The sequence below is a fragment of the Erythrolamprus reginae genome, chromosome 10 (genome assembly GCF_031021105.1).
Source record: "Erythrolamprus reginae isolate rEryReg1 chromosome 10, rEryReg1.hap1, whole genome shotgun sequence".
Lineage (NCBI taxonomy): Eukaryota > Metazoa > Chordata > Lepidosauria > Squamata > Dipsadidae > Erythrolamprus > Erythrolamprus reginae.
The window spans coordinates 16,747,307-16,888,235 of NC_091959.1; the positions used below are offsets into that span (position 1 = coordinate 16,747,307).

The 140,929-nt window shown below is 41.3% G+C and overlaps 3 protein-coding genes across 3 annotated transcripts; 1 reads left to right on the top strand and 2 right to left on the bottom strand.

Annotated features, from left to right (window-relative positions):
* The first annotated feature begins 993 nt into the window (after positions 1 to 993).
* Positions 994 to 22,702, top strand: LOC139172753 (vomeronasal type-2 receptor 26-like). The gene is made up of 5 exons (XM_070761978.1): positions 994 to 1,216; positions 5,334 to 6,125; positions 8,955 to 9,167; positions 19,567 to 19,693; positions 21,268 to 22,702. Exons 1-5 carry the CDS (start codon positions 1,043 to 1,045, stop codon positions 22,176 to 22,178), a joined length of 2,217 nt encoding a protein of 738 aa, XP_070618079.1. The 5' UTR covers positions 994 to 1,042; the 3' UTR covers positions 22,179 to 22,702.
* Positions 22,703 to 49,718: 27,016 nt separating this feature from the next.
* LOC139173191 (vomeronasal type-2 receptor 26-like) lies at positions 49,719 to 66,777 on the bottom strand. Its single transcript, XM_070762789.1, has 5 exons — positions 66,604 to 66,777; positions 58,162 to 58,956; positions 52,716 to 52,928; positions 52,017 to 52,143; positions 49,719 to 50,629 (listed from the first exon to the last, which is right to left on the bottom strand). The coding sequence occupies exons 1-5, from the start codon at positions 66,775 to 66,777 to the stop codon at positions 49,719 to 49,721; spliced, it is 2,220 nt and encodes a 739-aa protein (XP_070618890.1).
* A 7,610-nt stretch (positions 66,778 to 74,387) lies between these two features.
* LOC139172754 (vomeronasal type-2 receptor 26-like) lies at positions 74,388 to 116,531 on the bottom strand. Its single transcript, XM_070761980.1, has 5 exons — positions 116,383 to 116,531; positions 115,351 to 115,639; positions 111,160 to 111,954; positions 76,554 to 76,680; positions 74,388 to 75,298 (listed from the first exon to the last, which is right to left on the bottom strand). The coding sequence occupies exons 1-5, from the start codon at positions 116,529 to 116,531 to the stop codon at positions 74,388 to 74,390; spliced, it is 2,271 nt and encodes a 756-aa protein (XP_070618081.1).
* Between the last annotated feature and the right edge of the window lie 24,398 nt (positions 116,532 to 140,929).

Consider the following 140,929-nt stretch of genomic DNA (forward strand, 5'->3'; position numbering starts at 1 on the left):
TCCAGGGGAGACTTTGGGCAGAGAAATATGGAGTTTCAAGACAGGCAGAGTCTGTGCTCTTGCATGTACGACTTTCTCCTTTCCCGGTGAAGCTGCGTTTCAACCAGGAAAGCAACTGGATCATATTTCACCTTCTGAGAATCCTCTGAATTCTTCTATTCTTTTTTAGGAACAGGAAGGAGATTGATTGAGTCACCCCATGAATTATGGAGCTCCTGCTTCTGCTTCTGGTGCTGCTTTTGTTCCAACCAGTCTCTGGGAAGCTGAGAAGGAAATGCCCAGTGAGTTTGGAGGACCAGGATGGAAAACAACCACACAGCTTTTACAGCCCAGGAGACCATCTCATTGGTATAGTCCTCACTGGAGATGAAAGATTGCATAGAAAGTTACTTTTCAACGTGGCTCCTTCTCTTCAGTTTGTTTTCCATGATGTGTAAGTCATTCAGGGTGATGGAGTTGCACTCCCTCCATTCTCACACACTTCTTCTTTTCTGTCCCCCCCCCCAATTAAGTCCTATATTGGGGAATTTGTCTAATTTCCTGAATGATTTTGATTTCCATGGCTTCTCTCTTTTGTCTGATTTTGTGAAAGAGACTCAAATCTAAAAAAGGGATCTGAGAAAAAGCTGAATGGGCTGCAGATTATTTTCCTCTCCCTGTTCAATCCTCAATTTATGACTTGAATTATGAATTTTATTTAAATTTTTAGTGGTGGAATCAGTTGTAGTTGCCATGCCTCAGCCGATTTCCATATTTGTGTAACTGATCATTGCTTTTGGTTCAATTCTGGCTTAAGGCTCAGTAGGTGTGTGGAGCATTATATATTAAAAGAAGTATTTGTTGTTGCTATTTTTTGTTTGCTATTGATCATAATAACACTTTTTTTTACCATAGGATTATATGTTAACTTTTTTTTTTTTACAATAGGGATGTTTTTGGTTTTCCAGATGGATTAGGATTCATTTTTAACGTTCAAATGATTAACAGGAATTCCAAGCTCCTGCACAACCTCACACTTGGCTACAATATCCATGACAACTATATGAGCACTTTACGCACTTCAGATGCCTTGCTGGACATTCTCTCCACTGGAGAAGCCAATGTCCCCAACTACGGCTGTGGAAGGAAGGACAACCTTCTGGCTCTTTTTGATGGAGCTCAAAGGGAAATCACCACCCAGGCATCAACATTAGGAGGCACCTACAAAGTCCCTCAGGTTTGTGTGTGTTTTTCTCCATCTGGTAAAAGAAAGTGGTGGGTGATGGTGGGTGAGCAACAGATGCAATCATTTCTTCTCCATGGAAATCAAGAGCTGCTTTTCTCCATATTAGCAAAAATCTCAATATTTTACCCCATTATGTTCATGTTGAGATTAATCATAAAAGGCCTGAAATCTAAGCAATACATTCCCTGGAGAAGACATTCTACCAACTATTTAACTGATAAAAAAATATCCATGGTTATTGGGGCCTCTTCTGGCATCTTCATTTTAGAAGACAAGACCTGCCCTATCCACTTGGATTGAAGTTGGCAATAGTAATATTTTATATATCTAAAATGTGGAATAAAAAAGACTCTAGTAATTAAAGAACCATATGGACTAGCAGATATTGTGACTAAAATCTATGCCATGATCCTCTTAGTCAGAAGTGGGCCGCTACCCGGATGGGGGTGGGGAGATGCAGTGGCATAGCAAAAATGGAACTCCAACCCAGAGCACCCAATTTGATGTTGAAAGAAAATGCAGGGTATCCTGCATAAGCCACAACCATAGTGTGGTAGCAGCAATTTTGGTAGCCCTTCACTGGTCTTAGTTAAACTTGAGAAAAATGCATTCCTTGCAGAAGAACCAGATGTTTTTAGGTAAAGTTAAATGCTATATAGATTTTATAAGAAATAATGCATAAGTTAATAATCATATATTGGCTCAAATTGGTCTTGAAATATCTAATCTATATCAGGGAGGTAAAACAAGATTTGCTGGCTTTCTAGATGTTACTGCAGAATTTGATTCAATAAACAGAGAAATATGATGGAGAAAATGGATTGTCCTCAAAATGGAGCTCAGCCTGTTGGCCCTGTTTGAAGCCCTTGTTGGAGAGGGAGGTTTGGGCTCAATGGAGCCACGAGAAGACAAGAAGGAAAAATAAAGATATATACAGTGATACCTCATCTTACGAACCCCTCTTCATACGAACTTTTCATGATACGCCCAGTGTTTAAGATTTTTTTTGCCTCTTATTCCGAACTATTTTCACCTTACGACCCCGAGCAGCCACGGGGATTTCCCTGAGGCTCCTCAATTCCCTTCATTGTTGCCAGCGCTGCTTTGAATCCCAGAGACAATCTCCCCCCTTCCAAACTGGGGAAAAGACCCATGGATCTCAAGAGGAGAAAGGAGTGGGGGAAATGACCAGGACAGGCTGAGCAAAAATGGGAGGGACCCATGGATCTCAAGAGGAGAAAGGAGTGGGGAAAATGAGCAGGGTAGGGTGAGCAAAAACGGGAGGGACCCATGGATCTCAAGAGGAGAAAGGAGTGGGGAAAATGAGCAGGGCATGGTGAGCAAAAACGGGAGGGACCCATGGATCTCAAGAGGAGAAAGGAGTGGGGAAAATGAGCAGGGCAGGGTGAGCAAAAACGGGAGGGACCCATGGATCTCAAGAGGAGAAAGGAGTGGGGAAAATGAGCAGGGCATGGTGAGCAAAAACGGGAGGGACCCATGGATCTCAAGAGGAGAAAGGAGTGGGGAAAATGAGCAGGGTAGGGTGAGCAAAAACGGGAGGGACCCATGGATCTCAAGAGGAGAAAGGAGTGGGGAAAATGAGCAGGGCATGGTGAGCAAAAATGGGAGGGAAAGACCCATGGAGCTCAAGAGAGTCTCTTTTTGCCTTGCTTCATTGGGACTACCACTTCTTGCCACCTCTCCATGTCCCTCCCCCCACTCCGTTTGCCTCAGCTTAGTCTCTCCCCCTCCCCCCCCGCTCTTTTTTTTAAAAAAAAGCCTTAATGTTTTGGATTTTCCTAATGGGCTTGCACGCATTATTAGCTTTTCCATTGATTCCTATGGGAAACATTGTTTCATCTTACGAACTTTTCACCTTACGAACCTCATGCCGGAACCAATTAAGTTCGTAAGATGAGGTATTACTGTATTTGTAACCTTGTTATTCAATATAAATATTGTCAACGGAACCCGGAGAAGGCCAACTCTGTGGGACCTAATCTGTTGCTGGGGTTCGTGTAGCAGAAGGCTCACGGCTGTGAGCCGCCCCGAGTCTATGGAGAGGGGCAGCATACAAATTTAATGAATACTACTACTACTACTACTACTACTACTACTACTACTACTAATAATAATAATAATAATAAAATATGAATGACTTTCTAGGAGTAATGCAGCATTTAAAAGCAGATCATGAATAAATTAATGATATTTCATTTTTTGAAAAAAAAAATACTAAATTAGTGTACCAGTGAAATGTAGGGCACATGGTATACAGCACTTGGATTTCAGAAAGTCTTTCCAAAGTAAACCAGAACCTACTTCTTGGTAAGCTAAAAATATGTGAGATAGACAGCATCATGCCCAGATGGAGTCATCCTGTGGTCCTCTTATTTTTAAAATAGTTTTTATTGAATAATTTACATTTAAAACAAAACATAAACACGAAATGTAACATACATAATAAAGGAGAAAAAAAAGAAAAAGAACACTGACAAACAAAACAAAACAAAAAATATATCAATTGATTAATCATTTTGTACATATTCATCAAACACATCTTATAATGAATTAATTAAATGGCTAATACGAATGGTAATATAAGAAAATTGGTTTCAGTTATTCACTTAATTTACAATTTTGTTATGCTTTCAACCGCTTACAATCAATCATAGGTATAGTAACACATTTCTTATATATCAAATCATTCATAATTTGTCTCAAAGAGTTTAATACTTACATAAATTCATTCCAGTGTGATGGCTCCTGTTACACCTTGGCGGGAGTGACCTTGGTGCTCTGAAGGGCATGGCCTTGATGTGACAAGCCGTGGAAGATGTCTGTTAAGGAGAAGTGGCCTGACACACAAATGGTGTGGTCAGAGGTGTTGCCCAGAAAAGTCTGGCGTTGTTTTGGTGACCCTAAAGGGGTGAACAAGGCCCAGAAGAGGGTCACTCATGAGCTGGGCAATTGAGTGGTGAGGATGGGAAGCCAGGTGGTATGTCACCCTGAAATTCAGATCTCTCATTCGGGCCTCCATCGAGAGAGCAGGGTTCACTTGACCGATAGGGGCAACAATAGATTTCGATCGGACCTGCAGAGGTGCCTGCAGGAGTTTGTTGGGGTGGGGGAATTAGGGGGTCTAAATATAGATTTGACCCCCTGCTATGGCTGGTTGAGGGCTGAAATGGGTGTTAGCAGCAGCTGTGTGTTCTCCTTTAGGGCGCCTTTGGGAAGGTGATTGGCTGCCCCTCACCAGAAGCTCCAGACATGTCAGGCCTGAGTTATGGAGACGGGGTGCCAGTGGGGCTTACTTATGTCAGGACCCTGGATGGGGGTACTGGGGTGAGCCTTCCCACATGCCAAGTGGAGTGGCAGAGAGCAAGGGAAAAGCCTGGGGGATCCTTCCTTTGCTCAGTAAGGAACTACGCCCATAGTTGCTTAGAAACGTTTTGACAGGGATTCCGCCCCCTTATGTCTCTTACCTCTGCAGGTCATTCATAGTATTTTGCAAATTATATCAATAAAGTGACCAATTTTAAAACCAAGTTCTGTGTCCGTGCATTATTCAGCTTCCAAGGCAATAGTATCAGGAATTTACACAATTTCTGTTTTGTCTAAATTCAGAAAATATGGATTATCAGCATGAAATCTAATCTATCGAAAAACAAAGTTCAATTAGAGAAATGCAACTGACAAATCGTATTAGGCACTGGGGTCTCCCTGTTTCTTTTATAATTGGAGAAGAAGCTAAAAAGAGTCCTCCAGAAAAAAATCTGCGATACAGAAATAGAAAAAAATGCACCAATCCTCAAAAATTATAATAGGCCCTTATTGGAATATAATACTTCAATCAGCATTTTAATATGTTATTCTAATTATGATAAATTGTAGAGGTGATACAATAATATGATTTACATTGTTTATAGTTTTTAAAATGTATTATTTTTCATTTTTATTATACAATATTGCTAATATTCTGTCTTAATATTTCAAATAATGTGTAACTACAAATTGTTCTAATACATTCATGAGAAGCAGGCTTGATTTATTAAAATCTAATATTTTGGATTGGAATATAACACAGCATTCTTCATTGCTTTTTCAGATCAGTTATGCAATTGCTTCAGAGGCTCTGAGTGATAAAAGCAAATTCCCCTTTTTCCACCATATGCGCCCCAAAGAAGGGATCCAGTACCCAGCCATTGTCCAACTGCTCCTCCATTTCAGATGGACCTTGATTGGCCTCTTTGCTTCAGACACAGAGAATGGAGAGAATTTCATGAGGGCTTTCACTCCTGTGCTTGTCAGGAATGGAATTTGTGTGGTTCTATCACAACAATTCTCAACAACAGAATATACAGCCTCCCTCAGGGATGCCCTCTCTAAGTGGAGACAAGTCAATGTCTTTGTTCACTTCATGGAATATGATTCCCTTTGGCACCGAATTCTTCCTTTCCATGAAACATTTCTGCGCTTGCAGGGACTCATTGAAGAGAAAGTCTGGATCCTCACAAATTTTGTAGGATATCTAATAGACAAGCGCAGACTTTTCAAATACGTCCACAGTATTTTGAGGTTCGGTTATCTGGGCAAAAGAAGTTCCAAAGATGAAGACTTTAAACCCCATTTCTTTCTGGAAGAAAAGTTTCAACATCTTTATTTTCTCTGTTCTCTTTCAAAGAACGTCTTTTCTGTCAAATGCCGCAGAAGATGCACCCAGAAAGCCCCACTGGAGACCCAGAGGAAACGGAACAGAGGAATGATGACGAATCTATATGACTATTACAGCTTCATGAAAACTCTGTCCCAGGTCTTGAATGCTGCCTATTCCCCCAGATTGAGGAGACGGAAGGAAGGAGAAAAGAGGTTGGGGTCTACAAGATTGCAGCCGTGGCAGGTAGGGGGTCCCAATATGGATCCATGAATCTTAGATCCTTTGGAGAAGGAATCCAGAGGAGAAGGAGGGGAATGATCTCATCAGATTTGCCCAATTTAATTACTCAGGGAATAATGGTTCCAAAGCAGGGGGTGGTTCTCCTAATTTTTTTAAACTACCACTCTGTGGGCGTGGCTTATTTTGTGGATGTGGCTTGACGGTCATGTTACCAAGTGGGAGTAGCTTACCAGAATGTTGCCAGGTGGGTGTGGCTTGGCAGTGGTGACTGGGTGGGAGTGGCTTCATGGTCACATCAGGGCTACCAAAATTTTTACTACCACACTGTGGGCATGGCTTATGCAGGATGCCCTGCATTTTCATTCATCTTTCAGTGCAAATTGGGTGCTCTGGGTTGGAGCTCCATTTTTGCTACCCCACTGTGTTCCACTCCATCCGGGCAGCAGCCCACCCCTGAGTCACATGATTCAGCAGGCGAGGCTTGTAGGTCATGTGATTGGTTGGGCGTGGCCAACTCAACTTCACTGGCCCCCTCCCCTCCCAACCATTCCTTGTCACACTCAGCCTCAATGAATTTGCAATTCTGCAACAATGTCGTTCGCCTTTTTTCCAACCTTACATACTATAGATGCCCTTTCATGGACCCCTGAAAGGAGGAAATGGCTTCCATGCTTTGCCCAAGAGTGTGAGAGGCAACAGGCTCTTAAGGGGCTGCAAGAAAGAAGGGGGGGGCAATGTATTTTCCAAAGCACCAGAAGGCCAAACAAGAAGCAATGGATGGAAACTGAAGAAATTGTTATGGGTGACATGGCTGATTATGAAATGGAATAGCATATTAACATTGACTTATGTGATCTGATGTACAAAATAAACACACCCATATTTATGCTCTGGGTCTGGACTATAAACATTGAATGCACGTAAATCCCTGGATACTATGTGGTAGCCCTGGGCAAAAGAAAGGCAATAAAACCACTCTTCTTTTTTTCTTTCTCTTTCTCATCTATCCCTTCCTTCCTTCCTCTCTTTTGTTTCTTTTTCTTTCTTTCTTTCTCCCCCTATTTTTTCGCATCCCACCCACCCACCCAACCTTCCTCCTCCTTCCTTCCTCTCCCTCCCTCCATTTTTCTTTCTTTCTCTCTTTATTTCTTTGTCTTTCTTTCTCTGTCCACTCTTTCTTTCTTTCATTTGTTCATTCTTTCATTCTTTTTTCCTTTATTATGTTCTTTCTTTCTTTTTCTCTTTCTCTCCCCCTTTCTCTCCACCCAACCTTCCTTCCTTCATTCCTTTTTCTCCCTCCCCCCTTCCTTTCTTCCTTCCTCCCTCCCTTCTTTCTCCTCCCTCACTCTTTCCTTCCTTCTTCCCTCCCCTCCCCTCCCCTCTTCTCTCCTTTCCTTACATTCCTTTCCTTCTACTATAACAGGGTGTATAAGGAGTTGAGAAATTGAGGGGAGTGCCATACCAACACATCAACTAGCCTAAAACCTCCACCTCCCTGCCCCGTTTTGGGCCTGAGAAGCCTTTCCATCTCCCCCCATGGGCCAAAAGGGGCATGTTGTGACTTACCTTGCTACCCATTTGCTTCCACTTGCACAGTGTGGCCAAAAAAAACCAAACAAAACCGAAAAAAAGATGGCAGCCACAGTTACAGTTTCAGAACTCGGATTCTGCACATGCTCAGAAGGAAAAATTTTAAAAAATTAAAAACCCGCCCCAAACAAAATGGTGATACATGGCTCTGCTGAAAATTTGGCTTCTGCACATGGTCAGGAGAATAAAAAAATAAAGAAATCCCGCCCCAAATTGAAAAATATTAAAAAAACAAATTAGGAAAAAATGGCGCATTCTAAAGATCAGTTCCAGGTGGGGTGACATCACCAGTAGGCTGCTACCAATGCGCCAAGACTCGACTGGTAGGAACCCAACCCTGTCAAAGACTAGATACAATGGCATTTCTATATTAAACACTGCTCATTTGAAAATGTTGTATTCTTTTTTAAAATAAAATCCTGTATGTATAGCTTTGTGGTTGGCATTGTGGAATTTTATCTTTATAAATTTGGAGGAGACCCTGAGATCATCTAGCCCAACCCCTCCTCTCTGCAGGAATCCCAGTTAAAACTTGTGCCTGCAAGGAGACCTTTTCCTTGAGTTGGGGTCTCCCCAAGCTATTTTGAGGGAGGTGGATAGGAAGTGAGACTTATTGTTCAAAAGTATGGTATTTAGGAAGTGTAATGTTATCTGAGAATGACTTTAGGGATGAGGAGAAGAGAGGCTGCCTAGGGAAAGATCAGATCAGAGGAGAGAATCCTGCAGCTGCATAATGGGAGAGAAAGAATCTCAGAAAGGATCCTGGTTAACTTTTCAGACTCAAATAAGAGTTGGTGGGAGATTTGTTCTTTCAGACTTGCAACATTTGGTTAATGTTGCATAATCATCAAGTAGAATTAGCACATCTGGAGGCGTTTTCCATCAGGATGACAAGGGAGAAGATTCGCCTGACACCTTTCGTTGATAAACCCATGTTTTTTGGGAATCTACCCGTGATTTCTAAAGAGTTTATTAATCATCTTTTTATCCCCTCTGTTCATTTTATTTCTCATCTGCTCTAGAATGTTCCCTATAATTGACCAATTGTGTCAATTATATTTTCTCTATATTTTGTCAGTATATGATTGACCATTTTTTCTCAAACTTTTCCATTCACTTTTGAAGATATTGCCAGTATTATTTAACCATATTTGAAGATTAGACAATTGTAGAAGAAAGACTGAATGTGGGATAAGAAAGAATGTTTTCCGTGTCTCAGATTCCTTGATGTTCCCATTCTAGTTTCATCCCTTTCTGGAGAAGAATCAATATTGGAATATTTCAAGAGAAAAACTGTACTTGGACCAAAATGGAGAGATCAAAGCAGATCTCGGCATTGTCAGCTTGTTGGTTCTCCCCAAGAAGGATGTCAACGAAGAGACTCTGGCGCATTTTAAAAGACAGAGACTTTCTATCAACCAAGATGCTCTTTCACGACTAAAGTTGCTCAATAAGGTGGGAGAAATTTTGCTGTCTTTTCTCTGTATTCCAATCCAAAACCTGAGGTCCCATTTCAAGTGGGGAAAGCCTAGAGTTTCCAGGGTGGTTGGCCTTCCAAGCCAGTTGGTGTCATCTAATGGAAGTTCTTCAACAGACAGGACCTAAGTGGAGCAGCTTTGCCATGTTTCATGGAAATCTTTCAAGATCTTACTGGTCAGAGGTTTCTTTCTTCATCATAGTTTTATTCCATATTTAAAAAAACTTGAAAGAAATAAAAGTTTTGTAAATAATAATAATAATAATAATAATAATAATAATAATAATAATAATAATTTATTAGATTTGTATGCCGCCCCTTTCCAAAGACTCTGTAAATCTTTTACAGCAAACTTTATTCTCATTTTTAAAAATATATCATATATACTTTGTTAAACAGGTCATACTCTGTATCTATTACATCTTATATCATAATTTCTTATACTTACCGGTAGTGTTATATTAGACTATATATGTTCACATATATGAAAACAACCCTAAATACCCTTGATTTTATAGAGAGTGGTAATTGAACGAAAATAATTGTTTCATTGTTTCATTGGTTTGTTTATTTTATTTATTTATTTATTTATTTATTCATTCATTCATTCATTCATTCATTCATTAGATTTGTATGCTGCTCCTCTCCGCAGACTCGGGGCGGTTCACAGCAACAATAAAACAATGTACAACAAATCTAATAATTTAAAAAACACTAAAAAAACCCATTATTCAAAGCGAACATACACACAAACATACCATGCATAAACTGTATAGGCCGGGGGAGATGTCTCAATTCCACATGCCTGACGACAGAGGTGGGTTTTAAGGAATTTACGAAAGGCAAGGAGGGTGGGGGCAGTTCTAATCTCTGGGGGGAGCTGGTTCCAGAGGGTCGGCGCCACCACAGAGTAGGCTCTTCCCCTGGGTTCCGCCAAATGACACTGTTTAGTCGATGGGACCCAGAGAAGGCCAACTCTGTGGGACCTAACTGGTCGCTGGGATTCGTGCAGCAGAAAGCGGTCCTGAAGATGTTCTAGTCCAATGCCATGAAGGGCTTTATAGGTCATAACCAACACTTTGAATTGTGACCGGAAACTGATCGGCTACCAATGCAGACTGCAGAGTGTTGGTGTAACTTGGGCAAACCTAGGGAAGCCCATGATTGCTCTCACAGCTGCATTCTGCACGATCTGAAGTTTCCAAACACTTTTCAAAGGTAGCCCCATGTAGAGAACATTACAGTAGTCAAACCTCGAGGTGATGAGGGCATGAATGACTGTGAGCAGTGAGTCCCGGTCCAGATAGGGCCACAATTGGAGCACCAGGCGAACCTCGCCACAGCTGAAAGATGGTTCTCTAATATGAGTTGTGGATCGAGGAGGATGCCCAAGTTGCAGACCCTCTCTGAGGGGGTCATTAATTCCTCCCCCCCAGGGTTATGGCAGGACAGATGGAATTGTCCCTGGGAGGCAGAACCCACAGCCACTCCGTCTTATCCGGGTTGAGTTTGAGTCTGTTGACACCCATCCCTACCCTACCAGCCTCCAGGCACCAGCACATCACTTCCACTGCTTCATTGACTGGACATGGGATGGAGATGTACAGCTGGGTATCATCAGCTGGGTATGATCTCACCCAGCGGTTTCATGTATATATTGAATATCAGGGGGGAGAGGACCAACCCCTGAGGCACCCCACAAGAGAGTAACCTTGAAGTCGACCTCTGACCCCCCATTAACACAGACTGCAACTTACTGGAGAGGTAGGAGGAGAACCACTGAAGAACAGTGCCTCCCACTCCCAACCCCTCCAGCCGACGCAGAAGGATACCATGGTCGATGGTATCGAAAGCCGCTGAGAAGTCAAGAAACACCAGGACAGAGGATAAACCCCTGTCCCGGCCCTGCCAGAGATCATCCATCAACGTGACCAAAGCAGTTTCCGTGCTGTAACCAGGCCTGAATCCTGACTGTTGAGTGCCTAGATAATTGGCTTCTTCCAAGGACCACTGGAGTTGGAGCACCACCACCTTCTCAACAACCTTCCCCTTAAAGGGAAGGTTGGAGACTGGCCGATAGTTGTTAAGAATGGCTGGGTCCAGGGAAGGCTTCTTGAGGAATGGGTGCACAAGTTCCTCCTTGTAGGGATCCGGAAAGGACCCCCTCCTCAAAGAAGCATTGACAATCTCCTGGACCCAGCTCTGTGTCACCTCCCTGCTGGCCAAGACCAGCCAGGAGGGACACGGATCCAGTGAGCAAATGGCAGAACTCACAGCTCCAATGGACTTGTCCAGTTCATCAGGTGTCACCAGATCAAACTCTTCCCAGACAGGTGGACAAGTACGGGTGCCAGTCACCTTGACTGACTTGTTGTCAGTCAACTCTGTTATCCAATTGGACTCGAGGTCCGCCCGGATCCGAGCAATTTTATCAGCGAAAAGCGTGTTAAAATTCTCGGCACTACTCTGCAAGGGCTCCCCAATTCCCCCCTGGTTAAGAAGGGAGTGGGTCACCCTAAACAGAGTGGCTGGGTGGGATTCTGCTGATGCAATCAAGATGGCATGATTTTATTTATTTATTTATTTATTATTTAGATTTGTATGCCGCCCCTCTCCGAAGACTCTGGGCGGCTCACAGCAGAGAAAAACAAATCATAAATATTCTAAATACATTTAAAACATTTAAGATTTAAAAAGAAAACCCCATATAATACATACACACTCACAAGCATACCATACACAATTTAAACATGCCCAGGGGGAGATGTCTTAGTTCCCCCATGCCTGACGGCAAAGGTGGGTTTTAAGGAGTTTACGGAAGGCAGGTAGAGTAGGGGCAGTTCTAATCTCCGGGGGGAGTTGGTTCCAGAGAGCCGGTGCCACCACAGAGAAGGCTCTTCCCCTGGGGCCCGCCAACCGACACTGTTTAGTTGACGGGACCCGGAGAAGGCCCACTCTGTGGGACCTAATCGGTCGCTGGGATTCGTGCGGCAGGAGGCGGTCTCGGAGGTATTCTGGTCCGATGCCATGAAGGGCTTTAAAGGTCATAACCAACACTTTGAATTGTGACCGGAAATTGATCGGCAGCCAATGCAGACTGCGGAGTGATGGTGAAACATGGGCATACCTAGGTAAGCCCATGACTGCTCTCGCAGCTGCATTCTGCACGATCTGAAGTTTCCAAACACTTTTCAGAGGTAGCCCCATGTAGAGAGCATTACAGTAGTCGAACCTCGAGGTGATGAGGGCATGAGTGACTGTGAGCAATGAGTCCCGGTCCAGACAGGGCCGCAACTGGTGCACCAGGCGAACCTGGGCAAACGCCCCCCTCGCCACAGCTGAGAGATGGTTTTCTAATGTGAGCTGTGAATCGAGGAGGACGCCCAAGTTGCGGACCCTCTCTGAGGGGGGCAATGATTCCCCCCCCCAGGGTGATCGACGGACAGATGGGATTGTCCTTGGGAGGCAGAACCCACAGCCACTCCGTCTTATCCGGGTTGAGTTTGAGTCTGTTGACACCCATCCAGGCCCCAACAGCCTCCAGGCACCGGCACATCACTCCCACCGCTTCGTTGACTGGGCATGGGGTGGAGATGTAAAGCTGGGTATCATCGGCATATTGATGATACCTCACCCCATGTCCTTGGATGATCTCACCCAGCGGTTTCATGTAGATGTTGAATAGCAGGGGGGAGAGGACAGACCCCTGAGGTACCCCACAAGGGAGTGACCTCGGAGCCGACCTCTGACCCCCCACTAACACCGACTGCGACTGGCCAGAGAGGTAGGAGGAGAACCACTGAAGAACAGTGCCTCCCACTCCCAACCCCTCCAGCTGGTGCAGAAGGATACCATGGTCGATGGTATCGAAAGCCGTTGAGAGGTCAAGAAGCACCAGGACAGAGATCATCCATCAACGCGACCAAAGCGGTTTCCATGCTGTAACCGGGCCTGAAGCCTGACTGCTGGGGACCTAGATAATCGGCTTCTTCCAAGGACCGCTGGAGCTGGAGTGCCACCACCTTCTCGACAACCTTCCCCATAAAGGGAAGGTTAGAGACTGGACGATAGTTATTAAGTACGGCTGGGTCCAGGGAGGGCTTCTTGAGGAGGGGGCGCACAAGCGCTTCTTTATAGAGAGTTGGAAAGACTCCCCTCCCCAAGGAAGCGTTGGTAATCTCCTGGGCCTAGCTCCGTGTCACCTCCCTGCTGGCTGAGACCAACCAGGAGGGACACGGATCCAGTAAACAGGTGGCGGAACTCACAGCTCCAATGGCCTTGTCCACTTCATCAGGTGTCACCAGATCAAACTCTTCCCAGACAGGTGGACAAGTATGTGCCCCAGTCACCTCGACTGACTCATTGTCAGTCGACTCTGTATTACAATTGGAGTCGAGATCAGCCCGGATCTGAGTGACTTTATCAGCGAAAAACGTGTTAAAATCCTCGGCACTGCTCTGCAAGGGCTCCCCAGCTCCCCCCTGGTTAAGAAGGGAGCGGGTCACCCTAAACAGAGCAGCCGGGCGGGATTCCGCTGATGCAATCAAGGCGGCATGGTACGCGCATCTTGCCGCCTTGAGCGCCACTTTGTAAGTCTTAATAAAAGCTCTTACAAGTGTTCGATCGGATTCGAACCTACTCTTCCTCCATCGCTTCTCTAGACGTCTCTTTTGGCGTTTCAACTCCCGGAGCTCCTCGTTGAACCATGGGGCTCTACGGGGTCTAGCGCCGAGGAGAGGTCGCAAAGGCGCAATCCGGTCAAGAGCCCCAGCCACAGCCCTGTTCCAGGCATCAGCAAGGGACTCCGCCGAACTGTGGACGAGTGCCTCTGGAATAACCCCAAGCGCCGTCTGAAAGCCCTCTGGGTCCATCAGGCATCTGGGGCGGAACATCTTCATTGGTTCCGCCTCCCTGCGGGGAAGGATTGGAGCCAGGAAGTCAAGCCGTAGTAGAAAATGGTCTGACCATGACAAAGGCAACGCTTCTAAGCCCCTTAGTCTCGGACCATTACTCAATTGCTCGGAAAGGAATACCATGTCAGGTGCGTGCCCTCCCTCGTGGTACACGCATCTTGCCGCCTTGAGCGCCACTTTGTAAGTCTTAATATAAGCTCTTACAAGTGTTCGATCGGATTCGGACTTACTCTTCCTCCATCGCTTCTCTAGACATCTCTTCTGGCGTTTCAACTCCTGGAGCTCCTTGTTGAACCATGGAGCTCTACGGGGTCTAGTGCCACTGAGAGGTCGCAACGGCGCAATCTGGTCAAAAGCCTCCGCTGCAGCCTTGTTCCAAGCCTCAGCAAGAGACTCCGCCGAACTCTGGATGAGTGCATCTGGAATAACCCCAAGCGCCCTCTGAAAGCCCTCTGGGTCTATCAGCCATCTGGAGTGGAACTGCCTAATCAGTTCTACCTTCCTGCGGGGAAGGATTGGAGCCAGGAAGTCAAGCCGCAATAGAAAATGGTCTGACCATGAAAAGGCAACAAAATCTGGGGAATCCTACTGTCAGCTCGGCTACCTCCTCAAGTAGCACCGGCAGGGCTGTTGACACGCAGCTGGGAGGCAGGTACATGAGCAACAAGCCCACCTGAACCCCTAAGTCCAACTTCACTAGGAGGGACTCACAGCCCGCAATCTCTGGAGCAATGAGTCTACGCAGACAAAGGCTCTCCCTGGCTATAATAGCCACTCCTCTCCCCACTTCCGTGGGGTTGAGGCTGATGCCATATCTGGAATCTGGCTGGGCAAATTTCAGAGACAGGAACTCCTCCCTCTGGGCCCAGCCAGGCTTCAGTCACACATACCAGATTCATACCAGATTTTTAATAAAGATTTTTTGATTAAATGTCTATTAAATGTGCATTGTGGTTTAGTTTCGTCTTTCAATAGATGTGTGTGCCAACCCATTTGTAAATTGTGTCCTTCTAGTGTTAGGGTCCTTTTATTTGAGAGATTGATCCATTCTTTTATCCAGATTAGACCAGCAGCATTATAGTATAGTTTTAAGACCAGGAGTCCTAAGCCCCCTCTGTTTTCGCTGTCTTGAAGATATGCAAATTTGATTCTAGGTTTTTTATTTTGCCAAATGAATTTAGAAATAATTTTGTTAATTTCCCTAAAATATTTTTGATTTAAGCTACCGTAATAGGGGCAGTCTGATAAAGATATTAAAACTTTGGAAGAACGTTCATTTTAATCACTGCAATTCTACCTAACATTAATAATTGTAGATTCCCCCAGTTTTCAAGATTAGTTTTAGTTTCCTGTGCTAGTCTCTTGTAATTGTCTTTTTTGATAGATGAGACTTTATTGGTAATTGTTAATCCTAAGTATTTAATCTTAGCAATTTGAAAATTTGTAACTTTTTCTAGTTCTTTGATCTGCTTTGATGTCATATTTTTGTCATAAGTTTTGTTTTCTGTTTGTTGACTTTTAATCCTGAAAATTCACCAAATATTTCAATTTCTTTAATTAATTCTGGGCCTGTGTTTATCGGATCTTCTAGGAAGAATACAACATCATTGGCATATGCCTCTAGTTTATATTCTTCATATTTTATTTTGATCCCTTTTATTTTTTCACTGTTCCTAATTATATTTAATAATATTTATTGTGATAAGATGAACAGAAGAGGCAACATTGGACAGCCTTGGCGGACCCCTTTTTCAATGGGGAGTGGTTTTGTCATATCGTTATTTATTATCGCCCTGGCAGACTGACGGGTATAAATGTTATAGATCAAACTTTCATATTTATTACCTAGTTTTAGGTCACTAATTAGTTCCAGAAGATATTGCCAGCTAACATTATCGAATACCTTCTGCGCGTCCAGGAAGGCAAGAGCAACTTGCCTTCCTGGATGTGCCTCGGAATATTCCAATATTTCTAAAACTGTTCTAGTACATTGTTTTATTTCCCTGTATGGCAAAAAAACTCTTTGATCTGAGTTGATTATTTTATTTAAAACTTTTTTTGTTCTTTCTGCCAATATCGACATGAGGATCTTATAATCTGCATTTAACAGCGATATAGTCTATAATTTTGTATTTAGTCTTTCTCAAGCCCTTCTTTTGGGATTACCGTGATGTATGATTCTCTCCATGTTTCAGGTATGTTAGTCTGGTCCAGAATTTTATTATATACTTCTGTTAGGTTGGGTTCAAAAATTTCATTATTCTTTTTATAGAATTCGCCTGGGAATCCGTCAGGGCCTGGTGATTTATTGTTCTTTTGTCTTTTTAAAGCTTGTTGTAGTTCCTGGACGGTAATCTTATCATTTAACAATTGTCTGTCTGAGGCATCGATTTGTAATGTATTGTTTTCAACTAGATATTTGGTTGATTTTAAGGTTTCTGTTGGGTCTTATTTGTATGGGTTTTTATAATATTTGAATGTTATTTCTTTTATATGTTGTTCGGTATGTTGAACCAATCCATTTTTATCTACTAGTTGGTAAAGTACTCTGTCACTTTTGGTTTTTTTATCTTTTGAGAGAGCATCTACCTGGCTTATTGACTGTTTCAAAATCTAATTGTTTAATTTGATTAATATTTCTGATGAGTTCTTGTTGTTTGATAATATTTACTTTATATCTAGCTTCCCTCAGCAGATTTAGTATCTTGTTGTTTGTTGGCACTTGTTGTAGGTTTCTTTCTAGTCTTTTGATCTTATTTAAGTAATAATTATATTCCTCCCTCTCTTTTTTTTAGCTGCATAAGCTATTGCTAGACCTCTCACATATGCCTTTAGTATATCCCAGAGTATTTGAATTGATGTGGGTTGTTTCCTATTTTCTACTAAGAATCTCTTTTTTAATCATCTTTGTATATTTTTCATCTTGGAGCAAACCTGTATTCAGAGTCCACCTCCTGAATTCTTTCATTTTTCCCTGCCCACGTGTTGGGTTCTATATCAACCGATTTAATTTTTTTATACAATCCCTTGTTTAGCCAACCATATCAATTCTGGAGGAGGAGTTGTGGGGCATTGAGTGAAATGTGAATTATCTTTCTTTAGGGTGCCTTAACCTCCAGATATCTATAAGATCTAACTCATCTGCCCTGTTGCTAAAAGTAATAGGTAAGGTTGTTCTCTTCTTTTTTGTTTCGCTCCCTGCTTTATAATCCAGCTTTGGATAATCCTGCAATCCCATCGAAGTCCCCAATTATACAGACGTTTTTGGGATCTAATTGTAAAATAATTTTATGTATTTTTTTTAATAGAATGGTTTTTGCTTTTGGTTTGGCGTGTAAATATTAATTAATATAATTTTCTCTCCTTTAAGTTCAATTTCAACGTTTGTGTATCTACCCTTTGGATCTACTCTTAGTTCTTTAGGTTTTAGCTCTTTTTTCATATAGGCGGCCACTCCTTTTTCCCCCCCATCTAATGATGCATATAGTTCCCCCATTTTGGAATATTCCAAATATTATTTATGTGATTGTTTGATATGTACTTCTTGTAAACAGATTATTTGAGCTTTTTGATTCAGTAGCTTTGAGAAAACTGTTTTCCGTTTGTAGCCATTGTTAAGACCATTGATGTTTAATGAGATTAGTTTGATTTCTGGAAGCATTTGAGTTTTGTTTCTCCTGGGTTTATTTATTTGCTGCTGCTGCTGTTTGTGACCTAGTCTTAGTTCCTACCTCTTTACCCTAATCCTTCTCTTCTTCCACTATTTTAGTTTCTTCTTTCCTTCCTTCGCTTCGTGTATCAGAATATATCTCATTGTCTTTACTAGGTTCTCAGTTTTAACCCTGCTGTTCTGTTCGAAAAAACTCCCTAATCTTATGTTCCCGGGTCTATTTGACCCGGACTGCAAATTGATCATTTTAGGTACTTATATTTGGTCTTTTTAAAAGCTTTTTTCACCTGGAAACAAGTTTGAACATTTCTGCACACAATGGAATGAAAATTGAACTGAAAAAATTAATCCTTATTGGTTTATTTTGCTCATAAATGGGCCCCCATGCTTATACTCAAATAGGTTTATATTCGAGTAGGCTTATACTCGAGTATAAGACAATATGGTTTTATATTCAAAAATAAATCAATAAGAATAATTTTTTTCAGTTCATTTCTATTTTTATTATGTTTAGGATTGTTCAATTTAGTATATCAAAACTTTTGGGGGAATATTCCTTAGAGATTTGTAGCCTAAAAAAATATAAATTGACAAAAAATTCAGAAAGCATGGGGGGAGGTGCTTTTTGATCCAAATATAAATATAAGCCTCAATTTTTTCAGTTCAATTTTCATATCATTATGTTCATAAATGTTCAAACTAGTTTTTCAGTGGAAAAGGTTTTCAAAAAGACCAAATTCAAGTACCTAAAAAAAATAATTTTGGTCCGGGTCTATATGACCCAAACAGAGTAAACGTGACTTTTTTTTTGCCCAGAAAAAAAATTTTCCTCCACCCCCACAAATATTTTTTTGATGATCAGCATTGTTAAATTGAGTAAATGAATGCCTAAGATTTTAAAGAATATTTCGGATTTGGAGCATAAAAAAATAAAAAGTGAAAATGGTTGCAAGCAGCTGAGGGGGTGGGGAGGCCTTATTTCTGATTTTAAAAAACCAATAAGAATCATTTTTTTCAGTTCCTTTATATTTTTCTTATATTCAGAAATGTTCAAGCTACCAATCCCACACCAACTTTAGTAAAATAGAATGCATTTTGCAAGCAAAACTATCCATAAATTGGAAAAAAAATCACAAAAATGGGGGGGCATGCATTATATCAGCAAAATAAACCAATAAGATTTACTTTTTTCATTTCAATTTTCATATCATTGTGTGCAGAAATGTTCAGACTACTTTCCAAGTGAAAAAAGCTTTCAAAAAGACCAAACATAAGCACTGCAAATGAAGAGTTTTCGGTCCGGGTCAGGGTGACCCGGGAACAGAAGAAGTGTGACTTTTTTTGCCCAGCAAAAACTAAGCCCCCTACCCCCCCCCCCCAAAAAAAAATTCTCATAGAGAGAACCCCTGAAATGATGAAAAGTCATGAAATTTCAAGTTTCAGATATGCAGGGAAAATTTTTTACAGGGACTCAAACTTGGCTTCGGGTCACATACGACCCGAACAGAACAGCATCCTTCTTAAATATTTTTTCTGCAATTCTATCCCTTCGGATTTTATTAAATACTTTATTAAATACTTTATTGTAATGTTAAATTACAAAAGCAAAAAGGAGGAATTAAATGAAGAATCTGCCAGTTGTTATACCTTCTGCATCTGTTCAGAAGAAGTCAGAGATTTCATGTTTATCTCAGTGAAGATCAGAGGCTACTTGTCTCCATCCATTTTTCCCTCCGTTTTCTATGGATGGAGATCCTAACTTATTTGCTAACACATTCTCTTTTTTCTGCTTAGTCCCTGCCTGAGTCCCAATGTGTGGAAAGTTGCCATCGTGGATTTGTCAAGAGGGCTCGAGAAGGAGAGCCAATTTGCTGCTACGACTGCGTTCCTTGTCCGGAGGGGACCTTCTCCACTCAGGAAGGTGGGTGACACTGGGGAAAATGGGAGTCTTTGTGGAACTGGATCCATCCAGAATCTTTTCATGAAAGTGCAAGTTAAGCGGCAGATTGGAGCAAACCTGGTTTTTTTTTATTTAACTTGCACAATTTCTTATCTAAAAGGAAATAAATCAAAAAGTAAATCAGACCCTTGAAGGAGGGTCTGAGAAGAGACGGGAGGAAGAGGTGGCAGACTGGGCAAACATTATTAACAGCAGAGGAAATATCTCTTTTGCTTTTTAGTTTAGATAAGTGCTGCTAAGTTTACCTTTCTAGGAACATCTGAGATCTTTGAAACTTGATGAATTCTTTCAGGTCCACCTTCTGAAAGACTTTGCAATTCACTGTATATTGGCCCGCCTTGAGGATCACTGAGAAGCATAGTTCCCTCTAAGCTGAGCAGTGAGAAATGGCTCACTTAAAAATCATCATCAACTCAGAGTTGTTCAAACCTGCCCAGAAGCCGAGAGGGAAAGAGTGAGAGGGAAAGAGTGCCGCCCAGTCCCGAAGGGACTGCCGCTCAGACACTATACTTTTCCGCCCCCCCCCCCAAAAAAATTAGAGGGAACACTGCTGAGAAGGTCCATAATGTGATGCTGTGGATAGTTTTGGGGGGGGGGACTCAATACACAAATATTCTGCCAGTCATATTGATCAATCCATCAATCAAAATAGAGCTGGAAGAAGACCCTGGAGGTTTTCTAGTCCAGCCCCCTGCTCAAACAGGAGAACCTATAACAGTGATGGCAAACCTTTTTGGCACTGAGTGCCCAAACCTCAACATGCAGATACACATGCTGGAGCATCGGAAACCCAAAGACCAGCTCTCTAGTGTGCATACTCATGTTTTGATGACTTTTTGGGCCATTTTCTGGCTGGTTTTTAGGTCATTTTTGGTCCCCAAAAAACATCTGAAAACTATCTTTCTTTTGGCTGTTTTCTGGAACATTTTTCAGGCTGTTTCCAAGTGCTCCAATGCCTATGAAGTCTGGCATGTGCACTGGAAATCAGAAGATTAGGTGGCAATTGCCCACGTGCCCTGAGTTCCACCTCTGCCACTCGTGCCATCATGGACCTATACCATTTCAGACAAATGACTGTCCAGTCTCTTCTTTAAAACCTCCAATATTGAAGAACCCAAAATCTCTGGAGGCTAGCTGTTCCACTGGTTAATTTTTCTCGCTGTTAGGAAGTTTCTCCTTAATTCCATATTGCTTCCAGATGTTACAGGATACTTTAGGCATCCTCCTAGTCCCTTTAACTGCCATGCGGCAGGACTCAGAATGTTTGCCTAAAATATTATTATAATTCATTATTAACCTCTAATAATGTAGGTTCCTATGAAGATTCTATACATTACACAGAAAATAATTAACATCGTAGGACTCCCCTCAAATTCATATGCATTTTTAAAAATATCCTTCTTAGCTCTTTTTAATGGAATTGTTTAGAAATACACCTTGGATAATGTAATTGTAATTAGGTGTTATCCAAAAACAGTATTTCTTTTAATGTCAAAAAACAAAATATTAAGGAAATATTGCTTTTTATTTTTCAGATACTGAGAAATGCACACAGTGTCCGGATGATAAATATCCCAATGAGCAGAGAGTCCACTGTACCCCCAAGGTTATAACCTTTCTTTCTTATGAAGAACATCTGGGCATTATCCTGGTCTCTTTTGCCCTACTTTTGTTCCTAAGCACAGGTCTTGTTTTAATCATCTTTATTAAATACCTAGAAACTCCCATTGTCAAAGCCAACAACCGGGACCTCTCCTATAGCCTCTTGGTCTCCCTCCTGCTTTGCTTCTTGTCTTCTTCTCTCTTCATTGGTCAACCAAGAAAAGCCACCTGCCTTCTCCGGCAAACAGTATTCAGCATCATCTTCTCAGTTGCCGTTTCTTCTCTCTTGGCCAAAACCATCACAGTGGTGCTGGCTTTCCTGGCCACAAAACCAGGAAACAGATTGAAGAGATGGTTGGGGAAGAGCTTGGCCAACTCCATCATACTGTCTTGTTCTGCTGTCCAAATTGTCATCTGCTCCATCTGGCTGGGAGTTTCTCCCCCCTTCCCTGACTCTGATCTCCACTCCCAGCACGGAGAGATCATCCTGCAATGCAACGAAGGGGCTGTTGTCATGTTCTATGTCACCCTCAGCTACATGGGCTTCCTGGCTGCCATCTGCTTCACGGTGGCTTTCCTGGCCAGGAATCTGCCTGGGGCCTTTAACGAAGCCAAGCTGATCACCTTCAGCATGCTGGTCTTCTGCAGTGTCTGGGTGACTTTTGTGCCAACATACCTGAGCACCAAAGGGAAATACATGGTGGCTGTTCAGGTCTTTTCCATCCTGGCCTCGAGTGCTGGTCTGCTAGGTTGCATCTTCATCCCCAAGTGCTACATTATCCTTCTGAGGCCAGACCTGAACACAAAGGAGCATCTCACAAACAGAACAAATGTAAAAACATGATATATAAAACCATTGTGATATTGGAAAAAAATGCTAATGTGACTTTTTAAAAATGTCCCTTTAGATAGTATGCAGGAGTCAAAGAAAACCTTATCTATATACTTCAAAGTGGGAAATTGCTGAATGATGGAAATTCTTGCAGCTTCGTCCCCTTTCAATAAATCTTACTAAAGAGATCTTTCTAAAATTCAGAGGAATTCAGCTGTTCAGCAACAGCTACTGAATGTGAAAGCTTATAGATAATAATGTGGGTACTTGTTACTATTGACAGCAGCTAAAAGTGTTTGTGAGAGACAATCAGTAGGAAAAGAGGTCGGGAGGAAACTGTTGGGACCAAGTACCAGCCTGGTTGATTGATCCTCTATGTGAGAATGCCAGAATGATGTGAAATGCCATGTTTGATTGGTTCTCACTTTGGAAGGAAAATTTTCATCCCTCTTATATAATTCTTCCTTCTTTGGGATTTCAGTTTAGGATTATTATTTTTTTTGTTTCTGTACTTTGCACCAAAATAAAAAAATAAAGTAAATTAAAATAATTAAGTTTCGATTGAAATTTCCACTGTGTTTTTTTCTTTCAAGCAGAGAAATAAAATAGCAGTTTTCAGATCCTTTAATTTTCCACTCTACAGTTTCTGCCTGAAGCATTTTTTCTGCTCCTCTTCCAAGCTTGTCTTGGCTGTGAAGGGCTGGAGAAGATGTCCAGAGAAAAAGGACCTGGAGACACTTCCCAGAAGGAGATTGAAGGGATCCTGTCTAAAGGCAGGTCACAAGAGTTCAGTGCTCCATAATATTCATCCAGGTCCAAGAAGGGGGTGAATAAGGGTGGGAATCAGTGATGAGATTCAAGTAATTTAACAACCTGCACTAATAATTTCTTCTAATGACCAGTTGGTCAAACTGCTCAGAAAATTAATAACCAGTGGTGCAAACTGGTTGAATCTCACCACTCGTGGGAACATATAGATTTATGGAAGAGGCTCCCATGGAAACTGTTCTGCTCTCCAACCACACGGATTGCTGATCAATTGGGAATCAATGTTTAGGTCGCAAAATGGCTCCCAATAGTGAATGGAACCCCTTTGCAACTTCCATTTTAAGGAGATAAGAAAAGCTCTGATGGATGAAATGAAGGTCAGTCCAAAATGCGCAGTGACCACACAAATACCTCTGGTTCTCCCACAAGCAGAAGGTGGAGATTTATGGCTTTGCCCAACATGGAACAGGCATTTCCCCTCTTTCACTTCCCTCCATCTCACCCATGGTTGGGCTACTGCCCGGACAGCGGGGAACGCAGTGGGGTAGTAAAAATGGAGCTCCACCCAATTTGCACTGAAAGATGTTGAAATAAAATGCAGAGCGTCCTGCATAAACCACGCCCACAGTGTGGTAGTAAAAATTGTGGTAGCCCTTTACTAATTTCACCACATAGGATTGAACACTCAGCCATCTTACATTGTAGGAATCCCCAATTCTGGTATCCCACATTAATCTGAGAAATTTTTTTGCAAGTTTCATAGTCCTAATCCAAAAGCACCAAGGTAGGAGAAAAATGAAGTGTGAATGATTGTGTGAACCAAAGTACATAAAAATGCTGCAAGCTGTGAAAACAGAGAACATTATAAAAACAACAGAAAGAAAGGCAGAATATAAGGAAAAAGAGCTGGTTGTCAGATTAAATAGATGGAAAACCAGCACTTGAAAAAAATGTGATGACTACCTTACATGAGCATGGCTTAAGATGGGAACCATCAAGAAAGAAACAGAAGGTTTAATATTCGCTGCTCAAGAACAAACACTACAAATTAATGCCATGAAGAAATCCACTGACAATCCAAACTGACAGGTTTGCAATGACAAAGTTGAAACTGTTTCACACTTAATAGGTGAGTGCAGCAATATCATGCAAACTGATTACAAAGCTAGACATCTTCGAGTTGCTAAATTAGTCCACTGGTCATTGTTTTGTCTACGCCCTTTCAGCCTAAAGTATGCTCAGACTCGGAGGAGGGGGGTGATTTAGAGATTGTAAATTTACCTGATTTAGCGACAGATGGCAATATTAATGGTGACCCTGGAGCTAATGACATAGACATGAGTTTGGATGAATCAAATGGGGGAGATGATAGGTGGATGGATCCACATTTTAGACGTTATCAGAGATGCTTAGAAAGAGGGAGGAGATATTAGAGTTAGAGAGTGATTAGTTACCTCACATCTGGGTGTGAACAGAAGAAGAAGCTGATTCCGTTCAATGATTTTGATGCCTTAGTGAGGATTAGATGTCAAACAGACCGGAAAACACGCAAACTTTTGAATATGTAACATGCTTTACATCCATGAAGTGACATAGACAAGTTACACCTGCCAAGAAAAATAGGAGGCAGAGGGCTATTGCAAATCCATCAAACTGTAGAAGAAGACAAGTGAACTTTGAATGATTATGTGAACCAAAGTACAGAAAAATTGCTGCAAACTGTGAAAACATGAACATTATAAAAGCAACAGAAACAAAGGCAGAATAGAACAGAGTTCCAGGCAGAGAAGAAGCCCCAGTTGGTTCTTCAGGCCAAGATTGAAGAGGAGCTTGTCAAGGGGGAGAGAAAGCCCCAGGGAGGCTTCCATCCACGGACACCTCTGGAAAAGTCAGGTGTTGGCTCCTCTCTTTCCCTCCAGCCAGAAGGACCTTGGAAGGAATGAATGGGGAGGGCATCAGTTTGAGAAATTAACATGGGCTGCCAGACCCCCCTCCCCCATTGACACTGTCAACCACAGGGGAGGAGGAAGGAAGGAAGGAGGGAAGGAAGGAAGGAAGGAAGGAAGGAAGGAAGGAAGGAAGGAGACCCATCAAGAGAAGAGGGAAATCAGAGGATACTTTAAGCTGAGTTCATAGCTGGGAGGATAAAGATCAGACACCAGGACATGGCAGGAAAAAAGCAGTTAGTGGGAGTCCTCGACTTCTGACCACAACTGAACCCAATATTTCTGTTGTTAGAGGAGATATTTACAATCTTTCTCACCAGAGTTATTAAGTTTGTAACATGATTGTTAAACAAATCTGGCTTCCCTGCTGAATTTGCTTGTGGGAAGGTTGTAAAAAGGGATCCCATGACCTTGGGACACAGCAGGGGTCATAAGTCTGAACCATTTGCCAAGCGTCTGAATTTTGATCAAAGGATCATGGGATGCTACAAGGATCATAAGCAGTGTTCTCCGTAAGCTGCGCGCACCCCAAAATGCCCCCCTCGCGCACCCTTTTCCATGGGCGCGCACTCCCCATCCCCCTGCCAGCCTGCGGATGGGTGGGTGCAGGGTTGGGGAGGCACCAGCAGTAGAAGGGAAGGGAGCCACGGCCGCCCCTGCCTCCCCACGGTGCATCCGGCCCCCTCCCGCATTCTGCATTAGAGGATGGAGGCAGAAAGCAGGCCAGGCTGGGATCTATCATCTCAGTTCTGGAAACCTGCAGAGACCCGGCCAATTCCTTGCACACAGACTGGGCTGTCCCCCAAAACCTCTTGTCCTCAGGACTGTAGAAGACAGGAGAAGGAGGGGGGTCCGTATCCCCCCCTCTGTTGAGAGAGGGCTGTTTCTTGTAAGGCAGGTGGCCTCTTTGAGCCCTCTTTCCAACCAGGGGTCTCCTCTGTCCAGAGTGTGGACTTTGCTCTCTCCCAAGACAGTCTCCCCAGTTCCAAGGAGGTCCCCCTGCCCCATATTCACCCTCTGATTCAGGTGACCCTGAAGGTGCAGATAAACCTCCAGAGGCCTCAAGACCTCTCAGAGAGCTCACGGCTGACCTTCACAATGCTTACTACCAAACGACTGCAAAGGGGATAAATCCTTCCATTCCCTACCATTCAGTCAGAACCGAAGAAGCTTCTGGTATGGGAAGCGAAACATTTTCAAGGAAAAAAATGCTAAGAAATCCCGGCTGTATTTTGAAAAGCCCCTTTAGGATCTGCGCTGAAGAGGCCCCAAAGAGGGATGGGGCTTTCGGAGTCTCTTCCATCCCTGAACAAGGAAGGGATGAAGTGGAAGAGCCTTTCTTTTAGGCTGCACCTTGGGTCTTGTGCCTGAGCTTCCCTTGGCAATTAATTGATTGATTAATTAATTAATTAATTAATTAATTAATTAATTAATTAATTAATTAATTAATTAATTAATTAGACTTCTATGCCTCCCAATCCCAAAGGATTCAAGGTGGTTTACAACAGTATAAAATTACAATTAACAGCAACAATAAAAAGAAGTCAACAAAAAAACCCCTAATTTCTAAACTCCTAATTAAAACTAAAGACAATTCAATAGCATACATACTAGTCATTCATACCAATTCAGACACATGTACAAGCTAGTGGTTATTTTAAAGCCCCCAGGCCTTCCGGCATAGCCAGGTCTTCACGGCCTTATGGAAAGCCAACAGAGTGGGGGCCATATGGACCTTGGGGGAGGGGAGTTGGGTCCTGCTGGCCTGCATTGTTTAGCTGATGGGCCCTGGAGGAGGCCGACTCTGTGTGCTCTAATTGGTCTCTGGGAGGTATGTGGCAGGAGATGGTCTGGTAAATAATCTGGCCCTGAGCCATGTAGGGCTTCATAGGTGATAACCAATGACTTGAATTGTGCCCCGAGACTAATAGGGAGCCAGTGCACCTCGCAGAGTATAGGTGTTGTGTGGATGTACCTCGTGCGGCTGCCTTCTGGACCACTTGGAGTCTCCGAACACTTTTCTTTCTTTTTTAATTAACATTTTTTATTTCAAAACAAAAACAGAGAAGAAACACAAAGGGGGGAGTCTCTGAACACCTTTCAAGGGTAGCCCCATGTAGAGCGCCTTGCAATAACCAAGACCCTATCTGAGGTGGTTAAGGTTACTGCCCCCAGGACGATGATTGGACAGATTGAATAGGAAAAAATGCCCACAGTCACTTGGTTTTGTCTGGGTTGAGTTTGAGCTTGAAATAATAATTTCATTATTATTAAAATGTTCAATCTATGATTCTTTTGCCCAAGGACAAATTACAGCAACCATCACATTGTTGACCAGGGCTGAAGGTCTGGCATCGTCTTTCAGCAATTATGCTGATGTGGGAATTGATGGATTCCTGTATGGAGGTTCCACAGTGATGGAGGCCACCTCCTCATGTTCAGTTGGCTGTTCTGGTGAACGCAGAGGCCAAACCATGGACAGACCCCAAAGACGAACAATGTCACTTTCCAGGGTCTCCAGGGAACTTTCGTGGGCTCTCACTGGATGGTTGCAATAGTTCTCTATTTATTTATGTAAATGTCAAATTATAATTTTATCATATCTTATCTATATCTTAAATTATTATATTTTGTTCAATTTAATTTTAGAATGTATTCTATTCCAACTTCATTTTAAACCATATTGTATTCCAATTTCATTTTCAATTGTATTATATTAAATTCAATTTCAGATTGTTTTATCAAATTTTAATAATAATTTGTTTCTGGAACTTTGCAATTTGATATGGCCCAAGAGCTAATCAATAAAAACTCATGTTATGTCAAACCATGAACATTATAGAATATTTGTTCGGCGGGGCAGGCACTGTTGAGAATTGAATATGAAATTCTGGAAGAAAAAGCAGAGTTGCTATCTAAAAGTTCTCAGTCTTTGTTCCAAATTTTTCCAGAGCGTTTCCTTTTGTGCAATTAGTTGGAGATTTTTCTGTTGCATTCCTGTCAATTATGAAGAACAGAGAGAAATTAGACTTTGGGCTTTTTTACTTGAAACTTTTAGATTAAATAATATTAAATATAATTTCCTGTATTTGTGTGAAGTTGTGCATATAATAATCCAATATTGCTATTTCTGCTATGACAATCAGAAGCTTCTCCTTACAGGAAAAAAGGTGCAAACATTTATCAGGTAGATTAGAAATGCTCAGGGAAACTGACAGATCAGGAAATGTTTGCACGGCCACATTCGTCTACTTTTTGATTGTTATTTTTCCACCTAAAATTTTTCAAATAGATTTTCAGTTGAATTGAATAGCTTACTTGTTGTATTAAAGGTGGAGGGAAAAGTGATTTATTTTGCTTTGATTTTTTAAATTTGCATCTCAGAAACATCTCTGCAGACTTTCTATGTCCACCATGAAGGAGGTCCTTGATTTGCAACCACAGTGGAGCCCAAATTATCTGTTGCTAAGCGAGACCGTTGTTAAGTGAATTTTGCCCTATTGTACAACCTATCCTGCCACAGTTGTTGAGTGAATCACTGTGGTTGTTGAGTGACTCACATGGGATGTGAAGAGAATCATGCTTCCCCATTGACTTTGCTTATCAGGAGGTCCCAAAAGGGGATCATGTGACTCCCAGACACTGTGACCATCACAAATGTGGGTCAGCCACAAAGCCTTGGAATGTCAATCAGGTGGCCCTGGGGATGCTGCAAGGGTCATAAGGGTGGGAAATGGTCCTGTGTCCCTTCTTTCTACAAACGGTCTCTGAGGGAACCGTTGTCAGTTGAGGGCTGCCTGTATTGATGCCCCCAAGGCGCCTCTAGACGGAAAGGCCTTTTCCTCACGGGCCACAACAGGCCCAAAGCCCTTCAAGATGCTTCCCAGAGGGGGGGGGGGGCGGAGGCAGGAAGGGGGAAAGGCCTCCCTTCTCCCCAATCTGTGGCCATCCTTGAACTCCAAACAGTCACCACAGGCAGAAATAGTCAGATTGTATTGAGACATTTTTCTTTAGGACATTTTCATTAGGGGAAATGTAGTGAAATTGCACTCTGGGTAATGTAGTGTTACATGTGACCACATCTGCGCATTTCTAATATTTATATACCTTCAAATAAAAATGTTCAAAAAGCCTTGTGAGAACAGGCCTAAAAAATAATCCGATGGGTCTTTGCCAGCTTTAGTTGTCCAGCTCACTGCCTGAGGAGGCCAGTTAGGATTTAAAGGCCAGAGCCCAGACTGCCCCCTATAGGCAGCGAGAAAGGACAGCTAAAGAATGGAAAGGCCCAGGGGAGGAAGGTCCCTGTCTGCTGACTGTGGAATTCATCTTCAGGTTGCTAAGCTAGCCAGTTTTTTTCTAACCTCTCTGTTTTCTTGTGCATGTCTCTGTTTGTTTGTGTCTGTGTGTTTGTGTGTATGTGTGTATGTGAGAGACAGAGAGAGAGTTTTTTTAAAAAAATCTGCAAAGTTTTTTAAAAGTTTAAAGTTCATTAAAGTTGCATCAGCCCTTTTGTGTGTATATATATGAGAGAGAGAAAGCTTTTTTTAACTCTGCAAAGTTCTGGTAACTTGTTTTTCACTAAAGTTGCATCAGCCCTTTTGTGTGGGGCCTTTGAGCTTTAATGTTCAGAGTAAAGTTAAATACATGTTGGCTTTAACTCAGCAGGCAGCTATTTCAGATCTGTGAGATGCTCTAGCATTAACTGGCCCCTGGGATTTTGTCTTTATGCCAACAAATCTCAGATTTATTTGTTTCTTCAGCCACAGGTGCCGTGTATTCCGTCCGGGATGAGTTTCAAGCATGGAGCTCCCAAACCTCTCAATTCTAAATGACCGATTTAATTCCATCCCTGCCCCTGCCATTATGTGCCATATGGGGATTATTTCCCTTTCATTTCTCTCCAACGAATCCCCCCGAAGTTGAATTATCCAGGGATCTCTCCTGAGAGGGAGAAATAAGTTCAAAGTTTCAGCTCTGCTCTTTGGCTGAATCCTCCAGGAGAGACTTTGAGCAGAGAAATATGGAGTTTGGGGACAGGCAGTGTCTGTGCTCTTGCATGTACGTCTCTCTCCTTTCCAAGTGAAGCTGTGTTTCAATCAGGGAAGCAACTGGCTCATATTCCACCTTCTGAGACTCCTCTGAATTCTTCTAATTCTTCTTTAGAAGAAGGAGCTTGATTGAGTCACCCCATGGATTATGGATCTCCTGCTTCTGCTTCTGGTGCTGTTTTTGTTCCATCCAGTCTCTGGGAAGCTGAGAAGGAAATGCCCGCTGAGTTGGGAGCACCAGGATGGAAAACAACTACAGAGCTTTTACAGCCCAGGAGACCATCTCATTGGTATAGTCATCACTGGAAAGGAAACATTGCATACAAAGTTGCTTTTCAATGTGGCTCCTTCTCTTCAGTTTGTTTTCCGTGATCTGTAAGTCATTCAGGGTGATGGAGTTGCACTCCCTCCATTCTAACACTCTCCTTTTTTCTACCCCACCCCCATTTATTCCTATATTGGGTGATATGTCTAATTTCCTGAATGATTTTGATTTCCACGGCTTCTCTTTTATCTGATTTTGTGAAAGAGACTCAAATCCAAAAAGGCTGAAAAAACATGAAAGGGTTGCAGATAATTTTCCTCTCTCTGTTCAATCTTTATCACTGGAATAAGGAATTTTATTTGACGTAGTGGTGGAATCAGTTGTAGTTGCCCTACCTCAACCAATTTCTATATTTGTGTAACTGATCATTTCTTTTGGTTCAATGTTGGCTTAAGGCTCAGTAGGCTTGTAGAGGATTATATATTGAAAGAAGTATATGTTGTTGCTGTTGATTATAATGACATTTTTTAATATAGGGATATGTATGATTTTCTACATGGCTTAATATTAATTTTCAACATTCAATTGATCAATAAGAAGTCCCAGCTCCTGCACAACCTCACACTGGGCTACAATATCCATGATAACTATATGAGTACTTTCCGCACTTCAGATGCCTTGCTGGACATTCTCTCCACTGGAGAAGCCAATGTCCCCAACTATGGCTGTGGAAGGAAGGAGAACCTTCTGGCTCTTCTTGATATAGCTAGAAGGGAAATCTCCATCCAGATGTCAACAATAGGAGGCACCTACAAAGTCCCACAGGTTTGTGTGTGTTTTTCTCCACCTAGTAAAAGAAAGTGGTGGGTGATGGTGGGTGAGCAACAGATTCAATCATGTCTTCTCCATGGAATTCAAAAGCTGCTTTTCTCCATATTAGCAACAAACTCAATGCTTTACCTCAATTATAGACTAAATGGACTAGCAGATATTGTAGCTAAAATTTATGCCATGATCCTCTTAGTTAAACTCAAGAAAATATGCATCCCTTGCAGAAGAAAAATAAGAGTTAAAAGCTATATAGATTTTATAAGAAATAATGCATAAGTTATTAATCATGTATTGGCTCAAATTGGTCTTGAAATATCTAATCTATATCAGTGAGGTAAAACAAGGCTTGCTGACTTTCTAGATGTTAGGTCAGCATTTGACTCAATAAATATGGTGGAGAAAATGGATTGCCCTCAAAATGGAGCTCAGCCTGTTGGTCCTGATCCAAGCCCTTGATTGAGAGAAGAAGGATCTATGGTTACCAAGGGTGGAAAGGAATGATACATATTTGAACCCTTGTTATTCAATAGAGATATGAATGACTTACTAGGACTAATGCAGGATAAAAAAACAGATCATAAATAAATGTTATTTCATTTTTTTGACAAAAATTACTAAATTAGTGGACCATTGAAATGCAGTGCACATAGTATACAGCCCTTGGATTTCAGAAAGTTTTTGCAAAGTAGACCACAACTTATTTCTTTGTAAGCTAAAAATATGTGAGATAGGCAGCATCATGGCCAGATGGAGTCAGCCTGTGGTCCTCAATGGAACTACATTTGGAATAGCCAACACCTCAGAAGTTAGGTTGAAGATCCAGACGGATGTAGATAGACTTGAAACCTGGGCCTATTGAACAAAATGTAATTCAGTGCAGAGAAAAGTGTAACATTTTACACTTAGGCTAGAAAAATCAAATGAACACTTTACAGATTAGGTGAAATCTGCCTCACTAGCAGTAACTGTGAGAGGGACGTTGGAGTCTTAGTGGATAATCACTTAAAAATGGATCAGCAATGTGTGGCACTAGCCAAAAAAGCCAAAAACATTTGCATTAACATATAAAATCAAGATCACGTAAAGTATTAGTACCGCTTTATAATGCGTTGCAAGACCACACTTGGAATACTGCATCCAATTTTGATGGCCATGTTATTAAAAAGATGTAGAGACTAAGGCGGTTAAGGGTCTGGAGACTAAAACATATGAAGAACAGTTGCAGGAATTGGGTATGTCTAGTTTAATGAAAAGGACTAGGGGTGACTGAGAGGAAAATGTAAAGATGGTTTATTTTGTGTAAAGAAGGGAACCAAAGTGCAGCCATATTGTGATATCAAGTTATCTTTTATATTCAAATGACCTTTCCTCTGTACCATTATATAACCATGCATGCGAAGCAGTATTATGAACAAAGATTGTATTTTTAACTTATTGTGTGAAAAACAGGATATAAAACCATGGCTAGTCCCTAAGTAAAAGGAAAAAACACATTAAGAACATATATCATTGTTCACACCATGACTTATGGGAGTGTTCAATATACTGGAAGTCACATATATATTGTTGATTTGATATAAAAATGGATGTGTGAAGATGTCGATTGCCTTCTTCAGGTGTGATTCTCTACCTGAGTTGGCCTCTTCTTGATTAACGAGATAGTAAATGTCCGTTCTTGTTCACCTGACTCCTGGGTCATTATTTTTCCTTTTCTCACAGTGACATAACAAGAGTGTGCACTATTTCAGGGGCTGCCACAAAGAATAGGGGGGATGGGTTAACCTATTTTCCAAAAACGGGAAAACAAGACTAGAAACAATGGATTGAAACTAATCAAGGAAAGAAATAACCTAGAACTAAGGAGAACTTTCCTGGCACTTAGAACAATTAATCAGTGGAATAACCTGTCTCCAGAAGTTGTGGGTGCTCCAACACTGCATGTTTTTTTTAAAAGAGACCAGACAGCTTCCTCAGCCCCAATTATTAAAGTATAAGAGCCCAAAGTTTCCCCCATGTTCTTACATCCATCTGATGTTTGGGGCTTCAGAGAGAAATCACTAGCAGAACCAACCCAATCACAGCCCCTGAGGAATATCTTGGGGTGGGTAAAAGGACTCCAGCTGCTTCCCTCACAGTTGTACAATTTCTGTTTTGTCTAAATTCAGAATATATGGATATTGGCATAACATTTAATCTATGAAAACTCCAAAAACAGACAAAAGTTCAGTTAAAGAGAAATGTTGGATTATACAACTGACAAATTGTACTAGGAACTGAGGTCTCCCTGTTTCTTATATAACTGGAGAAGAAGCTGAAAAGATTCCTCAGATAGAATCTGGGATACAGAAACAGAGATGCACCAATCCTCAAAAATTATAATATGCCCTTTATTGGAATATAATACTTCAGTCAGTATTTCAATGTGTTAATTTAATTTTGGTAAATTGTAGAGGGGGTACACATTGTTTATAGTTTTTTAAAATTAATTATTTTTCATTTTTATAATACAATCTTGCTAATATTCTGTCTTTAATATTTCAAACAATGTCTAACTACAAATTGTTCTAATCCTTCATGAGAAGTAGGTTGGTTTCATTAAAATCTAATATTTTGGATTTAATCTTACCCCAAATATAACACATCATTCTTTATTACTTTTTCAGATCATTTACTTAACTGCTCCAGAGTCTCTGAGTGATAAAAGCAAATACCCCTTTTTCCACCAGATGAAGCCCAAAGAAGGGTTCCAGTACCCAGCCATTGTCCAACTGCTCCTCCATTTCAGATGGACCTTGATTGGCCTCTTTGCTTCAGACACAGAGAAGGGAGAGAATTTCATGAGGACTTTCTCTCCTGTGCTTGTCAGGAATGGAATTTGTGTGGTTATATCACAACAATTCTCAAAAACTGAACATACAGCCTCCCTCAGGGATGCCCTCTCTAAGTGGAGACAAGTCAATGTCTTTGTTCACTTCATGGAATATGATTCCCTTTGGCACCGAATTCTTCCTTTCCATGAAACATTTCTGCGCTTGCAGGGACTCATTGAAGAGAAAGTCTGGATCCTCACAAATTTTGTAGGATATCTAATAGACAAGCGCAGACTTTTCAAATCCGTCCACAGTATTTTGAGGTTCGGTTATCTGGGCAAAAGAAGTTCCAAAGATGAAGACTTTAAACCCCATTTCTTTCTGGAAGAAAAGTTTCAACATCTTTATTTTCTCTGTTCTCTTTCAAAGAACGTCTTTTCTGTCAAATGCCGCAGAAGATGCACCCAGAAAGCCCCACTGGAGACCCAGAGGAAACGGAACAGAGGAATGATGACGAATCATTAAATTTTATCATTCAAAAAAGGTAAAAAAACAAGCCTGAAAAACTTGAACAATTATAAAAACAAAAATTAGATGAAACATTTTTTAAAAATTGTGCATTAAAAACAGACAAAACCACATACACATATATCGGCCCCCAGTTGAGTACTAGAACATTTTAAATGGGACTGATTGACAGTCACTCAGCTGGTTGGGGTACTGGACCAGCTGGGTGGTCATGTGACTGGGTGGGCATGGCTAGGTGGTCATATAAACATCTACTTCAAAATTTCTAATGTTGGACTATAAGATACACCAAGATTTTGAGAAGGTAAAAAAGAGCCCCTAGGAGCACTGCAGACCTCCCAAACCCTCTGCACACCTGCTTTCACATGGGGCGGGGCTTTGAGAGGCCAAAAATAGCTGTATTCTGTGTATATGATGCACCAACATTTCCACCCTCTTTTTTAGAGGGGGGAAGGAAGTGCATCTCATACTCTGAAAAATATGGTATTTAGGAAGTGAAATGATATCTGAGAATGACTTTAGGGATGAGGAGAAGAGAGGCTGCCTAGAGAAGGATGAGACCAGAGTGGAGAATCCTGCAGCTGCATAATGGGAGAGAACGAAACTCAGAAAGGATCCTGGCTAACTTTTCAGGCTGAAATAAAAGTTGGTGAAAGATTTGTTCTTTTAGATTTGCAACATTTGGTTAATGTTACATTACCATCAAGTAGAATTAGCACATCTGGATGTGTTTTCCATCAGGATGACAAGGGAGAAGATTAGCCTGACACCTTTCTTCTTGATAAACCCATGCTTTCTGGGAATCTACCTATGATTTCTAAAGAGTTTATGAATCATCTTTTTCTGTCTCTCTATTCATTTTATTTCTCATCTGCTCTAGAATGTTCCCTGTAATTGACCAATTGTGTCAATTATATTTTCTCTATATTTTGTCAGTATATGATTGACTATTTTTTCTCAACCTTTTTCATTCACTTTTGAAGATAATGGCAATATTATTTAACCACATTTGGAGATTAGACAATTGTAGAAGGAATATTTAATGTGGTTTCAGAAAAATATTATCCTGTAATCTACAATTCTTACGCTGTAAAAACATTTGGACCACTCAACTTGACCAAGGTAATCCAATTGATGCAATCTATATCGACTTTTGCAAAGCCTTTGACTCAGTTGTCCATGACAAACTTCTTCTGAAACTCAAATCCTATGGCATCTCTGGACTACTACACAATTGATTAACAGCATTCCTATCTAACAGACAACAAGTGGTCAAAATAGGAAGTGCCACTTCTCTTCTTGCTTATTAACAGTGGTGTCCCTCAAGGTAGTGTTTTAGGACCAACACTATTCATACTATACATAAACAATCTTTGTGATTGCATCACTAGCAATTGCGTTCTCTTTGCAGATGATGTCAAAATATTTAATACCACCAACAATACTGCTACCCTTCAAAAAGAACTTGACCACATAGCAGAATGGTCTAAAACCTGGCAACTTCAAATCTCCACCATTAAATGTTCTGTCTTACATATTGGTAAAAAGAATCAGAATACTAAATATAAACTTGGAGGAATTGAACTTATTGATAACCCTCAATCTGTCAAAGACCTTGGAGTACTCATATCCAATGACCTAAGTCCTAGAGCCCACTGCAACAACATTGCCAAAAAGGCTTTAAGAGTTGCTAACCTCATCCATCATCTCCGTTCCAACTTAATTATAGTTCATAAAATCATATACCAAAATGTCCTACCTGTTAACAACTAGTTCGCCTTCAACCGCAACAACACACAAGCATGAAATCGATTTAAACTAAATGTCAACCGCTCCAAACTTGAATGCTGTGGTTTCTACTCCTAATCCCAAAACCTTTAACCTTAGACGATCTACAATTGACCTCTCCCCCTTTCTAAGAGGTCTGTAAGGGGCGTGCATAAGCGCACCACTGTGCCTACCGTCCCCTCCTATTGTCTTCTTTTGTTACTTTTTATCATTACTTATCTAATTTATTTATTTTATTTATTCATTTGTCCCATACACAAATACATAGGAAGAAAAATAGACATGTAGTAATATATATAAGGGTAAAGTGAACTTAGAGGAGAGGATATATGAAAGAACGAAAATATATATGATAAGTGAGAGAAAGGAAAGACAATTGGATAGGGGACGAAAGGCACACCAGTGCACTTATGTACGCCCCTTACTGGCCTCTTAGAAACCTGGAGAGGTCAATCGTGGAGAGTCTAAGGGAGAAATGTTGGGGGTTAGGGGTTTGGAGCGGTTCGTATTAAGTTTGAATCTGTTGCGTGCTCTTGTGTTGTTGCGGTTGAAGCTGAAGTAGTCATTAACCAGTAAGATGTTGCAGCATATGATCTTGTGGGCAATACTCAAATCGTGTTTTAGGCGCCATAGTTCTAGGCTTTCTAGGCCCAGGATTGTTAGTCTATTTTCGGAGGATATTCTGTTTCGAGTGGAGGAGTGAAGGGCTCTTCTGGTGAAATATCTTTAGACATTTTCAAGGGTGTTGATGTCTGAGACGTGGTATGGGTTCCAGACAGATGAGCAGTAGTCTAGGATGGGTCTGGCAAAAGTTTTGTAGGCTCTTGTGAGTAATGTGAGATTGCCTGAGCAGAAGCTGCATAGGATCAGGTTAACAACTCTAGAAGCTTTTTTGGTGATATTGTTGCAGTGGTCTTTAGCACTTAGGTCATTCGATATTAGTATTCCAAGGTCTTTTACTGACTGTGGGTTGGCAGTGAGAGATTGTTTATTCAGTTCGTATGTGCGGCTTGGATTCTTCTTGCCGATGTGGAGGGTAGAGCATTTGTTGGTTGATATTTGAAGTTGCCAGGTGTTAGACCAGTCTGAGACAAAGTCCAGGTCTTTTTGGAGAGGGAGTTTGTTGTCAGTGGTGTTGAAAAGTTTCACATCGTCAGCAAAAAGAACACAGTTGCTTTCGATATGGTCACAGAGGTCATTGATGTAGAGAATGAAGAGAGTAGGACCTAGTACACTTCCCTGGGGAACGCCACTGATAACAGGGACAGGGGTGGAGATGGCGCTACCAATTTTGACAATTTGTTGCCTGTTTGACAGGAATGCAGTAATCCAGTTGTGGAGGAGTCCTGAGATGCCATAGGATTTGAGTTTTAGGAGTAGTTTGTCATGGACCACTGAGTCGAAGGCTTTGCAAAAGTCTATATAAATTGCATCAATGGATTTTCCTTGGTCGAGCTGGGTAGTCCAAATGTTTTTGCAGTGAAGTAGTTGTAGGTTGGAGGATAATTTCTTTCTGAATCCAAATTGTTTGTTTGAGAGTAGGTTATTAGATTCTAAGTAGAGGGTGATTGATCAATTTATAATTGATTCCATGATTTTACAAGGGACGCAACAGAGAGATATTGGTCTGTAGTTGTCCACTAGTGAAGGGTCTCCTTTTTTGAAAATGGGGATGACTACTGCTTTTGACCACAGCTTGGGGAGCATGCTGGTTCTGAAGGATTTTTGGAAGATAATGCTTAGGGGTTCAGCAAGAGCAGAAGAAGGTTTCCTTAGGAAGTATGCACAGAGACTGTCTGGTCTGGCAGATAGGGAAGGTTTGAGGTCACGGATTGCTTTTTCTACATGGTCTACAGTGAAGACGATTTGGGTTAGGTTTTTTAGTGGGTTTGAGGTGCGATTTGCGAAGATGGGGGAAGAGCCATTGCTGTTAACAAAAACAGAGCCAAAAAAAGAGTTGAAGAGGTTGGCTTTGGATGGGTCATCATGGTATTCTTTGCTATTGGGTCCTACGAGTGGTGGAATAGGTCTGGAGTCATTGAGTTTGTTGTTGACAAAGTTATAGAAAGCTCGGTTAGACTTGGTGCGAAGGAGGCTTTCCTATTGTTTGCTGTGATAGTTGAGGCATTCTGCTTTTATTCGTTGGCATAAACTTTTGTAGCAGACTTTAAAGTTGGTTACTGGGCTTTTTTTGTTTCTACGACAGAGGGATCTTTTTTTGGTTTCTAGTTTCTTTATCGAGACAGGTATGTTTTTTTTTCGTTTACCTCTGGAAGAAGTGAGTGGCACATGTAGTTCTATAAGCCTTTTGATTTGGAGTAAGAACATATTGTAGAGATCATCAGTGGTGATGCAGTTAGAGAACAAGGATTGCCAGTTAAGAATTGAGAGATTGGCACCTATGAGATCATAGTTGGCTTTCCTGAAATTGTACTTAGGAGCCACGTTATTCTGGTGAGTGTTTAGATGATGTAGGTTGAGGTTGAAGTTGATCGTACTGTGGTCGCTGTTGGATAAAATGTATAAATAAATAAATAAATAAACAAACAAACAAACAAACAAATAAAAAATAAATAAATAAATAAATAAAAAAATAAAGTTTTCTGTATTTCAAATTCATGGGTGTTCCCATTTTAGTTTCATCCCTTTCTGGAGAAGAATGAATATTGGAATATTTCAGGCTTGAAACTGTACTTAGATCAAAATGGAGAGATAAAAGCAGATCTGGCCATTCTCTACTACTTGGTTCTCCCCAATGAGGATCCCAGGTCAGAGATTCTGGCGTATTTTCAAAGACAGAGACTTTCTATTGAACAAGAAGCTCTTTCCCGGCTAAAGTTGCTGAATAAGGTGGGTGAAATGTTGCTGTCTTTTCTCTGTTTTACAAAGGTGAACCTTTTTTCCCTTGGGTGCATAATGCAATGCCCCTCCTGCACAACCTGCCCCCTGCATATTTACATGTGACCCACCACACCTGTACGTGTGAATCCCCCGTTTTGGCCTCACAACCCAAAACAGCAGTGGGAGAGGGGAAAAGCCTCCCATCCCTAAACACAGCTGGGAAGGGGGGGGAGGCTTGCATGCCCAAATAGTGCTGGGGTGGAATCTCCACAGATAATAATTTAATTATAATAATTTATTAGATTTGTATGCCACCCCTTTCCGTAGACTCAGGGCAGCTCACAACAAAACAGTGACAGTGTAACAAATCTAATATTAAAAACATTCTAAAACCCAACATTGGAACCATACAACACAATCATACTATGCGTAAAGTGTATAAGCCTGGGGGGTATCTCAGTTCCCTCATGCCTGGCGATATAGGTGGGTCTTTAGTAACTTATGAAAGGCAAGGATGGTGGGGGTGGTTCTAATTTCTGGGGGGAGTTGATTCTAGAGGGTTGGGGCCACCACAGAGAAGGTTCTTCCCCTGGGGGTGGCCAGACAACATTGTTTAGTTGACAGGACCCGGACAAGGCCAATTCTTTGGGACCTTATTGGTCGCTGTGATCTGGAAAGGCATAGGCCGCAGAAAGTGAGGAGAAAGCATGACCTTGTCTGACCTGAAAATCAGCTGGCTGTGGGAGGCATTCACCCAAGCCCAGTGGAGCTGAATTGGTCAACTGCTCGCGTGCCTTCAGAGATGGGCCATAGGTTTGTTATCACGGGCCTGGAGTCTCCAGGATGGTTGGCAGGGGTGTGCAACAGGCACCACGGGGTGGAACGCCCTTCCACCAGCAAAAATGTAGCTGCGTGCACAGCTCCAGCTGATCAGCAGCAGTCACTTCCATGATTAGAGGGCTGCCTGTGCTCCCCGCCTCTTTCCTCCTTCCTGGTCTCAGACCAACTTCATCTCTCCTGCCCAGCTCCCCTCTAGCCTCACCCGGCCACCTCCCAAGTCCAGGAAGGGAAAAAGAGAGAAAAAAAACAAGCAGCAGCAGTAGCAGCAGGGGTGGCGGAAGAGAGCCACACCATGTCAAAGCCTTTTCATTTTATTTATTTATTTATTTATTATTTGGATTTGTATGCCGCCCCTCTCCGAAAACTCGGGGCGGCTTTCAAACTCTTGCTCTTGTGAGGTGGCGCAGGAGCTCGGACAAGCTTAGAAACATAGAAACATAGAAGACTGACTGCAGAAAAAGACTTCATGGCCCATCTAGTCTGCCCCTATACTATTTCTTGTCTTTTATCTTAGGATGGATATATGTTTATCCCAGGCATGTTTAAATTCAGTTACTGTGGATTTACCGACTACATCTGCTGGAAGTTTGTTCCAAGCATCTACTGCTCTTTCAGTAAAATAATATTTTCTCACATTACTTCTAATCTTTCCCCCAACTAACCTCAGATTGCGCCCCCTTATTTATTTATTTATTTTATTTTATTTTATTGGATTTGTATGCCACCCCTCTCCAAGGACTCAAGGCAGCTCACCGCATATATAAAAACAGAACAATAATATAAATCCAATTAATACTACAATTTTAAAACAATTAAAAGAAAAACTATCGACCAATCATTCAACAATCATACTTAATGCATTCAGTGGTCAGGTGAAGGTCTAAAAGTCCCAAGGTTGGCGGCAAAGATGGGTTTTTAAACTCTTTTGGAACACTCTTTCTTGTGTTCACTTTCCTATTGAAATCACTTCTCTCCTGAACCATATTTAAATGTTTCGATCATGTCCCCCCTTACCCTTCTGTCCTCCAGACTATACAGATTGAGTTCATTAAGTCTTTCCTGATCAGTTTTATGCTTAAGGCCTTCCATCATTTTTGTAGCCCAACTTTGGACCCATTCAATTTTATCAATATATTTTTGTAGATGAGGTCTCCAGAACTGAACCCAGTATTCCAAATGTGGTCTCACCAGCGCTCTATATAAGGGGATCACAATCTCCCTCTTCCTGCTTGTTATACCTCTAGCTATGCAGCCAAGCATTGTACTTGCTATTCCTACCACCTGACTGCACTGTTCACCCATTTTGAGACTGTCAGAAATCACTACCCCTAAATCCTTCTCTTCTGAAGTTTTTGCTAGCACAGAACTAACTGTCAATACAATAGTCAGATTGAGGATTCCTTTTGCCCAAGTGCATTATTTTACATTTGGAAACATTAAACTGCAGTTTCCATTGCTTTGACCATTTATCTAGTAAAGCTAAATCATTTGTCATATTACAGACACCTCCAGGAATATCAACCCTATTCCACACTTTAGAGTCATAGGCAAATAGCTTGGTGTTTCCTGTCTCCAAACCCTCTTCCTCTCTTCCCCCACTCCCACCGCCTTTCTCCCATCTGCCTGCAATCTTAGCTCGTGGCTCCTTGGATTTTCTTTGTCTTTCTTCTGCCCAGTCCATTCCATGAGCTGGAGCACCAAAGAGGCAGGGCAGAAACACATGAAAGTGAGAAATAAAAATGAAAACAAAATAAACGAAAAGTTTCAGCCAGTAAAGGCTTGGCTGCGGGGCTGCCGAGGAGCAGGAGGGCGCAAAACCGAGGGGAAGAAGGTTTTCCTCCCGAAGGGGCTCCTCTTTCCCACTACTTTCCCTGGGTCCATGGGAGAGTCTCTCATCTCCGATGCTGACAGGGGCTCCTCTGAGCCAGCTCTCTGGCCCCCTTGCTTCCCCCCTGCTTTCCTGAGGATTATGGCGCCCTTGGGAAGCTGATCACGCTTTGAACCTTAGGAGAGGAGGAGGGAGAAAAACCTGGAGACAGAGGAAAGAAAGCCTAGATGAGGAAAAAGTTTTGGATGTGGTTATGTGGAAACAACCCTGCTCTTCTCCACTACCCAAGTAAGCTTGCTTGGAGGGAGGAGGAAAAACCTACATTTAAATGTGTGGCGCGAAGGATTGCCGGGTGGCTGTTTAAGTCTCACCCCCTCCGCTCAAGCTGCCACCCAAACCCCTCTGCCCAAACTGCTGTCTCCCTATCTCCTCCTGTTCATATTTAATAAGAAATTTTCAGCTTGCAGATCCCCCTCTGTTTTTGGGGAGGGGGAATCTGCCACCTGATATCTTTTCCTCCAGATCATCGCAATTCAAGCTATTATGTAAAAGTAAAAAGTTGTGGTGTGATGTTAATATATTCTACTGCCCCAAAGGCAGTGATGGGCTGCCGCCCCCATGCGGGAGGGAGATGCAGTGGAGGTAGTAACTTTATGCACTATTTGTTGAATACTTTATAGTTTTTTATTGTCCTTCCTTCTCTAGTACCTTAGTATGACCCTCAATGACTTTTAAAATAGGAAATAATTAAATAGTATGTTTTTACCCCTAAACGCTTTAATCATTTAAATCATTATCTACAACTGAACTTTTATAGCAATTCAAAAAAATCGAGCTACTTGCCTAATCTGTTATCATACTTAGCCTTGTTGGTTTGGTACAAAACCTGAAAATGTTACTGTGCTCCTCAACAAATGATACTGTCTATGATTTGTCCTTTTTGTGGCTATTCAAATAATGTAACTTAATCAACTGTAACTTAAAAAACTTGTCTTGGTCGTTAAGCCATTCCCACCCAGTCACGTGACCTTTAAGCCACTCCGGTCACATGATTGCCAACCATTCCCGCCTGGTCACATGACCATCAACCCATGCCCCTGCCTCACAGATGAAAGGGATGCTGCTTCGCGAGGAAAAGGGGATCCTGACCCACAGAAAGAAAGAGGGAGATTCCGACACAATCGGGGTTGTGGGGTGGGAAATCTGAAGGGGCTGCTTTGTTCAGACGCTCCGAGCAAGAGAGACGCGTGTTTGGAGGAAGGAAATCGCCTTTCCCAGAGAGAGCCCAGCGGAGGATTCGGCCAGGAAAGGTGGGAGGATGTGGGGAGAGGAACCAGCAGGATTAGATCCCTGCAGATCATCTCCGCCCCTTCCTGCTTCAGCTGAGGGCTTTCTGCAGCTTCTCTTTGGTGTGTGTGTCCCCTCTTCTCAATCCAGCGCAGCGCCACTTCCTGCAGCAGAAATCTCTGGAAAACGGAATCCCCTGCAGATCCACTGCATGATGGATGGATGGGGGGAGGGCAGAAAGAAGTCCACCCTCCCCTCCAGGGCTGCCATGGACCCCCCTTGTACTGCCGCCCCCCAAGACTGAAAATTCACCCCTCCCTCCGCTTCTTTTTCTGCTCTCTCTCTCTCCTGGAGCCCCCTTCTGGGCTGGCAGCCTTTCCACGACCCCTTCACTTTGCGCAGAGTGGGAACCGGCGGGGAATCCCACTGCCTGAGCCGAAGATCCTAAGACTTGGGTTTCCAGTCCTTCCACTCCACTCCATTCCGTTCCTTTCCCTTTCTGTCATTCTTTCTCTCCCTCTTCCTTTCCTTTCTTTCCGTTTTTCTTTCCATTTCTTTTCCTCTTTATTCCTCTTTTTCTCTCCTCTCTTTTCTCCCTTTACCATTTCTTTACTACTTTTATTTTGTGTGTGTGCATGTGTGAGAATCCGCGGTTCTGCATTGGGCGGTGTGTGTGTGTCACGGAGAACCGTTTATCTCTGCCGTTGGAGGTGGGAGGGGACAGAACGAGGGACAGCACCAATGGGAATTCTCCCTGCTTGAGCGTCACCGGGTTCTGGGTAGAGTCCTTTGTGGCTTCACCTGAAGGAGAGAGAGAAGAGGGGAGGGATCTTGCCTTCTCCGCGCAGAACTCTCTCCTCCAGTGGGCGAAGTCCAGGGACAGTCTGACCAGAGAGCAATGACGGTGCAGAAGGTAGAATTTCAATTGGTTCTCCTCCTTTCTGGATGCTCCAATTCCTGATTTCGAGGAAGCCCCATTCTGGGCTCAGCGGCCTTGGCACAGACAGGGAACCAATGACGAATCCCACTGCCTGATCCAAATTCTACCCCTTCCGAAAGAACCGCAGGAGCTTTAGGGGCTCCTCATACAACCCGCCTGGCTGGTGGTAGGCGGCCTTTCTCGGCCCCTCCGGCGTTTCTCCGGCCGGGCGTCGCCTGGGCTGGGCAGCCTTTCCGCGATCCCTTCCCTTTACACAGAGGGGGAACCGGCGGGGAATCCCACTGCCTGAGTCAAATGGATCCCGGAGATCCTGAGACTTGGCTTTTCAGCCCTTTCCTTCCACTCCACTCTGCTCCCTTTCTGTCCTTCCTCTATCTATCTTCCTTTCCTTTCCCTTTCGTTCCCTTTCCCTTTCTGTCCTTCTTCTAGTAGCTTCTTTTCCTTTCCCTTTCCCCCATTTCCCTTTCTCTTTCTTTTTTCTTTCCTTTCCCTTTCTATCCTTCTTCTATCTTCCTTTCCTTTCCCTTTCTTTTTTTGCATATTCCCTCCTTCTTCTATCCTCTTTCCTTTCCTTTCCTTTCCCCTCCCTTTTCCTTTCTTTTCCTTTCCTTCCCCTTCTTTTCCTTTTTTTCTTTCTGTCCTTACTCTATCTTCTTTCCCTTCCCTTCCCTTTCCCTTTCTTTTCTTTTTCTCTTTATTCCACACTTTTCCTCCCCCCTCTTTCCACCCTTTTTCGTTTCTTTACTACTTTTATTTTCTATTTTATGCCATGGTATGAAAAGGAGCCTTTTGTTTTAGGATGGATTATGCAAATTTCACTGGGGGGGAACGTCTCTCTCCCTCTCTCCCTCCCTCCTCCCCTCTCTCTATGTGCAGCCAGATGCTTCCAACCCCAATCCGCGGTTCTGCATGGGGAGGGGGGTCGCGAGGAAGCGTTTATCTCTGCCGTTGGTTGTGGGAGGGGCCAGAACGAGGGACAGCACCAATGGGAATTCTCCTTGCTTGAGCGTCACCGGTTTATGGGCAGAATCCTCTGTGGCTTCACCTGAAGGAGGTGAGAGAGAACCGGAGAAAGGGGGAGGGAAGGGGAATATTGGCTTCTCCTCTGGGCGGAACTCTCTCCTCCAGTGAGTGAAGTCAAAGGAGAGTCTGCCCGGAGGCCGATGACGCTGGAGAAGGGAAAATTCCCATTGGTCCTCCTCCTTGCTGACTGCTCCCAATTCCTAATTTCGAGAAAGCCCCATTCTGGGCACAGCAGCCTTTCTCGCTTGGCGCAGAGAGGGAACCGGCGGGGAATCCCACTGCCTGAGCCCAAGGGATCCACGGGATCTCGAGACAGGTCGTTTTCTCGAGGGGGGTGGGAGCCCTCAAGAGGGGAGTGTCAGGCAGGGCGGGGCCAGGCCAGGGAGGCCAGAAGGAGGGGCCAGGGCCAGGCAATTCACCCGGTTCAGATGAACACATCAAGGCCTTTCACTCCCCGTTTTTTCTTTTCATTCCAGACTTTTTTTTAAAGTAAAAATAATTTTTATTGAACAGTTTTAAAAACATATAAATATAAATATACTTATGTATAAAACCAACATTAAAAAGACATCACATGACATTACATTATACAACAAGACCTAAACAGTAAAAATGAATATTCATTTAGCAATGTTGCGTATCGGTATATCTTTTGTGTAGCTACAATACTTGTTTGTTAACTTATCTATATTCATTAAACTCTATCCTTTACAATTACTGTATCTCTATCTCATAATATCTTGTCTAAATCTATCCACCTTCCACATTATGTCCTATATACATCACTAGACATTTAACTTTGTGTCTTTGCTCCAACCAATTATTTCACATTTTATAAAATTCTGTTTCCTCCTTATCATGAATTTCCATGGCTAATTTACACATTTCCATGCATTCTAATATTTATTATCATTGTACTTGAAGGAACTGTTGCTGTTTTCCTGTATTGAGAGTATGTGATTCTGGCTGTTATTATTTATTTATTATTTATTTATTTATTTATTATTTAGATTTGTATGCCGCCCCTCTCCGAAGACTCGGGGCGGCTCACAACAAAGTAGAACAAATCATAACTAATTCGACTAAGTTTAAAATATTTAAAGATTTAAAAAACCCCATATACTAACAGACACACACACAAGCATACCATGTATAAATTAAACTTGCCCAGGGGGAGATGTTTCAATTCTCCCATGCCTGACGGCAAAGGTGGGTTTTAAGGAGTTTACGGAAGGCAGGAAGAGTAGGGGCAGTTCTAATCTCTATTATATGTAGCATAAGATATTGATTATTATTTATCTTTGTTTATAATTCCTTGTAAGAACATTTCCAGTTTTAAATCTATTTAATCTATCAGCACCTAAAAAACAATAACTTATTGGACCCAAATCAGCATGGCTTTACTGAAGGCAAATCATGTCAGACTAATCTCATTGATTTCTTTGACTATGTCACGAAGGTGTTGGATCAAGGTGGTGCCGTGGATATTGCCTATCTGGACTTCAGCAAAGCCTTTGATACGGTTCTACATAAAGAGCTGATAGATAAATTAGTGAAGATTGGACTTAATCCCTGGATAGCTCAGTGGATTTCAAGCTGGCTGAAGCATAGACATCAGAGAGTTATTGTTAATGGCGAGTATTCTGAGCAGAGACAAGTTACAAGCAGTGTGCCACAAGGGTCTGTTCTGGGTCCTATTCTTTTTAATATGTTTTTGAGTGACATAGGGGAAGGTTTGGTAGGGAAGGTTTGCCTATTTGCCGATGACTCTAAAGTGTGCAATAGGGTTGATATTCCTGGAGGGGTCTGTAATATGGTAAATGATTTAGCTTTACTAGATAAATGGTCAAAGCAATGGAAACTGCAGTTTAATGTTTCCAAATGTAAAATAATGCACTTGGGGAAAAGGAATCCTCAATCTGAGTATTGCATTGGCAGTTCTGTGTTAGCAAAAACTTCAGAAGAAAAGGATTTAGGGGTAGTGATTTCTGACAGTCTCAAAATGGGTGAGCAGTGTGGTCGGGCAGTAGGAAAAGCAAGTAGGATGCTTGGCTGCATAGCTAGAGGTATAACAAGCAGGAAGAGGGAGATTGTGATCCCCTTATATAGAGCGCTGGTGAGACCACATTTGGAATACTGGGTTCAGTTCTGGAGACCTCACCTACAAAAAGATATTGACAAAATTGAATGGGTCCAAAGACGGGCTACAAGAATGGTGGAATGTCTTAAGCATAAAACGTATCAGGAAAGACTTAATGAACTCAATCTGTATAGTCTGGAGGACAGAAGGAAAAGGGGGGACACGATCGAAACATTTAAATATGTTAAAGGGTTAAATAAGGTTCAGGAGGGAAGTGTTTTTAATAGGAAAGTGAACACAAGAACAAGGGGACACAATCTGAAGTTAGTTGGGGGAAAGATCAAAAGCAACGTGAGGAAATATTATTTCACTGAAAGAGTAGTAAATCCTGGGAACAAACTTCCAGCACACGTGGTTGGTAAATCCACAGTAACTGAATTTAAACATGCCTTTGATAAACATATATCCATCCTAAGATAAAACACAGGAAATAGTATAAGGGCAGACTAGATGGACCATGAGATCTTTTTCTGCCGTCAGTCTTCTATGTTTCTATGTTTCTATTTTTTGTTTTGTTTTATGATTTCTTCTATCCATCTCTGGATAGAAACTGGAAACTTTTGCATCTCATGTGGAATCCAAGGACCCAGATTATGGAGGAAGAATGGAGAGGCACCCACTGCAAGAGGCTCAAAGTCCAGTGTCCTAGAATGTAAGATGGCTGAGTGTCCAATCCTGTGTGGTGAGATGGAAGAAAGTGAAATCGAGGGGAAATGCCTGTTTCATGTTGGGCAAAGGTATAAGTCTCCACCTTCTGCTTGTGGGACAACCAGAGGTATTTGTGTGGTTACTGCGCATCTTGGATGGAACTTTGTCTTGCCCTTGCTGGTTAATTATCACTAATTAATACACAATTAAGACTCGGAAGCAAAGGCAACCTTATACAATTGTCTATTATCAAGGAAACATGCTAAAAACAGCAATGAAATCATCTGAATGTCCGGCCAACTGCCAATACTGCTGTTATCAGCAAAGTCAGTAAAGCCAGCCAAGGTAGCATCATAAATTCAAATCGTTCCTTCTTGGCTCTGACAGTTTACTCACGAGCTGCATTCAAAGCCAGGATTTCAGGATCCAGAAGGATTAGGAGGGTCTTTTGGCTGCAAGTCTTTTCCCTCCATACAGGAACCTTGATCTTCTACATCCACTTTCCCATGAGCCTCCCTTTTTATCCTCCCAGGGATGGCCACACATACATAGAGATAGCTATTCAATGTCTGAATCTACGTCTGTAGAGATATTTGTGTCTGTCTCTCATTCTTCTAATTCTAGCATCTAAGATTGGGTCCTCAATGTCCCCCTCGTTCTCTGACTCAGATATTACCAGAGCTGGGGGTTCTACAGTCTCTGGTGGTTTCTCAGGTTCTAACTCCCCTTCACTCTCACTTCAGACTCAGCTGGCAAAAACACTGGCCTAGGATACCTAGACGGACCCTATTCATCCTCCTCAAAGTCTGTGACCAGCTGAGTCAGCCATGGGCCACTCACAACAACCTTCATCTGATCCATCAGAGGTTTTCTTATCTCCTTAAAATGAAAGTTGCAAAGGCATTCCATTCGCTATTAGGAGCCATTTTGAGACCTAAACATGGATTCCCAATTGATCAGCAATCTGTGTGGTTGGAGAGCAGAACAGTTTCCATGGGTGCCTCTTGCATAAACCTATATGTTCCCACCATTGGTGGGATTCAGCCAGTTTTCACCACTTCAGGAGAATCGGTTGTTAACTTTCTGAGCAGTTTGACAAACTGGTTGTTGGAAGAAATCATTAGGACAGAGAACAGGTTGTTAAATTACTTGTATCCCACCACTGGTTCCCACCCTTATTCACCCTCTTCTTGGACCTGGAGGAATATTATGCAGCATTAAACTTTTGTGACCTGTCTTTACATAGGATCCCTTCAACCTCCTCCTGGGAAGAGTCTCAAGGTCCTTTTTCTCTGGACATCTTCCCCAGCCCTTCACAGACAAGACAAGCTTGGAAGAGGAGCAGAGAAAATCCTTTAGGCAGACATTGTAGAGTGGAAAATTAAAGGACCTGAAAATTTCTACTTTATTTCTTTGCTTGAAAGAAAAAATCACAGTGGAAATTTCATTACAAACTTTATATTTAAATTTTACTTTATTTTTTTAAAATTTTGGTGCAAAGTACAGAAACAAAAAATAATAATCCCAAATTGAAATCCCAAACAGCTGTTCTGCTAAATACTTTCTGCAACTTAAAAAAAAAATTCTATAAGAGGGATGAAGATTTCCCTTCCAAGCTGACAACCGATCAAACATGGCATTTCATATCATTCTGGCATTCTCACAGAATCAGGCAACTAGGCTGGTATTTGGTTCCAAGAGCTTCCTCCTGACCTCTTTTCCTACACATTTTCTCTCACAAACATTTTTAGCTGCTGTCAAGAGGAACAAATGTCTACATTATTTTTTATAAGCTTTCACATTCAGTAGCTGTTGCTGAACAGCTGAATTCCGTGAATTCTACAGAGCTCTCTTTAGCAAGATTTATTGAAAGGGGATGGAGCTGCAAGAATTCCCATCGTTCAACAATTTCCCATTTTGAAACATATCGATATGGTTTTCTTTGACTCGTACATACAATCTAAATGGAAGTCAAATAAACGTCATTAACAATTTTTCAAATATCTCAATGTTGTTATATATCATGTTTTTGCATTTGTTCTGGATGTGAGATGCTCCTTTGTGTTCAGGTCTGGCCTCAGAAGGATAATGTAGCACTTGGGGATGAAGATGCAACCTAGCAGACCAGCACTGGAGGCCAGGATGGAGAAGACCTGAACAGCCACCATGTATTTCCCTTTGGTGCTCAGGTAGGTGGGCACAAAAGTCAGCCAGACACTGCAGAAGACCAGCATGCTGAAGGTGATCAATTTGGCTTCGTTGAAGGCCCCAGGCAGATTTCTGGCCAGGAAAGCCACCGTGAAGCAGATGGCAGCCAGAAAGCCCACATAGCTGAGGGTGATGTAGAACATGACTACCGCCCCTTCATTGCATTGCAGGATGATCTCTCCATGCTGGGAGTGGAGGTCAGAGTCGGGGAAGGGGGGAGAAACTCCCAGCCAGATGGAGCAGATGACAATTTGGACAGCAGAAGAAGAGAGGATGATGGAGTTGGCCAAGTTCTTCCCCAGCCATCTCTTCACTTGGTTTCCTGGTTTTGTGGCCAGGAAAGCCAGCACCACCATGATGGTTTTGGCCAAGAGAGAAGAAACAGCAACTGAGAAGATGATGCTGAATGCTGTTTGTCGGAGAAGGCAGGTGGCTTTCCTTGGTTGACCAATGAAGAGAGAAGAAGACAAGAAGCAAAACAGGAGGGAGACCAGAAGAATGTAGGAGAGGTCTCGGTTGTTGGCTTTGACAATGGGAGTTTCTCGGTATTTAATGAAGATGGTTAAAACAAAGTCTGTGATTAAGAACAACAGTAGGGCAAAAGAGACCAGGATGATGCCCAAATATTCTTCATAAGACAAGAAAGTTGTAACTTTGGGGATGCATTGGACTCTGTACTCATTTGGATATTTGTCATCTGGACACTTGGTGCATTTTTCAGTGTCTGAAAAATAAAAAGCAATATTTTCTTAATTTTTTGTTTTTTAACATTGCAAGAAATACCATTTTTGGATAACACCTAATTCCAGGAACATTTTCCAAGATGTATTTCTAAACAATTCCATTCAAAAGAGCTAAGAAGGGTATTTTTAAAAAATGTAACTAAGTATATGAAGGTGAGGGGAGTCATAGGATGTTAATTATTGTCTATGTAATGTGTAGATTCTTCATAGGAACCTATTTTATTAGAGGTTAATAATGAATCATAACATCTTTTTAGGCAAACATCCTGAGTCCTGCCCCATGGCAGTTACAGGGACATGGGGGATGCCTAGAGTATCCTATGACATCTAGAAGCAATATGGAATTAAGGAGAAACCTCCTAACACTGAGAACAATTAACCAGTGGAACAGATTGCCTCCAGAGGTTTTGTGTTCTTCAATGTTGGAGGTTTTAAAGAAGAGACTGGACAGTCACTTGTCTGAAATGGTATAGATCTGTGATGGCAAACTATGGCATGGGTGGCAGAGGTGGCATGCAGAGCACTCACTATGGGGATGTGTGCCATTGCCAGCTGATCTTCTGATTTCCAGTGCACATCCCAGTATTTGCAGGCAGTGGAGCACTGGGAAACAGCCGGAAAATGGTCCAGAAAACAGCCAAAAGAAAGAGAGCTTTCAGGTCATTTTTTGGACCAAATATGATCTGAAAAACAGCTTGAAAAGGGCCTGAAAAAATGGCCAAAACAAGCATGTTCACACTGGACAGCTGGTCTTTGAGTTTCCGATGCTCCAGCATGTGTATCTACATGTTCTGGTTTGGACACTCGATGCCAAAATTTTTTTCCATCACTGATATAGGTTCTCCTATTTGAGCAGGGGGCTGGACTAGAAGACCTCCATGGTCTTCTTCCAGTTCTCTTTTGATTGATCGATTGGTCAATATGACCAGCAGAATATTTGTGTATTGAGTTCCCCCCAAACTATCCACAGCACCACATTATGGATCTTCTCAGTGATCCTCAAGGGGAGGCCAATATACAGTGAATTGCAAAGTCTTTCAGAAGGTGGACCTGAAAGAATTCATCAAGTTTCAAAGATCTCAGATGTTCCTAGAAAGGTAAACTTAGCAGCACTTATCCAAACTAAAGTGTAGGAAGTATTTCCTCTGCTGTCAGTAAAGATTGACCCGTCTGCCAGCCCCTCCTCTTGTCTCTTCCCAGCCCTCCTTCAAAGTCTTTTTGATTTACTTCCTTTTAGATAAGAAATTGTGCAGGTTAAAAATAAAAAGCCTGGTTTGCTCCAATCTGCCTTTTAACTTGTACTTTCATGAAAAGGTTCTGGATGGATCCAGGTCCTCAAAGTCTCCCATTTTCCTCAGTCTCACCCACCTTTCTGAGTGGAGAAGGTCCCCTCCGGACAAAGAATGCAGTCGTAGCAGCAACCTGGCTCTCCTTCTCGAGCCCTCTTGACAAATCCAGGATGACAACTTTCCACACATTTGGACTCAGGCAGAGACTGAGCAGAAAAAAGAGAATGTATTAGGAAATATGTTAGGACTCTCCATTCATAGAAAACGGAGGTAAAAATGGATGGAGACAATTACCCTCTGGTCTTCACTGAGGTTAATATGAAATGTCTGACTGCTTCTAAACAGATGCAGGAGGTATAACAACTGGAAGATTCTACATTTAATTCCTTCCTTTTGCTTTTGGAATTTAACATTACAATAAAGTACTTTTCTATTTAATAAAAGTCTGGAGGGATGTAATTGCAGAAAAAAGATTTAAGTATGAGGATATATTCATATTAAAACTGAGAATAAAGTTTAATGTAAAAGATTTATTTCAGTTTTTAAAGGTAGAATAAAACTGTGATGAAGAAAGAAACCTCTGACCAGTAAGATCTTGAAAGATTTCCATAAAACATGGCAAAGTTGTTCCACTTAGGTCCTGTCTCTTGAAAAACTTCCATTAGATGACACCAGCTGGCTTGGAAGGCCAACCACCTTGGAGACTCTAGGCTTTCCCCACTTGAAATGGGACCTCAGGCTTTGGAAAACAGAGAAAAGACAGCAAAATTTCTCCCACCTTATTAAGCAACTTTAGCCGTGAAAGAGCATCTTGTTTGATAGAAAGTCTCTGCCTTATAAAATACACCAGAGTTTCTCTCCTGGGATCCTCCTTGGGGAGAATAAAGTAGCCAAAAATGTGCACATCTGCCTTTATCTCTCCATTTTTGTCCAAGTACAGCTTAAACTCTGAAATATTCCAATATTTATTCTTCTCCAGAAAGGGATGAAACTAGAATGGGAACATCCAGGAATTTGAAATATGGAAAACATTGTTTCTTATCCCACATTCAGTCTTTCTTCTACAATTGTCTAATCTCCAAATATGGTTAAATAATACTGCCACTATCTTCAAAAGTGAATGAAAATGTTTGAGAAAAAATAGTTAATCGTATACTGACAAAATATAGAGAAAATATAATTGACACAATTGGTCAATTATAGAGCAGAGGAAAAAAGATGATTCATTAACTTTTTAGAAACCACAGGTAGATTCCCAGAAAGTTTATCAAGGTGTCAGGCTAATCTTCTCCCTGGTCATCCTGATGGAAAACACTTCCAGATGGGCTAATTCTACTTGATGGTAATACGACATTAACCAAATGTTGCAAATATGAAAAAACAAATCTCCCACCAACTTTTTTTTTCAGCCTGAAAAGTTAGCCAGGATTCTTTCTGAGTTTCTTTCTCTCCCATTATGCAGCTGCAAGATTCCTCCCTCTTATCCGATCCTTTCCTATGCAGCCTCTCTTCTCATCCCTAAAGTCATTCTCAGATACCATTACATTTCCTAAATACCATATAAGATGCGCTTCCCAGAAAATTAATTAATTTTTCTTAATATTTCCTATGAAATCTGAAGCTTATGGATAACAATTTGCCATTGGATATCAATTTTTATATGTTGTCATTAATATGAATAGAATAGAATAGAATTTTATTGGCCAAGTGTAATTGGACACACAAGGAATTTGTCTTGGTGCATATGCTCTCAGCGTACATAAAATAAAATATACATTTGTCAAGAATCATGTGGTACCACACTTAATGATTGTCATAAGGGTAAAATAAGCAACGAAGAAGCAATATTAATAAAAATCTTAGGATATAAGCAACAAGTTACAGTCATACAGTCAACAGGGGAGGAAATGGGTGATAGGAATGATGAGAAAAACTAGTAGAATAGAAGTGCAGATTTAGTAGAAAGTCTGACAGTGTTGAGGGAATTATTTGTTTAGTAGAGTGATGGCGTTTGGAAAAAAACTCTTCTTGTGTCTAGTTGTCTTGGTGTGCAGTGCTCTGTAGCGACATTTTGAGGGTAGGAGTTGAAACAGTTTGTGTCCAGGATGTGAGGGGTCAGTAAATATTTTCCCCGCCCTTTTTTTGACTCGTGCAATATACAGGTCCTCAATGGAAGGCAGGTTGGCAGCAATTGCTTTTTCTGCAGTTCTGATTGTCCTCTGAAGTCGGTCCTGTTGGGTTGCAGCACCAAACCAGACAGTTATAGAGGTGCAGATGACAGACTTAATGATTCCTCTGTAGAACTGTATCAGCAGCTCCTTGGGCAGTTTGAGCTTCCTTAGCTGGCGCAGAAAGAACATTCTTTGTTGTGCTTTTTTGATAATGATTTTGGTAATTAATATGATCTTGTTATGGTAATTAATATTATAATAATATTATATAAGTATAATTATAATAATCTTATTATGGTAATTATGGTAATTAATATGATCTTAGAGTTAGCTAATTTGATGTGATTTAAAAATATAAGTCTCTCAATTTTCAAGCCTTATTTGAAAATTCATTTTAAAAGTTTGATATAATAACAATAGTTTTAAATAAACTTAGAGATGATAATTAGAAGCAAGCAACAACTGTTGAATCAGATGGATTGGATAGAATGGGTGGATGGATGGATGGATAGATGGGCAAATTGACTGGAACTTAATTTGCTGCTGGTATCTCTGAAGAAGGAGTCTGCTTTGAAAACTAGAGAGGCTATGGATCCTGAAGACTCAAAGTGGAGAGAACTGATGACTGATGAAATGAATTGTTTCAAGAAGATTGAGGGAGATGGGGGGATGGACCTATCATATTTAACTGGAAAACAAATTTTACGAATTGTCATGTTTCAATTTACAGGAGGTCCTATGACTTTGGCGATTGGAATGGAATTGTTGGAAAAGATGCTAATTAAAATTTTAAGGGCATGTATTATTATTAAGAATTCAAATAAGATATTTAATCATTGGATGGATCAGATTCTGGTTGCATCAGAGATAATGATTGTGGCCTGTGGTAGATAAGAAGCTCCTTTAAATTCTCTGTGGATTAAATACAGTGACAGATAACAGACAGTGTTGACATTTTGAAATTTAACTTTATTGTTGGATTTCCTGTTAACTACGTATTTTTATATACCATAGATGGATGACAAATCAAGTTGTTGCAAATATATGTGCAGATGTTTATAATTGTGGGCCGAATTTGCAAGAAGAAATTATTAGTGCATTATAAGTATATGTGGTACCTTGTTCAACAGTAATAACTATGAGTGGGCTTTGTTTGTTTGTTTGTTTGTTTGTACTTATATGTAACCCAGTTCTCAGAGGACTCTGGGTGGCTCACAGCCAAATACATATAAAATGTAAAATGTAAAACCTCCTAAAAACAGTTTTTAAAAAACCATGTATATCTCTATTATCACTAGGATTTTAGAGTCCTAGTCAACAACCATTTACCGTAAATATGAGCCAGCTTTGTGCAGCACTACCAAAAACCCAACACAGTTCTAGGTTGCATAAACAGAGGGATAGAATTATGTGAGTGTTAACACCACTTTATAATGTCTTGGTAAGGCCAAACCTTACGCCCCAAGTCTACGGAGAGGGGCGGCATACAAATCCAATAAATAAATAAAATAAATAAATAAAGCTGGAATAATGCATTCAGTTTTGGTTGCCAGAATGTAAAAAGGATCTAGAGATTCTAGAAAGAGTGCAGAGAAGACCAACAAAGATGATTAAGGGACAGGAGGATAAAACATATGAAGAATGGTTTCAGGAACAGGGTATGGCAAATTTAATGAAAAGAAGAATCAGGGGAGACATGATAGCAGTGTTCCAGTATCTCAGGGGTTGCCACAAAGAAGATGGAGTCAGGCTGTTCTCCAAAGCACCAGAAGGCAGGACAAGAATCAAAGGGTGGAAACTAAACAAGGGGAGCAGCAACCTAGAACTAAGGAGAAATTTCTTGAGAGTGAGAATAATTAATTAGTGAAACAAGTTGCCTCCAGAAGTTGCAAATGTTCCAACCCTGCAAGTTTTAAAGAGGTTGGATAACCATTTGTATGAAGTGGTGTAGGGTTTCCTGCTTAGACAAGGGGTTGGCTAGAAGACCCCCAACATCCCTTTCAACTCTATTATTCTATGTTCTAATACAGGGATCTTCAAACTATGGCCCATTGGCTGGATATGGTCCACCAATGCACAGCATCTGGCACACGGAGTTGTGGAATTAAGCCCCACCCCTTGCCCCATCCCTCATCATTGGCCTTATCTTCCCACAAACATCTACTCCAGTTGTTGTGTTCCTATGTAAATATGTTGTATGTAAATAGGTTATGTTAATAATATTTTATTAAACAATTTCCCCAAATGTGGCAACAGTTCATTCATATAAGTTTTATAAAATTCTCCTGTAAATCCATCTGGGCCCGGTGCTTTGGCTTATTTTAACCCTTTAATTACTTTAGCAATTTCATCTTGTGTAATTTCTGCATTCAATATTTTTTTATCTTCTTCACTTACTATTTTCCCAACGTTAAGGACTCCTATATTTACTTGCTCCTCTTTATACAAATCCTCATAATATTTTCTCATAATCTTCTCTAGCTGCTCTTTACCATATCTAACATCTCCACTCAGGTCTCTTGGTGCTAATATACATGATTTTTCATTCTTCTTCTTCAAATATCTTGTCATTTGTTGCATTGATTTTGTCCCCCAGTTCAATATTTTTTGCCACATCATCATTTTCATCTTATTCCATTGGATCTCATCATACACAATCAATTGTTTCTTTTTCAATTTCAATAGATTATTCCAATCCCTACTCTTATTTAATCTCAGCTGCTCTTGTATCAATTCTATTTCCTTTATCTTCCTTTCCCTTTCTCTACCCCACCTCTTTCTCATATCTACTTCCATACATATACATTGTCTCCTCATATAAACCTTACATGCATCCCACACAGTTGATTGTTTAATATCGCCCACATCATTAATTGTCAATGTCAACTTCTTTTGATTAATTTTCCCTTTAACAAACAACCACCTCCCTTCTCTATCTTTTTTAACTCCAACCTCTTCAAATAAAACCTTCTGATGAATAAGAATTGCTGTACCTCTACTATTTTGTGTCCCTCATGATTCGTATACCCATTTCCAATTCCTATTATTAATCAATTTATCCCTTCCTCCCCGTCTTTTATGTGTTTCTATCAAAATCATAATATCCACTTTGTTTTGTTTAGCCATCCTCAAAATCCTGTAATGTTTCAAATCTGATCCCAAACCATTCACATTTAATACCATTATAGTACACTCACTCATAATATACAAGAATAACCGTTTTCCCCTCTTGTTTTGCTCTTGATTTGCTTATTTTCCCTTTCCTCACCCCAATCACCCCCGCCAAGTTCCTCCCCGTGTGCTCCCCCAACTAAAAAGGGGGAGGACAAGAAAAATCCTTGTCCAGTCATGAGGCACTTCTCCTGATTGCGTTCCCACACTGCTGAGCTCCACTTGCAACCACTTTTTAATATAATTAGAGTAATTCCCCTTTCTCTCTTTCTTCAGTTTCCCTCCATTGCTTCTTGTTTTGCCTTCTGGTGCTTTGGAAAATACATTGCCCCCCCTTCTTTCTGGCAGCCCCTTAAGAGCATGTTGCCTCTCACACTCCGGGGCAAAGCCTGGGAGCCATTTCCTCCTTTCAGGGGTCCATGAAATGAGATCTATAGTATGTAAAGTTGGAAAAAAGGTGAACAACATTTTTGCAAAACTGTAGATTCATTGAGACTGATTGCGAAAAGGAATGGCAGGGAGGGGAGGGGCCAGGTGAGGCATCCTTGATGTGAGTGACATTGAGTAGCTCACGTCCAACCAGATACATGATCACAAAGTCACATCTGCTGAATCACATGACTATGAAGCCACTCCCACCCAGTCATGACTGCCAAGTCACCCCCATCCGGTCACATGACCATCAGGCCACATCCACAAAATAAGCCACACCCACAGAGAGGTAGTAAAAAAATTAGGAACCACATACCCCCCCCCACTTTGGAACCATTATTCTCTGAGTAATTAAATTGGGCAGATCTGTTGAGGTGGTTCCCTTCCTTTTCCTATGGATTCCTCCTCCAAAAGATCTAAGATTAATGGATCGATATCAGGACCTCCTACCTGCCACGGCTGCAGCCTTGGAGACGCCAACATCTTTTCTCCCTTCTTCCTTCTCCTCCTTGATCTGGAGGAATAGGCAGCATTCAAGGCCTGGGCCAGGGTCTTTATGAGGCTGTAATTGTTATAGTAATTTGTGATCCTTCTTCTGTTCCTTTTCCGCTGGGTCTCCAATGGGGCTTTCTGGGTGCATCTTCTGCGGCTTTTGACAGAAAAGACATTCTTTGAAAGAGAACAGAGAAAATAAAAATCTTGAAACTTTTCTTCCACAAAGAAACGGGGTTCAAAGGCTTCATCTATTGGCCTTCTTTTGGTCAGGTAAGCAAACTTCAAAATACTGTGGACATATTTGAGAAGTCTGCGCTTGTCTATTTTATACCCTGCAAAAGTTGTGAGGATCCAGACTTTCCCTTCAATGAGTCCCGGCAAGCACAGAAATGTTTCATGGAAAGGAAGAATTCTGTCCCAAAGGGACTCAAATTCAATGAAGTGAACAAAGACATTGACTTGTCTCCACTTAGAGAGGGCATCCCTGAGGGAGGCTGTATGTTCAGTTGTTGAGAATTGTTGAGACATAACCACACAAATTCCATTCCTGACAAGCACAGGAGGGAGAATCTTCATGAAATTCTCTCCCTTCTCTGTGTCTGAAGCAAAGAGGCCAATCAGGGTCCATCTAAAATGGAGGAGCAGTTGGACAATGGCTGGGTACTGGAATCCTCCTTTCTGTTGAATCTGGTGGTAAAAGGGAAATTTGCTTTTATCACTCAGAGCCTCCGAAGAAGTTAAATGACTGATCTGAAAAAGCAATGAAGAATGCTGTGAGTTCAGATCAAATCCAAAATATTAGATTTTAATAAATCCAGCCTGCCTCTCATGAATGTATTAGAACAATTTGTAATTAGAAACATAGAAACATAGAAGACTGATGGCAGAAAAAGACCTCATGATCCATCTAGTCTGCCCTTATACTATTTTTTTTAATTTTATCTTAGGATGGATATATGTTTATCTCAGGCATGTTTAAATTCAGTTACTGTGGATTTACCAACCACGTCTGCTGGACGTTTGTTACTACTCTTTCAGTAAAATAATATTTTCTCATGTTGCTTTTGATCTTTCCCCCAACTAACTTCAGATTGTGTCCCCTTGTTCTTGTGTTCACTTTCCTATGAAAAACACTTCCCTCCTGAACCTAATTTAACCCTTTGACATATTTAAATGTTTCGATCATGTCCCCCCTTAGACATTGTTTGAAATATTGCAGAATATTAGCAAGATTGTACAATAAAAATGAAATATAAATTTTAGAAACTATAAACAATGTGAATAATATAACTGTATCACCTCTACAATTTACCATAATTAGAATAACATACAGAAATGCTGACTGAAGTATTATATTCCAGTAAAGGGCAGAATATAATTTTTGAGGATTGGTGCATCTTTTTCTGTTTCTGTATCCCAGATTTTTTCTGGAGGACTCTTTTTAGCTTCTTCTCCAGTTATACAAGAAACAGGGAGAGCTCAGTTCCTAGTACAATTTGTCATTTGCATAATCCTAGATTTCTCATTAATTGAACTTTTGTCTCTTTTCAGAGTCTGTCAGTTTCCATAGATTACATTTTATACCGATATCCATATATTTTGAATTTAGACAAAGCAGAAATTGTGTAAATTCCTAATACAAGTGTGACGGCAGCAACTGGAGTCCTTTTACCCACCCCAAGACACTCCTCAGAGGATGTGATTGAGTTGGTTCTGCTAGTGATTTCTCTCTGGAGCCCTAAACATCAGATGGATGAACATGGGGGAAACCTTAGCCTCTTATACTTTGATAACTGGGGCTGTGGAAGCTGTAGAGCTATGAGGTTTTTCATTTAAGCACCACTTTCACTCATGCCCTTTCTCTGACTGAGCTCCTTTGATGATGAGGGTCTAAAATTCAGTCTCAAAGAAAACAACCCCAGGTAAGGAAAGGTGTTACATGCTCTATTGGCTGACCAACTGTGGCTACCATCTCATTTCCCAAAGACTGTAACTTTTGAACTTGATTGATTAATTACCAGATAATTATCATGACAGAAGAATCCAAGTCTTGTTCACATAATATACAATCCAATGTGTAAGTATGATAATATCATTTTGATAGTGTAAACTAGTGTGTTCCAATAGGTATTTAGCATGCTAAATATGTGTACCTATAAAAGAACTTAAAACAGAATAAAAGAATTGGAAGGGACCTTGGAGGTCTTCTCGTCTAACCCCCTGCTCAATCAGGGGACTGTATACTATTTCAGACAAGTAGCTGTCTAGTCTCTTTTTAAAAACCTCCAGGGTTGGAGCACCCACAACTTCTGGACACAAGTTATTCCACTGATTAATTGTTCTGAGTGTCAGAAAATGTCTCCTTAGTTCTAGGTTGTTTCTCTCATTGATTAGTTTAAATCCATTGTTTCTATTCTTATTTTTCGGTTTTTGGAAAATAGGTTAGGCCATCCCCCTATTCTTTGTGGCAGCCCCTGAAATATTGCACACCTTTGTTATGTCACTGTGAGAAAAGTAAAAATAATGACACAGGAGCCAGGTGAACAGGAACAAATGTTTACTATATCCTTAATCAAGGAAAGGCCAACTCAGGTAGAGAATCATACCTCAAGAAGGCAATTGACATCTTCACACATCCATTTTTATATTGAATCAACAATACCTATGTGATTCCCAGTATATTGAACACTCCCATAAGTCATGACGTGAGCAATGACATATGTTCTTAATGTGTTTTTTCCTCTTATTTAACGACTAGCCCTGGTTTTATATCTCGTTTTTCACACAATGAGCTAAAAATACAATATTTGTTCATAATACTGCTTTGCACGCATGTTTATATAATGGTACTTGATTGCATCAGCGGAATCCCGCCCAGCCACTCTGTTTAGGGTGACCCGCTCCCTTCTTAACCAGGGGGGAGTTGGAGAGCCCTTACAGAGTAGTGCCGAGGATTTTAATATGTTTTTCGCTGATAAAATAGCTTGGATCCGGGCAGACCTCGACTCTAATTGGATAACAGAGTCGACTGACAACGAGTCAGTCGAGGTGACTGGGGCCCGTACTTGTCCACCTGTCTGGGAAGAGTTTGATTTGGTGACACCTGATGAAGTGGACAAGGCCATTGGAGCTGGGTGTTCTGCCACCTGCTCACTGGGTCTGCCAGCAGGGACGTGACATGGAGCTGGGTCCAGGAGATTGTCAATGCTTCTTTGGGGAGGGGGTCCTTTCCGGATCCCTACAAGGAGGCACTTGTGTGCCCCCTCCTCAAGAAGCCTACGGAAAGGGGCGGCATACAAATCTAATAAATAAATAAATAAATAAATAAATAAATAAATAAATAAATAAATAAGCAAGCAAGCAAGCAAGCAAGCAAGCAAGCAAACAAACAAACAAACAAACAAACAAACAAACAAACAAACAAACAAACAAACAAATAAATAAATAAGCCTTCCCTGGACCCAGCCGTTCTTAACAACTATCGGCCAGTCTCGAACTTTCCCTTTATGGGGAAGGTTGTTGAGAAGGTGGTGGTGCTCCACTCCAACGGTCCTTGGAAGAAGCCAATTATCTAGGCCCTCAACAGTCAGGATTCAGGCCCAGCTACAGCACAGAAACTGCTTTGGTCGCATTGATGGATGATCTCTGGCGGGCCCGGGACAGGGGTTTATCCTCTGTCCTGGTGCTGCTTGACCTCTCAGCGGCTTTCGATACCATCGACCATGGTATCCTTCTGCTCTGGCTGGAGGGGTTGGGAGTGGGAGGCACTGTTTTTCAGTGGTTCTCCTCCTACCTCTCTGGTCGGTCACAGTCTGTGTTAGTGGAGGGTCAGAGGTCAACCTCAAGGTTACTCCCTTGTGGGGTGCCTCACGGTTTGGTCCTCTCCCCCCTGCTATTCAATACCTACATGAAACTGCTGGGTGAGATCATCCAGAGGCATGGGGTGAGGTATCATCAGTATGCAGATGATACCCAGTTGTACATCTCCACCCCATGTCCAGTTAATGAAGCAGTGAAAGTGATGTGCCGGTGCCTGGAGGCTGTTGGGGTCTGGATGGGTGTGGTTTCTGCCTCCCAAGGACAATTCCATCTGTCAGTCCACAACCTGGGCATCCTCCTTGATCCATAGCTCACATTAGAGAACCATCTTTCAGCTGTGGCGAGGGGGACGTTTGCCCACGTTCGCCTGGTGCACCAATTGTGGCCCCATCTAGACCAGGACTCACTGCTCACAGTCACTCATGCCCTCATCACCTCGAGATTCAACTATTGTAATGCTCTCTACACGGGGCTACCTTTGAAAAGTGTTCGGAAACTTCAGATCGTGCAGAATGCAACTGCGAGAGCAATCATGGGCTTCCCAAAGTATGCCCATGTTGCACCAACATTCCGCAGTCTGCATTGGTTGCTGATCAATTTCCGGTTACAATTCAAAGTGTTGGTTATGACCTATAAAACCCTTCATGGCATCGGATCAGAATATCTCCGGGACCGCCTTCTGCCGCACAAATCCCAGCGACTGATTAGGTCCCACAAAGTTGGCCTTCACCGGATCCCGTCAACTAAACAATGTCGTTTGGCAGGTCCCAGGGGAAGAGCCTTCTCTGTGGTGGCCCTGACTCTCTGGAACCAGCTCTCCCCTGAGATTAGAACTGCCCCCACCCTCCTTGCCTTTCGTAAACTGCTTAAATCCCACCTCTGCCATCAGGCATGGGGGAATTGAGACATCTCCCACGGGCCTATACAATTCATGTATGGTATGTTTGTGTGTATGTCTGCTTTAATAAGGGTTTTTTAAAATGTTTTAAATTATTAGTTTTGTCTTGAATTGTTTTATTGTTGTTGTGAACCGCCCCGAGTCTACGGAGAGGGCCAGCATACAAATCTAATAAATAATAATAATAATAATAATAATAATAATAATAATAATAATAATAATAATATAGAGAAAAGGTCATTTGAGTATAAAAGACAACTTGGTATGGCTGTCCTTTGGTTCCCTCTTTACCCAAAATAAATTATTTTTACATTTTCCTCTCAGTCACCCCCAGTCCTTTTCACTAGACTAGATATACCCAATTCCTGCAACTGTTCTTCATATGTTTTAGTTTGCAGACCCTTAATCATCTTAGTCTCTACTTCTTTTTTATAATATGGTCATCAAAATGATGACCTCTCTTCCTAACAGACAGAAGCAGCAGGTGAAGCTAGGAAAAATCACATCAGATACATGTACAATTAGCACAGCCCCCCCCCTAAGGTTGTGTACTCTCACCACTTCTCTTCTGTCTATACACCAATAACTGCATCTCAAATGATCCATCTGTTAAACTACTGAAGTTTGCAGACGATATAAACAGTGATCAGACTCATTCGAGATAATGATGAATTTGCATACAGACTGGAGATTGAACAACGAACATTGTGGTGTGATCAGAACAATCTAGAACTGAACACACTCAAAACTGTAGAAATGATGGTAAACTTTAGGAGAAACCCTTCCTTCCATCCTTCCACCTCTCACAATACTAGACAACACAGTATCATCAGTAGAGACCTTCAAATTTCTAGGTTCTATCATACCTCAAGACCTAAAATGGTCACCTAACATAAAAAACATCATCAAAAAAGCACAACAAAGAATGTTCTTTCTGCGCCAACTCAGGAAGTTCAAACTGCTGATACAGTTCTACAGAGGAATCACTGAGTCTATTATCTGCATCTCTATAACTGTCTGGTTTGGTTCTGCAACCCAACAAGACAGACACAGACTTCAGAAGATAATCAGAACTGCAGAAACAGCAATTGCTGTCAACCTGCCTTCCATTGAGGACCTGTATACTGCATGAGTCAAAAAGAGGGTGGTGAAAATATTTACTAACCCCTCACATCCTGGACACAAATTGTTTTAACTCCTACCATCAAAACGTCACTACAGAGCACTGCACACCAAGACAACTAGACACAAGAACAGTTTTTTCCCGAATGCCATCACTCTACTAAACAATTAATTCCCTCAACACTGTCAAACTTTTTTTTACTAAGTCTGCACTTCTATTTCTACTAGGTTTTTTTCTCATCATTCCTATCATCTTTTCCCTCCTGCTTATGAGTGTGTGACTGTAACGTGTTGCTTTTATCCTAAAATTTTATTAATATTGATTGTCTCTTCATTGCTTATTTGACCCTTATGATAATCATTAAGTGTTGTACCACAAGATTCTTGACAAATGTATCTTTTTCTTTTGTGTATACTGAGAGCATATGCATCAAGACAAATTCCTTGTATGTCCAATCACACTTGTCCAGTAAAGAATTCTATTCCATAATTCTACCAATTCTCTATAATTCTATAATTCTATAAATTGGATGCAGTATTCCAAGTGTGGTCTTGCCAAGGCATTATGAAGAGGTATTAATACTTCATATGATCTTGATTTTATCTATCTATTAATGGCAACATTTTTGGCTTTTTTGGCTGGTACCACACATTGCTGGTCCATTTTTAAGTGATTCTCCACTAAGACTCCAAGAATCCCACTCACAGTTACTGCTGTTGAGGCAGATTTCACCTAATTTGAAAGTGTACATTTAGTTTTTCTAGCCTAAGTGTAACATCTTACATTTCTCTATATTGAATTACATTTTGTTAGATAGGCTGAGAGTTCAAGTCTATCTAGATCCATGTGGGTCTTCAACCTATCTTCTGGGCTGTTGGCTATTTCTGCCACTTTAGTGTCGTCTTCAGATTTGACGATTCCCCCATTTGTCTCCTCAGATGAAATCATTCATGAAGATGTTGAAGAGTACTGGGCCTGCATTTTCACTGGTCCACTAATTTAGAATTTTTTGTCAAAAAAATGAAATAACATTTATTTACGATGTGTTTTTTATCCTGCATTAGTCCAGTAATTAATTCATATCTACACTGAATAACAAGGGTTCAAATATTCATCTTTCCCTTCCTCCTTCGTGTTCTGTGCACAGCCCTTGGAGCAAAACCCTTGACTCAAAAATCTTTTATTTTATGAATAAATCAAACTCTTTATTGATATAAGCACACAGATGGTTTTAAAAGACTTGGAGAAAGGAGGATTTTCTTTTTTGGAGCTAAATGTCAACAAAGTCTGGGGAAAGCCACAAACTTGGTCAAATCAGCATTCCAATAGATAACAAAGTCTATTCATCATTTAAGCATATGAATTTCCCTCATCAGAGTCCTGGCAACAAGCATCCAGCTTAGAATGGGTGTTATTGAGGCAGAAATCATGGTTTTAAAGCTTCCTCCAAACCCCCTCCTCCTCCAGTTTCACATCTCTTCCGTAGAATGACGTTGAAACTCCACACCCCATTTCCCAAGATCCTTTGTATGGAAGTGACATCACACCACAAAGAAGCTATGTCAATACACTAATACCTTTTACTATGTAAGTCCTCTTGCCTTCTGAGCAATCTCCTATAGCGTGGGTCTATCCATGGGCTATCCACTCTCATGTCTCCCTCATCCTCCGCACTCACAACACTTGGTAAGCATAGATCCTTCTTGTGACTCCATTGAGTCCAAATCTCCCTCTCAAACAACAGCTTAAATCAGGGCCAACAGGCTGAGCTCTGTTTTGAGAGCAATCCATTTTCTCCATCATATTTATGTTTATTGAGTCAAATGCTGCACTAGCATCTAGAAAGCCTGCAGACTTTGTTTTACATCACTGATATAGATTAGATATTTCAAGACCAATTTGAGCCAATATATGATTATTAACTTATGTGTTCTTCTGCAAGTAATGCATTTTTCTAAAGTTTAACTAAGAGGATCATGGCATAGATTTTAGCCACAATGTCTGCTAGTCCATTTGGTCTATTGTTACTAGAGTACTTTTTATTCCACATTTTAATTACATAGTCCTCGGAGAGGGGTGGCATACAAATCCAATAAATAAATAAATAAATAAATAAATAAATAAATTTTACTATTGTCAACTTCAATCTGAGTGGATAGGGCAGATCTTGTCTTCTAAAATGAAGATGCCAATAGAGGCCCCAACTATTAGGGATATTTTTTGATCAGTTAAATAGTTAAATAGAACGTCTTCTCCATGCAATGTATTGCTTGTATTTCAGGCCCTTTATGATTAATCTCAACATGAACGTCATGGGGTAAAACATTGACATTTTTACTAATATGGAGAAAAGCACATACAAACCAATGTATTGCTTGCATTTCAGGCCCTTTATGATTAATCTCAACATAAACATCATGGGGTAAAACATTGACATTTTTACTAATATGGAGAAAAGCAGCTCCTGAATTCCATGGAGAAGAGATGATTGCATTTATTGCTCACCCACCATCACCCACCACTTACTTTTACCAGGTGGAGAAAAACACATACAAACCTGTGGGACTTTGTAGGTGCCTCCTATTGTTGATATCTGGATGGAGATTTCCCTTTCAGCGCTATCAAGAAGAACCAGAAGATTCTCCTTCCTTCCACAGCCATAGTTGGGGACATTGGGTTCTCCAGTGGAGAGAATGTCCAGCAAGACATCTGAAGTGCAGAAAGTACTCATATGGTTGTCATGGAGGTTGTAGCCAAGTGTGTGATTGTGCAGGAACAGAAAATTCTTGTTGATCGTTTGAATGTTGAAAATTAATAGTAAGCCAGGTACAAAACTATAAACATCCCTATTGTAAAAAAATGTTATTATTATAATCAACAGCAACAACAAATACTTCTTTTAATATATAATCCTCCACAAGCCTACTGAGCCTTAAGCCAGCATTGAACCAAGAGCAATGATCAATTACACAAATATGGGACTTGGCTGAGGTACAGCAACTACAACTGATTCCACCACTACTTCAAATAAAATTCATTATTCAACTGATAAATTAAAGATTGAACAGAGAGAAGAAGATAATCTGCAGTGCTTTCAGCTTTTACTCAGATCCCTTTTGGAGTCTCTTTCACAAAATCAGACAAAAGAGAGAAGCCGTAGAAATCAAAATCATTCAGGAAATTAGACATATTCCCCAATATAGGAATAAATGGGGGGAAAACAGAAAAGAAGGAGAATGTTAGAATGGAGGGAGTGCAAACCCATCACCCTGAATGACTTACGGATCATGGACAACAAACTGAAGAGAAGGAGCCATGTTGAAAAGCAACGTTGTATGCAATCTTCCCTTTCCATTGGTGACTATACCAATGAGATGGTCTCCTGGGCTGTATAGGCTCGGTGGTTGTTTTCCATCCTGGTGCTTCAAACTCAGCGGGCATTTCCTTCTCAGCTTCCCAGAGACTGGATGGAATGAAAGAAGCATCAAAAGCAAAAGCAGGAGGTCCATAATTCATGGGGTAACTCAATCAATCTCCTTCCTGTTCCTAAAGAATTAGAAGAATTCAGAGGATTCTCAGACAATGGAATATGATCCAGTTGCATTTCTGATTGAAACACAGCTTCGTGTGGAAAGGAGAGAGACATACATGCAAGAACACAGACTTTGTTGTCCCCAAACTCCATATTTCTCTGCCCAAAGTCTCCCCTAGAGGATTCAGCCAAATAGCAGAGCTGAAACTTTGATCATAATTCTCCCTCTCAGGAGAGATCCCTGGATAATTCAACTTTGAGGAATTCTCTGGAGAGAAATGAAAGGGAAATAATCTCCATATGGCACATAATGGCAGGGGCAGAGATGGAATTAAATCGGTCATCTAGAATTGAGAGGTTTGGGAGCTCCATGCTTGAAACTGACCCCAGAGGGAATACCCGGCAACTGTGGTTAAAGAAACAAATAAATATGACATTTGTTGGCATGAAGACAAAATCCCAGGGGCCAGTTAATGCCCGAGCATCTCACAGATCTGAAAAAGCTGCCTGCTGAGTTAAAGCCAACCCGTGTTTAACTTTATTTTGAAATCTAAAGTTCAAAGGTATCACACAAAAGTGCTGATGCAACTTTAGTGAAAAACTAGTTGCCAGAACTTTACAGAGTTTTAAAAAAACTTTCTCTCTCTCAGATACTCAAACAAAACCAAAGAGAAGTTAGAAAAAAATTAGCTAGCTTAGCAACCTGAAATTCCACAGTTAGTGAACCAAAATGGCATTCTGGGAAATAAATCAATTCCACGCCTCTGCTTCTCATCGGGTAGATTTTATTAATGGCCATGTCTGGATTCGACTGGAATCATTCCAACTCTGAGTCCCTTAGATTACATCCAGGTCAAAACCCCATCTCACATCCCCACACCCACAAGTACAGTCATGAGGGCCAATCCTATACAGGATTCCTGATTCCTTCCTGTGTTTGTGGCATCTGCAGAAAGGAACATGTGGTGGCATATCTCTCTCTCTCTCACTCCCAAACTGTGTCAGGCCCACCTTGGAGTTCACATAATGACTTTGGGCCTGACAGGCGGCCTCCCGACCCAAACAGTACAAGTGTGACTTTTTAGAAACAGAACAGCAGGGTTTTAAGTATTTGCAGTTAATGTCTAAATCTTTTGAGTTTTACAGATCCAGTCGCTTGTCACTGCGAATACCTTTATTGAGTTTTTAAGGTACATCATATTGAAATTGGAGGTTGGATCCTGATAAAGAGGTGGGAAATTGAGAAGCTGGAACCTGTTTGTGAAAGCCCGTTTCATTACTCATACCATTGCAGAGTGAGGCTGGACCCATCATACCCATGTGAAGAGAAGCTATGCTCCCGATACGTGGATAAGCCAACCTGTCGGACCCTTGAAGCTGCGGATAACCAGAAAATTAAATGCTTGTTTATCTCCTTCCAGCCTGGACGCCAGAGTACCCACAAGAAAAGAAAGGAAGGATGGGTGATGCTGGTTCTAAGGTGGCTAGGGTTGGTAATGGGGAACACAAAGGTTGTCAAAGTTGCATAAGTGCTAAAGGTAGACAGGGGATGAGATGGGATCGGAGCCCAGAGAAAGGGGTACTCATATATTTGAAATAGTAACTGAATGGCCTGAAGACGGAACACATCCTTGTCATTGATACGGTCTTTGGGGAGAATTTCGGGAATATGGGTGTTATATGTTAATTGGAGCAGGAGGGTCATTATGTAAAATAAGTGCTGAGTCACACAAGAGAGCTATGTGTGGAAAGTGGAATAAAACGGCATCCAGTCAGGAATTTTTGGTTAATATTAGGTATATTCAGATTTACCTATGAGATGGATGGGGTGGTGTGCTCGGGACCCTAAAATAATGAAATCAATAAGGCACACTCCCTTATTCTTGACATTTCAAGGAACTGCAAAGACTGGCTGAGAAAGAGAAGCAGAGAGCTGCCAGTCTCTGGGAAGATGTTCGGGCACAATTTGAGGGTGGCAGATGGGGCAGGGGGGGCGTGTAGGTAGTTGGGGAAGGGGGCTTATTTTTGGGTGGGGGGCTTATTTCAAGACATGTCCTGAAAAGGCCTGTTGGGCTTATTATCAGGACATTTCTTATTATAGGGGAAACACTGTAATAATACTGTACTACTCTTCTTCTTCTTCTTCTTTTTATTATTTTTATTGTTGTTGTTATTATTATTATTATTATTATCTCTATTACTATTACTATTATTGCTTTTATTCATTAAACATGAAATTCAGTGCAATGAACATTTTAAAAACTGTCCCCAAAACCACTGACTAGTGCTCATGGTTGACATTGGTTGCTTCCAGCATCCTAGGTATCAACCAGATATATTCTTAAAATACGATGTTCCGAGTAGCACAGTTTTTTGCAGTTCTGCTGGTGTTATTGCAGGAAGCTGCAATTTCTTGATGTGTTTTGTGACATTCCAAGTGGTACCAAGTTCCAGGATGGCAAAGGGTATCAGTTACATGTTTTATCCATAGCCGTGTAGTTTCGATGGCCAGGTCACGATATTTTGTAATTTTTTCTAGTCCTTTTTCTTCGATTCAGGCATCTCCTGTTACAGCGATATCAATAAACTGAACTCTTCGGCCCTTGACAACCATGATATCTGGCATATTGTGTTCCAAATGACAATACACCTGCATTCGAAAGTCCCATGAGATCTTCACCATCTCATTTTCAGTTACTTTTTCCACTTTGTGCTCACATGACTTTTCGGATACAAGTATGTTGCATTTTTTTTACATAATGACCAGTGAAGTAATGTAGCAACTCGATCATGTCTAGCTTTGCAACCAGTTTGCATGATATTGCTGCATTCACATATTAAGTGTGAAACAGTTGCAAATTTGTCGTTGCAAACTGGGCAGTTTGGATTGTCAGGGGATTTCTGTATCTTTCCTGTCATGGTAATAATAATAATAATAATGATAATGATAATGATAATGATAGTGATAGTGATAATGATAATGATAATGATAATGATAATGATAATGATAATGATAATGATAATGATAATGATAATGATAATGATAATGATAATGATAATGATAATGATAATGTCAAAGTCAGAATTGAAAAATCAACAGACTATCCAAAGTGCAGACTCTGTAAAGAAACAGATGAAACAATCGATCACATACTCAGCTGCTGCAAAAAGATCACACAGACTGACTACAAGCATAGACATGATGCTGTGGCACAGATGATCCACCAGAACTTGTGTCGGAACTACCATTTACCAGTGGCAAAGAGCTGGTGGGATCATAAGCCCAAAAAAGTGGTCGAAAATGAGCAAGCAAAACTACTGTGGGACTTCCGACTTCCGACTGACCGAATTCTGAAGCATAACACATCAGACATCCCGATTGTGGAGAAAAAGAAAGTATGGATCATCGACATCACAAGCCCAGGGGACAACAGAATTGAGGAGAAGCAGCTAGAGAAATTAGTGAAATACGAAGATCTAAAAATCGAGCTGCAACAACTGTGGCATGAGCTACTGAAAGTGATCCCCGTGGTACTTGGCACACTGGGCGCAGTGCCAAAGGATCTCAGTGGACATTTGAAAACCATCAGAATTGACAAAATCTCCATCTGTCAATTGCAAAAGGCCGCTTTACTGGGATTGGCAAACATAATTCGCCGCTACATCACGCATTATTATTATTATTATTATTATTATTATTATTATTATTATTATTATTATTATTATTATTATTATTATTATTATTATTATTTGTAGTGCCTATTCTTGAGCAGCGAATATTAAACCTTCTGTTTCTTTCTTGATGGTTCCCATCTTAAGCCATGCCCATGTAAGGTTGTCGTCACATTTTCCTTCAATGTTTTTCCAGCATTGTCCACGCAAAGCTCTGGTTTTCCATCTATTTAATCTGACAACAACCAGTTGTTTTTCCTTCTATTCTGCCTTTGTTTCTGTTGTTTTTATAATGTTCTGTCTTTTCACAGCTTGCGGCATTTTTTTCTGTACTTTGGTTCATATAATCATTCAAACTTCATTTTTGGAGAAAGATGAGATATGAAAAAGGAACCAAAATATTGTTAGCCAGATAGCAAGATAAGAATTGGTGGTAGCACTATACAATTCAGCTATTAATAAGAATTTAAACACAGAGAATTTTCTAATATAGTCTATGTGATATATGATAAGAAATACTTTTCTTTTCTTTTAGATATATATAGAGCCTCTAGTAATTACAGGATATGTTGGTATTGGATTAATTAATCTAATGTAGAAATGAAAGTTTGAATTAAGATGGACATAATATAGAGTTTGATATTGTTTCTATTGATGCAATGTAATTCTTGAATGTAAGATGGGAAAAAGATTTTTGGGGTTTCTTTTTTTTTTAGGTTTTCTTTATCTGATATTATTATATAAGTTCTATAGAATGTTTTTGTAATGGAAGAAAATAAACCTCCATTGAATGATTAATAGAAAAAGAAAAATTTTATATATGTATTACTCAAAATATGGTTTTAGTGTTTGTACTTATGTATTGTTTTTTATTCTGTTGGAGAAAAAAAATCTATTTGGAAAAAGAAACCCTCCATTTTTCTTCTTCTATAGTTTGATAGATTTGAAAGAGCCCTCTGCCTCCTATTTTTCTTGACAGGCAGAACTTGTCAATGTCATTTTGCGGATGGAAAGTGTGGTAGATATTCAAAATTTTGCATTTTTTTACTCTATGTTTTCCAGTTCATCCAACGTGCACTTTGAGGTCTAATCCTCCATTAGGCATGAAAATCATCTGGCTCAGAGTTCTAATCCTCCCTTAGCATATCAACGTCCTGGATGACTTTGGGCCAATCACCAGGCGACTCCTGAGTTCCAGTCCCGCCTTAGTACTTTTTGACTGGCAGTATGAAACTTGCAAAAAATTTCTCAGATTAATGTGGGATACCAGAATTTGGGATTCCTAGAATATAAGGTGGCTGAGCGTCCAATCCTGTGTGGTGAGTTGGAGGAAAATGAAATCGAGGGAAAATGCCTGTTCCATGATGGGCAAAGCCATAGGTCTCCACCTTCTGCTTGTGGGAGAACCAGAGGTATTTGTATGGTCACTGCACATCTTGGACTGATCTTCACCTGATCCATCAGAGCTTTTCTTATCTCCTTAAAATGGAAGTTGCAAAGGGATTCCATTCACTATTAGGAGCCATTTTGAGACCTAAACATTGATTCCCAACTGATCAGCAATCTGTGTGGTTGGAAAGCAGGACAGTTTCCATGGGTGCCTCTTCCAGAAATCTACATGTTCCTACCAGTGGTGAGATTTAGCCAGTTTCCACCACTTCAGAAGAACCAGTTGTTAACTTTCTGAGTAGTTTGACAAACTGGTTGTTGGAAGAAATCCTTAAGGCAGAGAACAGATTGTTAAGTAACTTGAATCCCACCACTGGTTACCACTTCAAGAGAACCGGTTGTTAACTTTCTGAGCTATTCAATCAATCAATCAATCAATCAATCATGCATTCAATCCATCAATGAATCATTCATTCATTCATTCATTCATTCATTCTTGATTGATTAATTGATTGATTGATTGGATTTGTATGCCGCCCCTCTCCATGAACACAAGGCGGCTCACAACAGACTTAGAATGCCTATTAAATCAATTTGATCCAATTAATTACACTTTAAAAAAACTTCAAAAGATCCTAAAAACTTTACAAAACATTCAATTTATCATCTACTCAGTAATTCACTCTAAGCACCTTCGTTGGTCAGGGGGGAGGAGATCTAGTGGTCCCAGGCCTGGCAGCAAAGATAGGTTTTCAAACTTTTTCAGAAAGCAAGGGGGGTGGGGGCAGTGCGAATCTCTGGGGGGGGGAGCTGGTTGCAGAGGGCCGGCCCCCCCACGGAGAAGGCTCTTCCCCTAGTTTGGCCAACTGGTTGTTGGAAGAAATCATTAGGGCAGAGAACAGGTTTTTAAATTACTTGAATCCCATCACTGGTTCCCACCCTTATTCACCCCCTTTTTGGACTTGGATGAATATTATGCAGAACTTTTGTGATCTGTCTTCAGAGAGGATCCCTTCAAGCTCCTCCTGGGAAGAGTCTCAAGGTCTCCATTCTCTGCACATCTTCTCCAGCCCTTCACAGACAAGACAAGCTTGGAAGAGGAGCAGAGTATATGCTCTAAGCAGAAATTGTAGGGTGGAAAATTAAAACACCAGAAAACTGCTATTTTATTTCTCTGCTTGAATGAACAAAACAAAGTGGACAGTTCATTAGAAACCTTATTTTTCAAATTTACTTTATTTTTTTTAATTTTGGTATGAAGTACAGGAACAAAAAATAATAATCCCAAATTGAAATCCTAAAGAAAGAAAGAATTATGTAAGAGGGATAAAGATTTCCCTTCCAAACTGAGAACCAATCAAACATGGCATTTCACATCATTCTGGCATTCTCACGGAGAGGATCAGGCAACCAGACTGGTACTTGGTCCCAACAGCTTCGTCCTAACCTCTTTTCCTGCTCATTCTCTCTCACAAACACTTTTAGCTGCTAAGAAGTCCCCACATTATTATCTATAAGCCTTCACATTCAGTAGTTGTTGCTGAACAGCTGAATTCCTCTGAATTTTTCAAAGATTTATTTAGCAAGATTTATTAAAAGGGGATGGAGCTGCAAGAATTCCCATTGTTCAACAATTTCCCATTTTGCAACATATAAACATGGTTTTATTTGACTCTTGCATAGTATCTAAATGGAAATAAAATAAAAGTCACATTAACATTTTTTCAATATCACAATGGTGTAATATATCATGTTTTTACATTTGTTCTGGCTGTGAGATGCTCCTTTGTATTCAGGTCTGGCCTCAGAAGGATAATGTAGCCCTTGGGGATGAAGATACAACCCAGCAGACCAGCACTGGAGGCCAGGATGGAGAAGACCTGCACAGCCACCATGTACTTCCCTTTGGTGCTCAGGTAGGTGGGCACAAAAGTCACCCATACACTGCAGAAGACAAGCATGCTGAAGGTGATCAGCTTGGCTTCGTTGAAGGCCCCAGGCAGATTCCTGGCCAGGAAAGCCACCGTGAAGCAGATGGCAGCCAGGAAGCCCATGTAGCTGAGGGTGACGTAGAACATGAAAACAGCCCCTTCGTTGCATTGCAGAATGATCTCTCCATGCTGGGAGTGGAGGTCAGAGTCAGGGAAGGGGGGAGAAACTCCAAGCCAGATAGAGCAGATGACAATTTGGACAGCAGAAGAAGAAAGGATGATGGAGTTGGCCAAGCTCTTCCCCAACCATCTCTTCATTTGGTTTCCTGGCTTTGTGGCCAGAAAAGCCAGCACCACTGTGATGGTTTTGGCCAAGAGAGAAGAAACAGCAACTGAGAAAATGATGCTGAAAACTGTCTGTCGGAGAAGGCAGGTGGCTTTCCTTGGCTGACCAATGAAGAGAGAAGAAGACAAGAAGCAAAGCAGGAGGGAGACCAGGAGGATGTAGGAGAGGTCTCGGTTGTTGGCTTTGACGATGGGAGTTTCTCGATATTTAATGAAGATGATTAAAACAAGGTCTGTGATTAAGAACAACAGTAGGGCAAAAGAGACCAGAATGATGCCCAGAAAGTCTTCATAAGACAGGAAAGTTATAACTTTGGGGATACATTGGACTCTGTGCTCATTAGGATATTCATAATCCGGACACTTGGTGCATTTTTCAGTATCTAAAAAATAAAAAACAATATTTCTTTTATATATTTTTTACATTACAAGAAAAATCTTTTTTTGGACAACACCTAATTCCAGGAATATTTTCCAAGAACTATTTCTGAACTATTTCATTCAAAAGAGCTAAGAAGGATATTTTAAAAATGTAGCTGGGTATATAAAGTTGAGTGGAGTCATAGGATGTTAATTATTTTCTGTGTAGTGTGTCGAAACTTCATAGGAACCTACATTATTAGAGGTTAATAATGAATCATATAATCTTTTAGCCAAACATCCTGAATCCTGCCCCATGGAAGTTAAAGGGACTTGGAGAATGCCTAGAGTATCCTATAACATCTGGAAGCAATATGCAATAACAGTGAGAACAATTAACCAGTGGAACAGCTGGCCCCCAGAGGTTTTGTTTTCTTCAATATTGGAGGCTTCTAAGAAGATATTGGACAGTCACTTGTCTGAAATGATATAGATCCATGATGGCAAACTACGGCACGGGTGCCACAGGTGGCACTCAGAGCCCTCTCTCTGGGAATGTGTGCCATTGCCAGCTGATCTTATGATTTCCAGTGCAGGGAGTGGAGCATTGAGAAACAGGCAGAAAAGAGCCTGAAAAATGGTCCAGAAAACAGCCAAAAGAAAGACAATTTTCACGCCGTTTTTCGGACCAAAATTGACCTGGGAAACAGCCAGAAACAGCCGGGAAATGTCCCAAAAATGGCCAAAACAGACATGTTCACACTGGCCAGCTGGTCTTTGAGTTTCCAATGCTCCAGCATGTGTTTGCATTGATTGATGGATCGATATGATGGGCAGAATATTTGTGTAAGGAGTTCCCCCCTAAAAATATCCACAACACCACATGATGGACCTTCTCAGTGATCCTCAGGGGGGGGGGCAATATACAGTGAAATGCCAGGTCTTTCAGAAGGTGGATCTGAAAGAATTCATCAAGTTTCAAATATCTCAGATGATCCTAGAAAGGTAAACTTAGTAGCACTTCTCCAAACTAAAAAGTAGAAGAGATATTTCCTCTGCTGTTAGTAAAGATTGACCAGTCTCCCCCCTCCTCCCGTCTCTTCCCAGCCCTCTTTCGAAGTCTTTTTGATTTACTTCCTTTTAGATAAAAATTGTGTAGGTTACAAATGAAGAAAAAAAAAAGGTTTTTCCAATCTGTCTTTTAACTTGCACTTTCATGAAAATGTTCTGGATGGATCCAGTTCCACCAAGCCTCCCATTTTCCTCAGGGTCACCCACCTTCCTGAGTGGAGAAGGTCCCCTCCGGACAAGGAACACAGTCATAGCAGCAAACTGGGTCTCCTTCTCGAGCCCTCTTGACAAATCCAGGATAACAACTTTCAACACATTTGGACTCAGGCAGAGACTGAGCAGAAAAAAGAGAATATGTTAGGAAATACGTTAGGATTCTCCATCTATAGAAAATGTAGGTAAAAATAATAATAATAATGGCAGGAGACAATTAGCCTCTGGTCTTCATTGAGGTTAATTTGAAATCTCTGACTTCTTCTAAACAGATGCAGGAGGTATAACAACTGGCAGATTCTTCATTTAAATCCTCCCTTTTGGTTTTGGAATTTAACATTACGATAAAGTACTTTTCTATTTAATAAAATCTGATGGGGTGGAATTGCAGAAAAAAGATTTAAGTATGAGGATATATTCATATTAAAACTGAAAATAAAGTTTACCTTAAAGGGTTGAGGAAACATTTATTTCATTCAGTCTTTTAATGTAGAATAAAACTGTCATGAAAAAGACACCACTGACCAGTAAGATCTTGAAAGTTTTCCATAAAATATGGCAAAAAGTCTCAATTTAGTTGCTGTCTATTGAAGAACTTCCACCTAAATGACACCAACTGGCATGGAAGGCCAACCACCCTGGAGACTCTAGGCTTTCCCCACTTGAAATGGGACCTCCGGCTTTGGAAAAGAGAAAATACAGCAAGATTTCTCCTACCTTATTAAGCAACTTTAGCCGTGAAAGAGCATCTTGTTTGATAAAAAGTCTCTGTCTTATAAAAGACGCCAGATTCTTTCTCCTGGGATCCTCCTTGGGGAGAACCAAGTAGTACCCAATGCCCAGATCTGCTTTTATCTCTCCATTTTGGTCCAAGTACAGTTTCAAGTGTGAAATATTCCAATATTCATTCTTCTCCAGAAAGGGATGAAACTAGAATGGGAACATCCATGAGTATGAAATACAGAAAACATTGTTTCTTATCCCATATTCAGTCTTTCTTCTACATTTGTCAAATCTCCAAATATGGTTAAATAATACTGCCATTAACTTCAAAAGTGAATGAAAAAGTTTGAGAAAAAGTTGTCAATCATATAATGACAAAATCTAGAGAAAATATAATTGTCACAATTGACAATTATAGGGAACATTCTAGAGCAGACGAGAAATAAAATGAATAGATGGGGGGGGGGAGAAAGATGATTAATAAACCCTTTAGAAACCACAGATAGATTCCCAGAAAGCATGGTGGTTTATCAAGAAGAGTCAGCCTAATCATCTCCCTGGTCATCCTGATGGAAAACACCTCCAGATGTGCTAATTCTACTTTAATCAAAATGCAACATTAACCAAATTTTGCAAATTTGAAATAACAAATCTCCCACCAACTCTTTTCTCAGCCTGAAAAGTTATCAAAGATCCTTTCTGAATTTATTTCTCTCCCATTATGCAGTTTCAGGAGTCTCCCCTCTCTTCTGATCCTTCCCTAGGCAGCCTCTCTTCTCCTCATCCCTAAAGTCATTCTCAGATAACATTACACTTCCTAAATACCATATTTTGGAGTACAAGACGCACTTCCGCTCCCCCCAAACGAGGGTGGAAATGGTGGTGCATCTTATGCACTGAATACAGCCATTTTTTGGCTTCCCTAAGACCAGATCCATGTGAAAATGGGTGTGCAGAGGGTTTGGGAGGTCTGGAAATGATCCTGGGGGCTGATGGAGGGCAAAACCTCTTTTTTCTATTTACCTCTGAAATCTTGATGTGTCTTATACACAGGTGCATCTGATAGTCAACACTGGAAGTTCTAAAGATGTTGGATAACCATTTGTCTGAAGTGGTGTAGGGTTTCCTGCCTAGGCAGGAGGTGGGACTAGAAGACCTCCATCATCACGCATAATAACTACCTGGTTTTCTGGTCTGACCGCAAATCCAGCAGAGGAGGTGGTGTAGCCATATTCTATAAAAGCTCACTCAATCTAAAAAACATTCAAGTAGCACATGACCTATCCCTTCCTGAAACCTTAATCTGCGATCTCTCCCTCAACACTACTCTCCACTTTTTACTGTGCTACAGAGCTCCAAACTATGACACTACCCACGCATCAAAATTAACCTCCCTACTAACATGGGCATCCTCCTGCCCCTATCCCATCATCTTCCTAGGTGACCTTAACCTACCACACATCAACTGGACACTAAATGAATGCTCCACCGAACCCATACATACCACCATTTATAACACCGTCACCAGCCTGGGACTGGAACAATTAGTATCCAACAATACCAGACTCAACAACTGTCTCGACCTCATCTTCTGTAATAGCAAAAGTGCTATTTATGGACTGCATATCATAGAACCCTTCTCCAACAGCGACCATAGTATGATCAACTTCAACCTCAACCTACGCCATCATAACACTCAACAGAACAACACGGCACCTAAGTACAATTTCAGGAAAGCCAACTACGAACTCATAGACGCCAATCTCTCACTAATCAATTGGCATTCCTTGTTCTCCAACTGCATCACCATTGATGAACTTTACAACACGTTCTTACACCAAATTAATAATCTCATAAATCTGCATGTCCCAATTACCTCTCCTAGAAGAAAACAAAAAAATAACATTCCTGTCTCAATAAAGAAACTTCAAACCAAAAAAAGATCCCTCTGGCATAGAAACAAAAAAGGTCCAGTAACCAACTTTAAAAGCCGCTACAGAAGCATATGCCAACAAATAAAAGCAGAATGTCTCAACTACCACAGTGAACAAGAGGAAAACCTCCTACGCTCCAAATCTAACCATGCCTTCTACAACTTCGTCAACAACAAACTTAACGACTCCAGACCTATTCCACCTCTCGTAGGACCACACAACATAGAATACCACGATGACCCATCCAAAGCTAACCTCTTCAACTCCTTTTTTGGCTCTGTTTTTGTTAACAGTAATGGCTCATCCCCCCTCTTTGCAAACCGCACTTCTAACTCATTAAGAAACCTAACCCAAATCATCTTCACTACAGACTACGTTGAAAAAGCAATCCGTGATCTCAAACCTTCCCTATCTGTTGGACCAGATGGTCTTTGTGCATACTTCTTAAGAAAACTTTCTTCTGCCATAGCTGAGCCCTTAAGCATTATCTTCCAAAAATCCTTCAGGACCAGTACTCTCCCCAAGCTATGGTCTAAAGCAGTAGTCATCCCCATCTTCAAAAAAGGAGACCCATCACTAGTTGACAACTACAGACCAATATCACTATGCTGCGTCCCTTGTAAAATCATGGAATCAATCATAAATCGATCAATTACCCTTTACCTAGAATCTAATAACCTACTATCAAAAAACAATTTGGATTCAGAAAGAAACTATCCTGCAACCTACAACTACATCACTGCAAAAACATCTGGACTACCCACCTTGATCAAGGAAAATCCATCGATGCAATTTATATCGACTTCTACAAAGCCTTTGACTCAGTGGTTCATGACAAACTTCTCCTAAAACTCAAATCCTATGGCATCTCAGGACTCCTCCACAACTGGATTACTGCATTCCTGTCAAACAGGCAACAAGTTGTCAAAATCGGAAGCGCCATTTCCTCCCCTGTCCCTGTCAAAAGCGGCGTTCCCCAAGGCAGCGTACTAGGTCCTAATATCGCAAGCAACTGTGTGCTCTTTGCCGATGATGTGAAACTTTTCAACACCACTGACAACACACTCACTCTCCAAAAAGACCTTGACTATGTTTCAGATTGGTCTAACATCTGGCAACTTCTAATCTCAAACAACAAATGCTCTACCCTCCACATCGGCAAAAAGAACCCAAACCGCATATATGAACTGAACAAACAAATTCTCACAGCAAACCCACACTCAGTAAAAGACCTCGGAATACTAATTTCAAATGACCTAAGTGCTAAAGCCCACTGCAACAATATCACCAAAAAGGCTTCCAGAGTTGTAAACCTGATTCTACGTAGCTTCTGCTCTGGCAATCTCACACTACTGACCAGAGCCTACAAAACCTATGCCAGGCCCATCCTCGAATATAGCTCATCTGTCTGGAACCCTCACCACATCTCAGACATCAACACTCTCGAAAATGTCCAAAGATATTTCACCAGAAGAGCCCTCCACTCCTCCACCCGAAACAGAATACCCTACGAAAACAGACTAACTATCCTGAATCTTGAAAGCTTAGAACTGCGGCACCTAAAACAAGATTTAAGTATTGCCCACAAAATCATTCGCTGTAATGTCCTTCCGGTCAACGACTACTTCAGCTTCAACCGCAACAACACAAGAGCATGCAACAGTTTCAAACTCAATGTTAATCGCTCCAAACTTGACTGTAAAAAATATGACTTTAACAATCGAGTCATCGAAGCGTGGAACTCATTACCGGACTCAATAGTGTCAACCCCCAACCCCCAACATTTCTCCCTCAGACTCTCCATGATTGACCTCTCCAGGTTCCTAAGAGGTCAGTAAGGGGTGTACATAAGTGCACTGATGTGCCTTTCGTCCCCTGTCCAATTGTCTTTCCTTTCCCTTTTATCATATATATTCTTTCCTTCCCACCTACTTCTCTTCCTCTTTACTTCCTATCTTTTATATATCACTTAATGTCTATTCCCTTTCATATGTATTGAAGAAGAAACCGCTATGGTTTAGCAATGATGTAAGGGCTATAGTCAATTAAAAAAAGGCTGCCTATAGGAGGTATAAAGAGTCTGGAAGTATAGCTGATAGGGAGGTGTATAAAATGAGACAGAAGGAAGCGAAACAGATAATATATGCTGCTAAAGCCTCAAAAAAGGAAGAAATTGCAAAATCTGTAAAGAAGGGGGATAAAACCTTCTTCAGATATATTAGTGATAAGAAGAAAAACTGCGGCATCACGAAGCTTAGTACTGGGAATAAAACATGCATTAATGGGAATAAGGAGATTGCTGACCATTTCAATAGCTACTTCTGTTCAGTTTTCTCAAAAGACACCTTACAAAATAATACTATAGAGGGATATAGCATTGCTTCCAGCTGTACGGATTCAGCTCCAGTGATCTTAGAAGCCGATGTCTTAGAAAAACTTGAACAATTAAAGATAAATAAGGCAATGGGTCCAGATGGCATCCACCCAAGAGTTCTTAAAGAACTCAGATCTGTCATTACTACCCCCCTGACTGATTTGTTTAACCAATTGTTGTTAACAGGAGAAGTTCCTGAGGATTGGAGAATGGCCAGTGTTGTGCCTATTCACAAGAAGGGCAGTAGAGAAGAAGCTGGTAACTACAGGCCAGTTAGCTTGACATCAGTTGTAGTTAAAATGATGGAGACTCTACTCAAAAAGAGGATAAATCAGCACCTAAAAAACAATAACTTATTGGACCCAAATCAGCATGGCTTTACTGAAGGCAAATCATGTCAGACTAATCTTATTGATTTCTTTGACTATGTCACAAAGGTGTTGGATGAAGGTGGTGCCGTGGATATTGCCTACCTGGACTTCAGCAAAGCCTTTGATACGGTTCCACATAAAGAGCTGATAGATAAATTAGTGAAGATTGGACTTAATCCCTGGATAGTTCAATGGATTTGCAGCTGGCTGAAGCGTAGACATCAAAGAGTTATTGTTAATGGCGAGTATTCTGAGCAGAGTCAGGTTACAAGCGGTGTGCCACAAGGGTCTGTTCTGGGTCCTATTCTTTTTAATATGTTTTAATATGTTTGTGAGTGACATAGGGGAAGGTTTGGTAGGGAAGGTTTGCCTATTTGCTGATGACTCTAAAGTGTGCAATAGGGTTGATATTCCTGTAGGCGTTTGTAATATGGTAAATGATTTAGCTTTACTAGATAAATGGTCAAAGCAATGGAAACTGCAGTTTAATGTTTCCAAATGTAAAATAATGCACTTGGGGAAAAGGAATCCTCAATCTGAGTATTGTATTGGCAGTTCTGTGTTAGCAAATACTTCAAAAGAAAAGGATTTAGGGGTAGTGATTTCTGACAGTCTCAAAATGGGTGAACAGTGCAGTCAGGCGGTAGGGAAAGCAAGTAGGATGCTTGGCTGCATAGCTAGAGGTATAACAAGCAGGAAGAGGGAGATTATGATCCCGCTATATAGAATGCTGGTGAGACCACATTTGGAATACTGTGTTCAGTTCTGGAGACCTCACCTACAAAAAGATATTGACAAAATTGAACGGGTCCAAAGACGGGCTACAAGAATGGTGGAAGGCCTTAAGCATAAAACATATCAGGAAAGACTTAATGAACTCAATCTGTATAGTCTGGAGGACAGAAGGAAAAGGGGGGACATGATCGAAACATTTAAATATATTAAAGGGTTAAATAAGGTCCAGGAGGAAAGTGTTTTTAATAGGAAAGTATACACAAGAACAAGGGGACACAATCTGAAGTTAGTTGGGGGAAAGATCAAGAGCAACATGAGAAAATATTATTTTACTGAAAGAGTAGTAGATCCTTGGAACAAACTTCCAGCAGACGTGGTAGATAAATCCACAGTAACTGAATTTAAACATGCCTGGGATAAACATATATCCATCCTAAGATAAAATACAGAAAATAGTATAAGGGCAGACTCGATGGGCCATGAGGTCTTTTTCTGCCGTCAGACTTCTATGTTTCTATGTTTCTATGTTTCTATGTTTCTATATTGGACAAAGAATAAATAAATAAATAAATAAATAAATAAAAGGTCCCTTCCAACTCTGTTATTCTATGTTCTAATACAGGGATCCTCAAACTACTGTGCGTGGCCTGGATATGGCCCACCAATGCAAAGTATCCCATGCACGGTATCTCTCACAATTGGCCTTATCTTCCTGCCAGCATCTACTCCAGCGACGCTTAATGAACTCAGTTACAGGAGAGGAGACTTTTAGCTGAAAATATCCTAAAAGGATGAGCTCTTTTAGAGCTGAGCCAGGAAAGCAGAGAAGTTCAGTCTCCCCTTGGTGGATTCTCTGAATGCAAAGACAGAGCAGCCATCAGTCAGAGAAGCTTTAACTGGGATTGCTGCAGAGAGGAGGGGTTGGGCTAGATGGTCTCAGGGGTCGCCTCCAAATTCATAAAGGTCAAATTCCACAAACCTATACAGCATTTTCAAATTAACAGTGTTTAATATTGAAATGCCATAATATATAGTCTTTGGAATAGGGATGGGTTCCTACCGGTGCAGTCCAGTCCAGGCACAACGGCAGCCTTGTACTGGCCTCATACTGGTCCCCAGGGGTTGCCATTTCCCCCCAATTTGTTTTGAATGTCTTTTTGATTTTGGGATGTCTTAATTTTTTTCTTCTTCTGTGCATGCACAGAAGCCAGGTTTTCAGTGCTGCACATGTGTCACCATTTTGTTTTGGGCAGCTTTTAAAAAAATAAAAAAATAAATTTAAATGTTTTTCCTCCTGAACATGTGGAGAAGCACATCTGTTTTTCAGCCCACTCATGATGTCACTGGCCTGGTACCGGTCCCTGGGGGCTGACATTTTCCCCCAATTTTTTGGGAATATTCTTTGATTTTGAGGGAATTTCTTTAATTTTTTTTTCTGAGCATGTGCAGAAGCTGAGTTCCAGCACTGTACAATGATACCTTGTCTTACGAACTTAATTGGTTCCGGGAGGAGGTTCGTAAGGTGAAAAGTTTGTAAGACGAAACAATGTTTCCCATAGGAATTAGTGGGAAACCAATTAATGCTACAGAGAGGGGCAGCATACAAATCAAATAAAATAAATAAATAAATGATAAATGATAAATGATAAATGATAAATGATAAATGATAAATGATAAATGATAAATGATAAATGATAAATGATAAATGATAAATGATAAATGATAAATGATAAATGATAAATGATAAATGATAAATGATAAATGATAAATGATAAATGATAAATGATAAATAATGAATGAATGAATGAATGAATGAATGAATAATAAAGCGTGCAAGCCCAAAATTTACCCCCTTTTCAAGCCAAAGTGCCCGTTTTTGCACTGGTGGGATTCCCCTGAGGCTCCCCTCCATGGGAAACCCCACCTCCTGACGTCTGCGTTTTTGTGATGCTGTAGGGAAATCCCAGGAGGGGAATCCCAGGATCGCAAAAATGGGCGCTTTGCTGGCAACAGAAGTCCAGGGGTGAGGTTTCCCAGCGAGGGAAGCCTCGGCGAAATCGCACCATCGCAAAAACATGGAAGTCCTCGAAACCCTTCGCTTGCAACGGAAGTCCAGCAGTGGGACATCCCAGTGGTGGCAGCGCATTCGTAAGGCGAAAAGAGTTTGTAAGAAGAGGCAAAAAATTTCCGAACCCGGGGTTCGTATCTCAAAAAGTTCGTATGACGAGGGGTTCATATCACGAGGTACCACTGTACATGTCGCTACCCTCTGTTTTTTGTTTTGTTCTTTTTTTTGCCACACTCTGCAGGAAGAAGCAAACTGGTAGCAAGGTAAGTTCCAACCCACCCCTGCTCCCAGAGTCTCCCGCACTCCTTTTGGCCCCTGGGGGGTTGTAGGGAGGCTTGCTAGGACCAAAACAGGGCAGAGGGGGCTTGCGGTGCCTCTGCTGACCTCAGAGACGCTTCGGGAGGTGCTGGCCAGTAAGGGAGAGAGGAAACCACTCCGGCAACCTTTGTCCACAGCTGCAAAGTTTTCCAGGCCGATAAAAGTTGCAGGCATGGCGGGGAGGATGGGGAGCAGTTTGGGAAGCCGTTTCCTGCTGGCCAGCACCTACTGAAGCTCATTCAGAGCTTCTCTGGCTGGCACATGGTTCTGACAAGTGGGAGGGGACCATAGAGAGCTGCCACCGCCTAACATCTGTAGTTATGAAAACCTTTGAAAGGCTAGTGATGTTGCATTTGAAAGCCATCACGGATCCACTGTTAGACCCCCTGCAATTTGCATACCGAGCAAATAGATCAACAGATGATGCTATTAATTTGGCTCTACACTACATCCTTCAACATCTTGAATCTCCAATGACCTACGCCAGGGTCCTCTTTGTGGACTTCAGTTCAGCATTCAATACCATCATACCGGACATTCTCTTAACCAAACTAAATCAGCTAGCGGTACCTGAACACACTTGTAAGTGGATCACAAGCTTCCTAACAGACAGGAAGCAGCAGGTGAAGCTAGGAAAAATCACATCAGATATATGTACAATTAGCACAGGTGCCCCCCAAGGCTGTGTACTTTCACCACTTCTCTTCTCTTTATACACTAATGACTGCATCTCATACGATCCATCTGTTAAACTACTGAAGTTTGCAGATGATACAACAGTGATTGGACTCATTCGAGACAATGATGAATCTGCATACAGACGGGAAGTTGAACAACTATCCTTGTGGTGTGACCAGAACAATCTAGAACTGAACACACTCAAAACTGTAGAAATGGTGGTAGACTTTAAGAGAAACCCTTCCACCCTTCCACCTCTCACAATACTAGACAACACAGTATCAACTGTAGAGACCTTCAAATTTCTAGGTTCTATCATATCTCAAGACCTAAAATGGTCACCTAACATCAAAAACATCATCAAAAAAGCACAACAAAGAATGTTCTTTCTGCGCCAGCTCAGGAAGCTCAAACTGCCCAAGGAGCTGCTGATTCAGTTCTATAGAGGAATCATTGAGTCTGTCATCTGCACCTCTATAACTGTCTGGTTTGGTGCTGCAACCCAACAGGACCGACACAGACTTCAGAGGATAATCAGAATTGCAGAAAAAACAATTGCTGCCAATCTGCCTTCCATTGAGGACCTGTATACTGCACGAGTCAAAAAGAGGGCAGGTAAAATATTTACTGACCCCTCACATCCTGGACACAAATTGTTTCAACTCCTACCCTCAAAACGTCGCTACAGAGCACTGCACACCAAGACAACTAGACACAAGAACAGTTTTTTCCCGAACGCCATCACTCTACTAAACAAATAATTCCCTCAACACTGTCAGACTTTCTACTAAATCTGCACTTCTATTCTACTAGTTTTCCTCATCATTCCTATCACCCATTTCCTCCCATGTTGACTGTATGACTGTAACTTGTTGCGTATATCCTAAGATTTTTATTAATATTGCTTCTTCATTGCTTATTTGACCCCTATGACAATCATTAAGTGTTGTACCACATGATTCTTGACAAATGTATATTTTATTTTATGTACGTTGAGAGCATATGCACCAAGACAAATTCCTTGTGTGTCCAATCACACTTGGCCAATAAAATTCTATTCTATTCTATTCTATTCATCCCCCACATCCCTCGCTGAACGGTAGAAGCCCCAGACACGCGATGTAGATCTGCTTTCATAACATATTCCCACCAGCCTCTTCCATCATTTTAGCAGGTCTCCCCCACCCCCCGTGTCCCCCTATGCTTCCAGTTTGTCAATATCTTTCCGATAAATATCAATATCTCCACATGGCATCGGACAAGAATACCTCCGCGGCCGCCCTTCTGCCACATGAATCCCAGCGACTGGTCAGGTCCCACAGAGTTGGTCTTCTCAGGGTCCTGTCTGCCAGACAATGCCAGTTGGCAGGGCCTGGGGGAAGAGCCTTCTCTGTGGGGGGCCCGTCCCTCTGGAATCAGCTCCCCCTGGAGATTCGTACTGCCCCCCCTCCTCACCTTCCGCAAAAGTCTCAAGACTCACCTATGTTGCCAGGCCTGGGGCCATTCAATTCTTGCACCCTGGTCAATGAATGGACTGGGAGAAACTGATTGAATGGGAATGACTGGTTTTTTAGGGTTTTTAGTTTTAGATTATATATATTTAATTAATTGGTCCTGAAATGTTATGTATTGTTTTATTATATGTTGTCAGCTGCCATGAGTCCTTGGAGAGGGGTGGCATAAAAGTCAAACAAACAAAAACAAAAACAAACAAACAAACAAAGGAAAGAAAGTGGTTGGGGTGGGGGAAGGTGCACGTTTGCAAGAAAGAAAAAGAGAGGGAGGGAGAGAAAGAAAGGAAGGAAAGAGAGAGGGAGGGAGAGAGGAAGGAAGGAAGAAGTTGAGTGGGCGGGAGGAAGGGAAAGAAAGAAAGAGGGGGGAGAGAAAGAGAAAGGAAGGAAGGAACGGAGGGAGAGAAAGAGATGGAGGGAGGGAGGGGAGAAGAAGGGAGGGATGGAGGAAGGAAGGAAGGAAGGAAGGAGAAGAGGGTGGAAGGAATGGAGAGAAAGAAAGAGAGGGGAAAAAAGAGAAAGAAAGAAAGAAAGAAAGAAAGAAAGAAAGAAAGAAAGAGGGAGGGTGGAAAAAAAAGAAATAGAGAGGAGGGAGGGAGGAAGAACTGAGGAGGTTTTGGTGGTTGGGTTGGGGGAGCGTGGGAGGGAAAGAAAGAAAGAGCGAGAGAGAGGGAGAGAGAGGAGGAAGGAAGGACTGAGGAGGAAGTTTGTGTGGGTGGGTGGGTGGGAAAGAAGGAGGGAAAGAAAGAAAGGGGGAGAGAAAGATAAGAAAGAAAGAATGAGACAGAAAGAAAGAAAGGGGGAGAGGGGAGGGGAGGGAGGAAAGACTGAGGAGGAAGTTTGGGTGTGTGGGAGTGAGTGAGGGAAAGTAAGAAAGGGAGTGAGATAGAAAGAAAGATAAAAAGAAAGGGGGAGGGAGGGGGAGGGAGTGGAGGGCAGAAGGACTGAGGAGGAAGTTTGGGTGGGTGGCAATGAGGGAGGAAAAAAGAAAGAAGGGGGAGAGAAAGAGAAAGGAAGGAAGGAATGGAAGGAGAGAAAGAGAGAGGGAGGGAGGGGGAAGGAGGCAGGGAGGGAAGGAAGAAGGAAGCAAGGAGAAATTTAGAATGTGGGTGGAAGGAATGGAGAGAAAGAAAGAGAGAGGGAGAGAAAGAGAAAGAAAGAAAGAAAGAAGGAAGGAAGGAAAGAAAGAAAGAGGGGGAGAGAGGGGGAGGGAGAGAGTGGAGGAAGGGAGGAAGGACTGAGGAGGAAGTTTGGGTGGGTGGGAGTGAGTGAGGGAAAGTAAGAAGGGGAGAGAAAGAGAAAAAAGAAAGAAAGGAGGGAGTAAGAAAGAAAGAAAGAAAAGGAATGAATGAAAGAAAGAGAGAGAAGTGAGGGAGGGTTCGACGAAAGAAGGAAGGAAGGAAGGAAGGAGGGAAGAAGTTGGATGGGAGGGATGGAAAGTAAGAAAGAGGGAAAGAGAAAGAGAGAAAGAAAGGAGGGAGGGAGGAAGGAAGGAAGGAAGGAGAAAGTTGGGTGGGTAGGCGGGAGTGAGGGATAGAAAAAAGGAAGGAAAGAGAAAGAAAGAAAGAAAGAAAGAAGAGAAAGAGAGAAAGGAAGTAAGGAGGGAAGGAGGAAGTAAGGAAGAAAGGAAGCATGGATGGAGGAAGCATGGGTTGGTGGGTGGGTTGGATGGAGGGAAAGTAAGAAAGATGGAAAGAGAAAGAGAGAGAAAGGAAGGAGGGAGGGAGGAGTGAAGACAAAGGTAGGTTGGTTGGGTGGATAGGTGGGAGGTAGGGAGGTAAAGAAAGAAAGGAGGAAGAAAGAAAGGAAGGAAGAAAGAAACAAGAAAGAAAGAGAAAAAGAGAAAAATCCTATTATTTTTAATTGTTCCATGACATGACCACCAAGCATCGCCTGCTGAATCCCATGACCCTGAAGCCACCCCCCACCTGGTCACATGGGTAGTAAGCCACTGCCACCCAATCACATGACCATCAAGCCACAGCCACAAAATAAGCCACACCCACAGAGTGGTAGTAAAATACTTGGGAAACACACACACACACACACACACACACACACAAACACAAGCAGTGCTTTGGAACCATTATTCCCTGAGTAATTCAATTGGGCAGATCTGTTGAGGTGGTTCCCCTCCTTCTCCTCGGGATTCCTCCTCCAAAGGATCTGAGATTCATGGATCCCTATCTGGACCCCCTACCTGCCACGGCTGCAGCCTTGGAGACCCCGACTTCTTTTCTCCCTCCTTCCTTATCCTCCTTGATATGGGGGAATAGGCAGCATTCAAGACATGGGCCAGAGTCTTGATGAGGTTGTAAATGTCATACTGATTTCTGAGCCCTTCTCTGTTCCTTTTCCACTGGGTCTCCAGCGGGGCTTTCTGGGTGCATCTTCTGCGGCCTTTGACAGAAAAGACATTCTTTGAAAGAGAACTGAGAAAATAAAGATCTTGAAAGTTTTCTTCCACAAAGACAAGGGGTTCAAAGGCTCCATCTTTTGGCCTTCTTTTGGGCAGATAACCAAAGTTCAAAATACTGTGGACGTATTTGAGAAGCCTGCGCTTGTCTATTGTATACCCTATAAAAGTTGTGAGGATCCAGACTTTCTCTTCAATGAGTCCCGGCAAGCGCAGAAATGTTAAATGGAAAGGAAGAATTCTGCCCCAAAGGGAATCAATTTCTATGAAGTGAACAAAGACATTGACTTGTCTCCACTTAGAGAGGGCATCCCTGAGATAGGCTGTATATCCTGTTGTTGAGAATTGTTGTGATAGAACCACACAAATTCCATTCCTGACAAGCACACGAGGGAAAGTCCTCATGAAATTCTCTCCCTTCTCTGTGTCTGAAGCAAAGAGGCCAATCAGGGTCCATCTGAAATGGAGGAGCAGTTGGACAATGGCTGAGTACTGGATCCCTTCTTTGATGTCCATCTGGTGGAAAAAGGGGAATTTGCTTTTATCACTCAGAGCCTCTGAAGCACTTAAATAACTGATCTGAAAAAGCAATGAAAAATATTTGGGGTCAGATTTGGGGTCAGATCAAATCCAAAATATTAGATTTTAATAAATCCAACCTGCTCCTCATAAATGTATTAGAACAATTTGTAGTTAGACATTGTTGGAAATATTAAAGACAGAATATTAGCAAGATTGTATAATAAAAATGAAAAAGAATAAAATTTAAAAACTATAAACATTGTGAATAATATTACTGTACCACCTTTACAATTTACCACAATTAGATTAACATATTGAAATGCTGACCGAAGTATTATATTCCAATAAAGGGCCTATTATAATTTTTGAGGATTGGTGCATCTTTTTCTGTTTCTGTATCCCAGATTTTTCTGGAGGACTCTTTTTAGCTACTTCTCCAGTTATACAAGAAACAGGGAGACTCAGTTCCTAATACGATTTGTCAGTTGTATAATCCAAGATTTTCATTAATTGAACTTTTGTCTGTTTTTGGAGTCTGTCAGTTTTCGTAGATTAAAATTTATGCCGATATCCATATTTTCTGAATTTAGACATAGCAGAAATTGTGTAAATTCCCAATACAACTGTGAGGGCAGCATTTGAAGTCCTTTTACTCACCCCAAGATACTCCTCAGAGGCTGTGATTGGGTTGCTTCTGCTAGAGATTTCTCTCTGAAGCCCCAAACATCAGATGGATGTAAGAACATGGGGGAAACCTTTGCCTCTTATGCTCTGATAGTTGGGGCTGAGGAAGCTGGAGAGCTATGAAGTTTTCATTTAAGTACCAGTTTTACTCATGCCCTTTCTCTGACTGAGCTCCTTTGATGATGAGGGTCCCAGATTCAGATTCAGAGACAACAACCCCAGGTAAGGAAAGGTGTTACATGCTCCATTGGCTGACCAACTCTGTCATTTCCCAAAGACTGTAGCTTTTGACCTGGATTGATTAATTATCAGATAATTATTATAACAAAAGAATCCAAGTCTTGTTCACAGAGTATACAATCCAATGTGTAAGTATGATAATATCATTTTGTTAGTGTAAATTAGTGAGTTCCAATAGGTATTTAGCATGCTCAGCATGTGTACCTATAACAGAACTTAAAACAAAAGGAAAGAATTGGAAGGGTCCTTGGAAGTCTTCTAGTCTAACCTCCTCTTCAATCAGGGGACCGTATACTCTTACAGACAAGTAGCTGTCTGGTCTCTTTTTAAAAACTCCAGTGTTGGAGCACGCACAACTTCTGGGGACAAGTTATTCCACTGATTAATTGCTCTAAGTGTCAGGAAAGTTGTCCTTAGTTCTAGGTTGTTTCTCTCCGTGATTAGTTTCAATCCAATGTTTCTTGTCTTGTTTTCCAGTTTTGGGAAAATGGGTTAACCCATCCCCCCCTATTCTTTGGGGCAGCCCCTGAAATATTGCACACTGTTATTAATGTCACGCTGAATATTGACAGCCCCAGAGACATTCAGTAATTAAATAGTTAACTGTGTGTGTGTTTTATTAGATCCTCCTACTATGATATAAAATCCTGCCACGTCATTATACCTTACATCTGTCTTTATCCCTCTCTCCATATTTGCTAGTCATTCCTGCCTTAGCAGCCATCATGTGAAGATGTATTTTTCATTTGTCCCTTGTGACATATTTAATTTTGTACTTTTATAATAAAAAGAAACCTTGCTTTAAAAACAAATGTCTGCGCTCTCAATCCATCACCTCCACGATGATTTAATGTTCAAACGGACATTAATTATGCTCATCCTGACAATTAGGTCACTGTGAGAAAAGGAAAAATAATGAGATAGGAGACAGGTGAACAGGAACAGACGTTTACTATCTCGTTACTCAAGCAGAGGCCAACTCAGGTAGAGAATTACCCCTGAAGAAGGCAATTGACATCTTCACACCTCAATTTTTATAAAAAAATCCCAGTATACCAAACACTCCCATAAGTCATGATGTGAGCAATGACATATGTTCTTAATGTGGTTTTTCCTCTTACTTAGGGACTAGCCCTGTTTTTATATTCTGTTTTTCACACAATGAGCTAAAAATACAATATTTGTTCATAATTCTGCTTCGCACGCATGGTTATATAATGCTACAGAGGAAAGGTCATTTGAGTATAAAAGACAACTTGATATCACAATATGGCTGCACTTTGATTCCCTTCTTTACACAAAAGAAACCATCTTTACATTTTCCTCCCAGTCGCTCCCGGTCCTTTTCATTCAACTAGACATATTCAATTCCTGCAACCGTTCTTCATATGTTTTAGTCTCCAGACCCTTAATTATCTTAGTCTCTACATTTTTAAAATAATATTGTAATCAAAATTGGATGCAGAATTCCAAGTATAGTCTTGCCAAGGCATTATAAAGCTATACTATTACTTCACATGATTTTATCCATCTGTTGATGCAAATGTTTTTGGCTTTTTTGGCTGGTGCCAAACATTGTTGGTCCATTTTTAAGTGATTGTCCACTAAGACTCCAAGATCCCTCTCATAGTTACTACAATTGAGGCAGATTTCACCTAATCTGTCAGTGTACATTTGGTTTCTGTAGCCTAAGTGTAAAACCTTACATTTCTCTACATTGAATTTCATCTTGTTGGGGTTCATGTCTATCTAGATCCTTCTGGATCTTCACCTTATCTTCTGGGGTGCTGGCTATTCCTGCCACTTTAGTGTTGTCTTCATATTTGATGATTTCCCCATTTCTCCCCACATCCAAATCATTAATGAATTTGTTGAAGAGTCCTGGGCCTAAAATGGAACCTGGGGGTCCCCCACTGCTGGTTTCCCTCCATGCAGACGTAGTTCCATTGAGTACCACCGGCTGACTCCATCTGGGCATAGGTTGTGGTTTACCTCGTCAAAGGCTTTCTGAAATCCAAGTGCTGTATACTATGTGCACTGCCTTTCACTGGTCCACTGATTTACTAAATGAAATGTTTATTTATGATCTGTTTTTTATCCCGCATTAATCCTAGTAAGTCATTCATATCTATACTGAATAACAAGGGTTCAAATATGTATCTTTCCTTTCCCTGCTTGATAAGCATAGATCCTTCTTCTCGTGGCCCCATTGAGCCCAAACCTCCCTCTCCAACAAGGGCTTGGAGCAGGGCCAACAGGCTGAGCTCCATTTGGAGGGCAATCCATTTTCTCCATCCTATTTCTCTGTTCATTAAGTCAAATGTTGCACCAACATCTAGTAAGCCTGCAAAACCTTGTTTTACCTCACTCATATAGATTAGATATTTCACGATCAATTTGAGCCAATATATGATCATTGACATGCATTATTTCTTATAAAGTCTACATAGCTTTTAACTCTACTTAAAACCTTCTGGTTCTTCTGCAAGGAATGCATTTTTCTCATGTTTAACTAAGAGGATCATGGCTTAAATTGTAGACACAATATCTGCTAGTCCATTTGGTCTATAATTGCTAGAGTCCTTTTTATCCCATATTCTAGTTACATAAAATGCAACTATTGCCAACTTCAATCTGAGTGGATAGGGCAGGTCTTGTCTTCTAAAATGAAGATGCCAATAGGGGCCCCAACAACTAGGGATATTTTTGGATCAATTAATTGGTTGGTAGAATGTCTTCTCCAGGGAAGGCATTGCTTGCATTCCAGGCCTTTTATGATTAATCTCAACATGAACATAATGGGGTAGAATATTGACATTTTTGCTAATATGGAGGAAATCAGTTCCTAAATTCCATGCAAAAAACATGATTGCATCTATTGCTCATCTACCATCACCCACCACTTACTTTTACCAAATGGAGAAAAGCACAAACAAACCTGTGGGACCTTGTAGGTGCCTCCTATTGTTGACATCTGGATGGTGATTTCCTTGTGAGCTGCATCAAGAAGAGCCAGAAGGTTGTCCTTCCTTCCACAACCGTAGTTGGGGACATTGGCTTCTCCAGTGGAGAGAATGTCCAACAAGGCATCTGAAGTGTGGAAAGTGCTCCAATAGTTGTCATGGATATTGTAGCCAAGTGTGAGGTTGTGCATGAACTGGGAATTCTTGTTGATCAGTTGAATGTTGAGAATGAATTGTAAGCCAAATAAAAGACCATACTTATCTCTATTGTAAAAAATATGTTATTATAATCAACAGCAACAACAAATACTTCTTTTAATATATACTACTCAAAAAAATAAATAAAGGGAACACTCAAAGAACACATCCTAGATCTGAATGAATGAAACAATTTCATTGAACACTTTGTCTTGCACAAAGTTGAATGTGCTGACAACAGCATGTGAAAAGCAACACAATCAGTGTTGCTTCCTAAGTGGACAGTTTGATTTCACAGAAGGTTGATTGACTTTGAGTTATATTGTGTTGTTTAAGTGTCCCCCTTTATTTATTTTTTTGGAGCAGTGTATAATCTTCCACATGTCTAGTGAACCAAAAGCAATGATCAGTTACACAAATATGGAAATCGACTGAGGTACGGCAACTACAACTGATTCAAGCACTACTTTAAATAAAATTCATTAATTAAATGAGTCTCTTTCACAAAATCAGACAAAAACGAGAAGCTGTGGAAATCAAAGTCGTTCAGGAAATTAGACATATTCACAATATAGGAATAAATGAGGAAAAAACATAAAATAAGGAGAGTGTTAGAACATAGGGAGTGAAACTACATCACCGTGAATGACTTACGGATCAGGAAGAGAAGGAGCCATGTTGAAAAACAACTTTGGATGCAATGTGTCAAGTCCAGTGATGACTATACCAATGAGATGGTCTCCTGGGCTGTAAAGGCTCGGTGGTTGTTTTCCATCCTGGTGCTCCAAACTTAGTGGGCATTTCCTTCTCAGCTTCCCAGAAACTGGATGGGACACAAGCAGCACCACAACCAGAAGCAGGAGGTCCATCATCCATGGAGTGACTCAATCAATCTCCTTCCTGTTCCTACAGAAGAATACAAAAGATTTTCAAAAGGTGGGATATGATCCAGTTGCTTTCCTGATTGAAACACAGCTTCACCTGGAAAGGAGAGAGACGTACATGCAAGAGACTCTGCCTGTCTCCAAACTCCATATTTCTCTGCCCGAAGTCTCCCCTGGAGGATTCAGCCCAAGAGCAGAGCTGAAACGTTGATCGTCATTCAACCTCTCAGGAGAGATCCCTGGATAATTCAACTTTGGGGAATTATCTGGAGAGAAGTGAAAGTGAAATAATCCCCCTATGACACCTAATGGAAGGGGCAGAGATGGAATTAAATCGGTCATCTTGAATCGAGAGGTTTGGGAGCTCCATGCTGGAAACTGACCCCAGAGGGAATACCCGGCAACTGTGGCTGAAGAAACAAATAAATCTGACATTTGTGGGCACAGAGACAAAATCCCAGGGGCCAGTTAATGACAGAGCATCTCACAGATCTGAAATAGCTGCCTGCTGAGTGAAAGCCAACATGTATTTAACTTTATTGTGAACATTAAAGCTCAAAGGCTCCACACAAAAGCGCTGATGCAACTTTAGTGAAACACTAGTTACCAGAACTTTGCAGAGTTAAAAAAAACTTTCTGTCTCTCACATACACACACACACACAAAAGGGCTGATGCAACTTTAGTGAACTTTAGTGAACACGGAGACAAAATCCCAGGGGCTAGTTAATGCCAGAGCATCTCACAGGTCTGAAATAGCTGCCAGCTGAGTTAAAGCCAACATAGATTGAACTTCATTTTGAAAACTTAATTTTGAAACAAAAGGGCTGATGCAACTTTAGTGGAAAATTAGTTGCCAGAACTTTGCAGAGTTAAAAAAACTTTCTCTCTGTCACACACACACAAAGAGAGACACACACACAAACAGACAAACAAGGGGGAAAACCCCAGAGAGAAGTTAGAAAAAAAACTGGCTAGCTTAGCAACCTGAAAATGAGTGGACTCCAACTCCCAGAATTGCAGAGTCAACACTAAGGGAACTTCCTACCTTGGGCCTTTCCATGTTTCAGCTGTCCTTCTCGCTGCCTGTAGGGGGCAGTCTGGGCTCTGGCTTTTAAATCCTAACTGGCCTCGTCATTTTGCCATTTTGCCTCCGCCAGTTGGATGAAGCTCTTTCTTCCACAGCAGCTGATCGGCTGCTGCATTCTCTCCCTGGCCAAAAGGCCCCTAGCTATTGGCCCTTTCGTCACAAAAGTCCACATTCAGCCACAGCCTCTTGGCCACATGGGACACTTCACCATCATCCAATCAGAACGGTCCTAACAAAATGCTATTTTGGGAAGGAAAGAATGGGAATGTTCGCTCTTTCATAGACACACACACACACCAGTAATAGTCTGACCCCTTTCGCATGCGGGAGACTGTTACAGAATGATAGAGGTGGAGGGGATCTCAGAGGCCATATAATCTGACCCCCTTCTAATGCAGGAGACTGTTACAGAATGATGGAGGTGGAAGGGTTCTCCCAGGCCATATAGTCTGACCCCCTTCTCATGCAGGAGACTGCTACAGAATGGTAGAGATGGAGGAGACCTCAGAGGTCATATTGTCTGACCCCCTTAGCATGCAGGAGACTGTTACAGAATCATAGAGGTGGAAGGGATCTCAAAGGCCATACAGTCTGACCACCTTCTCATGCAGGAGACTGATACAGAATGATAGAGGTGGAAGGGATCTCAGATACATATACAAATACATATAGGAGTACGACACCCATTTTTGGCCCATGTTACTGGATCATAGTAAGCGACAATTCTCTCCGGAGGCCATTCATTAACATGTCTCATCCCACAACAATTCCATCAATTCCAGTATCCAAAATTCTTTTATATCATCTCTGTTGTGGTTGGCTCTGGCCCAGATCCTGCCCCAGGGAATGTGGAGGTGGATGCCGGGGAAACTTCAACATGTCATAGCCTGTTTTGTTGCCGACAGAGTCAGGTAGTTCTTCTTCCTCAGACGAAGAAGAAGGTGGAAGTGACTTGGAAGAGGGAGGCTTGGCACACAGCCCAGGAAGTAAATCTCCATTATCTTCGGTCGATTTGGATGTGGAAGTCTTGGACCCATGCAGGCACAGAGTTATGCATAGAAGAGACCAATTGAGGACATATTACAGGAGATAAGAGAGGCCACCTGTGTTTGCGTGGGGCTCCAGTAATTAGAGCTGTCAATACAAATAGCAGCGTGTTTGGTTTGGCTGTTGTGGAAGATTATCTGATCGCAGTTCTTCAGGACCGTGCCTTGACTTTGTTTGTTGATTTTCCACGCCTTTGAAACCAAAGCAGAGCAAAGTGTGTGTGTCTTACTTTGTTGGAAGAAGGAGGGCTGTGAAGTTTCTTTACAGCTGCTAGCTAAGTACTTAAGGACTGATTAAGGGAATTGTACAGCCTACAAGGTTGTTTTGGGACAAATGCTCTTTGCAATACTAAAAGGGTGCTGCTTTGTTTTCTTTTGAATTTTGTGATAAAGAATACTGTATTGTTTTGAATTTTTCAAACGTGTGTGTGTCTGAAATTTGTGCCCTTGAATTTTTGGGAGGCTCATAGCAGAGAGCCCAGCAGAACAGTCTCCAGGTATCATAAATTGGCATTCCTAACTTTTGTTCATTGATTAAAGGTATTAAAAAGAATGACGGTTTAATCATACAAGTTCCACTGCAATTAGCAGGTAAATATCTCATATCCCCATATTCCAGTTTTCATTAAATACATTTCGAAGAACCCCCTAAAGGTTATGACTAACATGCTCAGTCTAGTTATCTTCATTTCCCCAATATCCCAAACATAACAAATTTCTTTCCCTTCAGTATTATTTACAGCATTCTTTTCCAATCAAATTTGTGATAATATCATTGCATTAAATAGTTAAAAGTTTCACCATTTGCTTCCAATGCTTCCCATGGCCTTGCCTCCCCCATATTCATTTCTCCTCACACAAAACAACTAGTCACATACACACATCTCATGTTCTGCCCACCTTTTCTGCAAACTGAAAAAGATAAATTTCTTGCTTTTTAATTCCTATATGTTGCCATCTATTCCAAATCCATAAAATATCATTGTTAGTGAACCAAAACAGCATTCCGAGAAATAAAACAATTCCACAAATGTGCTTCTCACCGGGTAGGATTTATTAACGGCCATGTCTGTATTCGACTGGAATCATTCCAACACTGAATCCCTTAGATTACATTTCGGGTCAAAACCCCATCTCACATCCCCACACTCACAAGTGCAGTCATGAGGGCCAATCCTATGCAGGATTCCTGATTCCTTCCTGTGTTTCTTACTATGGCATCTGTTGAAAAGAATGTGTGGTGGCACCTCTCTCTCTCACTCCCAAGCTGTGTGAGGCCCACCTTGGACTTCACATAATGACTTTCGGCCTGACCAGTGGTGGAATTCAGCAAGTTTGCATCATTTCAGGAGAACCGGTTGTTAACTTCCTGAGTTATTTATTTATTTATTTATTTATCCATTCATTTATTTGATTGATTGATTGATTGATTGATTGGATTTGTATGCAGACATAGAATACATAGTAAAACAATTTGATCCAATTAATTACAGTTAAACAAAAAATTTTAAAGATCCTAAAAACTTTAAAAAACATTCAATTTATCATCCACTCAGTAATTCACTCTAAGCACGGGCCTGGCGGCAAAGATAAGTTTTCAAACTTTTTTGGAAAGCAAGGAGGGTGGGGGCAGTGCAAATCTCTGGGGGGAGCTGGTTCCAGAGGGCCGGGGCCCCCACAGAGAAGGCTCTTCCCCTAGTTTGGCCAACTGGTTGTTGGAAGAAATCATTAGGGCAGAGAACAGGTTTTTAAATTACTTGAATCCCATCCCTGTTTCCCACCCTTATTCACCCCCTTTTTGGACTTGGATGAATATTATGTAGCACTGAACCTTTTTGACCTGTCTTTAGAGAGGATCCCTTCAACCTCCTCCTGGGAAGAGTCTCAAGGTCTCCATTCTCTGCACATCTTCTCCAGCCCTTCACAGACAAGACAGGCCTGGAAGAGGAGCAGAGTAAATGCTCTAGGCAGAAATTGTAGAGTGCAAAATTAAAACACTGGAAAACTGCTATTTTATTTCTCTGCTTGAAAGAAAAAAACACAGTGGACATTTCATTAGAAACTTTATTTTATTAGAAACTTTAATTTTTTAAATTTTGGTGTGAAGTAGAGGAACAAAAAATAATAATGCCAAATTGAAATCCTAAAGAAAGAAAGAATTATATAAGAGGGAATGAAGATTTCCCTTCCAAGCTGAGAACCGATCAAACATGGCATTTCACTTCATTCAGGCATTCTCACGGAGAGGATCATTCAACCAGACTGGTACTTGGTCCCAACAGCTTCGTCCTGACCTCTTTTCCTGCTCATTCTGTCTCACAAACACTTTTAGCTGCTAAGAAGTGCCCACATTTTTATCTATAAGCGCTCACATTCAGTAGCTGTTGCTTAGCAGCTGAATTCCTCTGAATTTTTGAAATATTTCTTTAGCAAGATTTATTAAAAGGGGACGGAGCTGCAAGAATTTCCATCTTTCAGCAATTCCCATTTTGAAACATATAGATATGGTTTTATTTGACTCCTGCATACTATCTAAATGGAAATAAAATAAAGGTCACAGTAACATTTTTTCCAATATCACAATGGTGTAATATATCATGTTTTTACATTTGTTCTGGCTGTGAGATGCTCCTTTGTGTTCAGGTCTGGCCTCAGAAGGATAATGTAGCACTTGGGGATGAAGATGCAACCTAGCAGACCAGCACTGGAGGCCAGGATGGAGAAGACCTGCACAGCAACCATGTATTTCCCTTTGGTGCTCAGGTAGGTGGGCACAAAAGTCACCCAGACACTGCAGAAGACCAACATGCTGAAGGTGATCAGCTTGGCTTCGTTGAAGGCCCCAGGCAGATTCCTGGCCAAGAAAGCCACTGTGAAGCAGATGGCAGCCAGGAAGCCCATGTAGCTGAGGGTGACGTAGAACATGACAACAGTCCCTTCGTTGCATTGCAGGATGATCTCTCCATGCTGGGAGTGGAGATCAGATTCAGGGAAGGGGGGAGAAATTCCCAGCCAGATGGAGCAGATGACAATTTGGACAGCAGCAGAAGAAAGGATGATGGAGTTGGTCAAACTCTTCCCCAACCATCTCTTCATTTGGTTTCCTGGCTTTGTGGCCAGAAAAGCCAGCACCACTGTGATGGTTTTGGCCAAGAGAGAAGAAACAGCAACTGAGAAGATGATGCTGAAAACTGTCTGTCGGAGAAGGCAGGTGACTTTCCTTGGTTGACCAATGAAGAGAGATGAAGACAAGAAGCAAAGCAGGAGGGAGACCAGGAGGATGTAGGAGAGGTCCCGGTTGTTGGCTTTGACAATGGGGGTTTCTCTATATTTAATGAAGATCATTAAAACAAGGTCTGTGATTAAGAACAACAGTAGGGTAAAAGAGACCAGGATGATGCCCAGAAAATCTTCATAAGACAGGAAGGTTAAAACTTTTGGGATACATTGGATTCTGTGCTCATTAGGATATTTATCATCTGGACACTTGGTGCATTTTTTAGTATCTGAAAAATAAAAAGCAATATTTCTTTAATATTGTGGTTTTTTAAATTACAAAAAATAATGTTTTTGGACAACACCTAATTCCAGGAACATTTTCCACGACGTACATCTAAACAATTCCATTAAAAAGGTAAAAAGGATATTTTAAAAAATAGCTAGGTATATCAAGGTGAGGGGAGTCCTAGGATGTTAATTATTTTCTGTGTAATGTGTAGAATCGTCATAGGAACCTACATTATTAGAGGTTAATAATGAATCATATCATCTTTTAGCCAAACATCCTGAGTCCTGCCCCATGACAGTTAAAAAGACTTGGAAAATGCCTAGAGTATCCTATAACATCTGAAAGCAATATGCAATTAAGGAGAAGCTTCCTAACAGTGAGAACAATTAACCAGTGGAACTCCAGAGGTTTTGTTTCCTTCAATATTGGAGGTTTTAAAGAAGATATTGGACAGTCACTTGTCTGAAATGATATAGATCCCTTCCCCCCCTCCTTCCCCTCCTTCCCCTCTTAACCTTAATTTGTGATCTGTGTGTATCATCGCGGGAAAAACTATGCCCCTTGCGGACTGTGGACGAATTGAAGAACTATGCCCCCTTGTGGACTGATTTAAAAAAGACACCTAGAAAGAGAGAAAATTAAGATCAAGACTCTTTAAATTAGACTAAGACCTAAGACCTATGAAGACCAGAAGAACATCACACCTGGACTGACTGATTGCTGATGATTGAAGAATATTTTAAGATCTGATTTTATAAATCAATTTATATTAACTTATAATTTTATCTTATATTTTATATATTTTATATATTTATATCTTAGTGTTTTAGTGTTTTAAACTGTTATTAATTGCTATTTTTATACTGTTACTAATTTAATTGATTTTTAACGTAATTGGGGTTCTAAAGTAATGGATGACTGGGATAAATATACTTGTGGCTATGAATGGAATGACTGGTATGATTGGGTGGGTGGGGGTGGGGGGTTTATGGTATGGATGAGTTCATTGATAGTAGTGTGAATGAGAGGTCTGGCCCACCTGACGCTCGGGAGACAATAGAGGAAGGGGCACCGATCTCTGGGGTGGCAGGGGGTCAGAATATCCCTGTGTTGCTGGGGAGAGGCAGATATGGCGGGGCCACAGAGTTAGCCGTTCCAGGGGAACGAGGGATCGTTGCTTAATAACGGTCCCTTGTTCTGGCTCTGTGAGCCCAATCTTGGGTACTGGTGGTGAGTGTAACTCTGGCCCTGGGCTCAGGTTGCTGCTGCTTAATGCCAGGTCGGTGGTAAATAAAGCTCTCCTCATCCGGGATTTGATCCTGGATAAGGAGGCCGACCTGGCATGTATTACTGAAACCTGGCTGGGCCCAGAGGGAGGTGTTCCTCTCTCTGAAATTTGCCCAGCCGGGTTTCAGATATGGCATCAACCTCGACCCCAGGGAAGGGGGGGAGGAGTGGCTATTATAGCCAGGGAGAGCCTTTGCCTGCGTAGACTCATTGCTCCGGAAATTGCGGGTTGCGAGTCTCTCTTGATGAAGTTGGACTTAGGGGTTCAGGTGGGCTTATTTCTCACGTACCTGCCTCCCAGCTGCGTGTCAAAAGCCCTGCCTGTGCTACTCGAGGAGGTAGCCGTGTTGGCGGTGGAGTTCCCCGGACTCATTGTCCTGGGGGACTTCAACCTGCCGTCACTCGGCGAAACCTCTGGGTTGGCACAGGAGTTCATGGCCACCATGACAGCCGTGGACCTGACTCAAGTAGTACAGGGTCCGACTCATGAGGGAGGGCACGCACCTGACATGGTATTCCTTTCCGAGCAACTGAGTAATGGTCTGAGACTAAGGGGCTTAGAAGCATTGCCTTTGTCATGGTCAGACCATTTTCTACTACGGCTTGACTTCCTGGCTCCAATCCTTCCCTGCAGGGAGGCGGAACCAATAAAGATGTTCCGCCCCAGACGCCTGATGGACCCAGAGGGCTTTCAGATGGCGCTTGGGGTTATTCCAGAGGCACTCGTCCACAGTTCGGCGGAGTCTCTCGCAGAGGCCTGGAACAGGGCTGCGGCGGAGGCTCTTGACCGGATTGCGCCTTTGCGACCTCTCCGTGGCGTTAGACCCCGTAGAGCCCCATGGTTCAACGAGGAGCTCCGGGAGTTGAAACACCAAAAGAGACATCTAGAGAAGCGATGGAGGAAGAGTAGGTCTGAATCCGATCGAACACTTGTAAGAGCTTTTATTAAGACTTACAAAGTGGCGCTCAAGGCGGCAAGATGCGCGTACCATGCCGCCTTGATTGCATCAGCGGAATCCCACCCGGCCGCTCTGTTTAGGGTGACCCGCTCCCTTCTTAACCAGGGGGAGTTGGGGAGCCCTTGCAGAGTAGTGCCGAGGATTTTAACACGTTTTTCGCTGATAAAGTCGCTCGGATCCGGGCCGACCTCGACTCCAATTGTAAAACAGAGTCGACTGACAACGAGTCAGTCGAGGTGACTGGGGCACGTACTTGTCCACCTGTCTGGGAGGAGTTTGATCTGGTGACACCTGATGAAGTGGACAAGGCCATTGGAGCTGTGAGTTACGCCACCTGTTTACTGGATCCGTGTCCCTCCTGGTTGGTTTCGGCCAGCAGGGAGGTGACACAGAGCTGGGCCCAGGAGATTACCAACGCTTCCTTGGGGAGGGGAGTTTTTCCATCACTCTATAAAGAAGCGCGCGTGAGCCCCCTCCTCAAGAAGCCCTCTCTGGACCCAGCCATGCTTGATAACTATCGTCCAGTCTCCAAACTTCCCTTTATGGGGAAGGGTGTTGAGAAGGTGGTGGCACTCCAGCTCCAGCGGTCCTTGGAAGAAGCCGATTATCTAGGTCCCCAGCAGTCGGGTTTCAGGCCCGGTTACAGCACGGAAACCGCTTTGGTCGCGTTGATGGATAATCTCTGGCGGGCCCGGGACAGGGGTTTATCCTCTGTCCTGGTGCTCCTTGACCTCTCAGCAGCTTTCGATACCATCGACCATGGTATCCTTCTGCACCGGCTGGAGGGGTTGGGGGTGGGAGGCACTGTTCTCCAGTAGTTCTCCTCCTACCTCTCTGGCCGGTCGCAGTCGGTGTTGGTGGGGGGTCAGAGGTCGGCTCCTAGGTCTCTCCCTTGTGGGGTGCCTCAGGGGTCGGTCCTCTCCCCCCTGCTATTTAACATCTGCATGAAACCGATGGGCGAGATCATACAAGGACATGGGGTGAGGTATCATCAATATGCGGATGATACCCAGCTTTACATCTCCACCCCATGCCCAGTCAACGAAGCAGTGGAAGTGATGTGCCAGTGCCTGGAGGCTGTTGGGGCCTGGATGGGTGTCAACAGACTCAAGCTCAACCCGGATAAGACGGAGTGGCTGTGGGTTTTGCCTCCCAAGGACAATTCCATCTGTCCGTCCATTACCCTGGGGGGGGGGGAATTATTGACCCCCTCAGAGAGGGTCCACAACTTGGGCGTCCTCCTCGATCCACAGCTCACATTAGAAAACCATCTCTCAGCTGTGGCGAGGGGGGCGTTTGCCCACGTTCGCCTGGTGCACCAGTTGCGTCCCTATCTGGACCGGGACTCATTGCTCACAGTCACTCATGCCCTCATCACCTCGAGGTTCGGCTACTGTAATGCTCTCTACATGGGGCTACCTTTGAAAAGTGTTCGGAAACTCCAGATCGTGCAGAATGCAGCTGCGAGAGCAGTCATGGGCTTACCTAGGTATGCCCATGTTTCACCATCACTCCGCAGTCTGCATTGGCTGCCGATCAGTTTCCGGTCACAATTCAAAGTGTTGGTTATGACCTTTAAAGCCCTTCATGGCATTGGACCAGAATATCTCCGAGACCGCCTCCTGCCGCACGAATCCCAGCGACCGATTAGGTCCCACAGAGTGGGCCTTCTCCGGGTCCCGTCAACTAAACAATGTCGGTTGGCGGGCCCCAGGGGAAGAGCCTTCTCTGTGGCTGCACCGGCCCTCTGGAACCAACTCCCCCCGGAGATTAGAACTGCCCCTACTCTTCCTGCCTTCCGTAAACTCCTTAAAACCCACCTTTGCCGTCAGGCATGGGGGAACTGAAACATCTCCCCCTGGGCATGTTTAATTTATGCATGGTATGCTTGTGTGTATGTCTGTTAGTATATGGGGTTTTTAAATCTTTAAATATTTTAAATTTGTCAGATTATTTATGATTTGTTCCACGTGTTGTGAGCCGCCCCGAGTCTTCGGAGAGGGGCGGCATACAAATCCAAATAATAAAAATAAAAAATAATAAAAGATCCATGATGGCAAACTACGGCATGGGTGCCAGAGGTGGCATGCAGCGCCCTCACTCTGGGAATCTATGCCATTGCCACCTGATCTTCTGATTTCCAGTGCAGGCAGTGGAGCACTGAGAAACAGCCTGAAAACAGCCTGAAAATTGGTCCAGGAAACAGCCAAAAGAAAATAGTTTTCACACCATTTTCTGGACCACAAATGACCTGAGAACCAACCAGAAACAACCAGAAAATTGCCTGAAAAATGGCCAAAACAGGCATGTTCATGCTGAACAGCTAGTCTTTGAGTTTCCAATGCTCCAGCATGTGTATCTGCACGTTCTGGTTTGGGCACTCGGTGTCAAAAAGGTTCACCATCACTGGTATAGGTTCTCCTATTTGAGCAGGGGGCTGGACTAGAAGACCTCCAAGGTCCCTTCCAGCTCTATTTTCATTGATTGATGGATCGATATGATGGGCAGAATATTTGTGTAATGAGGTCCCCCCAAAACTATCCACAACACCACATGATGGACCTTCTCAGTGATCCTCAAGGTAAGGCTAATATACAGTGAATTGCCAGGTCTTTCAGAAGGTGAACCTGAAAGAATTCATCATGTTTCAAAGATCTCAGATGTTCCTAGAAAGGTAAACTTAGCAGCACTTCTCCAAACTAAAAAGCAGAAGAGATATTTCCTCTGCTGTTAGTAAAGATTGACCAGTCTTCCACCCCCTCCTCCCGTGTCTTCCCAACCGTCCTTCAAAGTCTTTTTGATTTACTTCCTTTTAGATAAGTAATTGTGTAGGTTACAAATAAAGAAAGAAACCAGGTTTGCTCCAATCTTCCTTTTAACTTGCACTTTCATGAAAATGTTGTGCATGGATCCAGTTCCACAAAGCCTCCCATTTTCCTCAGGGTCACCCACCTTCCTGAGTGGAGAAGGTCCCCTCCGGACAAGGAATGCAGTCGTAGCAGCAAACTGCCTCTCCTTCTCGAGCCCTCTTGACAAATCCTGGATGACAACTTTCCATACATTTGGACTCAGGCAGGGACTGAGCAGAAAAAAGAGAATGTGTTAGGAAGTACTTTAGGACTCTCCATCCATAGAAAATGTAGGTAAAAATGGCAGGAGACAATTAGCCTCTGGTCTTCACTGAGGTAAATACGAAATCTCTGACTTTTTCTAAGCAGATGCAGGAGGTATAACAACTGGCAGATTCTTCATTTAATTCCTCCCTTTTGCTTTTGGTATTTAACATTTCAATAAATTACTTTTCTATTTAATAAAGTCTGATGGGATGGAATTGCAGAAAAAAGATTTAAGGATGAGGATATATTCATATTAAAAGTGAGAATAAGGTTTACTGTAAAAGGTTTAGGAAACTTTTATTTCACTCAGTTTTTTTTAATGTAGAATAAAACTGTGATGAGGAAAGAAACCTCTGACCAGTAAGATCTCAAAAGTTTTCCATAAGACATGGCAAAAATTGCTGTCTGTTGAAGAACTTCCATTAGATGACACCACCTGGCATGGAAGGCCAACCACCCTGGAGACTCTAGGCTTTCCCCACTTGAAATGGGACCTCAGGCTTTGAAAAACAGAGAAAAGACAGCAAAATTTCTCCCACCTTATTATGCAACTTTAGCCGTGAAAGAGCATCTTGTTTGATAGAAAGTCTCTGTCTTTCAAAATACGCCAGAGTCTTTTGCTTGACATCCTCCTTGGGGAGAACCAAGTGGTAGAGAATGGCCACATCTGCTTTTATATCTCCATTTTGGTCCAAGTACAGTTTAAACTGTGAAATATTCCAAAATTCATTCTTCTCCAGAAAGGGATGAAACTAGAATGGGAACATCCATGAGTATGAAATACAGAAAACTGTTTCTTATCCTGCATTGAATCTTTGCTTTACAATTGTTTAATCTCCAAATTTTATTTAAAAATAATACTGCCACTATCTTCAAAAGTGAATGAAAAAGCTTGAGAAAAATATTCAATCATTTAGTGACAAAATATATAGAAAATATAATTGACACAATTGGTCAATTATAGGGAACATTCTAGAACAGATGACAAATAAAATGAACAGAGAGAGAAAAAAAGATGATTCATAAACTCTTTGAAAATAACAGGTAGATTCCCAGAAAGCATGGGGGTTTATCAAGAAGGAAGGTGTCAGGCTAATCTTCTCCCTGGTCATCCTGATGGAAAACACCTCCAGATGTGCTAATTCTACTTGATTGGAATGCACCATTAACAAAATGTTGCAAGTCTGAAAGAACAAATCTCCCACCAACTTTTTTTCAGCCTGAAAAGTTAGCCAGGATTTTTTTTGAGTTTCCTTCTCTCCAATTGTGCAGCTGCAGGATTCACCCCTCTTATATGATCCTTCCCTAAGCAGCCTCTCTTCCCCTCATCCCTAATGTCATTCTCAGCTATCATTACACTTCCTAAAAACCATATTTGTCAGAGTGTGATACACTTCCCCCTCCAAAAGAGGGTGGAAATGTTGGTGCATCATATACACCAAATACAGCCAATTTTGGCCTCCCTAAGGCCAGTTCCATGTGAAAACAGGCGTGCAGAGGGTTTGGGAGGTCTGCAGAGTGCTCCTGGGGACTAGCAGAGGGCAAAACCTTTTTTTCTTATTTCTTCAAAATCTTGGTGCAAAAAATACACTAGATTATGGGAACTCTGGTAACAGAACTGGATTTCAGTAAAGGGCTCACAAACAATTGTGTGATGTGATTAGAAACCTGAGGGTTGGATGATGTGATAACTAAGTGGGCAAAAACTGTCTTCAAAATAATACTGAAATGATGTTTAATCTTTCTTAAGTTTTCCCATGAAACGGAACGTTATAAATAACAATTTGCCATTGGTCGTCAATTTTTTTAAAGCTAATTTGATGTGATTTAAAAATATAAATCTCCCAATTTACAAGCCTTATTTGAAAGTTCACTTTAAAAGTTTGATATAATAACAATTGTTTTAAATCAATTTAAAGATGATAATAAGAAGCAAGCAACAATTGTTGAATCGGATGGATTGGATGGATTGGATGGATTGAATGGATTGGATGGATTGGATGGATTGGATGGATTGGATGGATTGGATAGATTGGATAGATTGGATAGATTGGATGGATTAGATGGATTGGGTGGATTGGACGGATTGGACGGATTGGATGGCCAAATGGGCTGGAACTTAATTTGCTGATTGCATCCCTGAAAAAGGAATCTGCTTTGAAGGCAGGCTGGTTGGAGATAGCTAGATAGGAGAGAACTGATAACTGATGATATGAAGCCTTTCAAGAAGATTGAGGGAAATGGGGGAATCGACTTGTCATAGTTAACTGGAAAACAAATCTTAACAGTTGTCATGTTTCAATTTACAGGAGGTGCTATGACTTTGGGGAGTGGAATGCAGTTGTTGGAAAAGATCCTAATTAAAATTTTAAGGGCATGTATTAATATTAAGAATTGAATAAAATATTTAATCATTGGATGGATCAGATTCTGGATGGATTGAAGATATGGATTGTGTCCTGTGGTAGATAAGGAGCTTCTTTAAATTCTCTGTGAATTAAATACAATATCAGGATGGGGGGGGGGGGTTCTCCTAAAGTCTACCACCATTTCTATGGTTTTGATGTGTTCAGTTCTAGATTATTCCGGTCACACCACAAAGATTGTTGTTCAACCTCCCGTCTGCATGCGGATTCATCATTGTCTCGAATGAGTCCGATCACTGTTGTATCGTCTGCAAACCTCAGTAGTTTAACGGATGGATCGTTTGAGATGCAGTCATTAGTGTATAGAGAGAAGAGAAGTGGTAAGAGTACACAGCCTTGGGGGGCACCTGTGCTAATTGTACATGTATCCGATGTGATTTTTCCTAGGTTCACCTGCTGCTTCCTGTCTGTTAGGAAGCTTGTGATCCACTTACAAGCGTGTTCAGGTACCGCTAGCTGATTTAGTTTGGTTAAGAGAATGTCCGATATGATGATATTGAATGCTGAACTGAAGTCTACAAAGAGGACCCTAGCGTAGATCATTGGAGATCTCAGAATCACTGAACTATATCTTTCAAAGATCCTAGAGCTCTGAGGAACTACCAGAGGACTCGAAAAAAGCTGGTGCAGTTCCCATCTTCAAAAACAGGGGGGGAAATAGTTCCAGGAAACTACAGATCTATCAGTCTGATCTCAATACCAGAGAAGATTCTGGAAAAGATAATCAATGAATCAATGAACACCTAGAGACAAACCAAGTAATAACCAAAAGCCAACATGGGTTTGTCAAAAACAGATCACACCAGGCTAATCTTATTGCACTCTTTGACAAAGTGAAAAGTAGTGGATCAGAGGAATACTGTCGATATAATTTACTTGGAGTTCAGTAAGGCATTTGAATAAAGTAGACCAGAACCTACTACTAGATGAAGTAGAAAAAAGTGGGTTAGTTTGGGTGGGTGGCAGTGAGGGAGGGAAAGAAAGAAAGAAAGAAAGAAAGAAAGAGGGGGTAGAGAAAGAGGAAGGAAGGAAAGAATGGAGGGAGAGAAAGAGAAATGGAGGGAGGGAGGGGGGAAGGCGGCAGGGTGGGAGGGAAGGAGGAAGGAAGGAAGGAGAAGTTGAGTCGGTGGGTGTAAGGAATGGAGAGAAAGAAAGAAAGGGGGACAGAAAGAGAAAGAAAGAAAGGAAGGAAGGAAGGAAGGGGAGGGAGGGAGTGGAGGGCGGAAGGACAGAGGAGGAAGTTTGGGTGGTTGGCAGTGAGGGAAATAAAGAAAGAAAGAGGGGGGGGGAAGAAAGAGGAAGGAAGGAACAGGGGGAGAGAAAGAGAGATGGAGGGAGGGAGGGGGAAGGAGGGAGGGAGGGAGGAAGGAAGGAGATGTTGAGTCGGTGGGTGGAAGGAATGGAGAGAAAGAAAGAAAGAAAGAGGGGGAGAGAAAGAGAAAGAAAGAAATAAAAAAGGGGGAGGGAGGGGAAGGGAGGGAGCTGAGGGAGGAAGGACTGAGGAGGAAGTTTGCGTGGGTGGCAGTGAGGGAAGGAAAAAAGAAAGAGGGGGAGAGAAAGAGAAAGGAAGGAAGAAATGGAGGGCGAGAAAGAGAGGGAGGGAAGGGGAAGGTATGGAAAGAAAGAGAGAGAGAGGGGGAAACAAACAAAGAAAGAAAGAAAGAAAGAAAGAGAAAGAGGAGAGGGGGAGGTAGTGAGTGGACGGAGGAAAGACTGAGGAGGAAGTTTGGGTGGGTGGGAGTGAGGGAGAGAAAGAAAGGGGGGAGAGAAAGAGAAAAAAGAAAGAAAGAGAGAGAAGTGAGGGAGCATTGGACGAATGAATGAATGAATGAATGAATGAATGAATGAAGGAAGGAAGGAAGGAAGGAAGGAAGGAGGGAAGAAGTTGGATGGGAGGGAGGGAAAGTAAGAGAGGGAAAGAGAAAGAGAAAGGAAGGAAGGAAGGAAGGAAGGAAGAGGAAATTTGGGTGGGTATTCGGGAGTGAGGGAAAGAAAGAAAGAAGAGAGAGAGAGGAAGGAAGGAAGGATGGAGGAAGTTGGATGGGTGGGTGGGAGGGAAGAAAAGTATGAAAGAGGGAAAGAGAAACAGAGAAAGGAAGGAAGGAAGGAGGGAAGGAGGTAGGCAAGAGAGAGGAAGGAAGGAAGGAGTGAATATGAAGGTTGGTTGGGTGGATAGGTGGGAGATAGGGAGGTAAAGAAAGAAAGGAGGGAAGAAGAAAAGAAGGAAGGAAACAAGGAAGAAATAGATGAGAGAAAAAGAAAAAGAAAGAGAGAACGAGAAAAATCCTATTATTTTTAATTGTTCCGTCACATGACCACCAAGCATCGCCTGCTGAATCACATGACCATGAAATCACCCCCGCCACCTGGTCACATGGCTAGTAAGCCACTCCCACCCAATCACATGACCATCAAGCCACAGCCACAAAATAAGCCACACCCACAGAGTGGTAGTAAAATACTTGGGAAACACACACACACACAAACACAAACAGAGCTTTGGAACCATTATTCCCTGAGTAATTAAATTGGGCAGATCTGTTTATCTACCTGCCACAGCTGCAGCCTTGGAGACCCCGACCTCTTTTCTCCCTCCATCCTTCTCCTCCTCAATTTGGGGGAATAGGCGGCATTCAAGACACAGGCTAGAGTCTTCATGAGGCTGTAATACTCATAGTCATTTGCGAGCCGTCCTCTGTTCCTTTTCCACTGGGTCTCCAGTGGGGATTTCTGGGTGCATCTTCTGCGGCCTTTGACAAAAAAGACATTCTTTGAAAGAGAACAGAGAAAAGGTAGATCTTGAAAATTTAGTTCCACAAAGAAATGGGGTTCAAAGGCTTCATCTTTTGGCCTTCTTTTGGGCAGATAACCAAAGTTCACAATACTGTGGATGTATTTGAGAAGCCTACGCTTGTCTATTATATACCCTTCAAAATTTGTGAGGATCCAGACTTTCCCTTCAATGAGTCCCGGCAAGCGCAGAAATGTTAAATGGAAAGGAAGAATTCTGCCCCAAAGGTAATCACGTTCCATGAAGTGAACAAAGACATTGACTTGTCTCCACTTAGAGAGGGCATCCCTGAGATAGGCTGTATATCCTGTTGTTGAGAATTGTTGTGATAGAACCACACAAATTCCATTCCTGACAAGCACAGGAGGGAAAGTCCTCATGAAATTCTCTCCCTTCTCTGTGTCTGAAGCAAAGAGGCCAATCAAGGTCCATCTGAAATGGAGGAGCAGTTGGACAATGGCTGGGTACTGGATCCCTTCTTTCTGTTGCGTCTGGTGGAAAAAGGGGAATTTGCTTTTATCACTCAGAGCCTCTGAAGCAGTTTCATAACTGATCTGAAAAAGCAATTAAAACGCTGTGTCATATTTGGGGTCAGATCAAATCCAAAATATTACATTTTAATAAATCCAACCTGCTTCTCATGAATGTATTAGAACAATTTGTAGTTAGACATTGTTGGAAATATTAAATACAGAATATTAGCAAGGTTGAATAATAAAAATGAAAAAGAATAAATTTCAAAAACTATAAACATTGTGAATAATATTACTGTACCACCTTTACAATTTACCACAACTAGATTAACATTTTGACATACTGACTGAAGTATTATATTCCAATAAGGAGCCTATTATAATTTGTGAGGATTGGTGCATCTCTTTCTGTTTCTGTATCCTAGATTTTTTTCGGGAGGAATCTTTTTAGCTTCTTCTCCAGTTATATAAAAAACAGGCAGACCTCAGTTTCTAATATGATTTGTCAGTTGTATAATCCAAGATTTCTCTTTAATTGAACTTTTGTCTGTTTTTGGAGTTCGTCATTTCCATAGATTAAAATTTATGCCGATATCCATATTTTCTGAATTTAGACTGAGCAGAAATTGTGTAAATTACCAATACAACTGTAAGGACAGCAGCTGGAGTCCTTTTACTCACCCCAAGATACTCCTCAGAGGCCATGATTGGGTTGGTTCTGCTAGCTAGAGATTTCTCTCTGAAGCCCCAAAGATCAGATGGATGTAAGAACAGGGGAGAAACCTTGGCCTCTTATGCTTTGATAGTTGGGGTTGAGGTACCTGGAGAATTACAAGGTTTCTATTTAAGCACCACTCTCACTCAGACCCTTTCTCTGACTGAGCTCCTTTGATGATGAGGGTCCCAGATTCAGTCTCAGAGAAAACAACCCCAGATAAGGAAAGGTGTTACACGCTCCATTGGCTGACCAACTTGACTACCATGTCATTTCCCAAAAACCGTAACTTTTGAACTTGATTGATTAATTATCAGATATTATGACAAAATAATCCAGGTCTTGTTCACAGAGTATACAATCCAATGTGCAGGTAAGATAATAATCATTTTGATAGTGTAAATTAGTGAGTTCCAACAGGTATTTAGCATGCTCAACATGTGTACCTCTAACAGAACTTAAAACAGAATAAAAGAATTGGAAGGGACTTTGGAGGTCTTCTAGTCTAACCTCCTCCTCAGTCAGGTGACCGTATACTCTTCCAGACAAGTAGCTGTCTAGTCTCTTTTTTAAAATCTCCAGTGTTGGAGCACACACAACTTCTGGGGACAAGTTATTCCACTGATTAATTGCTCTAAGTGTCAGGAAAGTTCTCCTTAGTTCTAGGTTGTTTCTCATCTTCATTAGTTTCAATCCATTGTTTCTAGTCTTGTTTTCCAGTTTTGGGAAAATAGGTTAACACACACACACACACACCCCTATTCTTTGGGGCAGCCCCTGAAATATTGCACACTGTTATTACGCCAATGTGAGAAAAGGAAAAATAATGGCACAGGAGCCAGGTGAACAGGAACAGACGTTCACTATCTCGTTAATCAAGAAGAGTCCAACTCAGGTAGAGAATCACCCCTGAAGAAGGCAATAGACATCTTCACACCTCCATTTTTATACCAAATCGACAATTCATACGTGACTCCCAGTATACCGAACACTCCCATAAGTCATGACGTGAGCAATGACATATGTTCTTTATGTGGTTTTTCCTCTTACTTAGGGACTAGCTCTAGTTTCATATCCTGTTTTTCACACAAGGAGCTAAAAATACAATATGTGTTCATAATACTGCTTCACACACATGGTTATATAATGGTACAGAGGGAAGGTCATTTGAGTATAAAAGACAACTTGATATCACAATATGTCTTCACTTTGATTCCCTTCTTTACACAAAACAAACCATCTTTATATTTTCCTCTCAGTCACTAGACATACCCAATTCCTGCAACCGTTCTTCATATGTTTTAGTCTCCAGACCCTTAATCATCTTAGTCTCTACATTTTTAAAATAATATTGCAATCAAAATTGGATGCAGTGTTCCAAGTGTGGTCTTTATTTATTTTATTTTATTTATTTATTTATTTATTTTGTCCAATACATAATACACATTGAAGAGAAAGATATGTAATAATATAAGTAAACAAAGGAATAGAAGAAAAGATATAAAAGTATAGGTTAACATATTTGAAAGGAAGAAAAGATAAATGAGATCAGGAGAGACAATTGGACAGGGGACGGAAGGCACACTGGTGCACTTATGCACGCCCCTTACTGACCTCTAAGGAACCTGGAGAGGTCAATCATGGATAGTCTAAGGGAAAAATGTTTGGGGTTAGGGGTTGACACTATTGAGTCAGGTAATGAGTTCCATGCTTCGATAACTCGGTTGCTGAAGTCATATTTTTTACAGTCATGTTTGGAGCGGTTAATATTAAGTTTGAATCTGTTGCGTGCTCTTGTGTTGTTGCGATTGAAGCTGAAATAGTCATTGACAGGTAGAACGTTGCAGCATATGATCTTGTGGGCAATACTTAGATCGTGTTTTAGGCGACGTAGTTCTAAGCTTTCTAGACCTAGGATTGATAGTCTGCTTTCGTAGGGTATTCTGTTTCGAGTGGAGGAGTGAAGGGCTCTTCTGGTGAAGTATCTTTGGACATTTTCAAGGGTGTTGATGTCCGAGATGTGGTACGGGTTCCAGACAGATGACCTGTATTCAAGGATGGGTCTGGCAAATGTTTTGTAGGCTCTGGTGAGTAGCTGAGCTCCATTTGGAGGGCAATCCATTTTCTCCATCCTATTTCTCTGTTCATTCAGTCAAATGTTGCACTAACATCTAGAAAGCCTGTAAACCTTGTTTTTCCTCACTGATATAGATTAGATATTTCACGACCAATTTGAGACAATAAATAATCATTAACTTATGCATTGTTTCTTATAAAATCTACATAGCTTTTAACTCCACTTAAAACCTTCTGGTTCTTCTGCAAGTAATGCATATTTCTCAAGTTTAACTAAGAGGATCATGGCATAAATTTTAGCCACAATATCTGCTAGTCCATTTGGTCTATAATTGCTAGAGTCCTTTTTATTCCATATTCTAGTTACATAAAATGCAACTATTGTCAACTTCAATCCGAGTGGATAGGGCAGGTCTTGTCTTCTAAAATGAAGATGCCAATAGGGGCCCCAACAACTAGAGATATTTTTGGATCAATTAACTAGTTCTCCAGGGAAGGTTTTGCTTGCATTTCAGGCCTTTTATGATTAATCTCAACATGAACATAAAGGGGTAAAACATTAACATTTTTGCTAATATGGAGAAAAGCAGCTCCTGAATTCCATGCAGAAAACATGATTGCATCTATTGCTCATCTATCATCACCCACCACTTACTTTTACCAGATGGAGAAAAGCACAAACAAACCTGTGGGACCTTGTAGGTGCCTCCTATTGTTGACATCTGGATGGAGATTTCCTTGTGAGCTGCATCAAGAAGAGCCAGAAGGTTGTCTTTCCTTCCACATCCATAGTTGGGGACATTGGCTTCTCCAGTGGAGAGAATGTCCAGCAAGGCATCTGAAGTGTGGAAAGTGCTCCAATAGTTGTCATGGATATTGTAGCCAAGTGTGAGGTTGTGCATGAACTGGGAATTCTTGTTAATCAGTTGAATGTTGAAAATGAATATTAAGCCAAATAAAAGACCATACATATCCCTATTGTAAAAAATATGTTATTATAATCAACAGCAACAACAAATACTTCTTTTAATATATACTACTCAAAATAAATAAATAAAGGGAACACTCAAGGAACACATCCTAGATCTGAATGAATGAAATATCCTCATTGAATACTTTGTTCTGTACAAAGTTGAATGTACTGACAACAGCATGTGAAAAGCAACACAATCAGTGTTGCTTCCTAAGTGGACAGTTTGATTTCACATACGTTTGATTGACTTGGAGTTATATTCTGTGGTTTAAGTGTTCTCTCTTTTTTTGGGGGGGGGTAATCTTCTACATGGTATAATCTTCTACATGCCTAGTGAAACAAAAACAATGTTCAGTTACACAAATATGGAAATCGACTGAGGTATGGCAACTACAACTGATTCCCCAATTACTTCAAATAAAATTCATTATTCAAATGATAAATTAAAGATTGAACAGAGAGAGGAAAATAATCTGCAGCCCTTTCAGCTTTTTCTCAGACCCCTTTTTGAATCTCTTTCACAAAATCAGACAAAAACGAGAAGCCATGGAAATCAAAATCATTCAGGATATTAGACATATTCACAATATAGGAATAAATGAGGAAAAACATTAAAATAATGAGAGTGTTAGAACAGAGGGAGTGAAACTCCCATCACCCTGAATGACTTACGGATCAGGAAGAGAAGGAGCCACGTTGAAAAGCAACTTTGTATGCAGAGTTTCACCTCCAGTGCGGATTATACCAATGAGATGGTCTCCTGGGCTGTAGAAGCTCAGTGGTTGTTTTCCATCCTGGTGCTCCAAACTCAGTGGGCATTTCCTTCTCAGCTTCCCAAAGACTGGATAGGACAAAAACAGCAACACAACCAGAAGCATGAGGTCCATCATCCATGGGGTGACTCAATCAATCTCCTTCCTGTTCCTACAGAAGAATTCAGAGGATTTTCAGAAGGTGGGATATGATCCAGTTGCTTTCCTGATTGAAACAGAGCTTCACCTGGAAAGGAGAGAGACGTACATGAAAGAGACTGCCTGTCTCCAAACTCCCTATTTCTCTGCCCAAAGTCTCCCCTGGAGGATTCAGCCAAAGAGCAGAACTGAAACGTTGATCGTAATAATTCTCCCTCTCAGGAGAGATCACTGGATAATTCCACTTTGGGGGATTCTCTGGAGAGGAATGAAAGGAAAATAATCCCCCTATGGCACCTAATGGCAGGGGCAGAGATGGAATTAAATCGGTCATCTCGAATTGAGAGGTTTGGGAGCTCCGTGCTTGAAACTGACCCCGGAGGGAATACGTGGCAACTGTGGCTGAAAAAACAAATAAATCTGACATTTGTTGGCATCGAGACAAAATCCCAGGGGCCAGTTAATGCCAGAGCATCTCACAGGTCTGAAATAGCTGCCTGCTGAGTTAAAGCCAACATGTATTTAACTTTATTTTGAAAATTAAAGCTCGAAGGCTCCACTCAAAAGGGCTGATGCCACTTTAGTGAAAAAGTAGTTACCAGAACATTGCAGAGTTTAAAAAAAAAAAACTTTTTCTCTCTCTCATACATACACACAGACACATAAACAGACACACACACACAAAAAAAACCCAAGAGAGAAATTAGAAAAAAACTGGCTAGCTTAGCAACCTGAAGATGAGTGGACTTCCACTCCCAGAATTCCACAGTCAGAACTCAGGGACCTTCCTTCCCTGGGCCTTTCCATGGTTTAGCTCTCCCTTTCATTGCCTGTAGGGGGCAGTCTGTGCTGTGGCCTTTAAATCCTAGCTTGCCTTCTCAGGCAGTGAGTTGGACAACTAAAGCTGGCAAAGACCCATCTGGGGGTTTTTTAGGCCCATTCTTACAAGGCCTTTTGAATCTGTTTGAAGATAGATAGATGATAGATTGATAGAAGAAACATAGAAAACTGACGGCAGAAAAAGACCTCATGGTCCATCTAGTCTGCCCTTATACTATTTCCTGTGTTTTATCTTAGGATGGATATATGTTTAAACATGCCTGGGATAAACATATATCCATCCTAAGATAAAACACAGGAAATAGTATAAGCGCAGACTAGATGGACCATGAGGTCTTTTTCTGCCGTCAGTCTTCTATGTTTCTATAGATAGATAGATAGATAGATAGATAGATAGATAGATAGATAGATAGATAGATAGATAGATAGATAGAGGGATGGGCAGATGTGGTCACATGTAAAACTATATTACCCAGAGTGCAATTTCACTACATTTCCCCTAATGAAAATGTCTTAAAGAAACGTGTCTCAATACAATCTCACTGTTTCTGACTGTGGTGACTTTCGGGGTCCGAGGATGGCCACAGATTGTGGAGAAGGAAGGCCTTTCCCTCCCTCCTGCCTCCGTTCTTCCCCCTCCCTCTGGGAAGTGTCTTGAAGGGCTTTGGGCCTTTTGTGGCCCCTGTGAGGAGCCTTGGGGGCATCAATAGAGGCAGCCCTCACCTGACAACGGTTCCCTCAGAGACCATTTGTAGAAAGAAGGGACTAAGGACCATTTTCCATCCTTAGGACCCTTGCAGCATCCCCAGGGTCACGTGATTGACACTCCGATGCTTTGTGGTTGACTAACTTTTGTGACGATCACAGTGTCTGGGACTCACGTGGCAGAGCTCAGGCAAAGAGCAACGACCACCCCCTCCTGATGTCAAAGCACGTAGAGAATAGAGAAGGTGAGACCAACACAGACTGAGCCCTAGGAGGGAGGAAAGTACCCCACCCCCCTTCACAAGGAAAGTACCCCACCCCCCTTCACAAGGAGGGGGCCGGTGGGAGGGCATTTGTCGGGAACAAGCCTTGAATTTGTGGAGTCTCGTGGACACTTACCGACCTCTGAAGATTACCATGCTTGCCTGTCTTGTGCGGCTGACCCAGTTGGCCTGCTTTGCTGAACTTCTTGCTCTGCTTACTGTTTGGCTTTCCTGGCTTCCTGGACTACTCACAGCCAGAAGCTGCTGAAGGTGCATGTTAGAGCTTTGCTCCAGGACTTGTAGTAATTGTGGGGATAAACTTTGGGGGCAAAGTTGGGGCTGTGAAGGGGAATTAGACCCTTTCTCTGGCTGGGTTGCTTTCGTGCCATGCCCTGGGTCATCACAGCCTTGAATGTGGCCCATGAAGAATTCTTGACTTTTCATGGAGTCTCATTTTTCGAAGGGTCCTCTGTACAGATCTGCTTCCTTACCAGGATCTTCCTTGGCTCCTTCAATGAGGTGGGGGGCTCCTCCTGTGTTGCTTCCCCTCAAAAGCTGGTCAGACCCTCTGAGGGAGCCCTGAAGGATGATCCCATGGAGCCCAGTCCACGATCAGCCCAGGAAAGGTTTCCTGACCTTTGGTGTTACATCACAACCTTTGATCCAGCTGTAGGGAGATACTGGGGGGATTCCCTCAGAGACCCCCCCCCAAGCCACTGTGGGTGTTTCAAGATGGAGAGTCAGAAGCTGACAGAGACCCCCGGAGAGTCCCAGGCAAGGTCTGTGGAATGAATAGAATAAACGGGGAGTGAAAGACCTAGGAAAGACCTTGGCCTAAATGACTTTGCGGAGGGGGGGAGAAGGAGAGAGGTGGGGGAAAGAAGGAGGAAAGGAGGGAGAGAAGAGAAAATACAGGGAAGAGAGCAGTGGAGGGATTCAGCCAGTTTATTTATTTATTTTTATTCATTTGTTTTGTCAAGTACGTATTGGTGGTATGCAAAGATATAACAATATTTATATACATAATACCAATAAGAAAGAAACATTAGGACAGGAAATGAAAGCCACTCTGGTACACTTATGCACACCCCTTACTGACTACTGACCTCTGAAGAATCAGGAGAGGTCAACAGTGGACAATCTAAGGGTGAAGTTTTGGGGGTTAGGTCATGATACTACAGAGTCAGGTAGCAAGTTCCAGGCATTAACTACTCGGTTACTAAAGTTGTATTTCGTGCAGTCAAGTTTAGAGCGGTTTACTTTGAGTTTGTATTTATTGTGTACTCGTGTGTTGTTGTGGTTGAAGTTAAATAGTTGTTGACAGGAAGGATGCTGTAGCAGATGATTTTATGGGCTATGCCTAGGTCATGTTTAAGGTTTATCGGAGTTAATTGTGTGTAAGCCGGTTCTCCCTGTTTCGCTAGAACCATTTAATTTGATGCCCAGTTCAGGGAACCGTCTGAATTGCCTGGCCCTGGACCTTCCTTCTGGCCTCCCTTGCCTGCCCCCCCCACCTCACCTTTCCCCTCCTGAGGGTCGCCCCCCCCCGAGAAAACAATCTGTCTCAAGTTCTCCTAGATCCCTTTGGCTCAGGCAGTGGGATTCCTTGCTGGTTCCCTCTCTGTGCAAAGCGAAGGGATGGCAGAAAGGCTACTGAGCCCAAGGTCCTGGGATACCCTTTTGCAGCCTTCCCACAAGCAAAGTCAACAGGGAAGCCAGATTCACTCAACAACCCTGATAGCAACAGAACGGTGGTGAGAAAGTGGGACAAAATTCACTTAACAAATATCTCCCCAACAAGAGAAATGTTGGGTTCAGTTTTGGTTGTAAGTCGAGGACTCCCACCAACTGCTTTTTTCATGCCATGTCCTGGTGTCTGATCTTTGTCTCATCCCAGCTCTGAACTCAGCTTAAAGGAATCTCTGATTTCCCTCTTCTCCTGATGGGTCTCTTCCTCCCTCGCTCCCTCCCTCCCTCCCTTGTTCCTTCTGATCTGCTCTTCTCTATAACCTTAACACATATCATAAGGTTTCTACTGTCCGTGCTATGAGTCAAATGTACAGAAATAGAAGCAATCTGGGCGCCAAGTGATGAATTATATGCAGCCTCCCTCTGTGCGCCCCCACCTGCTGTAAAGTAAGAAATTCACCTCAAATAAGACTTAATATTGTTTTTTTTTAATAATAAAATCCTCATTAGGGCATAGAAGTGGTTGTTCAATTCTTTGAATCGCACCACTGCCGGGGACTCCTCAGTCAGCCCTCTGAGACCCTCTTCCTTGGCTGTGGGGCTGTCACTCCTTCAGTCACCCACTGCAGCCCCACTGCATGATGGATGGATGGGGGGAGGGCAGAAGGAAGTCCACCCTCCCCTCCAGGGTTGCCATGACCCCCCCTTGAGCAGCGCCCCCCCAAGACTGAGAATATCCCCCCTCCCTCCATTTCTCTCTCTGCCCCTGAACTCGCTTCCCTCGGGTGAAGTCCAGGGAGACTCTGCCCAGAGACCGATGACACTGAAGAAACGGGAATCCCCATTGGTCTTTCTGATTTTCTGAGCCCTCCCTATTCCGAAGTTCCAGGCAAACGCTCCCCCCCCTTTGCCGCCCCTCGGTCTCTGGGGCTGAATGGCCGGATCCTCTCCATCCCTTCCGAAAGAGCCGCCGGCCAAGGGGTGGAAGAAAAGAAATCCATATTTAAGAAAAGAAGAAAAAATCTTTTCACTTGTCATCTTTTAATTTTTGTAAAACCTATACTTTTTATTACTACCTATAAAAACTGTGGATAAACCAGGTCATATTTCCCTAATGTTATTTATATTCCTTAATATAAAATAGTCTATACTAGTATAAGGATTTTTGGTTTTTAGCTTACACAACTATTTGCAGTAGATCAGGCTAGGGATTAGTCTGAAAGCTAATGTTATTTGGATAATTCCTGTTTATGCAAACAAAGTGTTAATACACTAAATTTTGCATGCTGTATGCAAATATGATCTTTTTGATAATGAGCTGAGAGAACCAAGGAAAACTTGAAAACTAAAAAAAAGGACATAAAAGATTACAAATATTTAAAAAATTGTTTATTAAAGCAAACCTATGATGATTGAAAAGTCAGAAAACTTGGATCATACATATAAAAGTCAAACATTTAAAAAGCAGAGATCCAGAGCAATTGAAAACTATTTAATAAGGATCTTAATAAAACAAATTCTTCAAGGGGGGGGGAGAAATAGTGGACAGGGATGAAATATAGAGAGATAAAGAAAAATCACAAAAGGAAGTAGGGATATCTTAAAAAATATTAAAAGGAAGAAAGAAGGGGGGAAATCTCAGGGTTAGTGTTTTGCTCAAAGAGGGCATAAAAATGACTGGGCAGAATAAAAGTGGCTAATATTTTTCCTCTTATTTCTACTTGAAGACAAGGTCCTCAGCAGTCTGGATTCAGGCCCGGCTACAGCACGGAAACTGCTTCGGTCACGTTGATGGATGATCTCTGGCGGTCCCGGGACAAGGTCTTGTCCTCTGTCCTGGTGCTTCTTGATCTCTCAGCAGCTTTTGATACCATCGACCATGGTATCCTTCTGCGCCGGCTGGAGGGGCTGGGAGTGGGAGGCACTGTTCTCCAGTGGTTCTTCTCCTACCTCTCCGGTCGGTCGCAGTTGGTGTTAGTGGGGGGTCAGAGGTCGACCTCTAGGCTTCTCCCCTGCTATTCAATATCTACATGAAACCACTGGGTGAGATCATCCAAGGGCATGGGTGAGGTATCATCAATATGCTGATGATACCCAGTTATACATCTCCACCCTGTGTCCAGTCAACGAAGCAGTGGAAGTGATGTGCCGGTGCCTGGAGGCTGTTGGGGCCTAGATGGGTGTCAACAAGCTCAAACTTAACCCAGACAGGATGGAGTGGCTGTGGGTCTTGCCTCCCAAGGACAATTCCATCTGTCCATCCATCACCCTTGGGTGGGGAACTACTGACCCCCTCAGAGAGGGTTTGCAACTTGGGCATCCTCCTTGATCCACAGCTGATATTGGAACATCATCTTTTGGCTGTGGCGAGGATTACTGCAATGCTCTCTGCATGGGGCTACCTTTGAAAAGTGTTTGGAAACTTCAGATCATGCAGAACGTGGCCGCGAGAGCCATCGTGGGCCTTCCCAGATTCGCCCACGTTTCTACAACACTCCGTGGCCTGCATTGGCTGCCGATCAGTTTCTGGTCACAATTCAAAGTGTTGGTTAGATCTACATGGCATTGGACCAGAGTACCTCCGGAACTGCCTGCTACTGCACAAATCCCAGCGATCGATAAGGTCCAAGAGTTGGCCTTCTCCAGGGCCCGTCGACTAAACAATATCGTTTGGCGGGCCCCAGGGGAAGAGGCTTCTCTGTGGCGGCCCCAGCCCTCTGGAACCAACTCCCCCCGGAGATTAGAACTGCCCCCACCCTCCTTGTCTTTCGGAAACTACTCAAGACCCACCAATACCACCAGGCATGGGGGAGTTGAGACACATTTCCTCAGGCTTTTTTATATTTTATGTTTGGTATGTATGTGTTGTTTGGTTTGTTAAATATGATAGGGTTTTATATGCTTCTTTTTAATTATTAGATTTGTTGTGCTATAATACAAATCTAATAAATTATTATTATTATTATTATTATTATTATTATTATTATTATTATTATTATTATTATTATTATTTCTACTTAAGACGAGGGAGCTTCAACTAGTCAGAAGAGCAAAGTTCCACAAGCCTTCAAGACTCCATATTTGCAGTCTTCCTCAGATGTGTTTGTCTTTGCCAGATTAGGGCTCTTTTCTTCTATATGAAGCTGAATTTAGAGATACCTTATAAAGAGCAATAACGAACAGGGCAGCAGCAACAGCAGGGTTTCACTGATTTCTCTCTTCACTTGTTCATTGGAAAAGAGTCTTTTGATTGGCCTCAAGTTACTGTCTCAAAAAGAACCTCAGACAAACAGGTGAGGTGTTCCTTTAAGACTGGTTACAAACCCCACATTTACAGAGCAGCAAATTCTGAACTATGTCCGTTGGTCATTTCTGTAGTCAGTATTTTCCTCCTATTTCTTGCCTTTGTTGAGCATTTGCCTGAAAGGGGGTTGGCAGGATAGAGGGACGAAAAGCGCCTCAGGGTCCAGATGGGGAAGACATTTTGATAGGAGCTGTAGCTGACAGCACAAATCTTGTTGAATACACCCTCAGTATTCTCCTGAAAGCAAAATAAGAAATACAATGTAAAGCTCCCTTCTCTTCTTTCCTGTGCATTTTATAGCACAAAAGATCCCACAGGAAAGGGAAATAAAACGCATCTGAGTCATCTGCCATCTAACATACATGACCACATGTTCTGTCGGGCTCTCTGGTAGAATCCTCCCAAAAATTCACAGGTACAAATTTCAAACACACACACATTTGAAAATTCAAAACAATGTTCTTTATAATGAAAATTCACTTAAAGTGCAAAGTTCCAGAAACAAATTATTATTAAAAGTTGATAGTTGAAGTTCATATTAAAAAAAAGGATAAAAAGGTATTGGAAAACCCAAAATTGGGGAAACTATTTACATCCCTCGCTGAGGAAAAAAAAGAGAGGAATTGCGGTATATGTTAAAAGCTGGTTAAATCCCAAAGTAATTGATAGCGATGAAGAGGGTAGAATTCTCGTTATAGAAATCAAAATCAAACAAAAGAAAACAAATCTAATTGTGATATATGCTCCTAACAAAGATAAAAAAATCTTTTACAAAAAGTTGTAGCAAAAAATAATAAAAATTGAAAAAGGAAATATCTGTGTGGTCGGAGACTTTAATATAATAATAGATCATGATAAAGACTATAGGGGTAAAGAAAAGAATAAAAAGAAAAAAGAACTACCAGATGAACTTAAGGATATTATAGAAGAATTCAAATTAAAAGATATATGGAGGGAAAGACATAGAGATGAATATAAATACACTTATTATTCAAACCCCCACAAATCATGGTCTAGACTGGATATCATATGGGTAAATATAGAGCTACAAAAAGAGATAACATCAGCAAAAATAGAACCCAATTTTTGGGCAGACCACAACCCAGTAAGTATTACAATCGAAAGGAACCAGATTAAGAAGAATAGATGGACAATGGACACAAAAATTATGCAAGAAAATAAATATAAAGAATACATAAATAAAGAACTAGACATATTTTTAGAAAAAAATTGGAACAATGATACAACGACACAAAATATATGGGATACAACAAAAGCCTATGTTAGAGGGATAACAATAGCATATATAAGCAATAAAAATAAAAACAAAGAGATGAGAGAAAACCAAAAAGAACTAGAACAAATAGAAGCCGAGTGGATAAAGGACCCAAAAAAGGTGGAATTAAAAGAAAAAAGAGAATTAATTAAACATAAGATAAATTTGACTGTACAGGAGGAAATAGCCAAAAAATAAGATCCGCAAAATAGAATTATTTCGAACATGCGAACAAGCCGGGAAGGTGGCTAGCTTATAAAAGTAAAAAACAAACCGAGAAGAAATATATCAAACAATTAGAAGACGAAAGAGGAGAAAAACAAGTTGACATAGAAGGGAAAAAAAGATAATCCAAAATTATTTTGAACAGCTATATGGGAAAGATGACATAAAAAAAGAAGATATAGATTTATATTTAAATGAGGCCGAGATACCACAAATATCTGAGATTAACACAGACAAGATGGACAAAGATATAACGATGATAGAACTAGAATTAGCAATCAAAAAACAAAATAATAATAAAACACCAGGGTTAGATGGAATACCAGCCAAATTCTATAATATATGATATACTTCACCAGAAGATCATTTAAAATTATAAGATGACTTATCCCCTCAAGGGAATTTAAGTATAAATATTACATATTATGATATATGTTTATTGTTATTGTTATTATTGTTTAGTGTATTTAAATAAGTAAGTAACTATACTAGTAGAATTATTCTATTTTTGTTTGTTTGTTTGTCTGTTTGTTAGTATGTGTTAGTTTTGCCTTGTTTTAACTTACGATTTGACCACTTATCTCATTTTTGTAAATGTGTATATATGTATTTTAAATCAATAAAAATTATTTTTTTTAAAAAAGTTGATAGAGCAATTTAAAAATGAATTTAATATAATACAATTTAAAATGAAATTGGAATAAAATATGATTTAAAATAAAGTTGGAATAAAATACATTCTAAAATTAAATTGAACAAAATACAAGAATTTAAGAAATAGATAATATATGATAAAATTATACTTTGATGTTTACATAAATAAATAGGGAACTGGTGCAGCCATTCAGTGAGAGCCCACCAAAGTTCCTTGGAAAATCTGTAAACTGACATTGTTCGTCTTTGGGGCCTGTGTATGGTTTGACCTCTGCATTCAGGGTGTTGTGTCACCAGAACCACCAGTAAGCAAGAAACAAAACAATGAATAAAACCGAGCAACCAAATTAAAATTAAAGGCTCCTAGTTTTCTTTCCTGTTAGCTTCCGTAGTCCAAGCACCCCTACCCAAAACCCCAAAGCAAGAAATGCAAAACCGCAAAACCCATTAGGAATTAAATAACAACAAAAAGAATAACCGAATATATTTTACCAAGAAAAATAAGGAAAAACTGATAACCAAACTAGTTCAAACCCTTAACAACCATCACATTGTTTGCAAGGTAGAAGGTCTGACATCCGAACTTCCGGGTGGGAGCCCGATCGCGCCGGAGGAGCGGAGGCTGAGCTCCTTTCCAGTCTGCAGGATGCGGTTTCGCGTTGTGCCGACTCCGGAGGGGTCGGCACAGGACAGGGGGTCTCCTGGACACCCTGGGACGGATCGCCACGGTCCCGGGAGTTAGGGATAGCCCCGCAGCTGTAGATATGGAGAGCTGCGCCCAGGCGGCTTCTGGGTCGCAGCCATAGCGATCGCCGAAAGCGGAAGGTCAAAAAATAATAAGAAGAAGTCTACAAAAAATAGATCAGCAGATAAAGGAGTTTTACAGCACCACACGAGATTCTCTTGGTATCATCATAAGTTTGGGAAAAAGAAGATTTTTAACCTTAAGGCGAATACAGTAAAAGAAGAAAACTGTAAGTGATATCCATCTGCGGTGGAGAAGATCAGCCGGAACTACTTGCCTTTGTTACAACTGAGTATAACTTTCACTTTTTCTTTTTTTGCTACTTTAAAATTACAGTGTGGTGTGTCTACTTTCCCTTTCCTTCCTATATTTTTTCTTGTTACAATTTTGAAATATAACTTTTTCTCTTCTAAAACTAAAGTTTGACTTGGAAATCATGGAGTGAATGAAGTAAAATATATTAATCAATTGAGCATTGTGGAATTAATGAACTGAACTAATTCAATTTACGTTTTTTTTCCTCAATGGAATTTTTCTGAAGCTATAAATATTTTAAATGAATTTTGGAGTATACATCTTATTTTTCTATTTTTAAAACTTTTGATATTATTTTTATTCTATTATAAATCCTTCCTTGGACTTGCTGGGACTATTTTTTGTCTGATTTTAGAGGCGTAAGGATATTTTTTGTATTTTTATTTATTTTTTACTCCTTGTTGCTCTCTCTCTTTTTAAATATATAATATAGAAACTTGGACTATCTTATTGGTATTTGAATTTAGAAAATACTCTGGACATTGATTTTGGACCTATTTTTCTCTTTTTTCCCTTTTTCTCTGGATAATTTTATCAGAGCATAAGTTAGGCCTACTGTTTCTTTTTGGTCTTTGTTTTTTTTCTTTGGACTCATTAGAAATTTTTGAACCCTTTTTTCCTTTAGAGTTTTTGATATATTTCTCTTTTTTAACAAAAAGTCTGTTTATTAATTGGATTAATTTTTATTTCATTTTATTTTTTCATTTTATTTTATTTTTGCATTCCTACACATATAAGTATATTTTTTAAATAATTTTAAATATATTTTTCTATATTTTTTCTTAAAAAAAAATATATAAAATATTTACTTCTCCTCTCCCTTTTCTGTCTTCTTAAAATAAATTCTTTTTAGGTATTGCTTTTACTTTCTATTTACCCCTCTTTGAAGAAACCCTCTATATCTTTCTTTCCTTTTACTTCTCTCCTTTTTTCCTCTCCTCTTTTTCTCTTCTCCCTTTTTTTTCCTCTCCTATATTTTTTCTTTTTTTAATTATTATTAAATAGATATGTGCTAGAATATTGGTTTCTTCCTTTCCCCTACCTGACCCCCATTTAAGGAATTTAGGAACTCACCAAAATATTTTTTCTTTCTCTACTTTTACCTCTTTATTTTCTTTTTCTTTTTTACTTTCCTTTTAATTAAACTCAACAATAAATTATAGCATTAATTGAATTAAATCAATATATTTAATCTTTCTTTTTTCCTTTTACTGCTTTATTTTTCTATTAAGATCCATAAGATCCAGAATAAAATATTTTTTTAACATAAAATAAATAACAGTAAATTTTGGACTATGAAAGGTTCCCACAGGGCACAGAGTGTGACTTCAGTGACTACAATAACAACGCGAAAACAACCAACTACTCCTGCTCCAACTTCAACACCCAGGACTTCTCCAACTTCATCACCGTTACAACAAATGACCATACCCACAATGTTAGCCAAAGAGAAAGAAAAAGACAAGCTTACGATGGACCCTGGCCTTCAGATTATCCAAGAAGCATTAGCTGATATCAAGGCATTACAAACCGAGGCAAAAACTCAAAGCAACACAGACAAAGAGGAAATGAAAACCTACTTACAGGAACTGAGGCAAGAGATGAAGGAGATGAAAGACGAAATTAAAAAAGAAATTGCAGAACTTCGAACTGAATTAACTGAAGTAAAAGGAAATGTTGCCGAAATGGATGGAAATATAAAAGTTATTCAACAAAAATTACAAGACAGCGAAAAGAGAATACAAGTGACAGAAGGGAAAATCCAAGATGTGGGACAGAGAGTAGAAGAATATGAAGACCGTAACTACGCTGCCCGTAGAGACTTTGATATAGCAATAACCAATTTAGAACTTCACTCTGCACAACATGGACTGAGGTTTCAAAACATTGAAGAAGAAAAAGACGAAGATCTTCCCGCAAAAATGGCAGAAGTTATGGGAGCCATTTTGCAGTTGGATCCAACAGACCTGGTAAAAGAGATCGACGAAGTCTACCGAGTTCAGACTGGATACATAAGGCGCCACAATTTACCCAGAGAAGTCCACATCAAGTTCACAAGAAGAATTGTCAAAGATACGATATTGAGATACACAAAAAACGAGTCTTTCCAACGTAATGGAAAAGAAATTGCGATTCTGAAACAAGTTCCGAGGAGACTCCGAGAGGCTAGAAGACAATATTATTTTCTTACAAGTATTTTAATCAGAAAGAGTATTCCTTTCAGATGGCTGATACCAGAAGGTTTGACCCTAACATGGCAATCAACGAGAGTGAAAATAGAAAGTGTAGAACAAGCACGATCTTTCCTTGCACGAAGTGGACTGGACAGTACTGCGCAAATTCAGATTCAATCAAAGACTGGCGACGAAGCGATGGGGGCCACAGGTGGTGGAGGGGAAGAAGCGTTGGTGGTAAGGCAGAAACAACTACAGATCTCACAAGACTTAATTTTAGATACCCGACTTCGAGAACCAAAAGAACCCAAAAGGTACTATAAATAAAGATGATACGTGATCTGAAAATATTTTCAGTCAATGTAAATGGATTAAATAACCCAAGGAAGAGAAATCAAGTATTAACTAAACTTATGAAACAAAAAGCCCAGATAAGCATCCTACAAGAAGTTCATATCAAAAAATCAAAAAGAAGTCTCCTTAAGAACCCCAAATTGGGAAAATTATACACAAGTTTGGCAAACCAAAAGAAAAGAGGTGTAGCAATGTATATTGATGATTTAATTGAATCTAAAGAAATATATAATGATGGTGATGGAAGGATTTTGATAGTACAATTAGATTTAGAAACAAAACCTTTAACAATTGTCTCAATTTATGCACCAAATGATAATCAAAAACAATTCTATAAAGAACTACATGAAAAAATCAATGAGTTATCAATTGTAAATATGATAATAATAGGAGACTTTAATGCAATATCAGATGACCAAATGGATTATAATGGGAAAAGAAAAGAAAAGAAAAAAAAGGTAATATTACCGGCATCATTTTGGAAAATGAGAACAGAAATGGCATTAAAAGACATATGGCGAGAACAGCATTTAAAAGATAAACAGTATACTTTTTATTCCAATCCACATAAGACTTGGTCTAGAATTGATATGGCATGGGCTCCTACTCACATAATGGAACAAATAAGTGAAATAGAAATAGAAACAAATACTTGGGCTGATCATAACCCTCTATCCATATATTGGAAAGGTAAAAGGATAATAAAGAATTGGTCAATGAATAGAACTATAATAAAAGATCCTGAATATAAGAAATGGATAGAGAAGGAATTAAAGATTTTCTTAAAAATAAATAAAAATGCAGATACTACCCCTCAAAATCTATGGGACACAACCAAAGCATATATACGCGGATTAACAATAGCATTCACAGCAAAAAAGAATAAAGAAAAGAAAGAATACCAAGAAACATTAGTAGAAGAATTAAGAAAATTAGAAATTTTAATGCAAAAAGAGGATAAGGCCGACAAATTAAAAAATCAGAGAGAATTAATAAGACATAAATTGAGATTAATAGAACAAGAATCAATTGCAGAAAAGATAAAAAGAGCAAAACAAGATTATTTTGAATATGCAAATAAACCTGGAAGATGGCTGGCATACAAACTTAGAAAAGAGAGAGAAAATAAAATTATAAAAAATCTGATCGATTCAAAAGGTACTATAAAATATAGAATAGAAGACAAAAAGGAAATAGCTTCGGAATTCTATAAACAATTATATAAGAAAGAAGAGATAAGTGAGGATTTAATTTTTAAATATTTGGAACAAATAAAACTTCCAGTTTTAACGGAAGCCCAACAGCAAAGATTAAATAGACCCGTTACAGATATAGAATTAAAACAATCTATAAAGAATCAAAAAAATAATAAAGCGACCGGTCCAGACGCAATACCAGCTGAATTTTACAAACTAGATTTAGAAATATTCTTTTCCAACATGCTTGAGATATATAATCAAATATTGACAACAGGTAAATTACCAAAAACCTGGTCAGAAACTTTAATAACCTTAATACATAAGGCGGATACCAAGAAAGAAAAAATTGAAAACTATAGACCTATCTCATTGTTGAACGTAGACTATAAAATTTTTATATCAATATTTGCCAATAGACTTAAAAGTATTATAAACAATATGATACACAGTGACCAAAATGGATTTTTACCAGGAAGACAAATTAAAAATAATTTAAGAATAATTGTTAATACTTTGGAATACTACGAACAACACCCTGAAAAGCAAATGGCACTTGTATTTCTAGATGCGCAAAAAGCATTTGACAACGTGGACTGGAATTTTATGAAAATACAATTAAATAAAATGGAAGTAGGAACAAAGTTTTTTAACATAATAGACGCTATATATTCTGAACAAACTGCTAAAATTATAATAAATAGTGAACAAACAGAAAAAGTAGTTATACAAAGAGGAGTAAGACAAGGTTGCCCAATATCACCATTGTTATTTATTTTGACTTTAGAAGTATTGCTGATAAAAATAAGAGCAGATCAGAAAATAAAAGGATTGAAAATCAGAAAAGAAGTTTATAAAACACAAGCATTTGCAGATGACGTAGTCTTTATTTTAGATGACCCAACAGAATCTATCCTAAATTTAATAAATGTGATTGAAGAATATGGGAAAGTCGCAGGATTGAAAATAAATAAGGAAAAGACACAGATACTAACAAAAAATATGACTGAAATACAGAGAAAACACTTAGGAGACTTATCAAACATGAAGATCACGAAAAAAGTGAAATACTTAGGGATATGGATGACCTCCAAAGCCCTATCTTTAAAAAACGACAATTATTTAAAATTATTAAGTCAGATTAAAAAAGATTTAGAAATATGGAGTAATTTACAATTATCATTTGTAGGAAGAATCTCCACAGTTAAAATGAATATCCTTCCAAAAATATTATTCCTTTTTCAAGTGATTCCGATAAATCCAGGAGCGAAATTCTTTGCCGAATTGAATAAGATAATAAGAAAATTTATTTGGCAAGGTAAAAAATCAAGAATAAAACAAAATTCATTAGAAGACCGTAAGGAGAGAGGGGGCCTGGGGCTTCCAAATTGGAAACTATATTATCATGCCACGGCTCTGACATGGATAAAAGAATGGCTTACACTAGAAAATCAAAGATTGCTTAACCTAGAAGGCCACGACTTGATGGTTGGGTGGCATGCATTTGTTTGGTATGATAAGTTAAGAACCCACTCATATTTTAAAAATAATGTTATTAGAAAGGCATTGATAGAAGTGTGGAATGAAATAAAGAAAAATCATTTTTTAGTAATGCCAGAATGGGTTTCACCCCTCGAAGCCATAGTACACCCAAATCTTAAAGGAAAAGGTAAGATTTGGAAATATAGTGATTTGTTAAATAATCAATTAAAATTAAGAACAAAACAAGAGTTATACGAGTTAGGTATAGATTTAGATTGGTGGCATTATACGCAGATTAGTTCTAGATATCAAATAGATGTAAAGACTTACATTTTTAAAAAAGAAAATAATGTACTGGGCAAATTATTATTCCAAAATCAAACAAAGACAATTGGAAATGTTTATAAATATTTACTAAATCATAGAACGATAGGTTGGATATTGAAAGATAATATGATCAGTTGGTGCAAAAATTTTGGCAAAGAGATTGATTTAGATACTTGGGAAAAGATATGGACCTATAATTGGAAAATAACAAAATCAATCTCTTTCAAAGAAAATCAAATTAAGATGTTTTATAGATGGCACCTTCCACCAGACAGAATCTCTAAAATGTTTCCTTCGGTATCGCCCATTTGTTGGAAATGCAAAAAAGAAGTTGGTACATATTATCATACATGGTGGACCTGTCCGGAGACAAAAATATTCTGGAATAAAGTAGAGAATTGGATAAATAAAATAACAAAGGAGAAGATTAAAAAATCTCCCGAATTTTTTTTATTGGGTATTTCAAATATAAAGTATAAAAAAGATATTTACTATTTAATAATACATATATTGACCGCGGCACGAATAACATTCGCGCAGAAATGGAAAGAAAAGACGATACCGAAAGACTCTGAGGTGTTTAAAAAAATCATAGAATGTGCAGAACTAGATATGATGACTAAAAGGTTGAACAATCAAACCGAAACAGAATTTTATAAAATTTGGGATAAAGTATATGATTGGTGGAATGTTAAAAATAGTATTAAAAATTAAACATATAAGAATAAATGATCACTTAAAAATTATAACATAGAATTATATAGTTTATATAGTTTATATTATAACTAACTCAGAAGTGTTTATACTATTTTTTTTTGTATTACTAATAATTTGTTTATTGTTTTTTTTGATATATATATATACATATAAGTATATTATTATTAATTTTTGTTCAAAATATATATATAGAGAGAGAAACTCAATCAATAATCTTAATTTTAAAAATCTATAATTAAATTTAATGATAAAGTAATTTTCAAGTGTGGTTTTTCTGCTTAGATCTTGTAACAGTTAGAGCTTTTTATATTTTGTATTAGTTAGACTTCTAAGATAAGCGGAGCAATAGTAGCTCCTTAAATGTTTAATGTTGTATGTCTTTGTTTGTTTTACTTTGAAAATAATAAAAAATATTAAAAAAAAAAAAAGAAGGTCTGACATCCATCGTTCATCAGTTATGGTGATGTTGGTGTTGATGGATTCGGGGAGGTGGGGTTCCACCGTGATTATGGCAACCTCCACATCTTCACTTCGTAGCTCTGGTGACACTTGCAGACACCAATTGCTCTGGATTGAAGAAGAAGCAAAGAATAAACTATAACTGACTAGTACATTGTTTTCTTAACAATGCTAATAAAGCTGATTCTTAATAGGGGCTCCATTGCTGGAGATGTAAAGAAAAGATTGGGGGTTGGGCTAGAAGACCTTCAAGGTCCCTTCTAACTCTGTTATATTCTGCCTGCCTGAAACCACCAGCAACCAGCCGTGGCAGGCAAAGCACAGATCCCACCCATGCTCAGGGATGGAAGGCTAAAAATAAGCCACCTTTGGTGTTCTTGCCTGGATCACGAAGCAGAGCCTCGAATGCAGACCCTGGGATGGCCAGGTTCTGTGGGGCTTTCCCAGGAGTGACCATTCAAACCTTGGTTCAACCCCACCTGTGTCCATGGACTCAGCCATCAAATAATATCCATCACCCATGGCAGAAACTTAATTCCTCCAAAACACCTATATTCACCTATTTGCCAAGGGAACCTCAGGCACAAGACCTGAGGTACAGCCTAAAAGAAAGGCTCTTCCACTTCATCCCTTTTCCTTGTTGAGGGATGGAAGAGACTCCAAAAGCCCCATCCCTCTTTGGGGCATCTTCAGCGCAGATGCCAAAGGGGGCTTTTCAAAAGACATCCAGGATTTCTTGGGGGTTTTTTCCTTGAAAACGTTTCACTTCCCATGCCAGAAGCTTCTTCAGTTCTGACTGAATGGTGGGGAATGGAAGGATTTATCCCCTTTGCAGTCGTTTGGTGGTGAGCATTGTGAAGGTCAGCCGTGAGCTCTCTGAGAGCCCTTGAGGCCCCCTGGGGGTTGATCTGCACCCTCAGGGTCACCTGAATCAGAGGGAAAATATGGGACAGGGGAACCTCTGTGGAACTTGGGAAACTGTCCTGGGAGAGAGCAAAGTCCACCCTCTGGACAGAGAAGACCCCTGGTTGGAAAGAGGGCTCAAAGGGGCTATCTGTGTTACAAGGAACAGCCCCCATCAGGGGGCTTCCTCCACAGACTCATTAGCCTCCAAAGGAAACTGAGCATGCATGTCAGCCTTTTGCCTATTCTGCTTTTCTGGCCCTCCAGCCTGATAAAAAGGCTCCAAGGTGGGAGGGCTAAGGGTTTCTGGGCTTCATTGCCACCTTGCTCTTTGCACCTTGGATCCCCCTCATCACACCCCAGGGGCCAAGAGGCTGCAGGAGGTACTAGCAGAGGGAGGGAGGGCCCGGGAGGAACCACTGTGCAGCATCCCAAGGAAGGGATCCCTGCAGATGGGAGGCTATGGGGTGGGGGAGGCTCCCCCCGAGTCCCAGGAAGGAATCCGGCATTATTATTATTATTATTATTATTATTATTATTATTATTATTATTATTATTTTATTTATTAGATTTGTATACTGCCCCTCTCCGTAGACTCGTGGCAGCGACTATGTCTTCCCAGCAAAGTCCTTTCCCCGAACAATCCAGGTCGTCCCTGCAGGATCTCCGAGTCGAGGATCTCCTGGAGCAGCTAGGGATCCCTCCTGAGAAGAAGGAGGAGCCAAGGTTCTCCTCCTCCCCCACTGAAGTTCTGGGCTGCCTGGAGCCCTTCCCATCCAATGGGCTTATCTGGGGAAAAGGAAGGCTGGCTCCAACTCCAACCTCCCACAAATCTCCTGGACCACAAAAACCATCACTCCCTCTCCAGACCAGCCCCCTCCCCTCCCTGGGAGAATCCACAGCTCCTTTCCGGGGAGAGGGGTAGTCAGGCCGTTTTAGCAGCGTCTTCGGGGCTCCCCGCCAAAGGGGGGACTCAGAAAGGCCCCTTGGTGACCACCCCTGCAGCCCCCAGCTCCTGTCAAAAAGCCCCTAGCAGTCTCCGCATGTAAATTGTTCCCAGCACTTCAGCGCAGGGAAAAGAGATTGCCTATATCCCCCACCCCACTACTCCGTGTATTCACTCCCAAGCCCCCAGGACGGAGAGAAGCCCAATGGGAATTCCCCTTTCCTCGGCATCATCGGTCTCTGGGCAGAGTCTCCCTGGTCTTCACCCGAGAGAGGCGAGTTCAGGGGCAGAGAGAGAAGCGGAGGGAGGGGGGATATTCTCAGTAATGGGGGGGGCAGCTCAAGTGGGGTCATGGCAGCCCTGGAGGGTGGACTTCCTCCTGCCCTCCCCACATCCTTCTATCATGCAGGGGCACTGCGGGGGGTGACTGAAGGGGAGCCTCAGCCCCACAGCCAGTGGGGACTTGGGGGTCTCAGAGGGCTGGCTGAGGAGTCCCCGGCAGCACTGTTTCCCATACACTATGCGCGCGAGACCGCGCAGGCAACGGGAGATCTTAGCGCAGCACTTTCCATGTGCGCGTAGTTATGCTTTCCCACCCGCAACGGTCTGGCTCCCACCCGCTCTGCCCCTACTGAGCACGGCACTTTCAAAGTGCATGGCAGTTATGCCTCTGCGCCCTTCTGAAGTGGCTCCTCCCCAGCGAGAAGGCCGGGAAAGCGCCGCGCCGTCCCCTGAGCCGCCTAAACCGTGCGTTAGAGAGAACAGCCGGCATCAGGAGTACGGCCAGGAACCAGCAGGCGGTGAGTGGGAGGTGAGAAGCCGAGTCCTCCCGCACTGTTTGCAGGGGGAATAAGGGAAAATCGGGGGGGGGGGGAAATCGGGGGGGGGAGGGGTGGAAGGCAGCGGCGGATCTCGATCCCAGCGGTTTCTCCTTCTCCTCTGCTGGTGGTGGGGGGGGCTTCTTTTAAACCATTAATGGCTGAGGGCAGGGAGCCACTTCCCCCGGAGGGGAGGGGGTGTCTCTCCGCATGCAGGCGACGGGTGCTGCGCCAATTGCTGAGGGAGAAGGCGGAGGTTCGGTCTCTTCCTTTCTTCCTCGGGAAGTGACCGTTTCTCCCTCAGCGGCGGACTAAGGAATCGGGGAGTATCATCACCTCAACCCAAAACTTTTCCCTTAGACTATCTACTTTTGACCTCTCCTGATTCCTCAGAGGTCAGTAAGGGGCGTGCACCAACATGCCTTCCGTCCACTGTCCTAATGTTTTTCTCTTACTGGTATCATGTATGTAAATATTATTATATATTTTTATACCACCAATACGTAATTGACAAAACAAATTAAAAAATAATAATAAACCAGCTGAATCCCTCCACTGCTCCCTTCCCTGTATTTTCACTTCCCTCCCTCCTTTCTTCTTTCTTCCCCTCTTTCTCCTTCTCTCCCCTCCTGGAAAGAGAGGCCCTAGGAGTCTCTGGGGTCCCCTCCTCCTCCCAAGGAGTCTTCCTGTGGTCTGCATTGGAGGATGGAGGCAGAAAGCAGGCCAGGCTGGGATCAATCCTCTCAGTTCTGGAAACCTGCAGAGACCCGGCCAACTCCTTGCACATAGACTGGGCCACCCCCCAAAACCCCCTTGTCCTCAGGACTGTGTGGCAGACAGGAGAGGGGGGGTCCGTATCCACCCCCCTCTGTTGAGAGAGGGCTGTTCCTCGTAATGCAGATGGCCTCTTTGAGCCCTCTTTCCAACCAGGGGTCTCCTCTGTCCAGAGGGTGGACTTTGCTCTCTCCCAAGACAGTTTCCCCAGTTCCAAGGAGGACCCCCTGCCCCATATTCGCCCTCTGATTCTGGTGACCCTGAGGGTGCAGATAAACCCCCAGGGGGCCTCAAGGCTTCTCTGAGAGCTCACGGCTGACCTTCACAATGCTCACCACCAAACGACTGCAAAGGGGATAAATCCTTCCATTCCCCACCATTCAGTCAGAACTGAAGAAGCTCCTGGCATGGGAAGTGAAACGTTTTCAAGGAAAAAAAACACCCAAGAAATCCCGGCTGTCTTTTGAAAAGCCCCTTTGGCATCTGCGCTGAAGATGCCCCAAAGAGGGAGGGGGCTTTCAGAGTCTCTTCCATCCCTGAACAAGGAAAAGGGATGAAGTGGAAGAGCCTTTCTTTTAGGCTGCACCTCGGGTCTTGTGAACTTGCCAGGCCTGTTTTGGAGGAATTAGGTTTCTGCCGTGGGTGATGGTTATTATTTGATGGCCAAGTCCATGGACACAGGTGGGGTTGAACCAATGTTTGGATGGTCACTTCTGGGAAAGCCCCACAGAACCTGGCCATCCTAGGGTCCACATTCAGGGATCTGCTTCATGACCCAGGCAAGAACACCAAAGGTGGCTTATTCTTAGCCTTCCATCCCTGAGCAGGGGTGGGATCTGTGCTTTGTTGCCACAGCTGGTTGCTGGTGGTTTCAGGTAGGCAGAATTTAACAGAATATAACAGAGTTAGAAGGGACTTTGAAGGTCTTCTAGCCCAACCCATAATCTTTTCTTTAAAAGCTCCAACAATGGAGCCCCTATTAAGAATAAGCTTTATTAGCATTGTTAAGAAAACAATGTGCCAGTCAGTTATAGTTTATTCTTTTCTTCTTCTTCAATCCACAGAAAATGGTGCCTGCAAGTGTAACCAGAGCCACGAAGTGAAGATGTGGAGGCTGCCATAATCACTGTGTAATTCCACATCCCCAAATCCATCAACCCCAACATCACCATAACTGATGAACGAAGGATGTCAGACCTTCTGCCTTGCACGACAATGTGATGGTTGTTAAGGGTTTGAAAGAATTTGGTTGTCAGTATTTCTTTATTTTTCTTTTTAAAATATATTCTGTTATTGTTTTTGTTGTTATTTAATTCTTAGTGGGTTTTGTGGTTTTGCATTTCTTCCTTTGGGGTTTTGGGTAGGGGTGCTTGGACTATGGAAGCTAACAGGAAAGAAAACTAGGAGCCTTTAATCTTAATTTGGTTGCTCGGTTTATTAATTGTTTTGTTTTGTGCTTACTATTTCATTATTATTAAAATATTGAATCTGTCCTTCGTTTGCCCAAGGACAACTTGCAGCAACCATCACATTGTTGACCAGGGCTGAAGGTCTGACATTGTCTTTCATCAATTGATGGATTGCTTTATGGAGGTTCCATATTGATAGACGCTGCCTCCTCATCTTCAGCTGGTGGTTCTAGTGACACAACACCCTGAACACAGACGCCAAACCATACATAGACCCCAAAGACGAACAATGTCACTTTCCAGGGTCTCCAAGAAACTTTGCTAGGCTCTCACTGAATGGTAGCACCAGTTTTCTATTTATTTATGTAAAGATCAAAGTATAATTTTATCATATATTATCTATATCTTAAATTATTGCATTTTCTTCAATATAATTTTAGAATGTATTTTATTCCAATTTCATTTAAAATTATATTGTATTCCAATTTCATTTTAAATTGTATTATATTAAATTCAATTTCAAAATGTTTTATCAAATTTTAATAATAATTTGTTTCTGGAACTTTGCACTTTGATATGGCCCAAGATCTAATAAATAAAAACTCGTGTTATGTCAAACTATGACCATTATAGAATATTTGTTCAGGGGGCAGAAGAGAGACTGTCAAGAATTTAATATGAAATTCTGGAAGAAAAAGTGGGGTTGCTATCTAAAAGTCCTTAGTCTTTGTTCCAAATTTTTGCAGAACTTTTCCTTTTGTGCAATTAGTTGGAGATTTTTCTGTTGTGTTCCTGTCAGTTACGAAGAACAGAGATAAATTAGACTCCTTGGGTTTTTTCACTTGAAACTCTTAGATTAAATAATATTAAATATAATTTCATGTATTTGTGTGTAGTTGTGCATATAACAATCCAATTTTGCAATTTCTGCTATGACAATCAGAATCTTCTCCTTACAAGAGAAAAAGGTACAACCATTTATCAGGTATATTAGAAATGCTCAGGGAAACCGACAGATCAGGAAATGTTTACACAGCCACATTTGTCTACTTTCTGGATTGTTATTTTTCCACCTAAAAGATTTCAAATAGATTTTCAGTTGAATTGAATAGCTTACTTGTTGTATTAAAGGTGGGTGGGTGGGGGTGAAGGGATTTATTTTGGTTTGACTTTTTTTTATCTGCATCTCAGAAACATCTCTGCAGACTTTCTATGTCCACCATGAAGGTGTTCCTTGACTTGCAACCTCAGTGGAACCCAAATTATCTGTTGCTAAGCGAGACCATTGCTGAGCGAATTTGGCCCCATTGTAGGACCTATCCTTCCACAGTTGTTGAGTGAATCACTGCAGTTGTTGAGTGACCCACAAGGGATGTGAAGTGAACCTGGCTTCCCCATTGACTCTGCTTGTCAGGAGATCCCAAAAGGGGATCATGTGACTCCCAGACACTGTGACCGTCAGAAATATGAGTCAGCCGCAAAGCATTGAAATGTCAATCACATGACCCTGAGGATGCTGCAAGGGTCATAAGGGTGGGAAATGGTCGTGAGTCTCTTCTTTCTACAAACGGTCTCTGAGGGAACTGTTGTCAGTTGAGGGCTGCCTGTATTGATGCCCCCAAGGCGCCTCTAGATGGAAAGGCCTTTTCCTCACAGGGGCCACACAAGGCCCAAAGCCCTTCAAGACGCTTCCCAGAGGGAGGGGGAGGGATGGAGGAAGGAGGGGGAAAGGCCTCCCTTCTCCCCAATCTGTGGCTATCCTCGGACCCCAAAAAGTCACCACAGGCAGAAATAGTGAAATTGTATTGAGACATTTTTCTTTAGGACATTTTCATTAGGGGGAATGTAGTGAAATTGCACTCTGGGTAATGCAGTTTTACATGTGACCACATCTGCGCATTCCTATATTTATATACCTTCAAATAAAAATGTTCAAAAAGCCTTGTGAGAATGGACCTAAAAAATAATCCAATCGGTCTTTGCCAGCTTTAGTTGTCCAGCTCACTGCCTGAGGAGGCCAGTTAGGATTTAAAGGCCAGAGCCCAGACTGCCCCCTATAGGCAGTGAGAAAAGACAGCTAAAGAATGGAAAGGCCCAGGGGAGGAAGGTTCCTGTGTGCTGACTTTGGAATTCATCTTCAGGTTGCTAAACTAGCCAGTTTTTTTCTAACTTCTCTCTGTTTTCTTGTGCATGTCTCTGTTTGTGTGTGTCTCTGTGTTTGTGTGTATGTGAGAGACCCAGACAGAGTTTTTTAAAAAAAACTCTGCAAAGTTTTTAAAAGTTTTAAAGTTCATTAAAGTTGCATCAGCCCTTTTGTGTGTATATATATGAGAGAGGGAAAGGTTTTTTTTAACTCTGCAAAGTTCTGGTAACTTGTTTTTCACTAAGGTTGCATCAGCCCTTTTGTGTGATGCCTTTGAGCTTTAATGTTCAGAATAAAGTTAAATATATGTTGGCTTTAACTCAACAGGCAGCTATTTCAGATCTGTGAGATGCTCTGGCATTAACTGGCCCCTGGGATTTTGTCTTCATGCCAACAAATCTCAGATTTATTTGTTTCTTCAGCTACAGTTGCTGTATATTCCCTCCAGGGTCAGTTTCAAGCATGGAGCTCCCAAACCTCTCAATGCTAGATGACCGATTTAATTCCCTCTCTGCCCCTGCCATTATGAGCCATATTGGGATTATTTCCCTTTCACTTCTCTCCAGAGAATTCCCCAAAGTTGACTTCTCCAGGGATCTCTCCTGAGAGGGAGAATTACAATCAAAGTTTCAGCTCTGCTCTTTGGCTGAATCCTCCAGGGGA

Excerpts from the sequence above, each read along its gene's own strand:
- LOC139172754 (XM_070761980.1), bottom strand. The coding sequence starts at position 116,531 with ATGGATGATGGACCTCATGCTTCTGGTTGTGTTGCTGTTTTTGTCCTA. Across the intron at positions 115,640-116,382 it reads CCCAGGAGACCATCTCATTG|GGATATGTATGGTCTTTTAT; the intron begins GTATAATCCGCA and ends TTTTTACAATAG. Across the intron at positions 111,955-115,350 it reads GCACCTACAAGGTCCCACAG|ATCAGTTATGAAACTGCTTC; the intron begins GTTTGTTTGTGC and ends TTGCTTTTTCAG.
- LOC139172753 (XM_070761978.1), top strand. The coding sequence starts at position 1,043 with ATGAGCACTTTACGCACTTCAGATGCCTTGCTGGACATTCTCTCCACT. Across the intron at positions 1,217-5,333 it reads GCACCTACAAAGTCCCTCAG|ATCAGTTATGCAATTGCTTC; the intron begins GTTTGTGTGTGT and ends TTGCTTTTTCAG. Across the intron at positions 6,126-8,954 it reads CAAGATTGCAGCCGTGGCAG|TTTCATCCCTTTCTGGAGAA; the intron begins GTAGGGGGTCCC and ends TTCCCATTCTAG.
- LOC139173191 (XM_070762789.1), bottom strand. The coding sequence starts at position 66,777 with ATGAGTACTTTCTGCACTTCAGATGTCTTGCTGGACATTCTCTCCACT. Across the intron at positions 52,144-52,715 it reads GGCTAAAGTTGCTTAATAAG|TCTCTGCCTGAGTCCAAATG; the intron begins GTGGGAGAAATT and ends TTTTCTGCTCAG. Across the intron at positions 50,630-52,016 it reads GACCTTCTCCACTCAGAAAG|ACACTGAAAAATGCACCAAG; the intron begins GTGGGTGAGACT and ends TTTATTTTTCAG.